Raw genomic sequence first — 121,896 nt, forward strand, 5'->3', positions numbered from 1 at the left:
TTAAGTTTGAACTCTGAACTTTGCACATGTGCAAAAATAAAATTAAAAATATAGGGGCCATGTAAGGAAAAAAGAAAAAGAAGAAACACATTCAAGAAGATCCACACAATGCAAGTGCTTCTGTAAGCTTTGGATCTTCTTAAATGTGATATGCAATTGTTTCTTGCAACTGTATTTCTCTTATCATTTATTTTCTCTCTCCAATGTCTTACAGATCTGCCTTTCACAGAAAACACATTTGGCGATGGGTACTGAACTGGAACGCTCTATTTGTGATAAACCTGTCCTGCTGAGTTTATATAAAAGGATGGGGAGGGTGGAAAAAAAAGTAAGAGAAGATAATGCCATAATTGAGACAATAATAATTCTTCTTCTTACTTTTGCTGTTAAAAACATTTTCACATTTGAAGGGATGAATACACATCCTCTCACTCTCTGCTATTCAGTAACGTAACTCCTTAGGAGGGAGCAAAGAGAGATCTCAGTGGCATTAAGAACAGGGAGCAAGGGGGGAAATGACGGCAGTGATAACAAGCCCCGTGGCCAAATTCAGAAGTGAATGATAATTAGATTGCCGATCACAACGCAAAGGCGATGCAGGCACACGTTTTGAATCTCATCCACATTTGCAGAAGGAAGAAGTAACGCCTGGAATGTTGCCTTTCAAAAGTATTAATGATGCACTATAAATTTCGTCCACGTATTAACAATAATTCAGTCCTCATTAAGCGCCGGTGCCGATAGCAACGCGCATTTCGGCACAGCAGGTCCTTGCAAATTTATTTTTCCTTTGTTAAATCCAGTTTACTTTAATAGTTTGCCATGCAATTGGCAGAAGCTGCGTGGGGGTGGAAATCAATTTCTACTTCTGATCAAATACCGGGCTTTCTAACCAGCAGCGCCCACGCTCTACGGACACGCGGGCATCTTCCGGGCTTCCGAAGAGATGGGGCTGTGCCTGGGGCTGCAGATGACGTTTGAGTTCTGAACAGGCTGCGGAGAAATAAGCTCCCCTTTCTCCAAACGCATATGGCGGTGGGGGCGGCAGATGACAGCCGCTGGGGCGCCACCAGATGGGGGCTGGCAGGGACGCCGCCTGAAGGGACCCGCGGCGCCGCTGGGGTCAGGGCGCGGCGGTCACCTCGGCCGTGCTGTGTTGCAGCCTCTGCCAGTGGCAGGAGACGGCGCCCTCGGGGGCGGCCGCGGCTGAGCCCCGCGCCCGGGGAGCGCCCCGTCAAACGCACAGTTTTGTTAAAGAAATCAAAGCTTTGAAGCGCCCCCCGGGTCCGCGTTCTAGGCGCCCTGAGGGTCCCAGGATACCCGGGAGTGGAGGGGGCAGTGGAGGCGGCACCGGGCGGTGCCGAGGACTTGGCGATCACCACCCTCTGTGGGTCTGGCGGGTTCGGGGCGCGAGCACCGGCGCAGTAGCAGCGCCGGGCACCAGAGGGCGCCGAGCGCACGGCGGGCCTGCGCCGCGAGCCGGGCAAGGTCGGGGATTCGGGGGCCCCGCGGGAGGGTGGGGACGGGAGCGCGACTTCCCTGGCCCTCCCAAACCGCCGCTCGTCGCCTGCACCGCCCCGTGCAGTCCTGCGCTTCTCCGGAACCGCGGATGAGATACTCTCTGCTGACAACCCAGCAAAACGCAAATGAAGGAGGGGGAAGCATCCCTACCACCTACGGGAGCTCAACCAAATGTCATTTTAAACTGCTGAGCAGGAGTCCTTGCCGTCAGACCCCATCCCGCCGCACCGCACAACCCCTCGGGCCTGGCTTTGTCCTGAGGGACGCCCCGCCTCAGAGGTGCAACGGCACCCCCACGGCAAGAAGCCTTCCTGCGTGGGACGCCGCAGAACGGCCGCACGGTCATCGAAATGACACCTGCCACTTGCCTTGGCTGCTGAGTACTCTCACATCGATCCTCTTACTCGATCCCCAAAAGAATCCCACAAGGCATTCTTAGCCCCACTTCACGGATGGGGAAACTGCGGCTCGCAGGGTGGTAGGAACCTGTCCAAGTTCACACAGAAATCATGTTCTTTTCGCTGCAGTCGAGGCCTCCCTGATGGGGAACACAGCTGTCCAAATGGCTGCTTCCACACTTCTTCAAGCCAGCAGGAACTATCAGAGCTAAAAGTATGCATATGAATTCATAAAAAAATAACTCAGGCTCTAATCCCTTTTCACTTAGAAAAAAATATCTAGACCTTCCTCTGGTGCCCTTTCAATGCTGTATCTCAGACGGGTGGAAGGAAACTTCCCGACTTGAGTTAGGAAGTAATCACACCCAGCAGGGGCCACAGTGGTCCCCAGACACCTCGAGGCTTTTCTTGCAGACTCTCGGGCATGGGCTCTTGGCAGCATTTGCAAGATCTGCCTTCAGCGCCCCGCAGAAGGGGAAAACATCCAGCTGGTATGAGCTGCTGATGCCCGGGTCTTACCTCCGTCCATAAGCCTGTGCCCGCTCCTTCGCCCCCGTTAGCTCCGCCTGCCTCTGACCTCCCCAAAGCACTTATGTAGGAGTCCTCCTGTAGCACCTTGCTTATTGTCCAGCTCCTGGCCTCAGATTCTCCCAGATGTGCACGTCTTCCTGGTGAGCTGGCAACAGGCATGAGAGCAGAGGCCATGTTCGCACCGGGCACTTCGCAGCTCTCGGAGAGTTGTGAAACTGAATTACGACTGCATCTCTGCTCACAACATCTATCACTGCCCACCAATTAAACAAGGTGGCCCTGTTTGCTTTTTCTTCTGGTATTTACATTTGTTTATTGGAAACTGTGAGGCCGCTGACAGTTATACCTTATAAAAAGAAAACAGTAATTGTGAAAATGTGAATCATCTCCTTTGCACCATACGACATTCACGGCGCCCTCTCTTCTCGTTTGGGTCCCTGTTCTCTCTTCTTCAAGTTTTTGTTTAAATTCCAGTTAGTTAGCGTACAATGTAATCATTTCAGGTGTGCGGTGTAGTGATTCAACACATCAGCCGTGCCCATCACAAGTGCCCTCCTTAATCCCGGTCACCTGAGTCCCCCAGCCCCTCCCCCCACACCTGCCTTCTGGGAGCCATCACTTGGTTCTCCACAGTAAAGGTCTGTTTCTTGGTTTGCCAATCTCTCTCTCTCTCTTTTGAACCTGTAATTTGATAACAGGTAGGCATCTATTCTATAGAAAGCCAAATACAAATTAATATTAATAGGAAACACTGCTGTCCAGCAAATTCCCGTCTTCTCCACCATTGGCTAGAATGTGTTTAGAGTAGAGTGTCCTGTAGCAATCAGATGGCTGGATATCTCTCCCTTTTCCCCATAATGTGGAACCCAAACTGGCTGTTCCCGGTAAGAAATGGAAAGATGAGCCGTGAGGGGGAGGAAGCAAGGATTGATGAAGGAACATGATGAAAAAGGCAGAACACTAGAGGGGATGTTGGAAAGTGGAAAAGCATCAGGCACTATGGATGTTACAAAGCATCAGGCACTATGGATGTTACAAAGCCCGATAACTGAAGAGGAGTATTGTGGTCGTAATGCTTGTGTCTCCCCAAAATCCATATGTTGCAATCCTAACCCCCAGTGTGATGCTATTCGGAAGCAGGGCCTTCGGGAGGGGATTAGGTCATGAGGGTGATGCCCTCTCGAATGAGGTAAATGCCCTTATAAAAGAGACTCCGGAGAGCTCCCTCACCCTTCTTGTCCTGTGGGGACACAATGAGAAAACAGTGGTTCATGAACCACGAAATGGGTTCTCTCCAGCCACCAAATCTGCCTTGATCTTGGATTTCCCTGCCTTCAGAACGATGAGAAATGCATGTCTACTGTTCAATGTCTCTTCTGTTCTAGCAGCCCAAACTGACTGAGACACAGAGGAAGGCCTAAAGAGTTGACACTTGCTAGACCACAGTATGCCACCCAAGTGGCTCCATCCAAAGGACACACACCTGCGGAAACTCCAGAGTTTCCAGACCCACCCCCACTGTGCTGAGCTGCTGCCTCAGTCTGAACGTGAGCTCCTCAAGCTAGCTAAGGTGCTTTGGCTGAAAAGGACAGAGTCCCACTCCGGATCCATTCAGAAAATGGTCCACTTCATGAGTAACTGAATCCAGTTAATGATCCCCAATGGCTGTTAACATCACAAAGAGAGAGACGAGCAGACCCCATGCATCTCCTGATGGAAGCACATAACACCATGAAGCGTCAATCCGACTAGCAATTTACAGGAAAACACAAAGGACAGAGGAACAAATTAAAAGACATCACAGGGATGCAAAGGTAAGATCCAGACTCTGCGAAACTCTACACGACAGATGATCTCATTTCTTTAACAGACCCACTGGAGAGAGAGGCTATGAGGAAACCTATAGATAAAAAAGGCTTAGGGACGCCTGGGTGGCTCAGTTGGTTGGACGACTGCCTTCAACTCAGGTCATGATCCTGGAGTCCCGGGATAGAGTCCCCCATTGGACTCCCAGCTCCACGGGGGGTCTGCTTCTCTCTCTGACCTTCTCCTCCCTTATGCTCTCTCTCAAATAAATAGATAAAATCTTTTTTTAAAAAAAGGCTTAAATACACATCCATATCAAGCGATCACAGTTGAAGACCTTATTTCTCTCCTGATTCCAACAAACTGTGTAACTTGGAAAATCCTATGGCATCTAAGAGATAACTGGAAATTTTAGTACTCAGTGGATCGCCTGTGATATTAAAGAATTATTGTTGATTATTTCACAAGTGGTAATGGCACTGTGTCTATGGTTGGTTTGTTGTTGTTTGTTTGGCTGGTTGGTTTTTGAGAGGTTCCTGGGCTTAATTCAGAGACACATACTGAACTATTCACAGATGAAATGATATCAGAGGTTTGTTTCAAAATGTTCTGGAGTGAATATACATATAATAGTGTTATTGATAATAGCCAAAAAGTGGAAACAACCCAGATGTCCATCAGCTCGTAAAAGGAAAAACAAACTGTGGTCTATGCATATAGAATGGACTATTATCCCACACAAAAAAGTGTACAAGTTACTGATACATAAGGCAGCCTCAAAACCATTATGCTAAGCGTAAGAAGCTAGATGCCAAATCTGCATATCGTATGACTCCATTGATATATAATGTCCGAAAAAGGCAAATCCATACAGAAAGCAGATGAGCAGTTGCAGGGGGCTCAGGGTGGGAAAGAGAGTGCAGGGAAACGAACACAAGGAACCTCTTTGGGATGATAAAAATGTTCTCCAGCTGCATGCAGTACGACTCTGCAAATGTGCTAAAAGCCATTGAGTGTATTTTACGCTTAAAATGGGTAAATTTTATAGTTTGTAAATTACGCCTCAATAAAGCTGTTTTGCTTTCCGTGCTCCAGGGGATGGGAGAAGGGAACGGGTGGGAATTAAATGAAACGAGACTGGCTATGATAATTGCTTAAGCTGGGTGATGGGTCTATGGGGCTTATTAAGCTATTGTCTTTAATTTTGCATATGTTTGAGAATTCCCAGAATAAAAATAATTAAAAAGAGGAGAAACTTGGAAGTTGAAAGTCATCAGGAGCTAAAGTTTCTCTGGGGACCTGCTATCCCCACCATTTCACGTTCTCTCTCCTGGTGTCCCTGCTCTCCTGCCCATGCCCTTCTAACAACCAGCCGACCAAGCCTCTTGACATTCTCTAGTCCAAATCCCAGCGGGCGTTCTTTGCATGGCCTGGCTGACTGCCAAGGCCACTCTGAGCCCAAGCCCTTGGTGCCAGCCTAGGTGGGGACCACTCTTGGGTCAGGTGTCCCTTCCTGGTCCAAACAGCCCATACCAAAACAAACAAACTAAACTAAAACAAAACACGCAATGATATGAGCCTAGTTCCCAGAGAAGGGGGGCCATGGAATAGGCTGTTTGGGCTAGACGCAGAAATTCAGCACAGCAGACACTAGCATGCTCCGTATGGCTCCCATTCCTACTGCCTGTAGAATAGAACGCGAGCTGTTGCCTTTCTGGCTGTGGCTCTGGCAGTCGAGTCTGAGACTCAGAGCATAGCCTGCAACAAGACTGAGCAAAAGCGATGGCAAGTACCCCGGTCTGGCACCGGAGAGCAAAGCTACAGGACAAGTCAAAGTCTTCTGAAGGGCCCATGGACCTAAATGCAGACCAAATACACTCGAAGAACTCCCAGCAACCTGGCCGGTTCTCCAGTTGTGCAGGCCTGGCACCCATCCTCCGCTCCTTCACTCTGCTGACCAGCCCTGCAGGTTCTGTCCTGAAAGTCCTTGACCATAAAGATGATAAGAGAGGTCCAGGAAGAAAGAGAAAAAAAAAAACTTCTGGGCAGCCAAAACTCTCTCTGCCTACTTGCGGTGGGGCAAGGAAGGGATGGTGCGTGGTTCATTAGCAGCGGTTCGCCCCTGCTGCCTCTGAAGTGGTTATTACCCCATGAGCACACCTACAACCACCCACAGAAATGGCATGTCGCCTTAGGCAGAGAAAGTGCTACATCGGAGCAAAAAAAAAAAAAAAAAGCTATTGAGCCTCCAAGGCCCATTGCCTTGTCCCACTTGAATACACCACAGGAAAAGTAGGACTCTCGTCCTACCACAGTTACACTCCAGCTGCCACTCCAACTCTTTGGCTGGGCCAATGCCAAGGGTAAATTCCGGATGCCAAGCAGATACCCAAGGCTGACACAATTAATTCCAATTAGCTAGCCCCTTTTCTTTGGCCTGTTGGTTCCAAAGGAGCTTTTCTCTGATGGTGCTAGTCTAGCCCGAGCTCTCTCTCAGGCTCCCTATCTTGGGTAGTTCTTCTCCATCAACGTTCACCACAGAAGGTGCGGATGGCCTGGCCTCCAGCATGGACAGTGCACTTCGCAATGGACCAGACGCTGGTATGTTAAGGCTGGATGTGTATGCACCTGACACCACGAGTGCCCTTTGCCCAGCACCTTCTCTGGATCCCAGCATCCCCCCGACCTTTCTCCACAGCACCATGGCACAGATGAGCACGCGCTCCCAAAAGAAACCATGCCATCTCCATCAAGAAGTAAAATATCCATGTGAGAGAGGTTCTGCCGAAAAGCTTTCCCTGTCCTCCTCCATTTCCTTGTCCTTAGGCTCACTTCTTTTTTAGGTCACTGGCTTTCTAAGTCTCCTCATTTCACCCATTAGTCCTTCACCCTCCTTGGAACGACCACGTTGCATCTGAACATACTTCCCTCTTCACCTTACTCTTCACTTGGCCATTTTTTTCACAGATTTTGACAGGTATAATAGAAAGCATGGATTCTTCTCCTCATTTGCCAACCACAGAAGCACTTCCCAGCTATTTCACACCTGCCAGCAAGCCTCCCACAAGAGAAGCCCCTTGACCTGAGGTGCTGTGAGAATGGGCCCACTTGGCCCTCATTCCCTCTCATTACTATTGGCAGAGCTTCACACAACTTCTCAGCCTCAGAATTACTGTCCAAGGGGAAATAGCTCCTTCCAGATACAGACAAGGCTCTGGATCGATTCTGGTGGTTTGCTGATCACCCACACTGGTCATAAAGTCTGAGCACAAGTAAGCTGCAAGGGAGGATCCCAAGTTCAGGAGCCATTTTCTAGAGCAGGGGTTAACCAAGGCTCCCTAGACTTCAGACCCAGTGGACTGCCTTCAAAGATCGTGAACCCTCTACAGTTGGGTTCAGACTGGTGTGTGTAATGTGCGGGTGGAGATTTGGGTACGTGCATTTTTTTGTGGATAGGGCCCCGCTCTTTTCAGCTTTTCAAAAGGGCCCCTGATCCAACAAAAAAAGTTAAGAATCACTGTTCTCAGAGAAATAGTAAGCTTGGTCAACAGTGTTCCTCAGACCATTGTGGAAAAGACTGGAAGACCAGAGTCTAGGGCAGGGCCTGGTAGAACTGAGAATGGTATTTTAGGACCTTTTTTCCTCCAGAGCCAGCTAGCCCAACCACAGCCAGCAATCCAGATGGAAATGCTGACACCAAGGTTCAGATCCTGGAAGGATCCAAAACTCTTGCCCAAGGCTCAGTCTAACTCCTTACTCACAGACAAGGGTACACTTTAAAAAGGTGGTAATGCAAACCGTTATAGATCCCTGTCTTTCCTGTGGGTTGTCCCCTCAGGAAAAGGAGGAAAGTGAGCCCAGAGAAGGGAAATGGCCTTCTAACTATCATCAGGGAAACTGTGGCTGAGACAGGCCAGAAGCCAGATTCTCTGACACCACAGATTGGCATGGAGCACCCACTGGTTTCATCTGTCCTCCTCTTGCACCCTGGGCCGCTATGGAAGGTGGAGGCTTATAATTAGTAACAGGTACTCATCAGGTCATTGCCAGTGAAACCTTTGGAAATGCTGATCCCGGAATAACCAAGGCCAGCATCCTGGTGGGACACGGAGGCCAAAGAAATCCACACACTTCTTTACTTCATTCTAGCAAAGGGATCCCTGACCAAATGTGAGCATTAGTTAGGACAGGATTTGAAGAAGTTAAGTAAGTCAAGAACCTCAAAAGGCTGTAGATGAATTAGAAAACATCTAACTGAAACACCAGGGTAATATGTGGCAAAAACAAACCTCATTCAGTTAAGCGTCTGCCTTCAGCTCAGGTCATGATCCCAGGGTCCTGGGACGGAGTCTGTAATCAGGCTCCTCGCTCAGCGGGGAGCCTGCTTCTCCCTCTGCCTGCTGCTCCCCCTGCTTGTGCATTCTCTCCCTCTCTCTCTCTCTCTCTCTCTCACACACACACACACAAATAAATAAAATCTTTTTTAAAAATAAATAAAATAAGATACCAGAAACTTGGAAAGAGTTATCTTCTAGCAATAAGTAGAGAGATGGGCAGTGTGAATAGAGCACCTTCTCTGAAGGTGGTTCAAGTAAAGGGAACAAAGACACTCTCCAAGAGTGGCAGGATAGAGGCAAACTAAAAATCAGGAGGGACCACGGGAACTGGACAGAAACCCAGCAAAGTACCTGAAAACCAAAGCCACGAGCCCCTCGAGGTATGGGCTAGGAAGAAAGCCAGCAAGATCATCAGTGAGGACAACTGACAGGTAAGATAAAAGCCATGCTTGAGAAGCCAAGAAGTAAACAGATAATACCATAAGGATATCACTGGGACGTCTGCTCTCTAGCTCTCCCTGGAAGTGTCCAAGTTCCTAGACTAGATAGTCGCAAATGCTACAGAGTGGGCTAGAAGTGCAGCCTTCACTAGAAGTCAGTGGGAAAGGGTCCCCATGAAACTAGGCCAGAAGGGACAACTTGGCCTCCCCGAGGGCCCCCATGACAAAGGCTGGCACGTTGACAACATGAGTTCCATTGATAAGGTAGGGTCCTAAAGAGGCCCCAGGGCATGGGCTGGGAAATACATAATTTTTATAACAACGAATGAGCTCAATGGCCAGGTGGACAACAGTTTACACAAGAGAAAGTCATGCCTGACCCGTCGATCAGTAAGCAGTAAAAAACATGACTAAAAAAGGGCATATGAAAACAGAAGCTTTTAGATACAGTGCCAAATCTCCCAGGGACTGAGAACATGTTTGCATCATGGGTAAGCAATGGGCACAGGGACAGGAAACAGGGATCAACCCAACTTTCTCTAGGGAGAGCACTATGGCCTTCCCCCAAAGACTGGGGAAGAGGTGACTTACTTGATTTACTCAAAAATCATGTGGAAGAAAGTCAGCCTAGTAAAAACTTCAGGTTTCCAGGCAACACCCAACCCTTCTGGGTAGTAACATGTTAAGCTCTTTAGATTAAACTGCAGGAAGATGCTGAGAGGCTGTGTGAGTGGGCTGGAAAGTAGCAGGTGAGCATCAGTGTAGGCAAGTGCGACATAATGCACGGAGAAAAAGAATCCCATTAACCACTCAAAATAACACACGGAGCAATCAAGCCTCCTTTGTACAAATCCTGGGGACATCTGCATACAAAATGAAAGGTCCAATTTTGCTATTAGACCAATGAACTGACATAGAGGTCATCTACTTAAACTCTTCCTTTGAGGAATGAGAATGTGGAGGTCCAGGACCACAGCCAGGACAAAAACCAGAAGCACATCCACTGGACAAGAGTATTTAGTCTTTAAGCATCAGCTATCAGATCCAGATCATGGAAACAATGTGGCATAATGGAAGAACATGGGTTTCTGAGCCACATGGAATCAGATCCCAGCTCCATTTCTAGGTGGGCACAAATTAAACAAGTCCCTCAATCTTTCAGAGTCTCGGTTACCTCGGCTGGAAGATGGGAATCATACAAGGTAATTATGAGGATCAGAGACATTTTAAAAGTGCTCTCCAAAAGGATCTGAATAGGCATTTCTCTAGGAAAGATCTATCAATGGCAGCACGCACATGAAAAGAACATTAGGGAAATGCAAATCAAAACCGTGATGAGATACCACTTCCCATCCACTAGGATGGCTTGAATCAAAAAATGGGAATTAACAAGTGTTGGTGAGGACATGCAGAAATCACAACCACAATACACTGCAGGTGGGCATGGAAAATGGTGCGGCTCTCGTGGAAAATAATCTGGCATATCCAGGACTAGACAGCATCACCGTATGACCCACTGATTCTACTCCACGGTATATACCCAAGAGAACAGGACAGTGTTCAGACAAAAACTTGTAGGTGAATGTTCACAGCGGCACTATTCACAAGAGCCCAAAGATAGAAACAGTGCAAGTGTCCATCAACTAACAAACAGATGAGCAATGGTGGTCTATCCACAACATGAAATATTATTTGGTCATAAAAAAGGAATGATGGGCTGATACATATCACGACATGGATGAGTCTTGAAAACACTATGTTGAGTGAAAGAAGCCAGTCACAAAAGACTACATACTATATAATCCCATTTACATGAAATGTCCAAAATAGGTACATCTGTAGAGACAAAAAGGAGATGAGTGTTTGCTTAAGGCTTAGAGGTATGAGTGGGGAGATCAGGGGCTATTAGCTGAAGGGTGTGGGATTTCTTTCTGAGGTCATAAAATTATTCAGAAATGGACTGTGGTGATGGCTGCACATATCTGTGAACATACTAAAATCGGTTGAATTGTACACTTTAAATGGGTGTATGTCATGGGGATTATAACTCAATAAAGCTATATTAAAAAATTGAATGCTTTCTACAGATAGTGATATGTTGGTCAAGGCTTAATGTTAAATCTGGATCTCAGACGGGCGCCTGGGTGGCTCAGTGGGTTAAAGCCTCTGCCTTCGGCTCAGGTCATGGTCCCAGAGTTCTGGAATTGAGCCCGTCGTTGGGCTCTCTGCTCAGCAGGGAGCCTGCTTCCCCCTCTCTCTCTGCCAGCTTCTCTGCCTACTTGTCATCTCTGTCAAATAAATAAATAAATAAAATCTTTTTTAAAAATTTCTGGATCTCAGAGAAAAACGTCCTAGTTTGCAGTGTTTGATGATTTCCATGGGGAAAATATTCCCTTGGCCCGTTTTGAGTGACCAATGCGGTATCCGCGGGTGCAGGGCTGAGACAAGATGTGTAGAAAGCACACCATGATAACAAATTGGTGCTGTACACATATAATGGACGTAAATAACCTTGAGATCACAGGTCATAGGAAAAGGTGGTAAAAATAATTAGGAAGTGATGCGTTTTAAGTATTTGTTACGTGTGTTTGAATGTAGTTCATTTAATGGGAGGTTTATTTAACTTCGCTTTTCATGAGCACTTGCAAAATTCCCGAAAACTTAACAGTCAGCTCTTACACACTGGTACGGACTGTCTCCAGGTACTTCACTGTAACCACTGAAGACTCCTTATGAAGAATTTCACAGAAGCATCTTCTAGAAAAGTGCCACCTTCTTCCTTCATATGGGCAAAAACTCAAAAACATATATGGCCATTACAATTTGGCTTGAAGAGGTTGATTTTTCCCCCCTCCAAGGCTGATACCTGAGCATGGCAGCTATATTTTCCCAAATGCAGAAACATAATCCTAGTTTCTGTAGCCTCCATTTTGAGGCATTTTGGCCACATTGCTACAATCCACAGGCAACATGAACTGTTCAAGGAAGGCATCTGAAAACACGAGGCTTGCCTTTCTCCGGTCAACCCACTGGTTCCCAAGCTCTCCTCTGATTCTTTTTTTTTTTTTTTTAAGATTTTATTTATTTATTTGACAGAGATCACAAGTAGGCAGAGAGGCGGAGAGAGAGGAAGGGAAGCAGTCTCCCAGCCAAGCGGAGAGCCCGATGTGGGGCTAGATCCCAGGACCCTGGAATCATGACCTGAGCTGAAGGCAGAGGCTTTAACCCACTGAGCCACCCAGGCGCCCCTCTCCTCTGATTCTTAACTGTCATTGAGCTCTGTGTTTGTACTGTTTGATGAAGCCAAACTTCCAAATGTCTTAATTCAGTGAGAAACAAACTCTAAATCAACCTCTGAAAACTCAGCAAACCCTGACACTGAACGCAGAGTCAGGAGGCTTGAAGTGTTTGGTGCTCTGAATATTCACTACTAATTAGCAATGGGTCAGTTCTAACACCCAAGCCCCCCACTCAAGGAATACATGTTGTTGAATGGGGTAGGCCTGCCCAGAGCTCCTGGCCCTGGATACTGGACCAAGGTCACATTGTGAACCTTCCTGAGCCTTTGGGCAAGTTGACTTAGTGTGGTTCCAAAGACCAGAGGGTTTCCTGCTCTGGGAGGGACAGCGAGCGAAGCAGCCACTAGGGAGTGAGCTCTGACCTTTTCCACATGCTACTGGCATGACTTTCAGCAAATTAATCAGCTTCTCTGAACCTCAGTCTTCTCATCTATAAGATAAGGAATATTGGTCGGGCACCTGGGTGGCTCAGTGGGTTAAGCCGCTGCCTTCGGCTCAGGTCATGATCTCAGGGTCCTGGGATGGAGTCCCGAATCGGGCTCCCTGCTCAGCAGGGAGCCTGCTTCCCTCTCTCTCTCTCTGCCTGCCTCTCTGTCTACTGTGATCTCTCTCTGTCAAATAAATAAATAAAAATCTTTTAAAAATAAAATAAAAACTGCTTAGAATAAGGAAGCAAGGGGCGTCTGGGTGGCTCAGTTGGTTAGGCCACTGTCTTCGGCTCAGGTCATGATCCTGGAGTCCAGGGATCGAGTCCTGCATCAGGCTCCCTGCTCAGCAGGGAGTCTGCTTCTCCCACTGACCCTCCCCCATCTCATGCTCTCTCTCTCTCTCTCTCTCTCTCTCGTTCTCTCTCTCAAATAAATAAATATTTTTTTTAAAAAAGAATAAGGAAGCAAAATCTTGTAGCAGCCAAGCATCCACATTGTAAAGTCAGACTCTGTCCTAAATCAAATTTTAGCCTTGCCTGTTCCTGAGTGACTCTGAGGAAGTCATGGCTCCTTTCTAAGGCTTTGGTTCCCCCACGTATTAAATGGAGCTGATGGCAGCACCTGTGTCCCAGAGTTCATTAGATGAGCTCGGAGAGCTGAAGTGCTAGGTACACTTTGGAAGCCCTCACTAATGCTGGAGGTGGGATCCTGGGGACACAAACCACTGGCCTTGGGGTTTTCTTTCCCAGGAGCTCTTTTGTATTTACAGTTTTATTCAGGTGTAATAGAAGTAGATTAAACCACACATATCCAAAGAGTACCACCTGATGAGTTCTGACATAGGTATGTACCCATGAAACCATCAACCATCGCCACCATGAGGATAATGAATATTTGCCTCACCTCCAAAAGACTCTTCCTATCCCTTTTGTAATTCATTCCTTTTTCCTTCCTTCCCCCATCCCAAAGCAATCCCTGACTGGCTTTATGTCACCTTTGATTAGTTTGCATTTCTGAAACATGATGTCAATGGAATCCAGCGGGATGTACTTTTCTATGTGTGGTTTCTTTCACTCGGCATAATTATTTTGACATTCATCCATGTTCTCATATCTATATCAACAATTTGTTCTCTTTTCACTGAATGGTATTCCAATGTGTGAAGATACCATTTGCCTGTTGGTAGACATTAGAACTGTTTCCAGTTTTTAATCTATTGCAAATAAAGGAGCTATAAACATTCTTGTACATCATTGCATAGGCAAATGTTCTAATTTCTTTTAGGAGTGGAAACACTGGGTCATATGGTAGGTGTATGTTTAGCAATTTTTTTAACCAAACCACATTTACATTCCAAAAGCAGTGCATGAAAGTTATAGTTTCTCCAAATCCTCACCAATTATATGGAGAAGCAAGCATTATAATTTGCTGTGATACAGTTTCCTTCATGTCCCTTCTGTGTGAATTTTATTGAGGTTCTTGGATCTGAGGGTTTATCGTTTTATTACCTTTTGCAAAGTTTTGGCCATTATGTCTTCATATAATATTTCTGTCTCCCTAACTCCTTTGGGGACTTCAGTTATACCCCAAGTTGTCCCACAGCTCACTGCTGCTTTGCTCATTTCTCTCTTTTTTCTCTCAGTTTCATTTTGGACAGTTTCTATTGCTATGTCTTCAAGCTCACTAAAGTTTCCTTCTGCAGCATCTTACACATGAATAATGTCACCCAGTGTATTTCTTATCCCAAGCATTAACATTCTTTGTCTCTAGAAGTAAGATTTGAGTCTGTTTTCTCTCTTCTGTGTCTCTCCTTAACATGTCTATGCTCTCCTCTACCTTCTTGAACATATGAAATATATTTTTTAATCATTTTAATGTCTTTGTCTACCAATCCTATGCTCTGTGTCTGTTTCTATTTAAGGAGTTTTCTTCTCATTAGAGGTCATAGCTTCCTGTTTTACCTACCTCATAATGTTTTATTGGATTTTAGACTTTGCAAATATCTTGTTGGGTGTTAGATAATTTTTGTACTCCTTTAAATATTTTTGGACCTTGCTCTGTTGTGGTAAAGATAGTTGGGAAGTGTTTAATCCTTTCAAAGCTTGGTTTTAAGCTTTGCTGTGTGGATCAGAACCAACTTTGGACTAAGGTTAATTTGGCTGCACCACTAAGGCAATCTTCTGAGTACTCAGTCTGATGCCTTGTATGTTACGAAGTGTCCTCTCTCTTTTGGGAAACTGGACTATACCCAGCCATGTGTGAGCTCTAGAAATCACTCTACTTATTCCTTTTGAGTCATTCTTTCCCCAGCCACAGGTAGTCTTCTCAAAACATGTGCTGATCAGTATTTGGTCAAAAATGTGAGAGGTGCCTTTTATAGATCCCTGGAGTACATGCGCGCTCTCTCTCTCTCTCTCTCTCTCTCTCAGAAGGTCCTCTCTAGTATATCACCTGGTAAAATCTAGCCACCCTCACTTCCCTGAATTCTAATAGGCAGATTTTCAGGTTCAGCCTAGGTTCCCCATCTGGAAACCCCTTCTATGTAGCAAACTGGGCTTACCTCATTCATTTCTCTTTTCCTGAGGATTACTGTCTGTACCTTTTGTTTCCCGGTGTGTGACAATCATTATTTCATAGATTTTGTCCACTTTTTCAGTAGTTTGAGTTGGAAGGGTAAATCTAGTCCTTGTTATTCCTTCATGGCCAGAAGCAGAAGTCCAGATTTCAGTTTTTAAATATTTAAGTAGGACTGGTTGGAGGGATTTTTTAATAACACCCTGATAGAAAGTAGCTGGAATCAAAAGTCAGAAACTGACAAGATCCTTAGAGATTATCTAACACTCCCCCCCCCTCATTTGGTGGATTAACAAAACTGAGAACAGAGAGGGGAGGGGATCTTCTCATAGTCACACAGCAAGTTAGCCACAGAACTAGGACTAGAAATCAGGTCTCCTGCTCTTCATTTCTAACCCATCCAATTATTTTCTGCCAATATTCTCTTTCAAACCATTTGATTTGGATAGACATAGCTTTGAAATCCAAACCTTCTGTCCCGCCCAAGCCCGCAGAGTGGACAATATTAGCTCACACCCAGATGGTACTTAATTTCCTTTGAATTTTGCAAACACAACCCTTAGGGTTGCCCTCAAGTGAATCCTAGAGCAGCTCCTAATACGGAAAAACTTAAAACACCCCCATGGGTAGGCACTCCAGAACAAAACCTTATATTACTCTCCACTGACTTGTTATGAACTCGCAAAGCAAGAAGGAGTGTGTCTCAGAATTTAGATTAACTAGTTTAGTCATTTCACCACCTATGCGAGCCATGTATCCCACTAAGAGAAGCCATTATCACCGCACCTGCATTTGTCTTCCCGCAATTCTGGCAATTCACCTGGATTCTAAATGTTTTTCTGAGCTGGATCCCTGGGAGTCATTCTGTTTTGCCTCTTGAGCCTTCCAAGAAGCAATCTAGGAAATGTCCCTATGTGGGAGTCAGGTAGAAGAGGTTGTTACCTCCAGCACCAACACGTACTTGCTGTGTGGCCTTGGGTAAGTTATTTAACCTCTCTGTAAGGATGGGGATGGTACTATCATACATTGATTCTAAAGTATATATATATATTATATATATATATAATATATATAAAAATATATATATTTTATTATATATATTTAAATATAATATATATATATATTTTTACATTTTAGCATCTTCGAAATCAAGAGGTATATTGCTACGAGGGACATGACAATTACATTTGCAGCTTTTCTTCCCTTAATGAAATATGATAACTTGGATTCTAAAAATACTGTATTAACCTCTAACTTGCAGAGTTTCCTCAAGGATTAAAGAGGATGAAGCAAACATGGGCTTGGTACATGATAGGCCCTCAAGGACCCTTGCACCTCCCTGGCTAGCAGAACCAATACCTGGGTTGGGTCGTGGGCCTGTGATTTCCCTCACGCAGCCGCTGGTACATCCATCAGGGCAGTCCAATGAGGTGACCAATTCTGGGAAGACCAGGCTGGCATGCTGCTGGCTGTTGCTGTGCGTCACTGTTACCAGGCCCTAGAGCCCTTTCTTCTAGTAGCTTCTTGCTCCCTAGCCCTGCCTCATTAATAGCATTATCCCAAGCTTACTTCTGCTGCCACAGAAACATGAAGGTAGGGAAAGGACTAGGTGACTTCTTGTGCCATCACCCCCAAACTCTCCCTGCCTCATCACAAAGAACCTCTCCAGAATCTAGGAAGCTTGTTAGTTGAAGGGCTCTTCCAAGGCCATCAAAATCAGAGCCTGCAGGGCCTGAAGCCAAATCCACATTCTCCAAGGCCCCCCACATACCTCCAGTTGGGATGCTGATACTCGAATGCCTTTGAAATTCAAGGACACCAACTCTGTTCATGCCTGGAAGAAATAAGAGGAAACAGGCACCTGAGGATTTATAACCCTTCAATATCTCCCTGCACACACACACACAAAAGTGACTTTCATTTCTTTCCCAGAGCTTCCTTGGCTTTCTTGCTGTCCCCCACAGGCAGACTGGCCTCCACTAGGGCTCCTCCTCGCCCCTCATCCTGCTTACCACCCAGGGTGCAGCCCCAGGCCCCCACGTCCCTGCCATTCCGAGGCACCCACCTTTAATATGTACCTTGAGGTCGGTGCCCTGTCCCTGATGAGTCTTGACAGTCCAGGGAACTCTTGGGACCACAGTGGAAAGGAGGAAAGGGCAGGATGAACTGAACTGGCCTTGGTCTCTAGCCACTTGTCACAGCTTGACTGCCTCCCAAGTAATTCTAAAAGACCGGAGTCTGGGAGAACTGTCACTTGACAGTGCGTTCCACCCCAGATTCTGCACCATGGCCCGCATGAAGCTAGAAATTAATAACTGTGAGCGATTATCATGGAAACTGTCTCCAGGAAAAACGACCAGGTTTACACCATCCAACCTTGGGAAGATAAAATCAGGCCTAGCAGGAAAAAAAAAAAAAGACAAATGATCTACAGCAAATGTAGGACTTAAAATCCAAAGAGCATCCTGGAGATTGATCAGACACCTGCCTCATCTCCTTGTCCGGGAGGCATGGGATGCAAGAGTAGGGGGCATCTCTCTCTAGCCCATCAACGGACTCAGAATCTTGTGCTCATTCTAGACCCTCTCCAACAACTCCTGCCCTTATTTCTCAGCTCTGCCACTTTTGCCTTTCTATGGGTTTCTCTGTTCAGCCCCCTCTGTGTGACCTGTCAAGACCCAACTTGTCCCCTGCCACAGCCTCCTTTCTGCTCTTTGTCCATTCAATGTCTCATTCTCCCCCACCTCTGCCCTGTTTCTTAGAAGACCCTGGAAAAACAGAAATCTCATCACATCGCCCTGCACAGAAACCATCAATGAACAATAATGGCAAAATATTTATCATTGCTCAGGCTGAATGGTGGGAACATGGGGCTAATCTTATGACTCTTATGACACTTGTGTAAGTTTGAAGTTGTTCATAATAAAACAAATCCTCACCAGCCCTCCAGGGATCTCAGGGTACATTCCAAAGTCCCCAGGCTGGCATTCAAGGTCCCTCAGGACCTGCCCCTGCCCCATTTTTCTTGGCACACGGCTCTCTCCCGCCGTCAGATCTCTGCCAGTGCCTCCTTCTTGCAGAACATGTTTTCCCTTCGTTCCTACCTAGGCGCTTGGAAACCAGATGCAAATGATTCCTGAACTGGGATATGGGATACCTTCCCAAGCCTGGCCCTCCATTTTTATTTGGGGGAAGGAGGGGACAGCCTGTGTCCTGGTGTCTGCCCAGACAATGATACAGAGCAAACACTCCGTATGTTTGGGATACACCAGAAGTCTTAGTTAATAAAACTAATGCAGCATTTACTTGAACTTGGGCAAGTTGGGTACTCTCTTAGCTTTGGCTTCTGTCTCTATAAAATGAGACTTAACAGCTTAACCCAGTACCACAGTACCTGGTGGGGTGGGGTGGGGTGGGGTGGGGGGCGGACTTATAGACAGACTTCCGTCAAATAATATAGTGGACCATTAAGCAGTTTCTCTTTGACCAAATGCTCCCCAAACCCACAGGAAAGGAACTACTGTTTAGTCCTTGCTGGGAGCTAGAGAAAACTGCAAAATTGGGGACCTCGAAGTCACGATTCCTCTCTGGGGCCCGGGGTGGTTCTTACTTTAGGGGAGTGGACGTGAGGGGGCGGGGGTCTTCAAAGGTCGTGGCCCAACGCTCGGACCCCGGCTTCTGCTCCTCTTTGGAAGAACTGTGCAGGTTTGTGGCCGGGGCCTGGCCGAAATCCGGGGGCCAGGAAGGCACAGGTTTGCAGGAAAATCCGTCCTGGCGACAGTCCCCCATTCTGTGAGGTGCCAGCGAGTTCAGGCCGCCCCGGTCGGGGCCGCGGGCTGAAAAGACTGGAGCGGGGTCCGCGCCAGCGCCCCCCCCCGCACCTCCCGCACCCCGCACCCGCGGGCCCCGCTCCTCCCGGCGCCCGCAGCCTCGTGCGTCACCGGCGCGGGCGGGGGCCGAGGGGAGGGCGACGCCGCAAGGTGAGGGCCCCGCGCCGCCTTAAGACGCCGCGCGCCCCCGCCGCCGCTCAGAGCTTGCAGCGCGGCGCGCGGGCCGGACGTGCGGGCTCAGGCGCCCCGCTGCCACCGCGCCCCGCGCCCCGCGAGCTCCCCGCCGCCGGCGCCTCGGGAGGAGGCAGCCCGGACGAGCGCGGCGAGTCCCGGAAGGAGCGGCACGCAGCTCCCGCGGCGCGACGCCTCCGCCAGCAACAGGTAAGCGGCCCGGCTCGGCTCCCGGCGCCGCGGCCCCGGCGCCCTCCTGGCCCCGCGCTCGAGCGCCCCGGACGCCCGGTCCGCCGCGGCCCGACGGTAGCCGCTCCGGCCGGCGCCGAGCCCCCGTGCGCCCCGCTCGCCTGGCTGCAGCCCTCGCCGGTGGCCTCGCGCTTCTCCCGCGCGGTCCCCCGCTCTCCGCTCTGCTCCCCATCCTCTCTCAGTCTCTCTTCGATTCTCCTGTCTCCGTCTCTCCCTGCCTCTCGTTCCCTTGCAGTCTCTCATTCGTGGTCTGCACTCGTCTCCCTATCATTTTCTCTGCCCCTCCGGGCGGCTCTCATCCTGTCCCTGTCTCTCCTTCTCTTTCTGTCTCTCCGGGACTCTTCTCTTCCTCTCTCTGTCCCTCTCATTCTCTGTCTCTGTCTGCCTCCCGGTGTCTCCCGCTCTGCTTCTCTCAGACTCTCCCACCAGCCCGGCACCCCTGCCTCGTGTCCTGCTCGCCCCGAGCTCTCCCTCCCCAGCCGCGCCGCTGAGAGAGATAGAGAGATAGCGGGCGGGCTGGAGGCCGCGGGTAGGGGGTCGCAGGAGGCGTCCTCCCTGCACCCAGCGGCGGCCGCGCCGCTGAGAAACTAGGGGATTGATCCGCCGGAGCCCGAGGGAGCCGGGGCGGCAGCCGGTTTGCGGGGCGAAACAGCCAGCCCAGAGACAGAGATCGGAGATCGAGATCCGGGCAGAGAAAAACCGAGGTGAGGGCTCGTCGGGGACAAACGGGGGGACACTGAGATGCACACGCACTAAGAACAGACGAAGGAAGTGTTCCGCGAGAGTCCCAGGGACAGAGGACGAGCCAGAGAACCCAACTGTCAAAGTGCACGCGCCGGCGAGATAGCCTGAGCCACGAGAGACAGGGACACGCAGGAGAGACAGCCGTAGACCTTCCGAGGCGACGCCGAGAGGCAGGCAGACCGCGGTCAAGAGGAAACTTGGCGCGCGGAGAGACAGAACCCGCGGGGAGACGCGCGGGGAACACGGGGAGACGCGGCAGCGACAGCCTCGGGGAGACACGGGGAACCGACAGGGACACGCAGGCGGCGTGGGATACTGGACAGGTGCACTGGGGACCCCAGAGATTGTCAGGGAGCTGAGCTGAGAGAGACCGGGAGAGACGACGCCGCGTGGGGAGAAGACGGGGGAGCGCCCGCACTAGCGAGTGACACAGACCGTGACAGGCAGAGACACGGAGAGAGACGGGAGCGCATCAGCAAGAGACGGAGGGAGAGACGGGGAGACGGGCGGAGAGAGACGTGCGCACACAGCTGCCGAGCAAGTGCTCAGGCGAAGAGTAACGGGGCGGGGGTCGTGCGAGGGGGCCCTGAGTCCGAGAAATTGGCTGAGACCTGGAGGGACAGACGGGAGTGACACAGAGACAGGCTGGAGAGAGAACGACAGAGTGACGGAGAACGACTGCGCGCACGTGCTAGCGAGACGCTGGGAAGGAGAGACAGAAGCCAGAGTGAGAGACGCGGAGAGTCGGAGCAAACCGGTGAGACACCGCCGCAGAACCCCAAGAGACACAGGACAAGTGCGTTAGTGCGGGACACTGAGGAGAGCGCGCGCGACACGTAAACAGGTAGAGACCGCGCGCGCGCATGCGCCGGCGCCAGAGATCGCTGGAGAGACGCGGAGACCATGTGGGAGAGACGCGGCGCGCGCAAGCCCGCGGGAGCGGCGGGTGGGGGGACCCCGAGACCCCGAAAGAGCGGGGCGGAGGGACCGGGAAGGGAAGAGGAGGTGCAGAGAAACTGCCCTTCCCGTGGGCAGAAGTGGCTGTGGAGGGCGCTGTGGGGGCCGGTGCCCCAGGGAGGAGGTCCCCCGCCCCCCTCTCCCCGAAGCGGCCCCCTCCCCCGCCACGGCGGGGGTGACTGACCCGGCCCGGGTGTTTCTTTCGTCCCCAGCACAGGCACTGACTGCGGTGCGGTGCGTGGTCCGAGGAGCGCCCCTGCGGCCGCCCGCCCATCGTCACCATGACGTCCACCTGCCCCAACAGCACACGCGAGAGCAACAGCAGCCACACGTGCGTGCCCCTTTCCAAAATGCCCATCAGCCTGGCTCACGGCATCATCCGCTCGAGCGTGCTGCTCATCTTCCTCACCGCCTCCTTCGTGGGCAACATCGTCCTGGCGCTGGTGCTGCAGCGCAAGCCGCAGCTGCTGCAGGTCACCAACCGCTTCATCTTTAACCTCCTCGTCACTGACCTGCTGCAGATTTCGCTCGTGGCCCCCTGGGTGGTGGCCACCTCCGTGCCCCTCTTCTGGCCCCTCAACAGCCACTTCTGCACGGCCCTCGTGAGCCTCACTCACCTGTTCGCCTTTGCCAGTGTCAACACCATCGTGGTGGTGTCAGTGGATCGCTACCTGTCCATCATCCACCCTCTCTCCTACCCCTCCAAGATGACCCCGCGCCGGGGGTACATGCTCCTCTACGGCACCTGGATCGTGGCCATCCTGCAGAGCACACCCCCTCTCTACGGTTGGGGCCAGGCTGCCTTCGACCAGCGCAACGCCCTCTGCTCCATGATCTGGGGGGCCAGCCCCAGCTACACCGTTCTCAGCGTGGTGTCCTTCATCGTCATCCCACTGGCTGTCATGATCGCCTGCTACTCCGTGGTGTTCGGTGCGGCCCGGCGGCAGCACGCTCTGCTGTACAACGCCAAGAGCCGCAGCCTGGAGGTGCGAGCCAAGGACCGTGTGGAGAATGAGGATGAGGAGGGAGAGAGGAAGGATGCGTCCTCGGGCCAGCGCGGAGGTGAGGTCAGTGTCCAGGAGGGCGGCGCGGAGGCCGAGGTCGGGAGCGTGGAGAGCGGCGCAGGTGATGCGGAGGCCAAGGGCAGCAAAGAGGTCGGAGAAAGCAGCTGGGTGGCCGGGGAAGGCAGCGTGGAGGGCGAGGAAGATGGCACAGCGGCTGGCAGCGTGACGGCAGACAAGGGCCGCATCGAAGAAGGCCAGTGCAACATTGACCTTGGTGAAGATGACATGGAGTTTGGCGAGGAGGACATCAATTTCAGCGAGGATGACATCGAGGCCGTGAACATCCCAGAAAGTCTCCCACCCAGTCGTCGAAACAGCGCCAGCGACCCCCCTCTGCCCAGGTGCTACCAGTGCAAAGCAGCGAAAGTGATCTTCCTCATCATTTTCTCCTACGTGCTGTCTCTGGGGCCCTACTGCTTCCTAGCGGTCCTGGCCGTGTGGGTGGATGTCGAGACCAAGGTGCCCCAGTGGGTGATCACCATAATAATCTGGCTTTTCTTCCTGCAGTGCTGCATCCACCCCTACATCTATGGCTACATGCACAAGACCATCAAGAAGGAGATCCAGGATATGTTGAAGAAGGTCTTCCGCAAGGAAAAGCCCCCAAAGGAAGACAGCCACCCAGACCTGCCGGGAACAGAAGCCGGCACAGAGGGTGGGACCGAAGGCAAGACTGTCCCTTCTCATGATTCTGCCATTTTGCCTTGAAGCTAGCTCGAAGGTAAAGCCTGAACCCTGCGCCGTGCAGAAACAGGAGCAGCTTTGTTTTTCGTGGACCGCCCCCCCATCCCAGTAATGCCAACCCACGCCATTTCAGGCAAAGGCCTTGCACACCTCCTTCTCACCCCAAGATAGATAAACAGATGGAAGAGGTAGGAACTGGAGTTTTCCCTTAGAAATGTGCCTGCAACGCGTGGACTTGAGGATTCTGACTGAAATTACACCCCCCCCCAAATTATAGGCTCGAAATTTCTTAAAGCAACAAGGGCTATCCACTTTGGACCTGTGTCTGTCTCCCCAGAGCTACAGAATTGTTGGCTTCTGCTCTGAGGAGAAAGGAAGATGACGCCTGTGAACTTAAGGACTTTTAGGCCCTCAGATCAAGAGATTATGGGTAAGGGCTACAGCCCGTGTTCAACCGAAAGAAAAGCAGCGGACCAAATCATTCACGGAGCCCAAGAAGCAGAACCCGACTGACTGACCAATGAGTCAAGTTCTAAACCGAAGAGACCACAGTCTGGTGTAAAGACTATTATGGAAAAAAAGAGCCTATTATGGAAACTAAGGCAAAAGGCATCATGTAGTTAAAATACCAAGAGGGTTTCTAGATCCTCGAAAGGGATCCAGAAAAGCAGAAGAGGATATTGGGGCATGTTTGGAATGGGAAGGTAGTCCAAGGGAAAAGTTCGAGAAATAACACACATCCATGAGGCTGGGGCTGGGACCAGGTCATTCCATGCAAATGGAAAACTGTCAGTTGGCACTAAAACTATTTTCTGTCTCCTATTCGAGTAATATGAGACAGAAAGCATGTCACCATTTTACAATTTTCCCTTTGTGATTGAATTGGGATCTCGTAAGAATCCTCCAAATAGGCCTTTTTGGTCAAACAGTATTTCCAGAAAAAAAAGAAAGGTGAGCTGGAGTGGCCAAGTTTACAAAACTCACACTGCCAGTCAAGAGTGATGTGCCCATTAGAAATCTCTTTTGTGTCCACAGGATCATAGACGAGACACATGACCTCCATGTGGGGAGAGAGTAAGGCAGGCTAAACATTTTCCTTCCTGTGGCTCTCCCTAAAGCCTTTAAGCTCCCTGCAGATGTTGAAGAGAAATACAGGAGAGTCAGAAATAGAGACGGTGGTTTCACAATGCCGGGCAAGCATCTGACCTATTTCAAACAATCCTAAACGAAAGTGTTCAGGTCACACATATCCTAAGTATCGCTACCGAAATACATTGCTTTGGGAAAGACTTTACAAAGCCTAAATTATCCCCAGGATTAACACAGAGGAAGGTTCTTGCACATCTCAAACCCTGAAATCATTTTGGGTGATGGGCTTCTCAAGGGGGAGAGGTAAACAGCAGTGTGTGCGGGCTATGAATAAGTCTGCGTGGAAACTTGGGACCGCCACGTTCAGAATTTAGGGAAGGAGATGGGTATAGATGCAGACAGTACTGAGCTGGCCTGTTGACTCAGTGTGTCCATGAAAATCGTGTCAATTCCACCCTCCCTACAACGTGTGGTAATTCAGACAAGACATGTGGGCTGCAGTTTCTCCTTGCACTGTCATTTATTTTTCTACTAAAGTGTATAAAGTGAATTAATAGTCATAAATTTATTATACCAATTTATTGCCAAACTCTTGTAGTGACCTGTCCTCAAAGGATACCTGGGTGGAGAAATGGCCCGTGTGTCCAGGCCTCTTATGGAGGGAGGGGTATCACCTTGAAGGTCTGTCGTGGTCATAACAGTTCCAAGTGGCAAGATCCTGTCCTTTGAGTAGAAATGCTTACCTGGGTAGGAAACAGGATTTCAAACACATGTGTCTCCAAATATTTTGTTGAAACTGAACTTCTTGTTTTATTTTTTAAAGCTCAACCCCTTCAGAGTGTATCAGAGAAAATTGTTTGCCAAAATCCCAAATCAAAATGGAACCAGAACCTGTCTGAGTGTGGTAAGTTCACCTAACAGCACACACAACATTCTCCGGGGTACCACGACTCACCAATTTCCTTTATAAAAATTTCCTCTTTTCCCCGTTTTAGTCATTGTCTGTTCTTACAGCAAATTGGATTTTTCAAAGGTGAAAACCTTTTGAAAATAGGAGACTGGGAAAGAGGACCTTTGAATTAAGAGCAGTCTGCTTTCCTGACATTTTCTGCTTAATGAACAATAGGGCCTCTAGTTAGCTCGAGATAGCAAGTGCTTCAAATTTTGTGCTATTTTGAATAAAACACTATCAACTTAATGAGGTTTTACTGCACATACTGTTTTGTCATTTAAAAATCTGAAAGCACACAAAAAAGTCATCATTAGCCTCATGGAGCCTCATGCGCAATAGCTTTCCCTAAATGTTTTTAAAGGATGTGTTCTTTTGCCAAGGCCACTTCATATGTGCAGTAAAAATCCCATTAAAATCCAGGGGCCAGACAAACCAGACTTTGAAATGATGTGATTTCCAATTTAATGATTTCCTTATTTAAAAATAATAAAGCATCTAGTTTGCCAAGGAGTCGCAGGTGCTTTCACTGACACACAATTTCAAAAAGCTTGGAAGTCAGTAATAAGGAGCAAGCCTTGGGCTTCTATGGCTTCTGTGATTCGAGGATCCATCTTCTCGAAGACACCACAAACAGCAGCTCCCTGCCTACCTCTTGCCATCAGGCCCCTGCCTCTACCTGTCTCACAGCCCCTCCCCTTGTCCCACTGGTCGTCCCCTGTCCCTCCCCGCCCCCTCCCACATCCACAGCTGACAGATCCAAAGGAGCCTGGGGGCCCATGGAAGCAGGGAAGGAGAGAAGTGAAAGCTAGGAGTGACAGAAGGGTATTTCTCTGTCTCCTCCCCAATTCCAATCCAATTTAGAGATGACGGGATATCAACCTCAAATTTCTTATCCAAAAAGCACCCAATACAACCCATCTTTGGGGACATATTCAATCCTATAGATACTGTCCACTGATTGCAGCAGAAAAAAAAACACTAAAAAAACTTTTGCCTATAAAATTATAAGGTGCCTAACATTGCCTTATTTTATACATAATTAGCCAATTAAGCTAGATAGTTACTTCACAAGATTTTTTTCCTACTACCTTGAAGAATAATTTACAAAATTAAATTAGGCGTTCTTTCTCAGACTTTGCCAAAATGCTCTTAAAAATGTCTGAAATACACCATTTGGAAGGGAAGAATTATGCATCATCTGGTAATTGGAACTTTCCAAAATAAAACCCTCAGAGGTTGTTGGGATGAAACACAGAGAATAACAATTTAAACTACTGGACTGCTTCTTTCTCCCACAACTGCCCTCCCCCATGTTCTGAGGAAAAGGGAAAAAAAAAGCGTTTGCCCCTGATAATGTCTTTTTTGCTGTGTTTCTCTTTAAGAGAAACCCCATGCTGTCAGGAGAGGCTTCTCTAAGCAAAATGTCTTTTCCTTCTAGAGCAGACAAAAGATTAAACGAACAGTTGGCTGCCAGCCAGTTACCAAGATAAGGAGAGAAAATCTGGTCAGTCATGGCTTTTAACCCCCTAGCTCTTTAGTTCTGTCCTTCTTGTCTTCTAAGGCCTGGACAGGTGCTCTTGACCCCCCTCGGAGCCCCTCCCAGCTCAGGCAGGAGGAGACGGAAGCAGCGAGCTGCACACCACAGACCATAGCCTAAAACTCAAAAAGAAAAGTAGCCCTGGTCGTAAATTCTTTCCAGTTACTTACAAACGGTCTCTTCCTCTATGGCAAACGCCCAGCTAGCCCTCAGCAGTCTTCTGCTAAAAGCAACAAGATAGGCTGGAGGGAGAAGTAGGAAAGCTACAATCCACAGAACTTGACCACTGATTGCCACTTCACTGGCAAGTTCACTGCTCTTTGGTAAGTAGAATGAGAATCCTCAAGGTAAATGAAGGTTGCCAGTAGGAGTCGAATTTTCCCATCATCGTTCTTAGATCTCAAAGTACACATAACAAGAGGAAACCACGTAATTTCTACACTCATGAGAGGCTTGCCATGTTTGAGGACTCATTACCGGATCTCCCTTGTTCCAACCGGCAGACGAAAACAAGATTGGTTTTAGTCTGGTGCTTTAAGGTTGAGTGGATTCCCCCCACACACCCCTGCTTCATCTGTTCCAACTTTAATGTTAAAAAAAATGATATTTTGGTCTATTTCAGTGGTGTATTCCTTTCTGTGGTAGTTCTAAATGTAAGCTGTACCTGTATATAAAACACCAGTGTTCTTGGAGATACGGTGCTAGATATTAGAGTGTATGTGTTTGTAGATAGGGTCATCCTCAACAATGGGTAATTCGTACATGTAAAGTTAATAAAATGCATGCCGAATTTTACGTGTGACCCACACCTTGGTCAGCTTCTGAAGTAGAACATAGTACATTCGTTTTTCAAATTTCATTTTTAAAGTGTATACTACAGGCTGTAAAAGATGGCTCCAAGGTGGGGGCGGCAGGTACAGGTGCCTTTCATTCTGTAAATCCCTGGTGATCTCTGACAGGGAAGAACTTATTCTGGGACAACTGATCATTAGTGTGAATTAATCATCTTGGCTGAAGCCCTCGCTTGGCGGTTCTCCACCACATGCTTGGCACTGGTTTACCTGTTGTCCATTAGGTGAATGTACAAAGAGCACAGACCCCAGGAGAGGCTATTGGAGTCCTGTTGGCAGGATTAAAAAAAAAAAAACACACACCATGCTCTCAAGACCCAACCAGTAGCTGACAGGACATGCATTTAGCAGATCTATATTGTGCCCATCCCTCCCCTCTTAGAACACCACCCAAACCCAGAAAAAGGCTGTTCTGGACTTTTCCTTTGATCGGCCACCTGAGAGATGAGCTAGAACCGGATGGGTAAATGGAGGAGTGGGACTCCTCCGGGCGGGGGTCGCAGCTAAGGTGTTTGAGAATATTACAATCGCGTATCAACGGCATTTGCATCAGACAAAAAAGAGAGAACTAGGAGTTTATTATATTTTAAGAATAAAAATACAAAAACAGAAGACCATGTATATATGTATATCCTCATTGAGTAATTTCTAAACCTGCCTTTAAAACCAAATTTTATGTGCTGCTTGGAGACTGAAAACCACAGAAAGATGCATTCAGTTGAGAACAGTTCTATTCAATTGTGAATTTAAGATTTTCCTTTTCCTTTGAAAAAAAAAATTTGTGATTTAAAAGTGCCTTTTCAAAGGACTGCCACATTACCATACTGAGGCCAAGTTCCCATTGGCACAACTTACCTTCCGGTGCACAAGAGGGGTGGGTTTTATCCTCCTGCCCCAGCAAGAAGAGAAACCCCTTAACACCCCAATCAAATTCATAAACCAATACTGTTATAAGGGGCTAGTAGTCTCAGACATTTTGCCCAAGGACAAGGTTTCACATATTGGTTGGTTTTAATTGGATCCTTTCTAAAATGGTTACAACACATTTTTTGCTGAAAAGGAATAATGGACTCCTGCTTGGGGAAGGCAGAGAGATTGATGTCTGTGGCTTAATTAAATATTATTAAGTAGTGTTTGTGTTTCTTAAATAGGTGCTGTTAATCTGTCCTTGGTATTCTTCTTAAATATGCTAAATAAAGTCTAATTTTAATGTGCGTATCTGGTTATTATGCTGCAATGGATGGGAAAACAGCAAGGACACACCATGAGGTCTCTATGCCTTCTCTCTTGCTGGAAGAGACGAGACAGGATAAGCTAACTGTATTACATGGTAGGATGGGACATATGGGCCCCAGATTTCACATTGTGCTGATCCAATACAAGAAACACGCAACAGGTTGAGGGAGTCATCCTGATGGGCTTGCTGGAATAGGGGCTTGGGCCTCAGTCATCTATGAATAAAAGGGATTTCAAAGCGACAGTAGGGTGGGCAGAGCAGAAAAAAGGCCAGGTGGTTTGTGGGGTTCCCAAATGCCAGCCTTCATTCCCAAGGCAGGGAGGTTTGACCAGAGGAGAGGGTAAGGAATAGCCTTCATTTTTAGGCAACAATACTGCCCAGCACCCAGGTCACCCCCCACTGGGCTCCTGCCCTTGCTGTCCCACTACTGAGGACCAGGACACCTCCCTTGGCACAATCCCGTCTCAGCCACCTCACCTCAGCCCCAACTCACCAGGGTTTACGGAACAGTGGGGCGGACGCACGTTCCCTCGAGCCCCAGAGTGAGAAAGTTATACCTTAAACACCTACTGTGACATATGTACACACAGGACACAGACAAGATAGTCCAATATGTCTAAAACTTAAAAGCCCGCCAGTTCCTCTGCGGCTGACGTGCTTGACCTAGTCGTAGCTCTCCTGCCTTCTCATCACCAGCAGTTCAAGGAACTGCACACCTCGTGCTTCCCAAGTGGCATTCACGACCCGCACTCAGAGGTTCGGGGAGCTGTTCATCTCCGTTTCAATCAAAGTCAAGGGCTCCTCCCCAGTTTTCACTCCAAAATCAAGCTAAATTCTGACTTACACATTGTATTTCAAGATGTTCAAAGATGGCTGCCATGAGATCTGTATGCAGCTAGAGAAATAAATTTGCCCTTCTATTTCTTTTTAATACTTACTATTGAAGTATAGATCACCTACAGTGATATATGAGTTTCAGGTGGACGACACAGCGATTCAACAGTTCTGTAGGTTTGCTCACTGCTCACCGCGACAGGTACGGTCACCACCGGTCACCATACATTATTACAATAAGACCGCATTCTCTAAGCTGCACTTTCCTCTCCATCACTTACCTATTTTATCACTGGCACTTTGTACTTCTTAATCCCCTTCACCTATTTCACCCATCCCCCCCACCCCTCTCCCAACTGGCCACCACCCATCTGTCTTCCGTACCTATGAATCCGTTGCCATTTGTTCCTTTTGTTTTTTTTAAATTCTACAGGAGTGAAATCACATGATACGTGTCTTTCTCTGTCTAGTTCACTTAGCATAAAACCCTCAAGGTCCAGCCATGTGTCACAAATGGCAAGAGTTCATTCTTTTTTTTTTTAAGATTTTATTTATTTATCTGACAGAGAGAGAGCACAAGGAGGCAGAGAGGGAGGTAGAGAGGGTGGGGGGATGCACACTCCCCACGGAACAGAGAGTCCGATGCGGGGCTCGATCCCAGGACCCTGAGATCATGACCTGAGCCCAAGGCAGAGGCTTAACCCACTGAGCCACCCAGGTGCTCCAAGAGCTCATTCTTTTAACAAATTTGCCTTTCAAGAAAACTACCATCAATGCTAGTAGGAAGGCTTGTGAGCTTGGATAAAACTCCCCAGCAGCCAAACCGTTGGGAAGAGTCCCGGAAGCTCACTATAACACTGCTTAGTTCAAAGCATTCAGGGGAGAATGGAACTGGTTCCAACGAATCTCAGAACTGAGGTTACTCCCCTCAGGCAGGGCCTAGGGGTCGGCCTAATTCTGACACTGAGTGGGAGAAGGTGGAGAGGATCTGAAAATTCTAGTCTAGAGACACCTTTGACCTTCTATAGCCACGCCCTCTCTCACCAATCAGCTCCAGGCCCCCCAGGCCTATTTGCCTGGGGTCTGAGCCTTCAACGTGCAATATAGACAAAGGCATCCTAGGGCTGGGAAATTACCTTCCTCCTTGAGGCAACTAGTCAACTTCCATCACCTCTCCCCTCCTTCATAATGCAACTCTCTAAACCCCATCCCTCCCCATCCCAGTCTCCCCTTCATTAACAACATGACTTCTTTGATACACACACACACACACACACACACACACACACAGACAAAGTGCTCCTCAGCTTAAGGAAAACTTTAAGCATGTTCATGAATTGAAGCTTGTGCATATCTAATTTTCAAACATTTTCCTCCACAAGGCCAATATTTATCAACACAACATATTGCAGAAAATACACGATTTTCATGACTGCTTTCCCAAAATTGAGAACTCGGGGAATATTTTGTCATATGAATTCCGGGCATTTGGGGAGTTAAGATACCTGACTATTGCCTAGTCGAAGCAAATAAATCCCAGAAAATTGGCTCCAAATATTTTTTATCTACACACAGTTAAGTCAAACTTGAACATTGTCAACCTCCAAATGACAGCAAACAGAAAAAGACAACCAATAACCAGCAATGTGCAGATTTAATTTACGAATAAGAGAGCAGTACCTGGTATTTCATAAACTCGATATACTAAACCAATGTTCAGGGAGCGCCTGCGTGGCTCAGCTGGTTAAACATCTGCTTTCAGCTCAGGTCATGATCCCAGGGTCCTGGGATGGAGCACAGCCTCAGGCTCCCTGTTCAGCGGGGAGTCTGCTTCTCCCTCTTCCTCCCACCCCCATTCATGCTCTCTTGCTCTCTCAAATAAATAAAAGCTTGAAAAACAAAAAACAAAACAAAACAAAAAAACAGATGTGCTTTGTTAAAATGGTCATCCAGGGGCACCTGACTGGCTCAGTCAGGAGAGCAAGTGACTCTTGATCTCAGAGTTGTGAGTTCAAACCCCATGGTGGACCTTGAGCTTCCTTTAAAAAGTAAACAAAATAGGGGCATGGAATCTTGGTTTCGGTTAAGCATGGACTCTTGGTTTTAGCTCAGGGTCCTGGGATCAAGCCCCACATCAGGCTCCATGCCCAGTGAGGAGTCTGCTTAAGATTCCCTCTCCCTGGGGCGCCTGGGTGGCTCAGTGGGTTAGGCAGCTGCCTTCGGCTCGGGTCGTGATCTCAGGGTCCCGGGATCGAGTCCCGCATCGGGCTCTCTGCTCAGCGGGGAGCCTGCTTCCCTCTCTCTCTGCCTGCCTCTCTGTCTACTTGTGATCTCTCTCTGTCAAATAAATAAATAAAATCTTTAAAAAAAAAAAAAAGATTCCCTCTCCCTTTCCCATTTCCCTGCTCTCTCTCTCTCTCTCTCTAAAATAAATAAATAGGGGCGCCTGGGTGGCTCAATGGGTTAAGCCTCTGCCTTGGGCTCAGGTCATGATCTCGGGGTCCTGGGATCGAGTCCCGTGTCAGGCTCTCTGCTTGGTGGGGAGCCTGCTTCCTCTTCTCTCTCTCTCTGCCTGCCTCTCTGCCTGCTTGGTCTCTCTCTGTCAAATAAATAAATAAAATCTTAAAAAATAAAATAAAATAAATAAGCCTTGCAAAAATAAATAAATACATAAATAAAATAAAACTGTTATCCAAATACAAGGGTCGAGTAGTCTGTACAATCCACTTAAGTTAGAAAAATTCACATTTTACCTAAGATTTATTTGACAATAGTTCTGATCCTATAAACAAAATGAAGAAGAAAAGGAAAAAAAATTTCATCTGAAAAGCCTGTGTGCTCAGCTTTCATTTTGTAAAGAAATGTGCCTCCCTTTTCTCTGATTGCTTTCAATTAAACCTTTTTATAGTATCTTTTCAGGACAGTCTGACTTAGAATAAACCTATTTCCAAACCAACCTGTTTTTTCCACATAATCAGTATTTTGTGTTATATAAAATGAGGCCAGACAATGAGATTTTTAAGTGATATATATTTAAAATGTGTAGTAGGAAGCATAAACGTACATCTCTATAGATGTTCATACGGGTACAGATGGATATATTCAAAAGCGACGCTGATGAACCTGAAGGACGTTGAGGGACATTCTTTAATCCACTTTCACCACACTGTAGATTTTAGTAATAAACCAGAAACAAGAAAAAAATCCAATTGTCCCTGAAACAAAATGAAAAAGATCCTTGTTTACCAGACACTCTAGCAAATCAAAGCAGTTTTCTCAAAAATGCAAAGCATGTCAGTTTGGAGGTGAACTACTGATTCTCTAAATCTCAAGACTCATACATTATCAAATAAAAAATCACCAGGCTCTCTTGCTGAGCCAAGATTATGAGCAGCAGGGCCGGAGGCAGCCACCTGCAACAAGGTGTGAGAATCCATCTGACTGAGCGCTGCAGGTCTCGAGTCAAAGCCAAAAAAAAAGAGTGGCTTACGTTCTCTATTTCAAAAATGATACAAAGAGGTCCAAGGCTAGTTTCTAGTATAATAAGCTTTGTATAACTTGCGTCAATTTAGAAAATGTAAATAACAGTTATCACTTGATGTAACAAAAATGGCAATAATCTATTTACTTTCCTGCATACTCAGTACATAAATAAGTTTTATAAATCAAAGTGTTGTCTTATTATACTTCAGAAATATCCCACTTCTGGGGATTTATCTTAAAGAAATGACCCCATGGAAATGAAGAGGAGAAGGGAGTTGGGGGAAATCGGATGGGGAGACGGACCATGAGAGACTGTGGACTCTGAGAAACAATCTGAGGGTTTTGAAGGGGAGGGGGGTGGGAGGTTGGGGGAGCCTGGTGGTGGGTATCAAGAAGGGCACGGATTGCATGGAGCACTGGGTGTGGTGCATAAACAATCAATTCTGGAACACTGAAAATAAATTTAAAAAAAAAATAAAAATTTAAAAATAAATAAATAAATAAAACCAATCTCAAAAAAAGGAAGAGAGAAAAGAAATGACTCCATGGGGTGCATGGGTGGCTCAGTGGGTTAAGCATCTACCTTTGGCTCAGGTCATGGTCTCAAGTCCTGGGATCAAATCCTGCATTGGGCTTCCTGCTCAGTGGGAAGCCTTCTTCTCCCTCTCCCTCTGTACCCTCTCCCCCAGCTTGTGCTCTCTCTTTCTCTCAAATAAATAAATAAAATCTTAAAAAAAATAAATGACCCCATAGAAGAAAAAAATTACATGCAAAAATGATGTTCATAATACTCTGATTTATAATATTGAAAAATTACAAACAAACCAAATGCCCCCCCCGATGGGTGACTTAGCTAAATGATGGACTAAGTCCTCAATAAAAGAAGATAGTCATCAAAAATGACAAATTTAAAGACTATACAGGAGCATGGAGCAGTCTTTATATAATACAGTGTTGGGTAAGTCAGATCATAACTCACCAGCGTGAACCCTGTGTACACTTAAACCCATGGACTAGACAGAGCAGAGCATGAACCAAAGAAGAGACCTTCATATGTAGGGTGATACAGTTCTGGGCAAATGTTTGTTTGACATAGGATTTCATTGAGGTTTATGTTATAAAAACAATTCTCAGATGATATTAAAGTTCAATGACTCAAAGAAAACTCTAATAGGAGCTTTCTTCTCCAGATCCTACAATCTAATGGGGCCCCTGAAGACAATTCAATCATCGAGGAAAACATGTTAATCACAGAAAGCTGTAGGTAGGGTTTGCTTCCTTTTTCTTGGCCAGTTTCCAAGCTCAGAGTAACTTCCCATCCAATATACCATCGTGCCCCCCCACACCCTTCAAAGCTCCTTCTCAGAAGAGTGACATAAATCTACTCTGTTGGTAACTATCTGTTTAGAGGCCTTCCTTCTCCAGACTATAGCTGTGAGGTTTACTCAGAGCTGTACCCCCAGTGCTTAGCCCGGGGCTGGGCACACTGTAGGCACCTAACAGACATTATACAGAACTGTTTGGATGAACGGCGTAGCAACGTAAGCTCCCGAGGATGGAAATCTCTCTCCCTTTATACGAAGTTTTGTTCACTGCTAAAGCCCTGGCCTCCAGGGCTGGTGCCTGACACAGTAGGTATTCGATACATGCTTGAATGAATGGTGAGAATTCAGAGAGGACAACACAGAGAAAGTCCTCCAAGTTGGACTCAGAGGCATCTGAGGATGAGAGACAGGTATCGCAGACAGAGCGCGAAGTACCCATAAAGGCTTGGAACAATTAAACCTCAACAGTTGTAAGGAACAGTGAGAACCCCAGCAGAAAGACTGCGACGTTAAGGGTGTTTGATCAAAGACCAAAGGGGACACTGGGATGTGTCTGGCTGGCTCTGTCCGAAGAGCACATGACTCTTGATCTCAGGGTTATGGGTTCAAGGCCCACATTGGGTATAGAGATGACTTAACAATAAATAAATAAACTGAGAATACTCTTGAAAATATTCAAAGGAGGGGCTCCTAGGTGGCTCAGTGGGTTAAAGCCTCTGCCTTCGGCTCAGGTTGTGGTCCCAGGGTCCTGGGATAGAGCCCTGCGTCGGGCTCCCCCTCTCTCTCTGCCTGCCTCTCCACCTACTTGTGATCTCTGTCAAATAAATAAATAAAATCTTTTAAAAAGTAAGATTGACAAAATTCAAATAATCACAAAATACAGACGTACAAAGCCTAAAGGGAACAGATACATGATAAACATTGAGAAATCAAGGGGCGCCTGGGTGGCTCAGTGGGTTGAGCCTCTGCCTTCACCTCAGCTCATGATCCCAGGGTCCTGGGATCCAGGCCTGCATCAGTCTCTCTGCTCAGCGGGGAACCTGCTTCCCCCTCTCTCTCTGCCTGCATCTCTGCCTACTTGTGATCTCTGTCTGTCAAATAAATAAATAAAATCTTTAAAAAAAAGAAAATATTCAAGGGAAAAGATAGTATTAAGGGAAGAGCAAAGAAAGCATATAGTAGAAAAGACCGCAAAAGTAGGTAAGAGCCAGAGAGTGAATCCTAAGTTAAGAAGCTGGGATTTGATTAGGCAGGCAGCTGGGAGCCAGTGAAGATACATAAGCCAGAGAAGACAATGACCAAATTTCTATTTCATGTCAATGACAACAACAATGGTAACAACCATGAGGTTGATACCCATTGTTTACTAACTTCTTATATGCCTGGCTCTGACTTAAGCGCTTACACATGGGATCAGATTGAGTCGAAGTCTCTGAGGTAAGTACTAGGATTTTCCCCCATTCTATAAGGAAACACAGGCTCAGAGAGTCTGTGGACTTGCCTTACAAAACGCAGCCAATGAGCAGTACAGCCGGGACTCAAAGCCAAGTCTGCCCGATTGCTCTAAGATAGGGAGATCAATACGGGCAGAGGTGAGAACACGAACTGCTTTGTGCAGAAAGACCTCAGAGAATGAGGTTGGACAGGAAAAGCTTGGGGTGTAGGCAGTAGAAATTAACTCAGGTATGAGACACCAGAGAATGTAAGCTACACCACACAAGAACGCCAGAGAACGCAGACTCTGCTTACCCCTGGGGAAAGGAACACTACCTTTCTCAATATTTCAGCACAATACTCAGGACTAGAAGAATACGGGCTCCCAGAGGGCCCAGAGTTAGAGTAGGTGTGTAACTACCTGCACTGGGAAAAACAGCAGGAGCCCCAGGTTTTCTGTATCCTCAAGAACAGAGAGGACACCGTCCCGCTCATTCCTACAGCGCCTGGTGTGTGGATCCATAAATGTAAATCGAGACCAAAATGAGCTGGGCTTGAAGTATGAAGTTATTCCCCAGGAAAAACTGGAAGACTGTGCCTCTATTTTTTGAAAGAAGGGTCAAAAGGGTATGAGAAAGACTTGAGATAATTCTGTTTCCATCATCATATTCTCCAGGGCGATACTGTGTCATCTTAGATGCACCAATCTTAGCTCCCCCAATTAGAGAAGTCCCCCTGATCAGAGGACCACAAACAGAGGACCACAAAGAAGATTCCACAGGCCTTCTCTGCCTGTTGGCTTGGCCTCAGCTCAAGGAGAGCGCCTCTCTGTTGAGGAGGACATGGAGAGTTGTAGTTAAGAGAATGAGCTTTGGAGTCAGACCAGCCTGGGTTGGACTGAGTCAGAAAGCCAACGCTTACTAACAGAGTGACTTCAAGCAAGTCACTTAATCTCTCTGGCCTCAGTTTCCTCATCCGTACAATGGGAGTAATATGACCTAACAGCTCATGATAGCTACACAATTAGGTGAAAATCAAGTGAGATAAATACATGCAAATAGTTGGCACATAGTCAACTCAACAGAAAACAAGTGGTATTAGATCTAGGATTCCGTACTCCCCATTAACACATTGCCAAGCCCATGGAAGCTTAATAACTATTTGTTGGTTGGTTAAGTTAGCATTAATACATTTTATCCCTTTTTGATCTTTTGGCCTTTAGAACTGAAATTTTTTTTAGATTTTTTTAAAATTTATTTATTTGACAGAGAGAGCACATGCACAAGCAGGGGGAGCAGCGGGCAGAGGGGGAGAGAGAAGCTCAGCAGGGAGCCAGGGCTTGATCCCAGCACCGTGGGATCATGACCTGAGCCGAGGCAGATGCTTAACTGATCAAGCCACCCAGGTGCCCCAGAACTGAAATTTTTAATAAGGCAGGGACAAGTCAGTATAGTAAAACACAAAAGGTCCACTATGGCTAATACTTGTATGTTGAGGTAACTGGACTTTTCCTTCAGCGTATCCCATCCTACACTGTGTGAGAACATGGATTCTTCACTTTAATTTAGTGATAAAATATTACATAGTAGACATTCTCAAAACATAGTGAGCTTCATTAGGTTCTTTTAATGAATAAAAATATATTCAAAGCACAGACCCTGAGCGAGAGAGCCACCAGAAAAGCACTCTGCCCTTGCCTAATACTTCTTCTGGGTCTTAAAAACTCCTGGTACCAAACTGGCTTCAGTCCTTGCACAGTGACTGGTGATTTAGAGTCTCCGATTCTAAACAATATCTTGATTCTAGAGACAATCAAAACTGTATTTTGAAAATAGCACTAACTCCGAAGTAAAAGTGAGGTTCGAAAATAGCTCAGTCTAGACCAGGGTTTCTTAACAGTGGCACCACTGACGTTTGGGGCCAGATAATTCTTTGTTGTAGAAGGCTGTTCTGCGTGTAGTAGGATGGTCAGCAGAACTCCTAGCCTCTACCCACTAGACGTCTCTAGCATTCTTCCAGTCATGACAATTAAGAATGGTTCCACGTACTGTTAAATGTTCCCTAGGGAGCAAATTCACCCCTGGGTTGAGAAACACTGCTCTAGAATAATAGATTGTGGCTGAATAATGGACCTTGGCTACATACAGACATTTTTCATGGCTTGCATCATCATGGAAAAGATGTCATTCATTACCCAACAGCAATGCCAAGGTTTATATTAGGTTAGAAATGTCAGTATTATAATAGAAGATAGTACTTTAGACTTTTAGAGAAGGAATCTTAAGTGTTAGATTTTAATTGGTTATTGTGAGTTTATGTCCTTCCTTTCAAAATAAAACTACACTATTTCGATTCATTTTCTTAAGACTTTAACTCACTTAGGGAACCCGGCAGTTTCAGTCAGTATGTGACTCTTGATCTTGGGGTTGTAAGTTCAAGTAGAGATTACTTAAAAATAAAAAATTTTTAAAGACTTTAACTCGGGCGCCTGGGTGGCTCAGTGGGTTAAGCCTCTGCCTTGGGCTCAGGTCATGATCTCGGGGTCCTGGGATCAAGCCCTGCATCGGGCTCTCTGCTCAGTGGGGAGCCTGCTTCCCCCTCTCTCTGCCTGCCTCTCTGCCTACCTGTGATTTCTCTGTGTGTGTGTCAAATAAATAAAAATCTTTTTAAAAAAAAAACTTTAACCCATTTGATATCTAAAACAAAACTTGATGCAAATAAAAAATCACTAACTATCCTCCAATCAAAACTAAGTATCCGTAAGTGAGCATCCATTAGAAATCAGAGGCAAACAATCGAATTAGAAGAGAGCAAAGTCTACACATCTGTAAGGCAAAGACTTAGCTTCCTTTTTAACTAGCTTAACCAGGTGATAAACTAGTCTTTAAAAAGCAGTTAGGCTGGGCCGCATGGGTAGCTCAGTGGGTCAAAGCCTCTGCCTTCGGCTCAGGTCATGATCTCAGCGTCCTGGGATGGAGCCCCGCATAGGGCTCTCTGCTCAGCAGGGAGCCTGCTTCCCCTTCTCTCTGCCTGCCTCTCTGCCCACTTGTGATCTCTCTCTGTCAAATAAATAAATAAAATCTTTAAAAAAAACAGGATTTGGGGCAAGTCACCGACACATAACTGAAATTTATTATCTTAGTCCACACAATACAAGGTTTCCATCCTGGTACCCTTGGGTGATATTGTTGATATATTGTGGCTTATCTTCCCTCTCACTGTCACCTGAATCCTACTTCGACATGTTGTTTATACATCTGTAAGTGTGCCACCAACTGAAAACTGGGTAGAGGAACACCAGCCACAATGCACATCACTTCCTTTTCCTCAAAAAATGAGTGGAAGAGGGGCGCCTGGGTGGCTCAGAGGGTTAAGCCTCTGCCTTCGGCTCAGGTCATGATCTCGGGGTCCTAGGATAGAGACCCGCATCGGGCTCTCTGCTCAGCAGGGAGCCTGCTTCTCCCTCTCTCTGCCTGCTTCTCTGCCTACTTGTGATCTCTCTCTCTCTCTCTGTCAAATGAATAAATAAAATCTTAAAAAATAATGAGTGGAAGAAAACAATGGGATGCCATTTTAGACATACTATGTTAACAAAAAGGAAAACCACTGCTTGAGTTTTGTTTTGTTTTGTTTTTTCAAAAAGTATACTCAATGCCAGCCAAGGTTGTGGAGGAAACAATACACTATGTTAATGACAGAAAAGTGTAAAGAACCATAAACATATTCATGCTTTTTGACCCTGCTATCCCATTTCACAGACTACCTTAAGGAAATAAGTCAAAACAGAAAAAAACAAGTTCAATGGACAAGAAACAGGTAATCTGCTCACTAGCCTAAGCAGCCTCACAAACGATAAATATAAAGGATTCATATTTGAATATGGATTCATATTCATATTCACATTCATATTCCATAGTTGGGGCACCGGCCTGGTTCAGTCAGAAGGGCACGGGACTCTTGATCTTGGGGTTGCAAGTTCAAGCTCCATGTTGGGTGCAGAGATTCCCTAAATAAATTTTTTTAAGTAAATAAAAATAAAAGATTTGTAGCAACATGGAAATATAATTAGTATGTGAATAATCTTCTCTACAGTCACAATACTCAATATTGAAAGATGACAGCTGTGAAGTCTTATCTCTCTGCTGCAACGACACAGAAGAATCCGAATAGCAAAGACAATGTGGTGACCACAAGGAAGAACTTTGGATGAATACATAATTATTCTAAATGAGTGTGAAACTCCTTGGCATTTTAAACATGAGTGGATATTGCTAATTTTCCAGTTGCCATTTAAAAAAAACCCTCTCGGAAGCATTTGTCTACAGCAAGAAAGAGTAATCAGCAATTATTACCTGTACTTTTGTGTACATCCATATTCTCAAGACTAATGATTTAATTAAGGATGTCTTCCTCAAAAGTGAAACAACATGAACATAAGCAATAAGCCTTACTTCCTGCGGCGAACCTCAAAATATAATGATGATGACAAAATAAAAGGAACTCAACAGAAAAAATATATATAATGATGAAATGTAAAGAGATGCCATTTAAGGGTCTATAAGCAGACAAGGCTTCTTAAAGAAGAGTTCTAGAGAATAGATGCCAAAAACACACATCATGGGATGCCTGGGTAGCTCAGTCAGCGGAGTGTCCAACTCTTGATTTTGGCTCAGGTCATGATCTCAGGGTTGTGGGTTCGAGTCCCCCCAACCCATACCACTGGGCTCTGCACACAGCAGGGAGTTCAGTTCTCCATTCCACCCACCCCCGCCCCTCCCCACCATGCTCAGTCTCTCTAAAATAAATAAATCCATCAAAGATGGAAAGAAATTAAAATGAGTCAGTCTTGGGGAAAGGAAGCACTACACTCACGGGAGTTGGCATGTTGAGTTGGTAGTGCCAGTGTGACATGCAAATGCTCAGAATCTAACTGCCTAGAAGTTACAGCTTGAGATACAGACTTAGGAGCTGTCAGCACTGGGGACCTAGACGAAGCCATGGGACTGAATGAACTGAAAGGGAGAGGGTACAAAGAAGGGACTAGAAAGCTGAAGACTGGACCCTGCATAGAGGCTAGAGGTAGGTGACAGGAAGAGGAAGGCAAAAGAAGGTCCAGAGCAGTACAAGGAGAATGATACAAATCACACTGAGAGAGTTTCACAGAATAGGTGCTGATTAGTTAGCTGCAGAAACTAAGGAGGATGAAAGCTAGGGAAAGGCCATTAGATCTGGCAAGGGATCATTGGGAACCTTCAAGAGACAGTATTCAGGCACACCTGGGCAGTTCAGTCGGTTGAGTGTCTGCCTTTGGCTCAGGTCATGATCATGTGGTCCTAGGATTAAGCCCCACATTGGGATCCTTGCTCAGGGGGGCCTGCTTCTCCCTCTCCCTCTGATGCACCCCTGCTGCTTGTGTCCTCTCACCCCCTCTCAAATAAATAAATAAAATCTTTTAAAAAAATCTTAGTATTAAAAAAAAGAATCAGTATTCAGTGGAGTGTGACCAAAGAGACGACAAGTGATGGAGCCAACCAATGGTAGAAGATTTCTGTCAGCAGTGATGGAGTCAACCAATGGGAGAAGATTTCTGTCAGCAGTGATGGAGCCAAGCAATGGGAGAAGATTTCTGTCAGCAGTGTGACCCTTGAGCATTCCATCTACCTTCTGAAGGAAGCTGTTGTCATACAAGACTCCCAGAAAAAAAAGCAACCTGAGTCAAAGTGCTAGGTATTGAAGAAAACAGAAGCCTGAAATTACTGTGTGAGACAAATCCAACTGCACAGCACCCAAATATAAAAGCCAGTCAGTCACTGAGGGAGAAATCCAAAACAAAAGACACAAGGGGTAGAGACAACGTCTACACACAGCATCATGGGGCAACTTCACCAACAACACTGGGGAAAAGAGAGCAGACATAAAAGAGTACATCCTGTAGGATTCCACTTATGCACAATTCACAGACCGGCCAAATTAATCCATGATGCTAGGAGTTAGGGGAGCGGCTGCCTTTGGGGAAGGCGAGTAGAGAGAAGTGGCTCCCGGGGCACTGATTGTGTACCATTCACTGACACCAGTGCCAGTTACAAAAGTGCGTTTACTTGGCGATAACTCACTGAGCTGTGCGTGCATGTTGCGTGCACTTCTCTGTATGCGTATTTCAAATGAGAAGTTAGAAAAACCGCAAAACACATGAGGATCCTGGTTAGACCAGGATGGTGAGATATCGTCAGGCCCTCAGTTTTATCTAGAACATCTGGTGGCTGAGATATGAGAGGAATCCTGCACAGTCTTCTTTGACCTGAGGATATGAGGCTGGTAGGTCACAGGTAATACAGTATTAAACAGGGAGCCACCACCAACATGCCTTGGTTTCTCAGATAACAGACTTGTCTTAAGGCTTTGATTTCTGACACATTTCCACAGTTTATGTATCTATTGAACCTGACAGAGACAATACTTGGAATTTCTCCAAGTGACCTACATAAGTCATACAACTTGAGAGAAGAACCAGAACTTAAAAGTGAGGCAGGTAGAAGGGCGCCTGACTGGCTCAGTTGGAGGAGCTTGTGATTCTTCTTGATCTCAGGGTTGTGAGTTCAAGCTCCATGTCAGGTATGAAGATGACTTTAAAAGTAAAATCTTAAAAAAAAAAAAAGTGAGGCAGATGGAATGGAACACTGCCTCGCTCGTCCTGAAAGGGTCTCCAAGCTCTCAGCTTCATTATTTCTCTAAATGGATAATTTTATAAACCATTCCATGTTGCCACCTACATCAAGCATTAATCTAAACAAGAGTTGCCATCACGTCTTGGACTCAAATAACAACCCCAAATGAGTAATCCTGAGAAGTATACATCTTGTCCCTCGTATCTAATTGCTCAAATGACTACACATTCATTTAATCTATTTTTGCTAATTTAAAAGTTATTCAAGCCAGTTAATGTTTATGCTCGGAGGCCATTCAAAGGTGATTACACATAACCCTTTCTGTACTTTGGAACACATCCCTACTGCTTAAAAACATTCACCAGGGACAACCTTGAAGCTAAGTACATAAGGTCCCTCCAGTTCCCCAGGCTTTGCAATCTTTTATCCCCAAAGCATAAAAACGAACATGATGACTTTGTTCCCTATTCCTTCCATTAATTGTTAATTGATGCTTATTACATTATGGCTACCTCCAGGTCTCTTCAGAGAGTCTGAAATGCATGAAGTAGTTCTGTGGTTACCTGTAAAAAGGAAGAAGATCAGGACGATGACCATTGTGTACCCAAAGTATAAAATGCTGCTTGCAAAGCCCGTGATCTGAAGTTTGGAGAAGAAGTAATGAACTGCATAAATGAAAAGGTAAACAGCTGTGAAACTGCTGGTAAAAAAGGCTCTCCACCACCAACGATAATCCTGCAAAAAGAAATAGAAAAAAATAACTTTTTAGGTGAAATCTAACTATAAATGAGTTAGCAATTATTGTCATAAAATAGGCTCCACTAGATTACGGAGTAAGAGAAATAAAAGGGAAACTTTCATAAGAAGTTCAACGTGAAGGGTGCTGGGTGGCTCAGTTAGTTAAGAGACTGCCTTCAGCTGAGGTCATGATCCTGGGGTCCTGGGATGGAGAACTGGCTCTCTGCTCAGCAGGGAGCCTGCTTTTCCCCTCTCCCTCTGCCTGCTGCTCCCCCTGCTTGTGCTCTCTGTCTCAAATAAATTAATTTTTTAAATTCTTTTTTTAAAAACAAGAAATTCAATGTGGTATACACTATCTGACTAATGTAGCTCTGCTTGGGGTGCCTTAACTTGTATAAACTCCTTGTTTCCAGGAAGACCACGTGTGCCTTCAGGGTCTGCGCTCGTAATGCACACGTCTTTTCTATCAGGACGCTGCCTCAGCCTTGGAAGGCTTTTCCGGTCAGCTTCAATTTACTGGCCAGAGCTGCCTCGGGCTAGGTAGGAAACTGTTAGTAGAACTTCAATTTTAGTATATGTGCTGCCGAAGCGAGCACTGTTAGTAGAACTTCAGATTGAGCTTTACAGCGAATTCGATTTGTTTTACCCTACTGAAGCTGGGATCCATGGAGGCATGACGGAGGTCAATACGCAGGTTCTGCGTATTCTGCGGGCTCCTGCTGATGCTAATTTTACTCTAAGGGGTGGGTAGAGCCTGCAGACTCTTATCTCAAGGTTGAGTTCAAGCCCCACATTGGGTGTGGAGTCTACTTTAAAAAAAAAAAAAAAAGGAGGGGTGCCTGGGTGGCTCAGTGGGTTAAGCCGCTGCCTTCGGCTCGGGTCATGATCTCAGGATCCTGGGATCGAGTCCCGCATCAGGCTCTCTGCTCAGGAGGGAGCCTGCTTCCTCCTCTCTCTCTCTGCCTGCTTCTCTGCCTACTTGTGATCTCTCTCTGTCAAATAAATAAATAAAATCTTTAAAAAAAAAGGAAAGAATTTTACTGGAAAGTCACTATGGTCAAGGGCTAAGGGGATCTACAGTGCAGAAAAGAGTTAACATAGCAGGTCTGAAGTTACTATCTTTAGAAGGGCCCACTTGCAAATTTGGCGCTTAGCTTACATCTGGGAATTTGGCATTTAATCATTCCCTGATTGATAAGACTGGTTTGCTATACCTAGACTGTACAAACAATGTGATTGGTGATGAGCACTTGCTTTCCTTTTGGGAGTCTGGAATTTTTGTAGTTGCTAGGCAGAGGTTGCCTGTGTGATTAGCTCCTAATGAAGACCTTGGATGCGGAGTCTCCAATGGGCTTCCCTGAGCACAAACACTGCATATCTATTACTATATTTTTTACTGCCCGAGAAAGAAGCACAATTGATGTATTCTCTTGTGGAAAAGAGAAAGCATGGGAAGACTGAATGTGGATTTCTCCAGGCTCTACCTGTGTCTTTTCCCCTTGCCGATCCTGTTGTGTATCCTACGGCTACAATGGGCCGTAGCCATGTGTACATCTATATGCTGAGCCCCATGAGTCCTTTCACTGAACTGTCCAATATGTGGGTGGTCTTGGGAGCCTCCAAAACGCTTTTTTGTCTTAAGTAGGCTCCAAACTCAGCGTGGAGCCCAATGCGGGGTTTGAACTCACGACCCTGGAGCTGAGATCAAGAGCTGGATGCTTAACTGACTGAGCCACCTGGCACCCCATCTAAGAAATAGAAGTAGACACATGATATATCTATGAAAATGCTCTCAGCCATCATGTACACAATTGTCATTCCCTAAACTCTCTATTGTCACCTTTAGAGAGTCACATGTAACTACCAAAACAAGAAGGATGTAGGGCATTTATGAAAATAATGTTCACTACCACCTTAATTATCCAGAATAACATCAGAAAAAAAAATGGGGGTGGAGTGGGGTTAACAGAACTATTTATGTCCATGGTAACTAAAAGGCAATGAAATGAAAATAAGAGAAAGGGCCTTTAGCAGCAACCTCAAACCCATAAAACACTATGCTGGCCTAAGTGGCGAAAATTTTAATTGTTATTAAAAAAACACTATTGAAGCAGATCTTTTATAGGTCTAAATATCAAATCAGTTCCCTATATTTTTCTATGTTAGCTGAATATTACATAGCAATTACAGTAACTAGCCAGAGAGAAATTGCATTCTGTTTAAATTTTCCATCAAAGTTGCATTAACTTGATGGCTACATCAAAATCAAAATGTGTCATCAGGAAAACAATATCAAACTGATGCCACATTCTTGAAACCATGCGGTTACCAATTGTCTCCATTCCTTTCTCAACACAAGCTCCTCATTCCATTAACACGAGTTTGGGAAGCAGAAAATACATTCATTTCTTAGGTCTTTACCTCAGCACACAAATGGAAATAACACAGCAAAACTGTAGCTTCTGAACAGGTAATCAGGAGAATTATAAAGACCAAGAAAAGGAAGCCAAACATGAAGTACATCTGATGAGACCTGAAAATAAAAATGACAGCTTTAAAATTAACTTCGAGTACACAGAAAGCCCAATCCAAATCCAATACGAGAGACGGCCACACTTCTCGAACCTTAGCCATTCGTTCCAAACCTTGATCTATCCATCCAGTATCCAAAAAAGACTTCCTGACCTGTGTGGCTTCTGAGTTCCCCCCGATCCCGTCCAGAGGGGTGACCCCGTCTGGCTACTAACCCATAATTCCCTGCTCACATAATTGAGACCCATCAGTATCTCTGTCATTTTCTTTATGCACACATTAAACCACGCTTTCTTTTTAGCAACGGAAGGTTGTAAGTGCCATAAATATCAGCAACAACGTTATATAACAGAAAACCACAGAATCAAATACGCTTTGCCTTTGAAGCTCTATTGATAGGCAGCCTCTCCCAATGGGACTTGCTAGCACATAATTCTATTAAATATACTTTCAGACATGCATCCTCTTAAAGCTCTGTGTGTGGACTCCATTTCTGCCAGACTTTGCAAGAACAAAGTCATTTCTTTCATTATGACAGAGCTGAGCTGACTAAATTGGGATGAGCAATTTTTAAGAGCCTCCTGAAGAAAAGAAACTGAGGAACCAATCAATACCCCATTTCACACTCTCCTGCAGAATGCATTCCCCGGGCACAAGGGCGAGGGACAAGGCTTGGGGAGAATCTTTTTTTTTTTTTTTAAGATTTTATTTATTTATTTGACAGACAGAGCCACAAGTAGGCAGAGAGAGAGGAAGAAGCAGGCTCCCTGCTGAGCAGAGAGCCCAATGCGGGGCTTGATCCCAGGACTCTGGGATCATGACCTGAGCCAAAGGCAGAGGCTTTAATCCACTGAGCCACCGAGGCGTCCCGGGAGAATTATTTCGATAATGAACATACACACAGTTGTATACGGCAAGCACCCTCTGTTTCACTGAAATAAAACTTGTCTGAAGACTCTTCTAGTTTTCACTTGAAAATTATTTTCCCATCAAAAACATCTGGAAAATGCAGTTACTATAATCGATTTTGCAGCAGGTTAAATATTTAGTTGCTGACAAGGTAACAGACTTTATTGCTTATCTTTTAAACAAATTTGGCACAATGCTGTTTAAAAGGTAAGCAATTAATGTGCATGATTAAGCCTAACTTTTGAGGACTTGAAAGCTGTGTCTGGAAGGTGGCTTTGGGACAAAAGCATTCTAAACACACACAGCTGGCTACTGCATTTGATTCGATCATGTGTTTGTCCCATCTCCAAAACTCCCTCCAGAGCACCACCCCACTGACCAGCTCCTGAAACCAAAATGCAGTCAAAAATCAGGAATTAAGGAAAATAAAGGGACTTGGAGAAGCTGAAGCTTCGCACTTGCATCAGAGAGCTCGGATTCTTACTTAACATATCAGGATTCTTAAATCACGACAGATTCAAAGTAGCCAAGAGAAAGGGGGACGCTGTAAGGAACAAGCATCCCAACATCAGAGATAACAGTTGACAGACAGGAAAGCAGAAAAATATTACTCACATACAGCTCAGTACAGATGAAGACCCAGAGTCAGTGGTCTTCAAGGTATTTTTAGCGGAGGAACTCTGAAATCTTGCATGGAAGGTCAGTACGGAAAAAAGAGACACATGGGGCCACGTCTTCCCATGTTCAGACGCCTCCTTCCAAGGGACACCCCCACCCCACCTCCTGCAAAGGCTCAAAGAAGTATGGTGGGAGCCAACTTTCTAAGTCATCTGGAAAGGCTTAAAAAGAGGTTATTACTTTTGTAAAAAAGGAAACCCGCATGGAAATTTCCATCAAAAAGTGTCTTTAAAAACTTGTGAATTAAGTCTTAATTCCCTAGGAAACTCCCCTGGGGTCAGATCGCCATTTCCTGGATACAAAAATGTGGGAGGGGGGACAAATGAAGTTTTACCATACCAGAATTAAACCTCCTTGAAATACAGGAAAATTAACTGATCAACAATTAAGATTTTTTGAGATTATGAAGATATAATACTCACCACATACTGTTTAGAATGAAAAAGAGTTGAATAAAAATACAGCCAAAAGGTAAAATGCCACCGATTATGATGCCAAAAATCGGTTTAGTAAAGAAATTCTGCCGAGGAATGTGACGGGGAATCTGGTTTGTGTGAACTGGACACCTAAACTGCTCGAAAAGAAATTCAAGTGAAAATCAGAATGACATGAAACTGAAGTGAATTTATATACTTATAGTCACATACTGAATCCTAAATTGGAACAGGTCAAGGAACACTGCAGAGGCTAGACCAACTCTGTGGGAGAGAAACATAATGCAAGCCATATATGCAGTCTTAAAGCTTTTAGAAGCTGCATTTTAAAAACTGGAAAGAAATAGGCAACATCATGGCGCCTGGGTGGCTCAGTCGGTTAAGCATCTGTCTTTGGCTCAGGTCATGATCTCAGGGTCCTGGGATCGAGCCCCACATTGGGCTCCCTGCTTAGTGGAGAGCCTGCTTCTCCCTCTGCCTCTGCCCTTCCTGTCCCTTGTGCTCTCTCTCACTCTCTCAAAAAAATAAATTAAAAAATTTTTAAAAAGAAATAGGCAGAATCAATTTATGAATACATTTCATTTGATCTAACATAGTCAAATATTATCAGTTAAACTTGTCATCCATACAGAAAGTACTAACTTGATGTTTTTTACTTTGTTGCTGTTGTTCTGTTTGAAATTCACTGTGTATTTTTTTTAAGATTTTACTTATTTATTTGAGAGAGAGACAGTGAGAGAGAGCATGAGGGGGAGAAGATCAGAGGGAGAAGCAGACTCCCCGTGGAGCTGGGAGCCAGATGTGGGACTCAATCCCAGGACTCCAGGATTATGACCTGTGCTAAAGGCAGTTGCTTAACCAACTGAGCCACCAAGGCGCCCTCACTGTGTATTTTATACTTCCTTACAACACTTACCAGTTTGGAACTTGCCATATTTCAAGCACTCAAAAGTCATATGGGGTGGGGGGCGCCTAGGTGGCTCAGTGGGTTAAGCCTCTGCCTTTGGCTCAGTCATGATCTTAGGGTCCTGGGATCGACCCCCACATCAGGCTCTCTTCTCCTTCCCCCCCACCTCTGCCTGCCTCTCTGCCTACTTGTAATCTCTGTCTGTCAAATAAATAAATAAAATCTTAAAAAAAAATGTCACGTGGGGCTGGTGACCACCATACTGGAGAGCACGCAGCTACATAATAAGAGACTTTTATCCTTTCTTATCAGTTTCAAGGAAGAGATTAGACAAGATTTAGTGGTGATTATTCCAATATGAAGTATTTGATAACAAAAAGTCCTCTCAGAATGTATAGAAAAACCTGAAAGACTCCATCAAAAAATTGCTAGAACTACTACATGAATTCAGCAAAGTTGCAGGATATAAAATCAATGTATGGAAATCAGTTGCATTTCTATAGACCCATAATGAAGCAGCAGAAAAAGAAATCAAGGAATCAGTCCCATTTACAATTGCACCAAAAACAATGAGATACCTAGGAATAAACTTAACCAAAGAGGTAAAAGATCTCTACTCTGAAAACTATAGAATACTTATGAAAGAAACTGAAGAGGACACAAAGAAATGGAAAAACGTTCCATGTTCATGGAGTGGAAGAACACTGTTAATTGCCAACACTACTCAAAGCAGTCTATATTATCAAATGCAATCCCAAATCAAAAATGCAATCCCTATCAAAATACCAATGGCAGGGGTGCCCGGGTGGCTCAGTGGGTTAAGCCTCTGCCTCCGGCTCATGTCATGATCTCAGGGTCTTAGGATTGAGCCCCGCATCAGGCTCTCTGCTCAGCAGGGAGCCTGCTTACCCCCTCTCTCTGCCTGCCTCTCTGCCTACTTGTGATCTCTCTCTCTCTCTCTATGTCAAATAAATAAAATCTTTTTTAAAAATACCAATAGCATTTCTCACAGAGCTGGAAAAAACAATCCTAAAATTTGTATGGAACCACAAAAGACCCACATAACCAAAGCAATCCTGAAAAAGAAAAGCAAAGCTGGAGGCTTCACGATTCCGAACTTTCAAGTTACATTACAAAGCTGTAGTCATCGAGACAGTATGGTGCTGGCATACAGACACATAGATCAATGGAACAGAATAGAGAACCCAGAAATGGACCGTCAACTCCATGGTCAACTAATCCCCGACAAAGCAGGAAAGAATGTCCAATGGAGAAAAAGACAGTCTCTTCAACAAATGGTGTTGGGAAGACTGGACAGCTACATGCAGAAGAATGAACCTGGAATGCTTTCTGACACCATAAACAAAAATAGATTCCAAATGGATGAAAGATCTACATGTGAGACAGGCAACCATCAGACCCTAGAAGAGAACACAGGCAGCAAACTCTTTGCTCTGCCATAGCAACTTCTTACTAGGCATGTTGCTGGAGGCAAGGGAAACAAAAGCAAAAATGAACAATCGAGACTCATCCAGATGAAAAGCTTCTGTGCAGCAAAGGAAACAAAACGAAAAGGCAGCCTGAAGAATGGCAGAAGATATTTGCAAATGGCATAGCTAATAAAGGGCTGGTATCCAAAATCTAGAGAGTTCATCAAACTTAACATCCGAAAAACAAAAACCCAATTAAGAAATGGGCAGAAGACATGAACAGACATTTTTCCAAAGACATCCAGATGGCCAACAGACACATGAAAAAGTGCTCCACATCACTCATCTTCGGAGAAATACAGATCAAAACCATAGTGAGATACCACCTCACACCAGTCAGAACAACTAAAATGAACAAGACCCTGAGATCATGACCTGAGCCAAAGGCAAATGCTGGCGAGGATGCGGAGAAAGGGGAACCCTCTTGCACTGTTGGTGGGTATGCAAGCTGATGCAGCTACTCTGGAAAACTGTACAGAGGTTTCCCAAAAAAGTTAAAAATGGAACTACCCTACAACCCAGCAATTGTACTATTAGGTATTTACCCAAAGGATACAAAAATACCGATTCAAAGGGGCACATGCACCCTGATGTTTACAGCAGCAAAGTCCACAATAGCCAAACTATGGAAAGAGCCCAGATGTCCATTGACAGATGAATGGATAAAGAAGATGTCATAGGTATATATACATATACATATATATAACTATAGTAGATAGATAGATGTGGTATGTATATATACACACATATAGAGAGATGTAGTATACACACACACACACAAGTACACACACACACACACACACACACACACAAAGCATGGACTATTGCACAGCCATCAAAAAGAAAGAAATCTTGCCACATGCAACCATGTGGTTAGAGCTAAAGGGTATTACACTAAGCAAAATAAGTCACTCAGAGAAAGACAAATACCATATGATCCCACTCATATGTGGAATTTAAGAAACAAAAGAGATGAGCATAGGTGAAGGGAAGAAAAAGAGAGAGGGAAGTGGACGGTCAGGCTCTTAATCGAGAGCAAAGTGAGGGTTGTTGGAAGGAGGTGGGTGACGCATGGACCAGATGGGGATCAAGGAGGGCACTTGCTGTGGTGAGCACTGGGTGTTCTTCGTAAGGGATGAATCGATAAATCCTACTTCTGAAACCAATATTAAACTATATGGTAACTAACCAGAATTTAAATAAAATTTTGGACAAAAAAAAGAGAGAGAGAATTTCTCTTAAAATGTGTCAGTGCTTTTCAGGCGTTTTGTTTTGTCTTATCTGATTTCTCTCCTGCAAATGCACACCATATCTTTGTACAATCCTTTTGCAGGCTGGCCTCATTTCGTTTTTTTGATATCCTGCTCCTTTACCCTATGCATGGAATAGGCTAACTTCAGATCTATAAACTGAATAGCTCCATTTTTCAGACTGTATCTTTGCTTTCTTCCCCCACTCCATAATCTTATTACTTTTCTGACTTTGTTAAAGTCAGCCTTCTAACAATATGTCCTTTTAATTTCATCTAACAGAGATAGACAGAAATATAAACAACCTATAAAATGGGAAGTACATTAAATAGTGTCTTTTGAAGCGTTACTGTGTTTCATTTTTTAATTCTTTTAAATTTTTTTATTCTAAAATGATTATTCTTTGTAGTTTTTGCCAACGGTACATTTCACTTTCCATGTATAGTAACATACACTTTGAGGTATTGTTGCAGACATTAGTCAATGGCCAAAAGCAGGATTTTACAAATTTACCTTTATCTTGCTTCCGAAGTATGCACCCAAAAATGTTAATGGTACAGAAATTCCAAACCACAGCGCAAGGATACCTATCAGGGTACCAAAGGAGATGGCAGCTGATGACCTTTCCACCCAAAGAATCAGGTTCATAAAGAACAGGTCGATGAAGACGACACTAGGGAGAAAAAAAAAAATCAGGAAAAAATATGCTTTCAGGAAAAGGTTATAATTACACTTGATGTGAATGTCGGGAAATTCTTTTGGTGGGAAGGATAGAATAAATGACAAGGCAAAACCCTAGAAGAATATTATGCCTCACTGTGGAAACCCAGCCACTGAGCTGGGGCTTAACCCTAACACCATGTAACGAGCCAGCAGTTTAGTATAAGACATCATCTTCACATCCTACTCATCTTTGCACCTGCAGAGTCAAGCAGAAATAATAATATACCATGGAAAAACTCGATGTGTGGTATAGTGAACACAATTAAGAACATGGACATACTAAAAACAAATTTTAGAATCCCAAAGGAAATGGGCTGTGAGCCTCAAGTCCAACAAGCGTTGACTTAACACAAAAGCTTTCAATCAGTCACTCAAAATCAAGGGGTCAGCTGTGAATCTACTGGGTAAATCACCAGGCGAGCTATTGTCCCCCTATGGGTTCCAGCCAAGCTTGGCCAAAGCTACAGGTGAATCTGGGTATGGATGTGGGTGTTTCTGACACCCACATTTTAAGTTTTCTTAAAAGTGCTACTGTGCTTTTGAAAGGCTCATGTGTGCTCCTGCCAGAGATGCATGTGATTTGAAGCCCTTTCAAATGACAACAAACCTTAGGTCTCATCACTTTCTGGCATCTTAATAAGGGATTCTGGTTTCCTACAATTTAACCATACTCCTTCAAATGTTTCTTAATACCTTTCTGCTCTAATGAATTTGTTCAGCCACAATACTCCTCTGCCAAATTTCCCAGCCTTTGAGAGATTCATTTCAGCTGTTATCATTCCACGGCCAGAAAAATTACTTCTCACTTGACAAATCATAACCTCCCTTCTTATACATAAACTCAATTAACCCATCTCAACAATTTCCCTTTTGAAAGTACACTCTAGAATGTTAATATGTGTTTAACAATTCTGTAACTGCCCTTCAGTTTCAAGTTTTTATATTCTAAATAGCTCTTCCTTTGTTGATCTCTAATTATTTCTAGATCTTTTCATGGAATCTTAAACAGCAAAACTAAAAGGAAACTAAAGATGTCATCTGGGGTCATCTCCTACCTGAAATATTTATTCACATGTTCATCAAACATTTATTGAGTACCTGTGTGTTAGCCCCTGGAGTTCAGAGGCAAATAAAAACCCTTGCTCTGAAAAGCTTAGTCTGGTGGGAGAGAGAGATAAATAAATTACAGTACAACATGGGATATACTATAGCAGATGACAAAAGACAGAGCAGTAGGAACACAGAAGAAAAGAGTGACCAAAAATACTTTATAGCTCACAAAACAATTTCACAATCCATTAGTTCATTTACTTCTCTAAACGACTGTGACACAGGCATTACCAGGCAAGGAAACGGACAATCAGGAAGGTTGTAGGACTTCTCCCAAAGTCACTTACCTAATACCGAGGGCCTGATCGTAAGTGCTAGAATTCAGGCTTGCTTCTTTCTAATTGTAAAGTTTGAGTACATGCCCATCGAAGTAGGCTACCTTTTCCTTTTCCTACCTGCCACTTTTGGGGTTACATGAAATAAAAGTATATGGTTGGGGCGCCTGGGTGGCTCAATGGGTTAAGCCTCTGCCTTCAGCTCAGGTCATGATCTCAGGGTTCTGGGATCGAGTGCCGCATCAGGCTCTCTGCTCAGCAGGGAGTCTGCTTCCTCCTCTCTCTCTACCTGCCTCTCTGCCTACTTATGATCTCTATCTGTCAAATAAATAAATAATCTTTAAAAAAAAGTATATGGTTGAAGAATCTTACTTTCTTCAATTTCTTTTTTTAAGATTTTATTTATTTATTTGACAGAGATCACAAGTAGGCAGAAAGGCAGGCAGAGAGAGATGGGGAAGCAGGCTCCCCGCTGAGCAGAGAGCCCGATGCGGGGCTTGATCCCAGAACCTGAGATCATGATCTGAGCTGAAGGCAGAGGCTTTAACCCACTGAGCCACCCAGGCACCCCATTTCTTCAATTTCTTTTAGGGAATGTCTATGTTCATTAGCCTGAATGCTTCTCCTTTTAAGTTAAAGCCGTTTTTATGGTACCCATTTAAGGTGCCATATGAGCTATTCGCACACTGATCCATTACGAGGCACTGAACTTCTCTCTCAACCTACTACAGTCTAAGAAATGAGAACACCAGTACCTTACGATTCTCTCTCATATACCTAAGAGAGCCCTCGAACCTTGAGGGAAATATGTCCTTTGTATCACACCTGGTTTATTACTTTAAAATTGCATTCAGTTCTACCAACAGAACAAGGAAACCAAATCTGTTTTGCATTTTTAAATTATTCATTTGATTCGATCATACAGTAGATATTTACTGAACACTTACTCCATATAAGGCACTTGGTTACATGCTGTGAAAGATACAGAAATGATTAAGACATAGTAATCACCCTGGTGAGTTTTAGAATGCACAATGAGATAAGGCATATCACAAATAAGTCCAATCTAAGGAACACTGTGACAAGTGTTATAATAATGATAGTAGACGCGATATAATTCCAGAACATGGAAGTGGTAGCATTTCAGCGGGGACATAAAAAAAGAACAGGAGGGGCACCTGGGTGGCTCAGTGGGTTAAGCCTCTGCCTTTGGCTCGGATCATGATCCCAGAGTCCTGGGATCGAGCCCCGCATGGGGCTCTCTGCTTGGGGGGGAACCTGCTTCCTCCTCTCTCTCTCTCTGCCTGCCTCTCTGCCTACTTGTGATCTCTCTCTGTCAAATAAATAAATAAAAATCTTAAAAAAAAAAAAGAGGGGCACCTGGGTGGCTCAGTGGGTTGAAGCCTCTGCCTTTGGCTCAGGTCTTGGTCCCAGGGTCCTGGGATCGAGCCCCGCATGGGGCTCTCTGCTCTGTGAGGAGCCTGCTTCCTCCCTTCTTTCTCTGCCTACCTCTCTGCCTACTTGTGATCTCCCTCTCTCTGTTAAATAAATAAGTAAAATCTTAAAAAAAAAAAAAAGAACAGGAATCTGGCATTGGAGGATTGGAAAGAAGTGATTACAAAAAGAGGGAACAGCATGAGCAAAGGCATAATGGCAAAAGTCAAGAGTAGCTAACAACCACAACTATCATTTGTTGAGCACTCAGTATCTGCTAGGCACTCTTTCAAATCTGTCACACATCATCCCATTTAATCCTCACAGCAGCCCTGAAGTAGATAACACCACGATCTGCATACTCCAGATGAGGAAAGCCAGGATTAGAGAGGTAAAACCACTTGCCCAACAGCCCATGATTAGCAAATATTAGTTGAAACTCTTTTTCATCCAATTTAAAAGACTATAGCATAATGCGATCATTATAAATCCGTGTTGACGAGCATGCACAGTATTAGGATGTCATCTGTCTGGCAATAACAGCACAAGGAAGGAAGGAGGGAAAGGCGCTACATAGGAGCAAATTTTCTGTGTAATACTGAAATTAAATTAATCCAAACCAGACTGGTGTAAATTGAGGCATTAATTGTAATCTGTAAGGTAACCACTAAGAAAATCATTCAAAAAAATAGTAAGAAATGACAAGGGAATAAAAATAGTACAGTAGAAAAATTCTATTTAACGCAACAGAAGGCCAAGATCTCAAAGAGAGGCCCAAACCCCTATGTTCATTCAGCAATATTCATAACGTGCGCAGGGCCTGGTAACTTGAAGGAGGCAGAACTGGGAAATGAACTGCTGTGTGTGTGTTGAGTGTAGGGTTGGTGTACAAGGGAGAGTGCCGGCGGGTGTGCGTGCACGTGCTCGGGTATGTGCGTGTATGTGCGTCTGTGTCTGTGTGTCTGACTCTAAAGCCTGTGCTTGTAGCTTCTATCAGTACCTCTCCCCTTTAACATACAGTTATGAGTTGTTATTGTTGTTTATAATGAAATTATTTAAAAATTATCTAAAAATTAAAATAAAAAATTACTTTAAAATAATGAAATGATTTTTTTAATTATAATGAAATTATTTTAAAATTTTTCTAAAAGGTGGGGCACCTGGGTGTGTCAGTCAGTTAAGCATCTCTCTTTTTTTTATTTTAAGATTTTATTTATTTGACAGAGAGAGACAGCGAGAGAGGGAACACAAGCAGGGGGAGCGGGAGAGGGAGAAGCAGGCTCCCCACTGAGCTGGGAGCCCGATGTGGGGCTCGATCCCAAGACTGGGATCATGACCTGAGCCAAAGGCAGACACTTAACAACTGAGCCACCCAGATGCCCCAAACATCTGAGTCTTGATATCAACTCAGGTCTTGATCTTAGGGCATGGAGCCTACTCAAAATAATAATAATAATAAAAGTAACAAAATAAAAATAGAAATAGGTAACAAATGCATACGGTATACAATGCAAAACTTTTTTTAAAAAGAGTGAAAAGTAAATCTGATATAAATAGTCTCCTTTACACTCCTGTCCCCCAGCCATCCAAAAACCCACCCAGGACACAACCACCATTATTTAAATTTATTTTTCAATTTTCAATTTTTTTTTAATTTTTACAAAACTATGGCTTCACACTGCATCGTGTCATAATCCACGTAAACCTGAGCCCCATGATTATGGATTTCTGCTCAAATTTTTGAATTTTTCTGTGTAAGAAATCCATCTCTTCAAAATGTTTTGAATCCCAATTTGCTCCCATAGAAAACATGATGAAAACAGCTCATAGTGCGTTGCAAATGCTAATGCCTTTCAGACATTAATTGTTTAATTTGGCTAATCAAGCTTAGTGATACAGTATATTCTAATTCTTTTACATCTATTTCAATGATGTAACTTCTTTTTGCAGTAAGATGGGACATCTGTGTGATGAAAAATGGGCCATTATTATTCATCATGAGCCACGAAGCCAGAGATTTAGGGGCAATTTGTATTTATTTCCTCTATAGTGCCTAGCATAATGCCTTAAATATAATAAAAACAAAAACAAAACAAAACCAAAAAGACCACAGTAAGTATGTTGAATGAGTAACTAAATAATGCAGAGAACAGTGAATGGCTTATTGACTGGCTCTCGCGTGTAATATCCCTTGTATTACAATCCAGTATAATGACTTCTGCACAATGGCACTTCGTCGCCAAATTTATTCAGTTTCGGATTCATTTGAGCCTCAAACTGGAAGCAACAGATATCTGAAGTATTGTCAAGGACATCGCTTTCTTACAGAAATGTAATAAAGCATTCACCTCAGAAAAGACCACCCATTCTTGTTCCCTTGAAAAGAGTTATAGGAAAAGCAGATGGCTCTATTCAAGGTGGGGGAGGGGAGGGGAGGGCATTGTCTGTATTTTAAATCAGTTAAAAATTCTGAGGTTCCCGTATTTGATGTGCAAACTTGTAACATTCAAGCCTTTCAATGATCTAATCTTTTTCCCTGGAGTTTGAGAGAAACGGGCCACATGGAGAAGAATGATTATGGGGCTACAGAACCCATCACTGTATTGCATGACTTATTGTGTGACACGCAGTCACAGACCATTATCGAAGCATTTGCTCTCACTTTGTCACTATTCAGAATATAACGTAACTGAATTCACTATGGGTAACTTTCACTATTGGACCTCTTCTGCTATTGCGACATCCTCTTAGCATCACGGATGTGGAAACTTCGTAACAAGTAGAAATTAATGTACCACGTGACAATTAAGATATAATCCACTACTTTCTCCTAAAAAAAAAAAAGCTATCCTTCCTAACAGATCAAGGAAAGAATATTAGAAATGAAACGTGCTGTGGACTGCATTGTGTTCCCCCCCATTCATTTGTTGAAACCCTAATCCATAATGTAATGGTATTTGGAGGTGAGGCCTTTGGGAGGTGATGAAGCTTAGATGAGGTCACGACAGGAGGGCCCTCAGGATGAGGTAGGTGCCTTTATGAGAAGAGACACCAGAGTTCACCGCCTCTGCCTGCCATGTGAGGAAACACTGAGAAGGCGGTCGTCTACAAGCCAGAAAGCCCTCACCAGGACCCGACCCTGTTGGTGCCCTGATCTCTGACATCCCTGCCTCCAGAACTGTGAGAAATCAAATTTCTATTGTCTAAACACCCCCCCAACCCCCGTCTATGGTATTTTGTTATGGTAGCCCAGACTAAGTAAGGAAATGAAATGCAGGAAATAAAAGGAAAGGAATGAAAGGAAATGAAAGTGCCGGCCACCCGGGGGGTCTGGTTTAGTCGGGGAAGTGTCTGCCTTCAGCTCAGGCCATAATCCCAGGGTCCTGAGATTGAGTCCCAGGTGGGGTTCTCTGCTCAGCAGGGAGTCTGCTTCTCCCCCCTCCTCCCACTCATTCTCTCTCTCTCTCAAATAAATAAATAAAATATTTTTTTTAATTTTTTTTAAAGATTTTATTTATTTATTTGACAGAGAGATCACAAGTAGGCAGAGAGGCAGGCCGAGAGAGAGGTAGAGGGAAGCAGGCTCCCTGCTGAGCAAAGAGCCCAATGCGGGACTCGATCCCAGGACCCTGAGATCCTGACCTGAGCTGAAGGCAGCGGCTTAACCCACTGAGCCACAAGAATTCAACAGGGTGCCTGGGTGGCTCAGTGGGTTAAGCCACTGCCTTCAGCTCAGGTCATGGTCTCAGGGTTCTGGGATTGAGCCCCGCATCGGGCTCTCTGCTCGGCGGGGAGCCTGCTTCCTCCTTCTCTCTCTCTGCCTGCCTCTCTGTCTACTTGTGATCTGTCTGTCAAATAAATAAATAAAATCTTTTTTAAAAAAAGAATTCAACAAAATGTGAAAGAAAGAAAGAGAGGGAGGGAGGGAGGAAGGAAGGAAGAGAGAAAGAAAGAAAGAGAAAGAAAGAAAGAAAGAAAGAAAGAAAGAAAGAAAGAAAAGGGAAGGAAGGAAGAAACCCAAAGTGGGTCAGCACTTCATCAGCGAGGTTCTGTGGGACGAGCCCTGGACAGGATGCCGGGAGGACTTTCAGTTATGCACAGCCTGGGCTCTGTCACTAACTTCGCATGTGACCTCGAACACCTGCTCCCCGGCTTGGCCGCCAGTCTCCCGTCTTTATAATCAGGGGGCGGGGGGGAGCCAGTAGCACCCACCCCGAGCAGCTCCGCCTACTCCCCCTGGGACAAGGACCCTGGCTGGGAGCGGCAGTCACTACTGATACCGCAAGAACCAGGTGAGACAGGAGAAAGGATCAGGGAAGCCAGTGACAAGGAGAGCAGCAACAGGCGGCATGGCCCGCGACCTATGTAACGAGATGCGCAGTTAGCAACTCCGCTTCCAGACCAAATCTCAAACTCGAACGCAGCGGCGCCAAAGCCGTCCCTCTGTCCTAGAGGGTACGATGTACAAACGTACGATGAAAGCACAGGGGTCTCTCAGCTCCTGTCTCCTCATTACCGCGAACAGTGATTTTTTTCCAAGATGGAATCCAAGAAAGAGTATAATTGTGTAGAGAGAAGAGAACAAGCAATACTAACCCAGGACATAAGAGTGCTGTCAGCAGAAAATTTGTCTTCCAGTTAACACCTTTAAGCGCTGAGGAAGGAAAAGACAGAAATTGTTACTGTAGCAACTTACTTAGCCCAATTACAGCTACTTTATACCCAGGGCCCAATTACATTTTGGTAGGCCGGTTAAAATGCCCCATGCAACGTTTAAATGTTTTCTTTTACGGCCTTTTAATTTCTACATTTAACACACCAACTAACCGGAATGACAACAGTCGCGATGCTTACTTTTATACATTCTGGCGGACACGTATCCGGCAGGGGTTCCCAGAAGGACCCATAACACGACGGCACAGGTCATTAAGGCCCCTCGATTGGCGGGGGACAGAAAACCAAAGCAGGCTAGAACTAAAGGTACAAAAAAGAAATATCAAAGCAGTGACGGTAACAGACTCAGAGCCGCACAAGATTTTGTAATAAATTTAAGATCTGCTCATTAAGACCCATTACGTGTAACAGCACACAAGGAAATTCTGTGGTGTGAGTACTTAAATGACAGTGGGAACGACTGTTATTTACTTTGCTGATGACAATTTTTGTCTGAACGAAAAGGTGTGGTTTTTCAATACCGGGCAAATGAAGTCCGTTTCCAAGTGGGGTCTAGTCTTTAATCTCACTGTTGAAATCAAAATTAAACAAACTAACCCCCCGTTCCCTACTCCGAGATCACAACCTAAACGACAAATCATTTTTCCACACAGAAATTTCCTTCTACTTCCTTTTATTCAAGGTGAGGGATAAAAAAAAATCAAAGTGAGATTTAGTCTCAAGAAAATATAACCTTAGGAGCTGAATTTTGAAATTATCACTGACATGTGAAACACCTAATAAGCATTTTTTTCTTTTTAACAGCAGCTTTGTTTACAAAAATCACCACTCTGGCTATCAAAAACTGACAAGCTCCATATTCACTTTATAAATGAAGGCGGCCAGGGTTTGTCGGCTGTTGTAAGACTACTCAAGAAGCTGTTGCATTTATACATTTAAAGACCAGTGCCTAGGCTTCCTGTAGCATTTCAAAATGCTAGTCGTGGGCGCCTGGGTAGCTCAGTGGGTTAAGCTGCTGCCTTTGGCTCAGGTCATGATCTCGGGGTCCTGGGATCGAGTCCCGCATCGGGCTCTCTGCTCAGCGAGGAGCCTGCTTCCCCCTCTCTCTGCCTGCCTCTCTGCCTACTTGTGGTCTCTGTCAAATAAACAAATAAAATCTTTTAAAAAAATGCTAGTCATTAATTGTGAATTCCCTTAGTCCATGTTAAATATGCTTCTGCCCACATGCTGATTTTCTTTCTTTCTTTCTTTTTAATTTGAGAGAGAGAATGAAGGGGAAAGAGAGCATAAGAAGGGGGAAGGGTCAGAGGGAGAAGCAGACTCTCCTCTGAGCAGAGAGCCTGACGCAGGACTCAACGCCAGGATTCCAGGATCATGACCTGAGCCAAAGGCAGTCGCCCAACCAAGTGAGTCACCGAGGACTCCAATACATGCTGATTTTCAAGAAAGCATTTATTTCTCAAAGCAAGGAATAGGGGTATTAGATAGTACAATAAATTATTCAGAACTGAAGAAAGCCACGAAAGGTCCTTGACATAGGAACGTATTCAGAGCCCTATCCTTAATTTGCAAAGATGGAAATGTAAGTACTATAAAACACACATTTTCTTAAAACTTCAAGGTATCTTGGGGCACCTGGGTGGCTCAGTGGGTTAAAGCCTCTGCAAATGACAGTACAGACAAAAGGTTGATATCCAGGATCTATAATGAACTCCTCAAACTCAACACACATGAAACAGGCAAACACATCAAAAAATGGGCAGAAGATATGAACAGACACTTCTCCAAGACATACAAATGGCTATCAGACACATGAAAAAATGTTCATCATCATTAGCCCTCAGGGAGATTCAAATTAAAACCACATTGAGATATCACCTTACACCAGTTAGAATGGCCAAAATTAACAGAACAGGAAACAACATGTGTTGGAGAGGATGTGGAGAAAGGGGAACCCTCTTACACTGTTGGTGGGAATGCAAGTTGGTGCAGCCTCTTTGGAGAACAGTGTGGAGATTCCTCAAGAAATTAAAAGTAGAGCTTCCCTATGACCCTGCAATTGCACTCCTGGGTATTTACCCCAAAGACACAGATGTCGTGAAAAGAAGGGCCATCTGTACTCCAATGTTTATAACAGCAATGGCCACAGTCGCCAAACTATGGAAAGAACCAAGATGCCCTTCAACGGATGAATGGATAAGGAAGATGTGGTCCATATACACTATGGAGTATTATGCCTCCATCAGAAAGGATGAATATCCAACTTTTGTAGCAACATGGACGGGACTGGAAGAGATTATGCTGAGTGAAATAAGTCAAGCAGAGAGAGTCAATTATCATATGGTTTCACTTATTTGTGGAGCATGACAAATAGCATGGAGGACAAGGGGCGTTAGAGAGGAGAAGGAAATTTGGGTAAATTGGAAGGGGAGGTGAACCATGAGAGACTATGGACTATGAAAAACAATCTGAGGGGTTTGAAGTGGCGGGGGGGGTGGGAGGTTGGGGTACCAGGTGGTGGGTATTATAGAGGGCACGGCTTGCATGGAGCACTGGGTATGGTGAAAAAATAATGAATACTGTTTTTCTGAAAATAAATAAATTGGAAAAAAAAAAAAAAGCCTCTGCCTTCGGCTCAGGTCATGATCCCAGGGTCCTGGGATTGAGCTCCATCCACATCGGGCTCTCTGCTTAGCAGGGAGCCTGCTTCCTCCTCTCTCTCTCCCTCTCTGCCTGCTCCTAATCTTTGTCAAATAAATAAATAAAATCTTTTAAAAAAAACTTCAGGGTATCTTCAAAATCCTTTTGTGCACGTGGATCAAAATTTAACATACGTCAGCAGTTGACTAAGAATGTTTAAGGTGACCCCAACTGATCTGAGTCTACTCACATAAGGTAATAAACGTCATAATCAAAACTTGTGTTCCTTGCCCCAGGAAAGCTGACAGCAGCATTCTGTTCCTTGGAGGTCTAAATACATCCCCATGAACCAGCTTCCAACCGAAGTCCTCCTGGATGCCTTCCTGCATTTAAGAAAGTCTTTGGTAAATGCACACTATGACCGAAAGTTACCAAAAATCTGAAAGTTACAGGAAAATGAATTTTCCTCTAAAGACAGATTAATGGAGGGGCGCCTGGGTGGCTCAGTGGGTTCAAGCCTCTGCCTTTGGCTCAGGTCATGATCCCGAGGTCCTGGGATCAAGCCCCACATCAGGCTCTCTGCTCAGCAGGGAGCCTGCTACCCTTCCTCTCGCTCTGTCTGCCTCTCTGCCTACTTGTGATCTGTCAAATAAATAAATAAAATCTTTTTTAAAAAGACAGATTAATGGAAACCAGTAGCTCATTTTGGATACAGTGAGGTCTCTGGAAGGTTAGTGATCCTGCCATACAAGTAAATTTCTCCCTTACTTTAAGGTTTACACTGGGGGGGGGCGGGGTTTACCATATAAGGGCACACACCTGGCTTCATTTCATGAAGAAAGCAAAATCATTTAACACACAAAAGGAATTGAACCAATTTTATAGACATTGAAAATTCACCATATGCAAATGATGATAAGAGTCAAAACAGCATAAATGAGATGAAAACTAAATTTAACCTAAATGATAGCATTTTGCAATGTTTGGTACGTTTATTTCTTGCTCCAAATTTATGAAAACCTTAAATAATAATATTCTGCAAGTTCAGAAACATACCAAAAGGAATGGAGCCAGAGTCGATAACAAATATTTCTCTAATTAGCTTACTTGTGCTTTTTAAAAATCTACACAACTCCATAATTTCCGATTTGGTCTAATAGGCAAAATAACTAGACATCGAAAATGTGCTGCATTCAAGGTATTATATACTCTAAGTACAAATATAACATTGACTACTGGGCAACGTAGGCATTTAGATATGTGCTGAATCAAATATGTGCATTTTTACTTACAGAATTTGTCTGATTATATCTGATAATATCTCTATGGAGGGTTCTTAATAGAATCATAGCCACCATCCCAGACAAGAAGAGAGCAATAACGAAGGAATTCATAATACTAGAAAATTTAAGGAAGAAAAAGAGAGAAGTTAGATCTCAAGGTCCTCAAACAGTGAAGAGAAAATATGTGTACGTATAAAAGAAAGACACGCAAATTATCATTACAGTGATCAGCTTTCCAAGGTTAAACTTATATCAAATGCTGAATGCATCAATATATAAATGAACTTAACACTCTACCATAAAAAGGCATTACAAATAAAGCAATAGAAGCAACACTATTCTTCAGGTGATTGTAGAATTTTTTTAAGAGTACATTCCCAGGGGCGCCTGGGTGGCTCAGTGGGTTAAGCCTCTGCCTTCAGCTCAGGTCATGATCTCAGGGTCCTGGGATCGAGCCCCACATCGGCCTCTCTGCTCAGCGGGGAGCCTGCTTCCCCCTCTCTCTCTGCCTGCCTCTCTGCCTCCTTGTGATCTCTCTGTCAAATAAATAAATAAAATCTTTAAAAATAATAGTAATAATAATTTTAAAAAATAATAAATAAATTTTAAAAATTTTTTAAAAATTTAAAAAAGAGTACATTCCCAAAAAGAAGCAAGGAGAAGTAAATAAGATCAATAACAGAAACTCAGTTCCAGAGCATGGAACTGAGAACGAAAGTTCAGGAATCAAGGTTGAACTAATGGCGGACCGACTTCTTCGCTGATAAACCAAGGTTGTAGTCTTTTTGTCATTCTGTGAGCTTCAGGGTAATGACCCCACGGACGACTGACCTGCCAGCTCTTACTGTTACTAAAACTACAACTTGAAAATTATCCCCAAATCACAACCAGTACATCTGCCATCCTACCACCCAGCCAAACCAGACACATCAACAGATTCCACCAGAATCTATGAAAAGACCAGCACTGTTTTAGAAAGATGCCAATAAGATGATGGATGTCTACGACTGCCTGAGAGGGGGTGGTGGAGGGATGGGCAACACAGGTGAAGGAGGGCGGGAGGGGCAGGCTTCCAGTTCATGGAATGAGTAAGTCACAGGGATGGAAGGCGCAGCCTAGGGAATGTCTCGAATGGTATCGAAACGGCACTGTATGAGGACAGATTGTATAGGGAGCATGGCAGAATGTGTAGACTTGTCCAATCACGATGTCGCACACCTGAAACTCACATAACATTGTGTGTCAACTAGACTTTTGGATATATATAAATAAATAAATAAGCCAGCCAGCCAGCCCTGGGGATGAAAGGTACATCACAGGGAATATAGTCAATAATATTGTAATAACTGTATGTGGTGACAGATGTTAAGGACACCTATCACGGTAAGCATTTCGCAATGTACACGATCGTCAAATCGCCATGTTGTACACCTGAAACTAATAATATCGTCCGGCAGCTATACTTCAATTAAAAAGTTTTAAAAAGATGACTGACTTCTAAAATGTCTGTTAAATGTTGTAAGTAAATTAGCTCATGACAGAAACTGAAGTACATTCCCTCATTACGCTTATTAGAGATTAGCTCCCACAGGGTATCCGGAGGCCCTTTGCTTTTACAATCCCTTTGGAGAAACCATTCACCTAAATTTTATCTGAAGTGACTTCTGGGGGTGTAAGAAAATGGGACCTGGACATTTGCCCAAAGAAAAGACTCAGTGGAAAAGCTACGATATGATCATAATAATGAAGAAGAAAAGGAGGAGGGAGAGTGGGAAGAGAAGGAGGAACAAATCTAGAAAAATAGGAGTGGGGGATGCTGTTCTCACTTTTTTTAAGATTTATTTATTTAGAGAGAGAGAGAATGCATGCAGGGTGTAGGAGCAGAGGGAGAAGGAGAGAGAGAATCTCCAGCAGACTCCCACTGAGTATGGAGCCCAATGTGGGGCTCGATCTCACCACCCTGAGATCATGACCTGAGCTGAAACCAAGAGTCACTTACCAACCGCACCACCCAGGTGCCCCGCTATTGTCACTTCAAAGGCAATGTCAATGTTAGGAAAATCATCACCTCAAAAGACCATACTCAGAATCACACCTTTCCTCACTTTCATTTTTACTTTGATAGTCTTCTTCCTCCCCAACTTGAGCTAACACCCTAGCCCTCCCTCAGGACTTTGCCACAGTCATGCACGATCATCGCATTCTCAGCTGGTGTATCCCTCTGTCTCAGGTTGAAATTCTAACTCTGTGGCTTGGCCCTGTTGAAGATTCCTAAGGAATCAAGCCCTTTCCCCGGAATCCCCTAGAACGTGGTAAGCTTCGTGGGAGCGGAGGTCTGCGTGCCTCACTCACACTGTCTCCGAGCCCTGCAGAGTGCCCAGCCGCCTGAGAGAGACGAGGAAGAACTCCAGTGGAATGAGTGGCCCTTCGCTCACTTTTCCTCACACAGTCCTCTCCACTATCTGCCCTGCCGACAATAAAATAATAAATAATAAATAATAAAGCTGCTCTTTCCCTTCGGCAGAAACATTCATGAGGGGCGCCCGGGTGGCTCAGTGGGTTAAAGCCTCTGCCTTCGGCTCAGGTCATGATCTCAGGGTCCTGGGATCGAGCCCCACATCGGGCTCTCTGCTCAGCGGGGAACCTGCTTCCTCCTCTCTCTCTGCCTGCCTCTCTGCCTACTTGTGATCTCTGTCTGTCAAATAAATAAATAAAATCTTTAAAAAAAAAAAAGAAACATTCATGAAATTAAGACACATCTTCCTTTCTTACTTTTTCTCTGTGTATGCGTGTATGTATATGTGGGAGATAGGAAGGAGTGGAGAAACTAGCCACAGAGAAGAAAAAAAATCACTCAAGATCATCTCTGGTAACAAAATAATTTTAAAAACTAGGGCTGCCTGAGTGGCACGGTTGCTTAAGCAACTGACTCTTATTTCAACTCAGGTCATGATCTCAGGGTTGTGGGATCAAGCCCAGCATCGGGCTCTGCGCTGGGCATGGAGCTTCTTTGAGACTCTCTTTCCCTCTGCTCCCTCACCCTTAAAAAAAATAACGTATCAAAAAAATATATATATATATATGTATGTATGTATAGGGGCGCTGGGTGGCTCAGTCAGTTAAGCCTCTGACTCTTGATCTGGCCTCAGGCCATGATCTTGAGGTCCTGGGACTGAGCCCTGCATCAGGCCCCATGCTCAGTGGGGAGTCTGCCTGACATTCTCTCTCTCCCTCTCCCTTTGCCCCTCCCCTTGCTCATGCTCTCTAAAATAAAATCTTTTATATATATATATATATATATATATATATATATATATGATACAAATAAATACTTACAGCTCCCTCCCTTAAACTAGGTACTCTTCGTGTCGTAAACTACTTACATAGGGGCACCTGGCTGGCTCAGTTGGACCAGCGTGAGATTTGATCTCAGGGTCATGAGTTCAAGCCCCACATTGGGGGTAGAGATTACCAAAAATAAATTAATTAATTAAAAAATAAAAAGAAAGTACTTACCTAAACCACTGAATGTTGGTATGAGGCATGGACTCCAAAATATAATCCCATCTAGATGCCCACCTGATACTTCTGTTTTCCTAAAAAACAAAAATATATAATTACATGACCGAACTGTCACTGACCTTTTTCCTGGTTATAATCCTAAAACAGGCAGAAAGTTATTCCGCATGTACTTTCTCTATTTCTTTATTACTAAATTCATGGAATAATGAGACGTAACCTGGCATTTTTATCTGACTTTTATTAACTGATATTCCTCTTCATTTCGGGAAGAGACTAGGAAGAAAGTAATCTTAGCTCGCCTCTATTCCCCAGAAGTCGCAACCTTTTTTAAAAAAAACAGACAATCTAAGGGCTCCTGGATGGCTTAGTCGATTATGAGTCTGCCTTCACCTCAGGTCATGATCTCAGGGTTCTGGGATCGAGCCCTGAGTTGTGCTTCCCACTCAGCAGGGAGTCGGCTTGTCCCTCTGCCCCTCCCCCTACTTGAGCACGTTCTCTCTCTTTCAAATAAATAAAAATTAAACAAAAATAAAACAGGCTATTCATTAACTTAAAGTTATCTGTACATTCAATGTGGGGCTCGAACTCACAACCCCGAGATCAAGAATCCCACGCTCTTCCGACTGAGTCAGCCAGGCATCCCTACATTTTTTTTTCATCCCTACATTTTTATACCTTGAGTATTTTGAGATGTAATGGCAACAAGTTTATAAAAAGATGTTTTGTTTTCAAATACTGTAATTTTCAACACTGAATAAACCACAAGAAAATACAATTACCAATCAAGCTGTTTCTGCTGATGTGTGATCAAACTCAAACTGTCAGTAGCTTTCTTACAAAATATCCCCAGTAGATGAAGATCTTAACTAGTAACCCCAATAAACGCTTATACCATTAATACAGAGTAATCACCCCTCAAATCAATAACATGCTCTCAGCAAAAGGAAAATGCTGGTACAAATTGATCAAGTAATGTCTGAAATGACTTATTTAAAATTGGGTGTTTGTAAGACAAAATCAGAGAGGGACAGGAACCATAAAAGACTCAACTCTAGGAAACAAACTGAGGGTTCACGGAGGGGAGAGGGGTGCGGGAACGGGGTAACCAGGTGACGGGCATTAAGGAGGACACGCGATACAATGAGCACTGGGGGTTATAGAAGACTGATGAATCACTGACCTCTACCTCTGAAACTAGTAGTACATTATATGTTATTTACTTGAATTTAAGTTTAAAAAAATAAAATAAAATATGGGTGCCTGGGTGGCTCAGTTGTTAAGCAGCTGCCTTCAGCTCAGGTCATGATTCCAGGGTCCGGGGATCAAGCCCCACATCCGGCTCCTTGCTGGATGGGAAGCCTGCTTCTTCCTCTCCCATTCCCCCTGCTTGTGTTCCCATTCTCTATCTCTGTCAAATAAATAAATATGAATAAATAAATAAAATAAAACCTTTAAAATAAATAAAATAAAAGTGGGTTTTTGTTAGGTGTTTTTTTCTGAAGTTTAGAGTTGGGAGTATGGAGAAACTCAATGTGCATTGCTTTTTTTTTTTTTTTTTTTTTTTTTTCACAAGTAGGCTCCAAGCCCAACATGGGGCTTGAACTCAACCTTGAGATCAAGAACTGATACTCGGGGCACCTGAGTGGCTCAGTGGGTTAAAGCCTCTGCCTTCGGCTCGGGTCGTGATCCCAGGGTCCTGGGATCGAGCCCCACATCGGGCTCTCTGCTCAGCGGGGAGCCTGCTTCCCCCCCTCTCTCTCTCTGCCTGCCTTTCTGCCTCCTTGTGATCTCTCTCTCTCTCTCTCTCTCTGTCAAATAAATAAATAAATAAAAATATTTAAAAAAACAAAAACCAAGGGGCACCTAGCTTATTTAGTTGGTAGAGCATGCATGCGACTCCTGATCTCAGGGTTGTGAGTTCAAGCCCCAAACTGGGTGTGGAGCTTACTTTAAAAAATAAAAATTTTTAAAAATCCAAATGATAGATTTTAATTGGGGTTTGATTCAGCAGTGGATTTTATTTTTTTTTAAAGATTTTATTTATTTATTTGACAGAAATCACAAGTAGATGGAGAGGCAGGCAGAGAGAGAGAGAGAGGGAAGCAGGCTCCCTGCTGAGCAGAGAGCCCGATGCGGGCCTTGTTCCCAGGACCCTGAGATCATGACCTGAGCCAAAGGCAGCGGTTTAACCCACTGAGCCACCCAGGCGCCCTCAGCAGTGGATTTTAGTTAAAAGCTGATGACCAAACAGCTACTGACCCCCAAACTATGTCGACAAATGCTTCAAGTAGTCATCATACATACATCAAAAAGCCATTGTACATCTAAAAATGTTTTCCATCCAACATGGTTTAAATTGATTCCCATTGCTTACAGGGATAAGCCTTAGACATTTAAGTTTTGCATTCAGGGGTATGGAACTTTTTCCACACTGTCAATGACTAAAATAAATGTTACTGTATATTTAGGGTGCCTGGGTGGCTCAGTGGGTTGGGCCGCTGCCTTCGGCTCAAGTCATGATCTCAGGGTCCTGGGATCGAGTCCCGCATCGGGCTCTCTGCTCAGCAGGGGGCCTGCTTCCCTCTCTCTCTCTCTGCCTGCCTCTCTGCCTACTTGTGATCTCTCTCTCTTTAAAATAAATAAATAAAATCTTAAAAAAAATGTTACTGTATATTTACAAAAAGGGCAGCATCAGCTCAATTAGTTTAAAAAATAAAAACTTACTATGAGAACTGTTAAGAATCTTCCCTTTTGGGCGCCTGGATGGCTCAGTGGGTTAAGCCTCTCTGCCTTCGGCTCAGGTCATGATCCCAGGGTCCTGGGATCGAGTCCCGCATCGGGCTCTCTGCTCAGCAGGGAGCCTGCTTCCCTCCTCTCTCTCGGCCTGCCTCTCTCTCTACTTGTAATCTCTGTCTATCAAATAAACAAATAAAATCTTTTAAAAAAAAGAATCTTCCCTTTTAGGTCCATTTCCAAAGGACATTCAAATACTGCATTTCTGCAATGACTCTGCAGAAGCATTTATTGGAAAATTGCTTACAAAGGATATATTTTAGAAAAAACAAATGGCCATGAAAGTTTAAGCCTTATTCATAATGCATAACAGCTGTATTAAATTCTCTGAGTAAAGAAAGAAACATTCCAAAAAAAAAAAAAGCTGATGACCAGGAGATCGTGATTAACCAGTGACAAGGCAGGTTTACATCACATGCGACCTAATGTGCGACATCACTTCTGCCATGTAATCTCTGCCTAGAATGTGGCCTGAGCCTGTTCATAAAGAACCATCAGACATTAATGACAATCCTGCAGGTTGCCAAGTCCTGACTCTATAAAAATTTCAAGGATGTGGAAGACCGAGAAAGAACCAATCTGGATTGGAGATCACAAACTAAACAACGCACAATCCTGGATAGGATCTCAAACCACAAAGGGAAAAAGTGACATTTTTGGCCAACTGGTGACATTTGAATGGATGGATGTGGACCGGATGGGAATGAGAGACCAATGCAGATTCCTGATTTGGAATCACTATGCTAGTGGTATGCTATGCTAGTAGGAAAGTGATCTTGTTTGGGAGAAAGACTCTGTAGTGTTTGGGGGGGTTGGAACACCTAGCTCTCCAAAGATTCAGAGAAAGACTAAGGCTAATGGACACACGAGGGTGAAGAATGCAGCAAAATGAGTAAAATGGTAACGATTGGGACATCTGATTAAAGGGACTATGGGAGTTCTTTGCATTGTTCTGACAATCTTTCCGTAGTCTGAAACTGTTTCAAGATAAATCATTATTTAAAACCTATAAGGAGGGGTGCCTGGGTGGCTCAGTCAGTTAAACATCTACCTTTGGCTCAGGTCATGATCCTGGGGTCCTGGGATCAAGTTCCGAATCAGGCTCCCTGCTCAGCCTGATTCCCCTTCTCCCTCTGCCTGCTGCTTCCCCTGCTTGTGCGTGCTCTGTCAAATAAATAAATGAATAAAATATTTTTAATAAATAAATAAAACTTATAAGGAGGGGTGCCTGGGTGGCTCAGTCGGTTAAGCGTCCACCTTTGGCTTGGGTCATGATTTTAGGGTCCTAGTATCGACCCTGGCATCAGGCTCCCTGCTCTGCAGGGGGCCTACTTCTCCCTCTTCCTCTGCCTACTGCTCCTCTTGGGCTTTCTCTCTTTCAAATGAATAAATAAAATCTTTAAGAAAATAAAAATTAAAATTAAAAAACCTATAAGGAAATCAGAATTCATAGACAAATCAAGGGTTAAATATTCATTGCATGAAAGCATGTATCTTAGCCATTCTATTAAAATATTGTTTCTACAGTAAAATGTGACTTAATTTGTAAAAATTTGAATTACAGGCATCTTCTTCACCAGTCTATCCATTGCCTTAAGCATGTTAACTCATATCAAGTCTTTCAAAACGGACAAATATTTTTAAATATGCGCCAGGAAGTTTGGATTTTAAATACAAAGAGAGCTTGGAAAAATCTGCATTTGTTAAACCTAATAGTTTTGCACCCAACACTGCCATCTGCTGGAAATAACAGACCATAACACATATTACTCCTCCCTAAGAGAATAAGGAACTGTTTAAAAATCCTACAGCACTTTTGAGAACAAAATGACAAAAGCAGACAGATAACTAAGTGGTGAAACCTATTTCCTTAATCCACAGAAAACTAATGAATTATTCTGCTTCTTTCCATGCCAGAGTTTCAAAGAAAACATTCATGTTTTCTAAGACATAGCAAATTCCCCTAAAACAAGTCCTTAATGTTGTCTATACTGGAGACATAATAAGCCAAGTTGGAAACACACACACAGGACTTCTAGAGTCCTGACACAGTGTCCCATGGTGGATCTCACTCAATAAATAATCAGGCAGGGGCTCCAAGAATCAAATGGGCAGACAACTAGGGCTTCTTCCAGTCCAGATGTTTTTCAACATGGGGAGCAGTAACCCTAGGAAGTCAAATGAAAATGTGTATGGATATTTCCAGCGTTCTGCAGCAGAGAACGCCAGACTTCCTACAGGGCACTGGGAGACCAACACAGCAACAAATTGAGAAAAACTTCCAAAGCAACACGCAATATTGTTTGAGGGAAAGACCGCTTATGATTATGATCTGTGGAAAGCTGAGGTGGTCCAGTAGGTTAAGTGTCTGCCTTTGGGGGCGCCTGGGTGGCTCAGTGGGTTAAAGCCTCTGTCTTCGGCACAGGTCATGATCCCAGGGTCCTGGGATTGAGCCCTGCATCGGGCTCTATGCTCAGCAGGGAGCCTGCTTCCTCCTCTCTCTCTGCCTTCCTCTCTGCCTACTTGTGATCTCTCTCTCTGTCAAATAAATAAATAAAATCTTTTTTTAAAAAAAGTGTGTGCCTTCAGCTCAGGTCATGATCTCAGGGTCCTGGGGTCAAGTTCCCCATCAGCGTCTCTGCTCAGCGGGGAGCCTGCTTCTCCTTCTGCCTTCACCCCTCCTCCTGATCGCGCTCTATCTCAAATAAATAAAATCTTCAAAATTTTTTATTATTTTTTTAAAGGATTATGATCTGTGCCTAGAATCAAGTTCCATTTTACAGATAAAGTACCTTTATGCATTTTTAATATACACTGACTTTTGGGGGAAGTGCAACTACCATGTAGTTGAGGGAAAACAGTATTTGTTCGGTTTGAAACTTTTTTTTTTTAATCTTTTTTTTTAAGATTTTATTTATTTATCAGAGACAGAGGGCGAGAGAGCAAGCACAGGCAGACAGAATGACAGGCAGAGGCAGAGGGAGAAGCAGGCTCCCTGCCAAGCAAGGAGCCTGATGCGGGACTCGATCCCAGGACGCTGGGATCATGACCTGAGCGGAAGGCAGCTGCTTAACCAACTGAGCCACCCAGGCGTCCCCAGTTTGAAACTTTTTATTTGACAGAGAGAGAGCACAAGCAGGGGGAGCAGCAGGCAGAAGGAGAGGGATAAGCAGGCTCCCCGCTGAGCAGGGAGCAGGATGCGGGGCTTGATCCCAGGACCCCGGGATCATGACCTGAGCCAAAAGCAGCCGCGAAACCGACAAAGCCACCCAGATGTCCGTTAAAACTTTTTTTTTTTTAACAGTATTTTTTTTTCTAGGTAATCTCTCAGCCCAATGTGGGGCTCAAGCTCACAAGCCCAAGACTGAGAATAGCATGCGCTACCGACTGAGCTGGCCAGGCGTCACTGGTTTGCAACTTCACCGAAATTGATCAGCATTTCAGAGACCCGTGTCCTCATGTGGAAATATGAGCTACCAATGCACAGTATTCTCATCTTCATCTGCCTCCACGACAATCACATTTATAGTGATTATACTCATTGGCACATGCATCTGACAAGCTGATATATGTACTGAATTACATGTTATTTTATTAGAAGTTATTTTCTTTTTGTTTATTTGATATTATAGCTAGGCTGTTATACTGATGTTTATTGAAACTACGTGTATAGACAGGTTCCATCATTTAGTATCTATAAATATGAATCCACAGTAGTAAAGGGAGACCACAAAAACATTTGATATTAAAACAGGACATCAGGGGCACCTAAGTGGCTCAGTCGGTTGAGCATGTCCGACTCTTGGTGTCAGGTTGGGTCATGATCTCAGAGCTGGGGGACTGAGCCCCCACATGGATCTCCAAGCTCAGCACGGGGTCTGTTTGCCCCTCTCCCACCCCATCACTCACACCAGTGCTGTCTCTCTCAAATAAATAAAATCTTTTAAATAAATAAAAAAGGACATCAATGTGATAGGGTTGAGAACTACTGATCCGTTGTCAAGCCTCGCTTTTATTATGGGGAAACTAGAGTCCAGACAGGCAAATAAACTTGCTCAAAGTCCCAGGATGAGTTTGAGGCAAGAGAATGCCAAAATACCAAAATATTCCACTTCTCAATTCAGTTAGTGGCCCATGCTGCCTACAAATCAAGAATATATTTTGGAGGAGGTGCCTGGGTGGCAGTGTCGGTCAGGAATATATTTTGGAGGAAAAAAAGCAAAGCTACTAAGTAAATTAATGAATTAATTAAACCAAAAAAAAGGATGGGCGCCTGGGTGGCTCAGTGGGTTAAGCCACTGCCTTCGGCTCAGGTCATGATCTCAGAGTCCTGGGATCGAGTCCCGCATCGGGCTCTCTGCTCAGCAGGGAGCCTGCTTCCTCCTCTCTCTCTCTGCCTGCCTCTCTGCCTACTTGTGATCTCTCTCTGTCAAATAAATAAATAAAATCTTTAAAAAAAAAAAAAAACAAAAAAAAGGAAAGAAAAAGAAAAAAATGCTATAAATGTGGCCAGGGTCCCAGGTTAGCCCACAAATAAAGCTTATATAATTCACATAAATAGCTAAAAGTACTGGGATTAGAATGAAACAAAAAAAATTTGATTGGTGGTATAAAAACAGTAAGTTTCTGAAATAAAAGTATTGGGAATAAAAACACCTTAGCCTGGCACTCAAAGCCATTCAAAATCTGACCCATGTCTATCTTTCTGACCTTTCTACCAATACTATATAAACACTTAAAAGTCTAGAGTGTTAGACTGAATCATTTTGGCCATTACAAACCAGCACCTAAATGCACTTAATGTCCTTTGATGATCAGATAAGCAACACTTTGTTTCAATTGGATGTTTGTTTGCTGTTCTCCGCATACACCATGCACAATCTTATCCAAAAAGCCTTACCCCGCCTCCTCTCCAAATTCATAAAATCCGGGTCTCTTAACTCAGTCCATTGGCCTTCCCACAATGCCTTGCACACCTCTGTCCCTTTCATCCAAATCACATGCAGCCCAGCTTTGAAGCCCAGCTCAAGGCCCCTATCTTATAGTGTCCTCTTGGACAATTCACCCACAATAATTCTTTACCATTTTAAGGTCACCCGTGTAGTTGAGAGGCTATGTTAACAGCGTGGACTCTCTAGTCAAACTAATTTTGGTTTATTAGCCTTTACAGCCATGACCTTGGGCAAGTGACTTTCCCTCTATGAGTCTCAGTTTTATTTTCTATAAAATGGAGATTTAAAATAGTACCTGCTTTCAGAGGACTACTGTGAGAAATTAAGTTAGACTAAGTAGTTCAAAAAATCCCCATGCCAGGCATACAATAGGCACTTGATAAATACTTGTCATCTAAATGGATGAATGAAAGGTCTTCACTCTGATGTTAATCTTTATGACCCATCCTTCAATGACTTCTGAACAAATTTGTTATATAAACTCCCAACCTTATACCCCTCTGGGAACATGAATCATTTTCCGAAAACATGAAGTACACAAGATGTTTAATAACCAAAAACACAGAATTTTTTTAACTAAAAATTGTATTGTCGGGGCACCTGGGTGGCTCAGTGGGTTAAAGCCTCTGCCTTCAGCTCAGGTCATGATCCCAGGGTCCTGGGATCAAGCCCCGCATCTGGCTCTCTGCTTGGCAGGGAGCCTGCTTCCTCCTCTCTCTCTCTGCCTGCCTCTCTGTCTACTTGTGATCTCTGTCTGCCAAATAAATAAATAAAATCTTTTTTAAAAATAAATAAATAAAATAAAAATTGTATTGTCTCTGGACCTTTCTGTAGCCAGTAGCTGCCTAAGCAGGGGCTTAGGCCCACAGTCTCAGCTGATGACCATGGGCTCTGCTTCCAAACAACAGCTTGCAGGTGGCTGTACAGGAGGTACAAGGAGGTCTAAGGCGATAGAGGGAGGCCAGGAGGAGGGAGGCCACAAGCCAGGTGGCCAAGGAGCCCCAGCTGCTGCATGGCTTGACATATGCATGAAGTTTGGCTTCCTGTCCATGTCCCCCGGCCCCACCTCTGTGTCCGGATTGTGCATGCCCCTCCCCCACTGACCCTGAGAAGGACTCTGTGTGCCAGGGGTACATGAAAGGTTTCCACGGTATGTACGAGGGTAAGATGGTGTGGTTTGCCCAACCAAGGGCCTGGAATCAATCCATGTCACAGGACCTGGTGGGATCTTCTGTACTGGGAGTGAGAAGCAGCAAAAAGAGGGAAAACAGGGGTGCCTGGGTGGCTCAGTGGGTTAAAGCCTCTGCCTTCGGCTCAGGTCATGGTCCCAGGGTCCTGGGATCGAGCCCCACATCAGGCTCTCTGCTCAGCGTGAGCCTGCTTCCCCTTCTCTCTCTGCCTGCCTCTCTGCCTACTTGTGATTTCTATCTGTCAAATAAATAAATCTTTTTAAAAAATATTTTAAAAAAAGAGGGAAAACATGCAGAAGCATGGACCAAAGGGGGAACTCCCAGGAAATGTGGAGGGTTAGATCTTTGCCAAGATGACAGCAACTAGTCACCTGTAGCTACTGAGCACCTGAAATGTGGCTGGTCCGAAGGGAGATGAGCTTTAAGTGTAACATATACGCTGGATTTCAAAGACTTGGTACAAGATAAAAGAACACAAGGTATTGCTTTACCAAAACAAGTGCTAAACAAATATGGCATTCTAGTTAATAACTGTCTCTCACAGGGGTATAGGTTACAGACACTACATGTATGCTAGGGTTGAACAAATAAGTCAACACAGGGTAGACGATAGGGGCCAGGGTCAGAGAATGACCAATGAGCGAGGGGAAAGGGCTAGCCAGAACCCCACAGTACTAGATTAAGTCTGAGTGACTGGTATGAGCTCATGTTCACTAATTTCCTTATCCACTCACTTATTTTTCTATTTTCCCATTTGCAATTAGCAAGTCGTCTGTGGTAACCATACTTTGCTACTGTGAGAGTGACCAGTTCCCCAGTACCCATTCACCTCCAATTTTAACACCCACTGATAACATGGACCTGAACCGATTATTGGACTGGAGGGTGAAAAATAGTGGTTTCTGAATTCAAATTCAATTTCCACTTCAAATAGTCATAACCACCGAAGCATTTCAAAAAATGATGATGTCAGCCCGGCGAGTTGACAAAATCCTGCACAAGCCATAGTGCACTTTTATATTACAGTTACCAGCGTGGGAAGCTTTGCTTATTTGTCCACTGAAAGTTCAAGCTGTGTTAGGAGTTCAATAAGATTTTGTGAGCTACTCCAAGATGCAACAACCACGTACACTTGGGAAAACCGAAGTGACATTCACTATGCAACATAAATTGTGTTCCAGAAGAGGGCGCCTGGGGGGCTCAGGTCATGATCGCAGGCTCCTGGGATGGAGCCCCAGAGAGCCTGCTTCTCCCTCTCCCACTCCCCCTGTTTGTGTTTCCTCTCTCGTTGTGTCTCTCTCTATCAAATAAATAAATAAAATCGTTTTTAAAAATCATACTCCAGAAGAGTACTCCAGAGCCAAGTGTAGATATAAAATGCTGGGTTGGACTCAGTCAAAAGGTCACTTTACTAGGAGACTTTTTTTAAATAAAGATTTTATTTATTTATTTATTTATTTATTTATTTATGACAGAGATCACAAGTAGACGGAGAGGCAGGCAGAGAGAGAGAGAAGCAGGCTCCCTGCTGAGCAGAGAGCCCCATGCGGGACTCGATCCCAGGACCCTGAGATCATGACCTGAGCTGAAGGCAGCAGCTTAACCAACTGAGCCACCCAGGCGCCCAAGATTTTATTTATTTAAGAGAAGGTGCACCTGGGTGGCTCAATGGGTTAAGCTTCTGCCTTCAGCTCAGGTCATGATCTCAGGGTCCTGGGATGGAGCCCCGCATCCGGCTCTCTGCTCAGCGGGGAGCCTGCTTCCTCCTCTCTCACTGCCTGCCTCTCTGCCTACTTGTAATCTCTATCTGATAAATAAATAAATAAATAAATAAAATCTTTTAAAAAAGAGAGAGTGCGAGGGGTGAGGGGTGCGGGGCAGAGTGAGAGGAAGACACAGGCTCCCCACTGAGCAGGGAGCCCGATGCGGGACTCGATCTTAGGACCCCGGGATCATAACCTGAGTCAAAGGCAGACGCTTAGCTGACAGAGCCACCCAGGCACCCTAGGAGACTTTTAAGTATTTTACTGATGGGCTTTGTGAAGCTAGAGAGCAGCGTTTTCCAAACTTGTTTGACTAGTGTTCTAGGGAATGCACTTTGGAAAATGCTGATGTATATCACTGTCACTGGGTTTTCAAAAAAATCATTTTTCAACTAAAGACAATAAAATGAACGGTAGCAGAGCTATACAACACCACTCCTCTTGACACCCTCCCCCACCTGCAACAGCAACGTTCTGGTGTTCAGACCAAGAATATGGTGGCTCCACGTGCTCTCTGCACGCATGAGCCGTTGTCATGTGAGACACTTAGGAATCACGGGCTCCTGTATCCTCAAGAAGGAAGAAGAAACATTATGTGTCTACTACGGCTAGGCCCCGTGCTAAACATTTTATGTGAGCTCACATATCTTGGATAGTAATCACTGGAGATGATGATTTTTTTAAAGATTTTTATTTATTTATTTGACAGAGATCACAGGTAGACAGAGAGGCAGGCAGAGAGAGAAGAGGAAGCAGGCTCCCTGCTGAGCAGAGAGCCCGATGTGGGACTCGATCCCAGGACCCTGGGATCATGACCTGAGCCGAAGGCAGAGGCTTTAACCCACTGAGCCACCCAGGTGCCCCTGGAGATGATGATTTTATGCCCATTTTACAGATTAGGAAAAATAGGCACAAAGTACCCTGCCCAAGTTCACACAGCTAGTAAATGTCAGAGCCAGAATTCAAATCAGACATGTCTGGTTCTTTCCATTGTGCCACTTCTTGAAGCCAAGGGCCTTCTACGCACCCTAAATGAGCTTCAAGAGGAGAGGGAGAGAATTCCCTAGAAGCCCTGGGCTTCCAGGATAGAGGCCTGTTAAGACACAAGGGATTGAGAATGTTTATAGCAGCAATGTCCACAATAGACAAACTAGGGAAAGAACCTAGATGTCCATCACAGATGAATGGATAAAGAAAATGTGATACACACACACACACACACACACACACACACACACACACACAATGGAATACTATGCAGCCATCAAAAGAAATGAAATCTTGCCATTTGCGACGACGTGGATGGAACTAGAGGGTATCATGCTTAGCGAAGTAAGTCAAGCGGAGAAAGACAGCTATCATATGATCTCTCTGATATGAGGAAGTGGAGGTGCAATGTGGGGGGTTTCGGGGGTAGGAAAAGAAAAAATGAAAGAAGATGGGAAAGGGAGGGAGACAAACCATAAGAGAGTCTTAATGTCACAAAACAAACTGAGGGTTATGGGGGTGGGGGGTAGGGAGAGGGTGGTGGGGTTATGGACATTGGGGAAGGTATGTGCTATGGCGAGTGCTGTGAAGTGTGTAAACCTGGCGATTCACAGACCTGTACCCCTGGGGCTAATAATACATTATATGTTTATTTTAAAAATTTAAAAATTAAAAAAAATGAAAAATGAAAAAAAAAGAAACAAGGGGTTGAACCCTAACCCCAAATAAGGCAATTTCCCCATACTCCCCCCATTTGATATAGCTGCATCTGAACTTGTACTTCAGCTTTGGATAGCCACAGTTGCTTCCTGACGGCCAGACGTCATGTAGGCTCCTGATATAAATCTGGACTTCAATTTAGAAGCGTTCTCCCTTGGATTTTACTGTAAACATAAGGCTTACTACATTTTTTTTTAAGTAGGCTCTATGCCCAGCATGGTTCTTGAACTCATGTCCCTGAGATTAAGAGTCACCTGCTCTACTGAGTGAGCCAACCAGGCGCCTCCCTTCTACATTTAAATTTTTTTAAAGATTTTATTTATTTGACAGAGAGAAATCACAAGTAGGCAGAGAGAGAGAAAGGGGAGAAAGCAGGTTCCCTGCGGAGCAGAGAGCCCGACGCGGGGCTCGATCCCAGAACCCTGGGATCATGACCTGAGCCGAAGGCAGAGGCTTTAACCCACTGAGCCACCCAGGCGCCCCTACATTTAAATTTTTAACAGTTGATGAATAAGAGATAAATATGTAGAAGGGCTTCCGTTCTTTGATCAATTTCTGACAGTAGCTTAGACACTTAGTAATATTCTTGATCACTGGGGAAAGTTTATTTTAACTTCTTGAGTGTATTTCATCCCTTCCCCCAGATTACACTTCTGCATTTCATCCCAAGATCAGGCAGCTGACTGGACTATACTTATCGGACTAGTGAATTGCCTGGTTTTTTTTTTTTAACCAATTGTATTTTGGGTGAACTGCAGGATGTGGGATCAGGTAATCTTGACCTCTAGCTGGATGATCTAAAGTACACACACACGCAGGTACGCACGCACACACACACACACACACATTTCTAATGCAAAAGCTTCTCATTTTCTTCACAGTAATTCTGTGGACAGAAACATAACTGACCTTTAATGCTGAAGGTCAGAATAATAGAGTAGAAAAGTTGTGACTCTGGAGGCCAGGCAGATCTGAGTTTGAATATCACTTCCACCTCCTGCCAGCTATGATCCTGAGAAAATTACTTCACCTCGCTGGGCATCAGTATCCTCATTTAAAAAAATGGACATAACCACATAGGTGATCTAGAGGGACAAAAGCAAGCCATCCCCAACCTGGAATTGCTTTCAGAATGAGATTAGGAAAAATCATGTTCTGATGGCTGTCAGGCATCTTTGGAAATGATACAAACTGAGCACAATTTGTAAATATTTGAAAAAATTTGACACTTAATCCCAAATAATATGATTAGGGTTTAGTCTCAAGAAAGCACATCAAAAGCTTTAAGAAATAAGCCTTTTATACAAAATCAAGTACAGTCAAAGCAGAATCAAAAATATGAGATATAGGGAGCCTGGGTGGCTCAGAGGGTTAAAGCCCCTGCCTTTGGCTCAGGTCATGATCTCAGGGTGCTGGGATCGAGTCCTGTATTGGGCTCTCTGCTCAGCAGGGAGCCTGCTTCCTCCTCTGTCTCTCTGCCTGCCTGTCTGCCTAATTGTGATCTCTGTCAAATAAATAAATAAAATCTTTTTTAAAAAAATATGAGATAGGGGCACCTGGGTGGCTCAGTGGGTTAAGTCTCTGCCTTCAGCTCAGGTCATGATCTCAGGGTCCTGGGATTGAGCCCCACATCGGGCTCTCTGCTCAGCAGCGGGCCTGCTTCCCCCTCTCTCTGCTTGCCTCTCTGCCTGCTTGTGATCTCTCTCTGTGAAATAAATAAATAAATATTTTTTAAAAAAATATGAGATATACATATGATCTCCCTGATACGAGGAATTTGAGAGGCAACATGGAGGTTTGGGGGGTAGGAAAGAAATAAATGAAACAAGACAGGCTCGAGAGGCAGACAAACCATAAGAGACTCTCAATCTCACAAAACAAAGTGAGGGTTGTTGGGGGGGGTAGGGAGAGGGTGGTTGGGTTATGGACATTGGGGAGGGTATGTGCTATGGTGAGTGCTGTGAAGTGTGTAAACCTGGCGATTCACAGACCTGTACCCCTGGGGCTAATAATACATTATATGTTAATAAAAAATATAATAAAAAACATATATGAGATATAGTCTTTAAAAAAAATTAAAAACAGAAATACGTGGATCTGTATAGTCATAAAAGGTTTTCCCTATAAAAGGAGAGCCCCAAAGTTAATCTTTTTTTTTTAATTTTTTTTTTTAAGATTTTATTTTATTTATGTGAGAGAGAGAGACAGTGAGAGAGAGCATGAGCGAGGAGAAGGTCAGAGGGAGAAGCAGACTCCCCATGGAGCTGGGAGCCTGATGTGGGACTCGATCCCGGGACTCCAGGATCACGCCCTGAGCCGGAGGCAGTCGTTTAACCAACTGCGCCACCCAGGCGTCCCAATCTTTTTTTTTTTTTAAAGATTTTATTTATTTATTTGACAGATAGAGATCACAAGTAGGCAGAGAGGCAGACAGAGAGAGAGAGAGGGAAGCAGGCTCCCCGCCGAGCAGAGAGCCCAATGCGGGACTCGATCCCAGGACCCTGAGATCATGACCTGAGCCGAAGGCAGCGGCTTAATCCACTGAGCCACCCAGGCGCCCCCCCCCAAAGTTAATCTTTTGGTGAAGCACCTCTAATACTGCCCAGGGCTGAGTTCCTAACTCATGAATATGAACATTTGGTCCATGGGCAAGCAGAGCACTAGAGTGCCATGAATATCATCTTTCAATACCTTATTTCCCTTTGCTCTGGGGTCCTATGCTCACCATGAAACTTTTATTCATTCTACTCTGTTTCTATTCGCTTTTTCACATATCATTATAACAGGCAGATGTGCTAACCGGCTCACATGAATGGTGTGGTCTGCTAGGCATTTTATTTCTCCTTGTAATTTAATAAGTTGGTATTCTGATTTATACATTGGACCCTTAGGAGTTTGGTTAGTATGAATCAATCTTCCTTTGACATACTCACAGAATTAAAATTCTGAAGAAAGATTTTTTAAAATTGACAAAAACCTAATGCTGCTGCATATGTGAGGAAACAGCAGATCCTCAGGCCCAGCAACTTATCTGGACAAAAATTTGGCAATGTGTTATCAAAATATGTACATCCTTTTATCTAAATAAGCCTACTGCTAAGAATTTAACTTTAGGAGGTAATCATACAAGAAAACAAATAAGAATGTATTGTTGATAGTAATTAAAAATTAGACATTTGAGTCATTTTTATCAATAGTACACTAAGGAAATCAGCGATGTCCTACACATTATGTGTATGTAGTAGGGGGTGTCTTGGCAGCCCAGTCGGTTAAGCTTCAACTCTTGATTTCGGCTCAGGTCACGATTTCAGGGACATGGGACCAAGCCCCACATGGGGCTCTGCGCTTAGCATGGAGTCTGCTTGACACTCTTTCTCCTTCTCTCTCTGCCTCTCCCCCCCTCCCCTCTCTAAAATAAAAATAAATCTAAAAAACTTTTTAAAATGGAGTGCCCAGGGGTACCTGGGTGGCTCAGTGGGTTAAAGCCTCTCCCTTCAGCTCAGGTCATGATTCCAGGGTCCTGGGATCGAGCCCCACATCGGGCTCTCTGCTTAGCGGGGAACCTGCTTCCTCCTCTCTCTCTGCCTGCCTCTCTGCCTGCTTGTAATCTCTATCTATCAAATAAATAAATAAAATCTTAAAAAAAAAATGGAGTACCTGGGTGGCTCAGTTGGTTAAGCGTCTACCTTTGACTAAGGCTGTGATCTCAGTGTCCTGGGATCAAGCCCTGAGTCAGGCTCCCTGCTTAGCAGGGGGGTCTGTTCCTCCCTCTGCCTCTGCCCCTTCTCATGCTTCCTCACTCACCCTCTCTCAAATAAATAAATAAAATCTTTTTAAAATTTTAAAAATAGGGATTCCTAGGTGGCTCGGTCTGTTGAGCAGCTGCCTTCAGCTCAGGTCATGATCCTGGGGTTCTGGGATTGAGCCCCGCATCAGGCTCTCTGCTCAGTGGGGAGCCTGCTTCTCTCTCTGCCTCTGCCTACTTTTGCTCTCTCTCTGACAAATAAGTAAATGAAATCTTAAAAAAAATTTAAATAAATGTGCCAGGCAGTAAATAAAAGGAAGGCTGTGACTCTATATTTATTGATATGGAAAGATGTCCATGATAAACACGGAGTGAAAATAGCATGTATTGTATCTCATTTCTACAAAGTCGCATATTTTTTTGGTACCACATGCAGTGTTTCCCTTGAATATGTTACAGAACATTATAATCCCATGAGTTCTGCCATTGTCTATGAAATGCCACGTATCATAATCATCTTCTGAAAAATCACAGTGCTTTCAAACATAATGACTACTCTCGATGCCATTGTTTTTTTTGTTGTTGTTGTTTTTTTAAAGATTTTATGTATTTATTTGACAGAGAGAAATCACAAGTAGATGGAGAGGGAGGCAGAGAGAGAAAGGGAAGCAGGCTCCCTGCTGAACAGAGAGCCCCAATGCGGGACTCGATCCCAGGACCCTGAGATCATGACCTGAGCTGAAGGCAGCGGCTCAACCCACTGAGCCACCCAGGTGCCCTCGATGTCATTGTTTTCACATCATTTAACTCAACATTATCTGAAGTAACCTCGTCATAGAATCCCTTTTTCACATAACGCTTTTGAAAATACAAAGCAAAAATAAATAAAATAGGGGCACCTGGGTGGCTCAGTGGGTTAAAGCCTCTGCCTTCAGCTCAGGTCATGGTCTCAGGGTCCTGGGATCGAGCCCCACATCAGGCCCTCTGCTCATTGGGGAGCCTGCTTCCTCCTCTCCCTCTCTCTCTCTCGCCTGCCTCTCTGCCTACTTGTGATCTCTGTCTGTCGGATAAATGAATAAAATCTTTAAAAATAAATAAATTAGGGGCGCCTAGGTGGCTCAGTGGGTAAAGGCCTCTGCCTTCGGCTCAGGTCATGACCCCGGGGTCCTGAGATCAAGCCCCACGTCGGGCGCTCTGCTCAGCGGGGAGCCTGCTTCCCTTCCTCTCTCTCTGCCTGCCTCTCTTCCTGCTTGTGATCTCTGTCTGTCAAATAAATAAATAAATAAATCTAGGGGCGCCTGGGCGGCTCAGTGGCTTAAACCGCTGCCTTCGGCTCAGGTCATGATCTCAGGGTCCTGGGATTGAGTCCCGCATCAGGCTCTCTGCTCGGCGGGGAGCCTGCTTCCCTCCCTCTCTCTGCCTGCCTCTCCATCTACTTGTGATTTCTCTCTGTCAAATAAATACATAAAAAATCTTTTAATAAATAAATAAATTAAATAAATAAATAAATCTTAAGAAAAGAATTTTTAAAAAATAAATAAATATTAATTAATTAATTAAAAAAATATGAAGCAACGAGTTTCCAGAAAAATCTTTGGTAAACATGGGCATCACAGTGCTGATAAATTATTCACTAGAATGTTAATAGTCAGTCTGTAAGTCTATCCACCCGCCCCAAATACAGACCACTTCATAAAAACAGCCACTTACAAAAGACAAATGACAGATGTAGAAACAGTAATGAGTGCCATATGTTGGGGACCTACTGTGTCATGCTAAGGTCTTTATATATTCTGAAAATGAGGATGAAATAACATGAGAAAAAACATTGAGCCTGAGGTCAAATGACTTACCTAAGCTCACACCACTAGCAACCGGCCAAGCCTCAACTTGAACCCCAGGTCAGTCTGAGCCCAATAAGGATGTGCTTTTCGGGGTGTCTGGGTGGCTCAGTCGGTTAAGCATCTGACTCTTGATTTTGGCTCTGGTCATGATCTCAGGGTTGTGGGACTGAGCCCTGCATCAGGCTCTGGGCTTTGCATGGGAGTCTGCTTGACATTCTCTCTCCCTTTGCCCCTGGACCCTCTTTCTTTCTCTCAAATACATTTTAAAAAAATTTTAAAGGATTCTCTTTTCACTACATGATACTCTGTCCTTTAAGGTTCCACTGAAGCAGCCCGACAGCCTGCCGACCCCAAGTGAGACTCCTCTGATTTTCCAAGTACTTCTTTCAAACTTCCACTTAAAATAAGAGAAAGTAAGTTATCTGACACAGTGCCTGAAAGGGAGATTTAATACAGAATTCCTTTCACCATTGTCCTCTGACTAGTTTTAATATAAAGAACTTACCTGCTTTTCTGGGCTCTTAGCTGCGTTATAAAAAAAAAAAACTTGATGGAAATTAAGGCTTTACTATTACTGAAGTATATAGTATTTATATATTTGATTTGGAACAAAAGTAAGATGATGGCATGGAACGCTTACTTCAAATCTCACGGAGTAAGTGTAGGTTACATTCATCTTATCTGTATCTTCTCCAGGAATTTCCATAGGGGGTCCACTGCAAGTCAGGTGGTTTTCATCTGAATGCTTATAGCTAAGAAAAGGGGGAGGGGAAGAAGGGAAAACCGCTGCTGTAAATTTCCGAGTCATGGTAATTCAGGCATGTAAGAATAGCAGACAGAAGAAATACGCCTTCCATTATATTTCATATTTACACTCTTTATGGCTTAAAATACTTCTGTTTCTAAATGTCCCTAACACTCAAATGAGAGTCAATATCCTGCCCAAAATGCAATACAGGTACTCCCGCTTTTCCGTAGCTCACTTTATTCCACTTCGCTTTAACGAGAGACCTACATTAGCACCTGTTTTCATGAACTAACGGGAGGAAATGCGAAGAAGATTTTCACTTTTACAAAAAATCAAAGAGGATTCAGCATCACTTTTGCAGGAAGCCATCCTAAACACAGTTCGCAGTCCCGAAGCGAGAATGGCGCCACCCAGCGACTTCCCTGGGAACTACACAGCATGTTGACCTGAAGCCGTCAAAGCTCTGAACTGAGTTTGTGAGCATCTGCGCTTGACCTTGCTTTACTTTGTGCATCCATTAGCAAGCTGTGTCTTAAGGCATTAGAAAAGCCTATGTGAGGTGATCTGGGGGGTCTGGGAAAGCTCACAAATTTTTCCATATAAATTAATGACAATTCCTTCTTCACTTCGGCATTTCAGCTTCCAAATACTTTCAGAGGAATGCTCTACTTCAGACAGCAGGGGAAAACATATCCCTAAGAACCTTCTCACGGTTCTTCTCATGAGCCTGGCTGGCTCAGTCAGTAGAGCGTGCAACTCTTGATCTCAGAGCTGTAAGCTCAAGCCCCATGTTAGATGTAGAGATTACTTAAAAATAAAATCTCAAAAAAAAAGGAATCTTCTGTTTGGCTGTACATAGATATTTTTCAAAGTCCTTCTATTAGCAAATGGCTTTATTTCTCATCTCTCACCTTATCCCTCCCAATATGTTAAACAACCTAGCTTGTAATCTTAGCTGTAGGCTTAGAAAACCAAACAGAAATCATATTTATAAGCAGCCAGGGATCTGAGGGCCTACTGTGTGTAAAATGCTACGATTAGTGATGAAGGGTAGGGAGGACATAATCGATGCAAACAGGACTGATGCACTGAACAGGAGTGATGAAGATGACCAGCGCCTAGTCAGGAACAAAGAGACTGTAATATTACTTGAAAAGTAAAAGCGGAATAAAGGGGAAAGAGAAAAATTGAAAGGAGAAACTGTGGTGCTTCCCTTTTGAATTATTTACTCAACATACCACTTATCCCTTGGCTTCTGTGTAAAGGAGAATATGCAACCCTTATGGGATGGTTATTTCTACATGTATATGCACAATAAAAACATTCACTCACAATTGCAGGAGTTACTGACGTGGCCCTCTTTCTATTCATTTTTGTAACCCTAATAATGTCTGGCATATGATGTGCCCTTACTAAGTGTTTGTAGGCTGAATTCTATTTAAAGCCAAAATGTAGGGGCACCTGCGTGGCTTAGTCAATTAAGCAGCTGCCTTTGGCTTGGGTCATGATCACAGGGTTCTGGGATTGAGCCCCACATCAGGTTTGCCACTCAGCGGGAAGCCTGCTTCTCCCTCTCCCACTCTGCGTGCTTAAGTTCCCTCTCTCGCTGTGCCTCTCTCTGTCAAATAAATAAATAATCTTAAAAAAATAAATCCCAAATGTATTTTTAAAAAGCTATGAATTAGGGCGCCTAGGTGGCTCAGTCGGTTAAGTGTCTGACTCTTGATCTCAGCTCAGATCTTGATCTCAGAGTGCTGAGTTCAAGCCCCGCATTGGGCTCCACACTCGGCACAGAGCCTACTTTTTTTTTTATTTTTTATTTTTTTAAAGATTTTATTTATTTATTTGACAGACAGAGATCACAAGTAGGCAGAGAGGCAGGCAGAGAGAGAGAGAGAGAGGAGGAAGCAGGCTCCCTGCTGAGCAGAGAGCCCGATGCGGGACTCGATCCCAGGACCCCGAGATCATGACCTGAGCCGAAGGCAGCGGCTTAACCCACTGAGCCACCCAGGCGCCCTCAGAGCCTACTTTTAAAAAATTTAAAAATTGAAAGTAAAATAAAACAGCTATGAATTAAAGAAATGATCACTGTTAAGGCTACCGATAAAAACTTCACATCTACAGAAAAACATTCCATCACCGAATGACAACACATATCAAGGTTTACTGTTTAAGTGCAGGCCTTGAACCCAGCATAAGAAATACCTGAATTTCATGTGAGAGAGATCATGCACCAAAAAGTGTATTAAGATCTCCAACCAATGTAAAAGGCCTATTTTAAACCACTGGCCTTACATACGGGTTGCATAAGGCCTTCTAGGTCTTTTGAAAACTTGGGCCTTTAAGTGAGATCAGAAGCCACTGGAAGATTCTGAGCGGAGGACTGACAGGAGCAGAATGCTCTGTACAGAATGCTGCCCGCTGTATGGGGAACAGACTGCTGGACGACAAGGATGGCACCAGGGAGACTGGCGAGAGTGTTGCCACAAGTCAGGTGAGATGTAACGATGTCTTGGACCAGAAGATAGAGGTGGAGGTGGTGAGAAAGATGTCCTGAAGATATCTTAAAAACACAGTCCCATGGTCTGCCAAAGGATTGGAATAGATACAGGGTAGGAGTGAAAAATTGTAAAGAAGAGTCAAGGAGGCTGCCAGTAGCGTGGGGGCCTGAGCAACTGGAAGGATGTAGTTTCCATTTGCTGAGATGGACAAGACAATAGGAAAAACAGGTTGGAGGGAAGATTACAAATTCATGTTTGGTCCCGCTAAATTTACCAGGGCACCTGGGTGGCTCAGTGAGCTCAGCGTCTGACTTCGGCTCAGGTCATGATCTCAGGGTCTTGGGATCTAGCTCTGGGCAGGGAAGCCAGCTTCTCCCTCCCCCACTACCCCTCCCCCAACTCATGTGCTTGTGTGCTCTCTCTCTCTCTCTCTCTTTCTCAAATAAATCTTCTTACAAAATTTCAAAGGCTTACTAGATATCCATGTGGTCATGTCAAGTAGACAACTAGATATACGAGTTTACAGGTCTAAGGGTCATTGTTGGATTTAATACCAAGAGATAGAGATAGGATAAGATTACCAATGTGGAAGTATATATAAGGAAGAAAAAACTTCAAAGACTCAGTCCTAGGGCCTCCAATATGAAGATGTTGGAGAAATGAGGAAGACTGATACACAAGCAGTGAGACAGGAGCCAATCAGTGAAGTATGGTCATTCAAAAGCCAAAGGAAGTCAATAATTTTAATAAAAAGAAATGATCAACTATGGTAACCATCAGGGAAATTAGCTGGGTACAATCCCTAATAAAAAACACAAGACTGTAGGCCTAGAATACCGTGAGGCCTAACTCACTTCGTATGACCTTGAGCAGACTGCATAATTGTAAAAAAAAAAAATGATTTGCAGCACAGTCCTTGTTCTCAAGGGGCCCACATAAATGACCTTTACAATGATTAGATAAAAGTTTCATTGCATGCATACATAAACTGTTACTATGTGCAATGTTGAATAAATATGTCTAAAAAATATTTTCTTGGCTTTTTTACTCTGAGTCTGACAATATGAGATATAACTATAAAGCATTAAACTTGATTTTCATACAGCTGACGAGACTAGCTTCCTGAGTGAGCCCTACCTATGTCTGTGTTTACTACCTAGTGACTGTATGTTTACTACCTAATGACTATGTTTACTACCTAATGACTTCGAATATGAGCAGCCATCCTGAGTTAGACCTCACAGTCCAGCCTCCTAACATTCTGTTGAAGTGACATACACCAAAAAAAGCATCGGTGATTGCCCTTGACAAGCATTAGTATTTCCTGTTAATTTAAAAAGAATTTCAAAAGAATATCCTTTTGGGTACCTGGGTGACTCCATTGGTTGAGCAACTGCCTTCAGCTCAGGTCATGATCCCGGAGTCCAGGGACTGAGGCCCACATCAGGCTCCAATCCCACATCTGGCTACCAGCTCCATGGGGAGTCTGCTTCTTGCTCTGACCTTCTCCCCTCTCAAGCTCTCTCTCTCTCTCTCTCTCTCTCAAATAAATAAATAAAGTCTTTAAAAAAAAAAACTCTAAATAACAAATTTAAAAAAAAAAAAAGGATATCCTTTTCCTAAGATAAACCAGAGTTGGAAAGTACGAGCATTCCTCACCACTTGGGGTCCATTTAATGAAATCTATAGGACCTTTTTATCCAGAAAAATACACATCAATAAAAATTTCCAGAGTTTGGGGGCGCCTGGGTGGCTCAGTGGGTTAAAGCCTCTGCCCTAAGCTCAGGTCATGATCCCAGGTTCCTGGGATCAAGCCCCGCATCGGGCTCTCTGCTCAGCAGGGAACCTGCTTCCTCCTCCTCTCTCTCTCTGCCTGCCTCTCTGCCTACTCATCTGTTGAATAAATAAATAAAATCTTTAAAAAAATTCCAGAGTTTGATATATCAGGGACCATATTAAAAACTCCTAATTCAAGGGCGCCTGGGTGGCTCAGTGGGTTAAGCCGCTGCCTTCGGCTCAGGTCATGATCTCAGGGTCCTGGGATCGAGTCCCGCATCGGGCTCTCTGCTCAGCAGGGAGCCTGTTTCCTCCTCTCTCTCTGCCTGCCTCTCTGCCTACTTGTGATCTCTGTCTGTCAAATAAATAAATAAAATCTTTAAAAACAAAAAAACAAAAAAAAAAACCTCCTAATTCAAAAAAAAAAAAAAAACTCCTAATTCAGTCCTCTCCTTTCACAGATGAGGATATTAAGCCTATGGCAGATCAAGTTAAGCGACCCAATGGTCAAAAGTTTGGCATAATACAGTTTCTAGCTCTTCTTTCCCTTTGGGAATCAATCATCTGTGCCAGACAGAACAACCTTGGCTGACGTCAAATAGGGCAGTAACCTTAAAAACAATAAAGTCTGAAAAAAAAAAAAACCAATAAAGTCTGATCCATTTCTACAAACTAGGGTTGACTTACAAAATGGAACCAGGAGAGATGAGACTAAAATCCAAATTTCCTAATTCCTCGTTTTGTCTTGGAAAACTCTATCACAAGGGCCTCCTTGAATATACTCACATTCTTTCCCCCATCTTAGTATTTTAGGTTTTATAATATTTTGCCCATAATGGACCATGACTTTACACGTTGTATGCTATATTCCCCTCTCTGTCTTAATTGAAGAGTTCTCATTTATCCTATAGTTTTGAAGGATCCTAGTTGCAACACTCAAGGTCACCTGTCTAGTCTCTTACATAGTGCTGATTGTCCTTTACAATCTGTTGAGCATTTACTGGGGACCAGACACTACACTGGATGCCCAGTTATGAACTCTCTAACAGCTGTGCCATCCATTGTTAGTAGATTCCTCCTTGTTTTCAGCTTATATCTGCCTGGCAGACTCCAGTAATAGACCTGTCCTCGGAAGAAACCCAGATCTAAATCCCAGCTCTTTGTCCTATGGCAGCCAGCAAAGAAGAGCGTTAGGAGCCCTCAGTAAGTCTATTCCCTTCCAGATCTGTCAATTCTTCCTCACATTATATGATAGGCAAACACTAGGGAATAAATGGCCTGTTTGATTTTTCGAACCGTACGTCTAAGGTTACATTACACATGTATCCTAAAAATGAAAATTCTAGTTGAGAACTCCTACATTCTGAATTAATTTTTAAATTAAAGGGGCTAATTAAAAAGATAGTCTATAATTACCTTTGGGGGTCAAGTCTAGCAGCAACCAATCTTGCAGTACTCCAATTTCTTTCACTTTCTTTGTGATATGTGATAATAATATCAACGTGGTTGAAGAGGTAGAAAGTATTACTTTTGTTGAATTCAGGCTGCAAAAAGACATGGAAATTTTAAAGATTTTATTTATTTATTTGTCAGAAAGAGAGAGAGAGAGAAAGCACACAAGCAGGCAGAGAGGCAGGCAGAGGCAGAGAGAGAGGCAGGCTCCCCGCTGAGCAAGGAGCGCGATGCAGGACTCGATCCCAGGACACTGGATCATGACCTGAGCCAAAGGCAGAGGCTTAACCCACTGAGCCACCCAGGCGTCCCAAGACATGGAAATTTTAAAGAAGCTTGAGCTTTTCCCAGAATCTAAAAAATATATAATCTGACCATTGATTAAAAATGAGACCCATTGGGCGCCTGGGTGGCTCAGTGGGTTAAGCCGCTGCCTTTGGCTCAGGTCATGATCTCAGGGTCCTGGGATCGAGTCCCGCATCGGGCTCTCTGCTCAGCAGGGAGCCTGCTTCCTCCTCTCTCTCTGCCTGCCTCTCTGCCTACTTGTAATCTCTGTCTGTCAAATAAATAAATAAAATCTTTAAAAAAAAATGAGACCCATTATATTATTACAGGCTAGGGGGTACCTGGGTGGCTCAGTGGGTTAAAGCCTCTGCCTTCGGCTCAGGTCATGATCCCAGGGTCCTGGAATCGAGTCCCACATCAGGCTCTCTGCTCAGCAGGGAGCCTGTCTCCCTTCCTCTCTCTCTGCCTGCCTCTCTGCCTAATAATGATCTTTGTCTGTCAAATAAATAAAGAAAATCTTAAAAAAAAAATTACTGGGGGCGCCTGGGTGGCTCAGTGGGTTAGGCCTCTGCCTTCAGCTCAGGTCATGATCTCAGGGTCCTGGGATCTGGTCCCGCATCGGGCTCTCTGCTCAGCGGCGAGCCTGCTTCCCCCTTCTCTCTCTCTGCCAGCCTCTCTACATACTTGTGATCTCTCTCTGTCAAATAAATAAATAAAATCTTTTAAAAAAAAATTACTGGCTAGGGGCGCCTGGGTGGCTCAGTGGGTTAAGCCGCTGCCTTCAGCTCGGGTCATGATCTCGGGGTCCTGGGATCGAGTCCCACATCAGGCTCTCTGCTCAGCAGGGAGCCTGCTTCCCCCTCTCTCTCTGCCTGCCTCTCCACCTACTTGTAATCTCTCTCTGCCAAATAAATAAATAAATAAAATCTTTTAAAAAAATTACTGGCTAGATTCCCTATGCTTTTTATCTTCATAACTTATTTATTTTATAACTGGCAGTTTGTACTTCTTAATCCCCTTCACCTATTTTGCCCATCCCCCATCCCCTCCCCTCTGGCAACCTCAGAACCTTCAGAAGGAAACAACGCTGCCTACATCTTGATCTTGGACTTCTAGACTCCAGAACTAGGAGACAACAAATTTTTGTTGGTTTTTTTAAAGATGTATTTATTTATTTGAGAGAGAGAGAGAGAAAGAGAGAGAGCATGCGCATGGCGTGGGGGCAAAGAGAGAGAGAGAATCTCAAGCAGACTCCTACTGAGCAGAGCTCCATCCCAGGACCCTGAGATCATGATCTGAGCCAAAGTCAGATGCTTCACCAACTAAGCCACTCAAGCACCCCAAACTTTTATTGCTTTAAGCTACCCATTTTGGGTTTTTTTTTTAAGATTTTATTTATTTATTTGACAGAGATCACAAGAGGCAGAGAGGCAGTCCGAGAGGAAGGGAAGCAGGCTCCCTGCTGACGAGAGAGCCCAATGCGGGGCTCGATCCCAGGACCCTGAGATCATGACCTGAGCTGAAGGCAGAGGCTTTAACCCACTGAGCCACCCAGGTGTCCCTAAGCTACCCATTTTACAGTGTATTTTTAGTGAAGCCCTAGCAAATAAAGGGCTTTGTAATACGAGCTTTGAAATCAGACAGCACCTACAAGCTATATGAACACAGACAAGTCATTTAACCTCTTTGAGCCTCAGTTTCCTCTTTTTAAAAATGGGAGCAATAGGGGAGCCTGGCTGGCCCAGTTGGTACAACATGTGATTCCTGATCTCAGGGTCATGAGTTTGAGCTCCACCTTGGATGTAGAGATTACTTATAAAAATAACTTTAACTGGGACGCCTGGGTGGCTCAGTCGGCTAAGCATCTGCCTTCAGCTCCGGTTGCGATCCCAGGGTCCTGGGATCAAGTCCTGTGCTAGGCTCCTTCCTCGGCAGGGAGCCTGCCTGTCTGTCTCTCTGTCTCTCTCTCTCTCTCACTCTGACAAATAAAAATAAAAATCTTTTAAAAATAGATTTAACTAGGAACACCTGGGTGGCTCAGTGGGTTAAAGCCTCTGCCTCTGGCTCAGGTCATGATCTCAGGGTCCCGGGATCGAACCCCGCATCAGGCTCTCTGCTTGGTGGGGAGCCTGCTTCCTCCTCTCTCTCTGCCTGCCTCTCCGCCTGCTTGTGATCTCTGTTTGTCAAATAAATAAATAAAAATCTTTTAAAAATAGATCTAACTAAAAAAAATGGGGACTATAATAGGATTGCTCATAGAATGGTTGAGGATTAAATAGAATAATGTATGTATTCAGTACAGTACTTGGCATAGGAAGCCTTCAACAAATATTAGCTATTACATTACCCAAGCCCTTCAATGTTCAGAAAATGAATCCAAATGAACCTTGTCAATTACCGTATTCAGTAATCTACAACTTGCAGGACACCTAGATTGAGAATTATGGCTCTGGAAATCCCAGAATTGAGGGTGATGGCCTGAAGGAATTTTAGAGGTCCTTTAGTACAATGATGATAGAGAAGAGGGTAAGAGTGATCCTGTGGAGGAGTATCACAGTCAGCTTAGGGTGGAGAGTAAGTATTGCTCCCTGCAGGGCTGTCTGTAAATGCAAAGGACTAAAAACCACCAAGAAACCACTGTCTATCCACTCAGTTAAATGAAACATGGTGTGATCATATAGAGAAATAAACTGCAGCTAGCAGATTTGCATGTCCTAGTGTTAAGAATACCACGTATTGGTATTTGATGTCCATGATAAATACAAATAGAAGCAGCCAGCATTGTGGTTAAGGATGTGGTCTCCACAGTCAGACTGCCTAGGTTAAAAGCTCAGGTATGGGATATACTAGCCTGTGTGATCACAAGGCTAGGAACATTGCTTCATTCATTCATTCATTCATTCAGCAAATATTTTTGAACATCTGTTATATGCCAGGCACATCTTAACTATGCCCGAAGAGCTAACATCCTACAAACATTCAAATAATACGAGAGGTAGTTCCCTATGTTGCAGAGAGAACGGAATTTGGACCAGAAAACACTTGGACGCAATTCAGATTTTGCCATATACACTCTTTTGTACGTCAGTCTTTCTTGCCCTTAGTTTTCTTTTTCTTTTTTTTTTATAAATTTATTTATTTCACAGACAGAGATAGGCAGAGAGGCAGGCAGAGAGAGAGGAAAACAGGCTCCCTGCTGAGCAGAGAGCCTGATGCAGGGCTCGATCCCAGGATCCTAGGATCCTGACCCGAGCCAAAGGCAGAGGCTTTAACCCACTGAGCCACCCAGGAGCTCCTGGCCGTAGTTTTCTTAAAATGGGGACACCATCACTCACTTCATAAAATCATTAAGTGGATTAAGTGAGAAATTATAGGGAAAGAACTAGCCCAGCACCTGGCACAGAACAAGGACATCATTAAATGTTAGTTTCCTTCCTACTGATGTTAAAATTGTGCTTTGAATCTTCAGCTAGATTTCCAATTCCAATCCACTTTGGGCTAAATCTCCTGCTGAAAACTACAAATGACAAATATAACATAACAAGTATCTGCATAAAAGCAACATGAACATAGAATGTACAACAGCAAAAGTCAACCCTAATGTAAAGTATGGACATTGGGTGTCATGTGTTCATCAATTGTGTAAAATGTACCACTCTGGGGTGGGCGGTTGGTTCAGTTGGTAGAACATGTGACCTTCAATCTCCAGGTTGTAAGCTCAAGCCCCACGTTGGTGTAGAGATGACTTAAAAATAAAATCTTTTTAGGGGTGCCTGGGTGAGTCAGCCGGTTAAGTGTCAGACTCAGTTTCAGCTCAGATCATGAGACCAGGGTCATGAGATCAGGACCCAGACCCAAGTCTGCTTGTCCCTCTTCCTCTGCTCCTACCCGAGCTCTTGAATTCTCTCTCTCAAATAAATAAGTAAAATCTTCATTGATTTTTAATTTTTAAAAACAAAATGAAATATACTACTCTGGTGGGGGAGGTTGATAGTGGGGGAGGCTATGTATCTACTGGGGTAGGGAGTCTATGAGAACTCTCTGTACATTTCCTCTTAATTTTGCTGTGAACCTAATCCTGCTCTAAAAAATAAAGTCTTTTAAATTTGAAACAAAAACAAAACATGAGCTGAGGAGAAAGTGAGGAATTACCATGCCAAACTCTAAGGGAAATCTGGAAGCCAGAGAGTTAAGCTGGGTGAGGGAGCACTGACATGGCTATTGCCCTGAGGACACCTGCTGTTCTGGGTAAACTTGAACTGAAGTTTGGGTGGCCTCATGGGATAGGGAGGAGAGCACTCAGGGAGGGCCCTCCCAGCTGAGAAGGCTAAAATGAGGCCCTCTGCCCATTAATCTGAGACCACTGACCCCTTGCAAAACCAATACCCTCAAAGGTAAAGATGAGCCAGGAGTAAGCCTTCTCCACACCCCCCAATGGACTATAAGGAAGATGGCCTTGATGCTAAACACAAAAAGGGAGTGGGGGAACTGTCCTTGAGCAGTTGTGGCCACAGGCCAGTACTAACGTAGATTTGCAGTGTGGATTCCCATCACCTAAATGGCCCCAGGAAATTCAAGTTGTGAATTTGCTTTAAGGCAGTCCCAGGCTGGTATTTCCCAAAGACGCTTTGCAGAAGTGAATGAAAATCTTCTCTGGAGGAAACTAGTTTGACCCTGGGACTCAAAGAAACTCCACAAACAACTTTCTTTTAGAGATTGAGAGAGTGAGAAAGAGGCATTGGGGGGCAGAGAGAGAGGGAGAATCTCAAGCAGGCTCCACGCCCAGTGCAGAGCCAGACACAACTCACAACCCTGAGACCATGACCTGAGCTGAAATCAAGAATCAGACTGACTGAGCTACCCACGTGCCCCATCAGAAGCGGATTTAAAATTAACTACATTTACTATACTTCAAAAAAGTAAAATAAAAGCATGATAGCATGTGCATGAAATGGAAAAGTGCAAAATCAAGGACCACATTGGGCTCCCTGCTCAGCAGAGAGCTTGCTTCTCCCTCTCCCTCTGCCTGCTGCTCCCCCTGCTTGTGCATGCATCTGCTCCCTCTCTCAAATAAATAAAATCTTTTTTTTAAAGATTTTATTTATTTATTTGATAGACTGAGATCACAAGTAGGCAGAGAGACAGGCAGAGAGAGAGAGAGGAGGAAACAGGCTCCCTGCTGAGCAGAGAGCCCGATACGGGGCTCAATCCCAGGACTCTAGGATCATGACCTGAGCCGAAGGCAGAGGCTTTAACCCACTGAGCCACCCAGGCGTCCCTAAATAAAATCTTTTTTAAAAAATTGTTTTCTGGGGCACCGGGGTGGCTCAGTGGGTTAAAGCCTCTGCCTTCGGCTCAGGTCATGATCCCAGGGTCCTGGAATCGAGTCCCACATCGGGCTCTCTGCTTAGCAGGGATCCTGCTTCCCCCTCTCTCTCTGCCTGCCTCTTTGCCTACTTGTGATCTCTGTCTGTCAAATAAATAAATAAAATCTTAAATTTTTTTTTTTAAATAAAAAATTGTTTTCCTTTGCAAGAAGGCGTTGAATGAAGTGTTGCCAGTAGAGGGCGCTGGACAGACATTACCAGGGTGAAGAGTTTGGTTTTCTGGTTGAGGGGAGCTCTGGCTCCAGGCTCCCGCTCCAGTTTCTCCAGTGAACACAACCTCTAAAGAATTAATGGATCCATGTGTCTCAACAAAAAGAGAGATTAAAAAGACATCAGGGGGCCGCCTGGGTGGCTCCGTGGGTTAAGCCGCTGCCTTCAGCTCAGGTCATGATCTCAGGGTCCTGGGATCGAGTCCTGCATCGGGCTCTCTGCTCAGCGGGGAGCCTGCTTCCTCCTCTCTCTCTGCCTGCCTCTCTACCTACTTGTGATCTCTCTCTGTCAAATAAATAAATAAAATCTTTAAAAAAAAAAGACATCAGGGTTGGGGAGGGAGGGATGAATAGGCAGAAGGAAGAACACAGATTTGTAGGGCTGTGAGACTACTCAGTAGGATACCCTTACAGTAGGTATGTGTCATTATACGTTTGTCCAAACCCATAAAATGTACAACACCAAGAGTGAACCCTACTGAAAACTGTGCTCTCTGGGCGAGAATGCTGTGTCAATGTAGGTTTATCAGTTGTAACAAATGTGCCACAGTCTAGTGAGTGATACTGATCATGAGGGAGGCTATGCACATGGGGGAGGGCAAGGGGTCCGTGGGAAAATCTCTGCACCTGCCTCTCAATTTTTCTCTGAACCTAAAACATCTAAATAATAAATCTATTTTTTTTGGAGGGGGGAGTCTGGGTGGCACAGTTGGTTAACTCTCTGACTCTTGGTTTCAGCTCATGGTCATGGTCTCAGGGTCATGGGATCTAGCCCCAAGTCAGGCTCCACACACAGCACAGAATCAGCTTGTCCCCCTTTTTCTCTTTCTCAAGTAAATAAAATCTTAAAAATAATAATAATAAATTCATTTGTTAAAAAGGAGACATCGTCTGCCTCTTGAAAGAACGCACCACTATCTTATCTCACCAAGAGATCAAACTTGAATCTGATCAAGCCAGCGGATCCATCTGCCAATTTGCAAGAACTAAAAGACAGAGAACATGCAGCCTTGTTTGGATGAATGATACAGGGATAGACAAAAGGATAGACATGGGATAAATCAAATATTTTAAAATGCTAATTTGGGGCACGTTGCTGGCTCAGTTGGAAGAGCATGCAACTCTTGATCTTGGACTCATGAATTCAAGCCCCTGTTGGGTGTAGAGATTACTTAAATAGAACTGTAAAAAAAATTAAAACGCGGGGCGTCTGGGTGGCTCAGTGGGTTAAAGCCTCTGCCTTCGGCTCAGGTCGTGATCTCAGGGTCCTTGGATCGAGCCCTGCATCGGGCTCTCTGCTCGGTGGGGAGCCTGCTTCCTCCTTTCTCTCTCTGCCTGCCTCTCTGCCTACTTGTGATCTCTATCTGTCAAATAAATAAATAAAATCTTTTTAAAAAATTAAAATGCTGGGATGCCTGGGTGGCTCAGTTGGTTGGACAACTGCCTTGGGCTCAGGGCGTGATCCTGGAGTCCCTGGATCGAGTCCCGCATCAGGCTCCCAGCTCCATGGGGAGTCTGCTTCGCTCTCTGACCTTCTCCTCGCTCGTGCTCTCTCTCACTGTCTCTCTCTCTCAAATAAATAAATAAAATCTTTAAAAAAAAATTAAAATGCTTATGATAGAATCTAGGTACTGGGGTGCCTGCATGGCTCAGTGGGTTAAGCCTCTGCCTTCGGCTCAGGTCATGATCTCGGGTCATGGGATCAAGCCCCACATTGGGCTCTCTGCTCAGCGGGTAGCCTGCTTCTCCCACTCTCTCTGCCTGTCTCTGCCTACTTGTGATCTCTGTCTCCATCAAATAAATAAATAAAATCTTAAAAAAAAAGAATCTAGGTACTACGTATATGAGTGTCCACGACATAATGAATTAAGCTTTTCTATGTGTTTGAAATTGCTCATAATAAAAGATTTTTAAAAATTATATGAGGGGCGCCTGGGTGGCTCAGTCGGTTAAGCATCTGTCTTCAGCTCAGGTCAAGATCTCAGGGTCCTTGGATCGAGCCCCACATCAGGCTCCCTGCTTAGTGGGGAGCCTGCTTCTCCCTTTCCCTCTGCCTGCTGCTCCCCATGCTTGTGCTCTCTCTGTGTCAAATAAATAAATAAATAAAATCTTTAATTTTTTTTTAAATCTAAAAATCTTCAAAAAAACATTTAGGGGTGCCTGGTTGGCTCAGTCAGAAGAACATGTGATGCTTGATCTTGGGGTCCTGAGTTCCAGCCCCAGGATAGGTGTAGAAATGACTAAGACTAAATAAACTTAAAAAATTTAATAGAGGGGCGCCTGGGTGGCTCAGTGGGTTAAAGCCTCTGCTTTCAGCTCAGGTCATGATCCCAAGGTCCTGGGATCGAGCCCCACATCGGGCTCTCTGCTCAGCAGGGAACCTGCTTCCTCCTCTCTGCCTGCCTCTCTGCCTACTTGTGATCTCTGTCTGTCAAATAAATAAATAAAATCTTAAAAAAAATTTAATAGATAAATAATAAGTCCCTCAAATATGACCAAAATCACCAAGATGGTGCATAAATGACTGAAATTTCAGAAGTACTGCACTTTTCTCTGGAAAGAAACAGTTAAGTGCACCATCAGTTAGACAACCAAGGCAGAAACTGGGCAGTCACCCTACACTCTTCCTTCTCCTGTCCCTTTTGTCCCCGTCACTGACCTGCATCAATTCACCATACAGAAAACAGATCAAAAGCAGTGCTGCCCTGGTGGAGCCCTTTCACATCCATTCGGCCCCTTAGTCATGCTCCATGGCAGCCCCAAGACACTCCTGCTAGTCTGGGGCCTGGTAGGAGACTGCCTGAGCACCGCAAGGCAGAACGGTGTGATTGGGACATCCAAGCTAGAAAGATCAGAACAGGAGTCCACTTCTGCCACGTAACTAGCTTTATGCCTCTAGTCGTGCCACAGCCTCTCGGAGACTGAGTCTCACCTTCTGTAAAAGGGCAGCAGTGGATCCCAGCAACAGGGCCATTCTCAGGATGAAATCAATCACTGTCTAAAGCAATATAACATCGGGGCACCTGGGTGGCTCAGTGGGTTAAGGCCTCTGCCTTCAGCTCAGGTCATGATCTCAGGGTCCTGGGATCGAGCCCTGCATCGGGCTCTCTGCTCAGCGGGGAGCCTGCTTCCTCCTCTCTCTCTGCCTGCCTCTCTGCCTGCTTGTGATCTCTGTCTGTCAAATAAATGAATAAAATCTTTAAAAAAAAAAAGGTGTTGGCAATGAGCCATCTTACACAGAACATCAATGCAATATTTTAAAAATAAATAAATAAATACATAAAGCAACATAACATTGCTCCTGGTCCGAAAGAGGCATTCAAAATGATTCTCCTCACCATTGCACACAGGACCTCCCTCCATGACCTGGCTTCTGCCTACCCCCCATTTTAGCTTCATCTCTAGCTGTACTTTCCAAACCCCAAAACTTGTGCGAGAGACATGCTCGACTCCTCACAGTCCCCCAATCACATCATCCTGCTTCAGACTTCCAAGTTCTTTTTTTTAAAATTTATTTATTTGACACAGAGAGAGAGATCACAAGTAGGCAGAGAGGCAGGCAGAGACAGAGGAGGAAGCAGGCTCCCTGCTGAGCAGAGAGCCCGATGTGGGGCTCGATGTGGGGCTCGATCCCAGGACCCTGGGTCACAACCTGAGCTGAAGGCACAGGCTTAACCCACCGAGCCAGCCAGGCGCCCCGACTTCCAAGCTCTAGATCACATTGATCTCCCTCCTAGAAATGCTCACCCACCCATTTATTTCGCAAATACTTTTTCATTCCCTCCATTATATCCTCCCTTTTCTACAGGGCCACCTCCTTACTCAGAACTGGGAAATTTGAGAGGACAGAGACCATACCTACTTGAGTTTGTATTCCCAACACCTAGCCCAAAACCTAGAAGATGGTAGGTGTCCCGTTAATGTTTGCTAAGTGACTATAACAGAAAGCAAATTATAAGCAACTTATATTCTATAGTAAGTTCTCAACACTTACGCGGATAGCGCAAGCATCTTTTGCTGCGCCATCTTTGGTAATAAAACATCCTATCGGAAATCCTGTTGTGCAGTACTTTCCATCCTCAATAACGTGACACCATATTACTGGCATATTATCAATAATCCTAAATATAAATATTTTAAAATTAAAGATTTAACAAGCATGCATGTCACACCAAGCAATACCAACATCATCTTGCATATATTTAATTCAAATTTGTATTCAAAGTCACATAAAATAGTCTATAATTTCAAGTATCAATTAAAACTACTTTTTTTTTAAAAAACTACTGAAAGGACTTAAAATTTTTAATCAAAGTCACAAAAATAGTGTACAATTTCAAGTACTAAAACTACGTTTTTTATAAAAAACTACTTCTGAAAGGACTTAAAAAATTAAGTCATGTTATCTCAGTGTTATCGCAAACCTACCAGTGATGTTGATAGTTTAGTTGTATCCCTTTCTTCAAAAAAGCCAGTTTTTTCTTGTGGTCGTCATTTCCTTTATCATAGGATTTTACACAGACTTGTCTACATGTTTCTGTCTTGTTAAAAGAAAACTATTAAAAAAGATTTAAAATAATAAAAGATTTGACTACATTTTAGAAAACAAGTGTCACAAAATAAGCACTTTACCTTACAGATAAAACTTGTTCTCAGAGATATCAGTAGGCCATCAGCCTCAATACTCTCTCCTTTGAGTTTCAATTCATACCTGAAATGATTACACACACACACACACACACACATACATACACACATGCACGCACACACACACATGCGCACATACATTCACAATATGCTTTCACCACTAAGCAGAAGAATTTTCCTTCTTCAATAACACATAAGGTGGGATATAATATCTACTGTAACTTCCTAAGACCACCTCGACATGGAACCCTTCACTTAAAAGTGGTAACAAAATTGATGTTAGTGATGGTCACACAATGCTCTGAATATACTAAAAAAAATTAAGTCAAAGGGGCGCCTGGGTGGCTTAGTCAGTTAAGTGTCTGCTTTTGGCTCAGTCCATGATCTCAGGGTCCTGGGATCGAGTCCTGCATCAAGCTCCTTGCTCAGCGGGGAGCCTGCTTCTCCCTCTCCCACTCCCCACCCCCGGCTTATACCCTCTCTCAAATAAATAAAATCTTTAACAAACAGAAAATAAAAAATAAACAAACGTTAAATCAGATACTTCAAGGGGTGCCTGGCTGACTCAGTCAATGCAGCATGCAACTCTTGATCTCCAGGCTGTGAGTTCAAGCCCCACCTTGGGTGTAGAGCTTACTTTAAAAAAAAGTGGCCACTTCAAATAGGTGAATTCTTTGGTATGTGAATATTTCTCAATAGAGCTGTTAATAAAAAAGTATTAATAAAATATTTCATACTTTTAATATGAAACCTCTTATTTACAAAGTCTAGCTATCAAGGATTATCAGGACGAAGTACCAGTGTTACTAATCAGGAAATAATGAGCAAGAATAAACTATGAAAAAGAGTTATAGTAAGGACCTCATACCTTGAAATCATACAAATATTAACCAAAAAGTTCCCTATAGGCAGCTGAGAAGAACACTGTCATCTTTCTTTCTTCCTATCTTTCTTTCTTTCTCTCTTTCTAGTACTATCATGTTCTTCATTTCAAGGGACAGCACTCCTTGAAAAAGTTCCCTTTTTTGTTAGGACAGTGGTACTCCACGCAGGTATTTTGTGCAACTTTAATTATCAAAAAGCTAATGCCTGGGGCACCTGGGTGGCTCAGTGAGTTAAAGCCTCTGCCTTCGGCTCAGGTCAAGATCCCAGGGTTCTGGGATCAAGCCCCGCATCGGGCTCTCTGCTCAGCGGGGAGCCTGCTTCCTCCTCTCTCTCTGCCTGCCTCTCTGCCTACTTGTGATCTCTGTCTGTCAAATAAATAAATAAAATCTTTAAAAAATTTTTTTAAAAAGCTAATGCCTGACACACAGACCAAAGAAACAGATCAACAGAGAACCCAGAAATAGAACTCTACAACTATACCTGTGTGATTTTTTTTTGACAAACATGCAAAAGCAATTCAGAGAAGGAATGACAGTCTTTTGAACAGATAGTATTGAAGCAACTTGACTTCTACTCGCCAAAAAAAAGAAACCCAAAAAGCAAAACCAAAAAAATTCTGTAATTTCAATCCAAACCTCTACCTGATACAAAATAACTCAAAAAAGATCACAGACTTAAATATATAAATTATAAAAGTTTCAGTAGGAAACATAAAAGAAAATCTTCAAGATCTAAAGGCTTATGTCATGTGTTCTTATTAGACTAGACACCAAAAACACAATCCATAAAAAGGAAATTTGATATTGGGCCTCATAAAAATTAATGTTTGCTCTGTGGAATAATCTGTTAAGAAGATGAAAACACGGGGCACCTGGGTGGCTCAGAGGTTAAGTAAGTGTCTGCCTTTGGCTTGTGTGGCGGTCCCAGGATCCTGGGATCAAGACCCAGAAAAACTGCTTCTCCTTCTTCTACACCCCCTGCTTGTGTTCCCTCTCTTGCTGTGTCTCTGTCAAATAAATAAATAAAATCTACAAAAAAAAAAAGATGAAGACACAGTGGTGTCTGACTGGCCCAGTTTGTAGAGCACACTATTCCTGATCTCAGAGTCATGAGTTTGAGCATCCAGTTGAGCAGAGAGATTATTTAAAAATAAAATCTTAAAAAAAATGATGATGGAAACAAAAGCTACAGACTGGGAAAAAAATATTTGTAAACTACTGCCCTAACAAAGGACTCACACCTAGAATATATGAGGAATTCTGAAAACTCAATAGTAAAGGTACAAACAATCCAAATATAAAATGGGTAAAAGAGGAGACAGGGCGCCTGGGTGGCTTAGTCGGTTAAGCATCTCCTTCAGCTCAGGTCATGATCCTGGGGTCCTGGGATCAAGCCCCCCACATCAGGCTCCCTGCTTAGAGGGGAGTCTGCTTGTCTCTCTCCCTCTGCCTCTTCCCCTGCTTGTGTTCCTTCTGTCTCTCTCCCAAATGAATAAATAAAATCTTTTTTTTAAAGATTTTATTTATTTATTTGACAGAGAGAGATCACAGTAGGCAGAGAGGCAGGCAGAGAGAGGGGAAGGGAAGCAGGCCCCCTGCTGAGCAGAGAGCCCGACGGGGGACTCGATCCCAGGACCCTGAGATCATGACCTGAGCCGAAGGCAGCGGCTTAACCCACTGAGCCACCCAGGCGCCCTAAATAAAATCTTTAAAAAAATAAATTAAATAAATGAGTGAATAAAAATCCTTAAAAAAAGTTTAAAAGAGGCTAATCCCCAAAGGTTTCACAAGAATATACATAAATTAATATTGAGCAAACTACATACTTAAAAAAAAGTTTTATTTAAGTAATCGCCATACCCCATGCAGGGCTCAAACTCACAGCCCTCAGACCAAGAGTTGCATACATCTCTGACTGAGCTAGCCAGTTGCCCCCAAACAATACACTTTCAATACGTGCAGTGTATTGTAATTCAAGTAGACTTCAATGACTTGGAAAAAAAAAGAAGAAAAAAGTTAATGCCTTCATAATCATAACTGCTTATGAAAACATTCCTACTCTATCCCCATATCTATTAAGGTATTGAAGGCAAAATCAATACACAATGACAGTCCAATGACATCTGCTTATACCACCTTACCCAAAACATGTAGGGACAATAAAGGAAACTGTTTTTTCTTTACAAAGCAAAAATAAAATTTGAAAGGCAAAATGTTTATGTGGAACCACTCCCTACTGCAGATAGTTCGAAGAGCACATATTCAGGCATTCTTCTGACGATACCACATCCTATCTCCTTTCCTTTTTCTCTGCCTCCTTCCAAAACAGACTCTTTGTGGGGCGTCAGGGTGGCTCAGTTGGTTAGGCTCGGGTCATGATCCCAGGGTCCTGGGATTAAGTCCTGCATCAGGCTCCCTGCTTGGTAGGAAACCTGCTTCCTTCTCCCCTACTCCCCCTGCTTGTGTTCCCTCTCTTGCTGTGTCTCTGTTAACTAAATAAAATCTTTAAAAATAAAATAAAAATATAACAGACTCTCTGCTACAATTTTAAGTAGCCAGTTCTGAAAAAATTCCATTTAAAACAATATTATATAAGATCCACTGAATAACCTTATAGGGAGATGATGTTATTCGTTCTCCGAATAGTACTTGTCCAAGATTTTCAGAAGGGTTTTTCTTCCCAGAGGCTTGACAGAAGTCAAAGCTAGAGGGAAAGTTCAAGGAAGGAAAAAAAAATCAGCAAAGAAATTAATCTTTGTAATTTGTCAAGCCTTTCAACTGTTAATGGTAGATACTTCTAAAAACATGACCCAGAAGGTGTCTAATTATGATTTATAGACCTCATTATTTTAAACTGTTTAACCTCTTATAACTATGAATTCATTATTTAAAATGCTTTGCGCAGTGGCAGTATCGTAGCCAATGAGGTTTATCCGAGGCGCGATTATTGCTAATTAAAATGCTTATGGTACCGCTCTTGACTTTTATAATGTAGGTAATCACAATCTTATAAAACTCACAGTATCTTCAGGGTTAAACTTCAAATTACATTTTTAAAAAAGCAAAGAATAGTTTAAAATCTGTACTAATTCTAACCTGAGACATTTAGAAACTGCTGTTATCAGTTCTGATCAAAGGGGAACTTAAACAACAAAATCCCTTTTCAATTACAGGCCCATAGACTCACTCACAAATCAAATGGTTACCACATGGAAAGAATTACAATTGCCTTTAAGCAAATGGGAATACATAAAATTAAATATAAAATGATAAAAGAGAAAATCAATGGTAGGTATGTGTAAAATTTTAAATGCTCGTGCTAACTCCCTATGTCTAAATGTGGTATTTTAATGAAAATTAGACCTGGTTTTATTTCTGTTTAATTAGTAGAAATAAATACCAGAGGGAGCTACAATCATTTTTCTAAGAAGTGTAGCATTTGTTACTATTCTCAAATGACTGATCTCAATCTTGATTATATGATACTGGCCCAATACTAAACTAAGCACTTGCATCCATTAAAAGCCTTAGTAGGGGGGTGCCTGGGTGGCTCAGTGGGTTAAGCCACTGCCTTCTGCTCAGGTCATGATCTCAGGGTCCTGGGATTGAGTCCCATCAGGCTCTCTGCTCAGCAGGGGGCCTGCTTCTCTTCCTTTCTCTCTGCCTGCCTCTCTGCCTACCTGTGATCTCTCTCTGTCAAATAAATAAATAAAATCTTAAAAAAAAAAAAAGCCTTAGTATGGGGGCACCTGGGTAGCTCAGTGGGTTAAAGCCTCTGACTTTGGCTCAGGTCATGATCCCAGAGTCCTGGGATCAAGCCCTGCATTGGGCTCTCTGCTTAGCAGGGAGCCTGCTTCCTCCTCTCTCTCTGCCTGCCTCTCTGCCTCCTTGTGGTTTCTGTCTGTCAAATAAATTTTTTAAATCTTAAATAAATAAATAAATAAATAAAAGCCTTAGTAGAAACTTCCCTATCCCATGTTTTAAATAAACTACACTTCTGCTATGATTTTTTTGAAGTTCAAAATATAGTAGATTTATAATTTGTTTTCCTTACAAAAATCAAGTATGGCAATTTCCTAAATTCTTGAACATTTGCCTCACACTGAAAGCACTCTGTTTTAATTTTGTTCCTGTTACTTTTATTACAAAATTGCCACCATATTTCTTAATATATCCAGGGCTTTCATTCACTGTCTTTAAAAATTTAAAACACCTTTAACACAATAATATTATAATTACGATGTAACTGCAGTAATATCAATTATATCAGGTACAATGACAATACTTATAACTTACGTATTATATTCATAAGGCAGGACAGATTCTGTTGAGTCCAATCTATTTACAAATAGTGCTATTGATGACTACAAAAAGAAAGAAAACACTAATTAATAATACAAAATAATACATAACAAAGTGAAAAGTAATTGGGTCTATGGCTCCCATCAATGTATGACTGTGCAATTATAAATTTATAACTTAGCACAGTGTTATACATGTATAACAATATGGTTATGGTTATAAATTTTTAACACAGTATAGCTATAAATTCATAACATTTCATTTAGGTGGCATCCTTGGAGTCTCTGAAAACATCAATTTTTCAGACATCTCAGCCATTCTTAACCTTTTTTAATTATAGAACCCTTTGAGAATGTGATGAAAGCTATGGGCCCTCTCCCCCAAAAAGCAAACATACTCAGCAAAGTCTCTGTTCAGGTTTCAGAGGCTTCATAGGGCCTATGGAGTCCACGGAATTCAGGTTAAGAACTTGAGATAATTAAAGCTACCTGCGTAAGAGCTCTCCTTATATTATTTTAACCATTTTTATAAGAATCATTCTAAAATACAGTTTATCATTTCCTATCTTAAACAGAACATGGTGATCACAATTTAACCTTCCTTGATGGCTCAGGATCATTTTGGAACATCAATCCTTGTACCAGCTTTGACTCTGTAACATCCTCAGGATCAAACTAAGTGAACGCTATTTGCCCCAAAAGTACACTGCGATAGATGGTACCCACACCCCTACTACCCACACCCCTCAAAGAGCTTCAACTTCTTTGTATAGCTTTTACGTCTTTCTTTTCAGCTGTCAGTTGTCATGACGCCTCTTCTCCCTTCTTCTCCCTTCTTCTCCCACCCTCGATCTGCTAGAGAGCACTCAACTTGTAGAATAAATCACAGATTTGTTAAAACGAAATCAAAAAGACCCAGAGCATGAGGGTTAGTGCATAAGCATTAGGATATCTATTCCCGATTCTCACAGGATACTTCCATTTACTTCCCTGGATCTCAGCTGGGTTCTTGATAATCTACAAGATAGGTTTTTTTTGTTTTGTTTTGTTTTTTAAGTAGGCTCCATGCCCAGCATGGGCATGAACTCATGACCCTGAGATCAAGACCTGAGCTGAGATCAAGGGTCAGACACCTGACTGAGCCCCCCAGGTGCCCCCCAGATAGGATTTTTATTTTTTTTAAGATTTTATTTATTTGACAGAGAGAGAGAGATCATAAGTAGACAGAGAGGCAGGCAGAGATAGAGGGGAGAGGAAGCAAGCTCCCTGCGGAGCAGAGAGCCCGACGCGGGGCTCCATCCCAGGACCCTGGGATCATGACCTGAGCCAAAAGCAGAGGCTTCAACCCACTGAGCCACCCAGGCACCCCAAGATAGGATTTTTTAAAAGACTAAAACAGCAAAACTTTAGTGAACACTATTCTTGTTCAAAATTCCATAAACTGCTTTTTTTTTTTAATTGAACATCTGTTATCATCTTTACCATAAGGTCAGGGTTTTTTTTTAAGAGGATGTAGAAAATCATCAAGTTTGGGACAAATATAAACAGCATTACTGTAACTCTGTAAGAGTATTGTATCTGTACTTAATGAAACCTTGTCAGAAATTCAGCAACAGCAACATATATCAGTTAGAGTTTTATAAAGGTGAATAGAGAAAAGCAAAGGACAGCAGATAATTAAGGAGAATAGTTCTCATCTAGAATCCCAAAACACAACATACATAAGATTCATATTTTAAAATGCATATCTGGAGATTACTATATTTAAAAGAACCTTAATGGTTTCACAAGTCAAGTGAAGAAAAGAGAAATTATTCAATAATGGTAGATAACTGGTCAGTGATCTGGGGGAAAATAAGTTAAGCTGGATACTTACCTAATACATACACCAGGAAATATCAATCTTATTTATTAAAATTTAAACCATACAAGTAATAGAAGAAGCCATGGGAGAATAATTTTATAATCTTGGCTGGCTTGGTTAAGAACTTTCAAAACAGGGCACAAAAGTCAGAAAACAAAAAAAAATTGATATATTAGAATAAAAGCCAATTTTTCTAAATGGTAAAAAACAAAAACAAAATACAATAAACAAAACCAAAAGACAACTGACAAACTTGGGAAAAGAATGTCACAGGTAAAGGACTAGTTTCCTGATTTAAGAATGACCACAGAACCAAAAAAAAGTGTCCACAAATCAATTTTTTAAATGTCCAACCTTATAGAAAAATGAGCAAAGAATATATAGATAGTTCACCAAAAAGAAAATACAAGTTGTTTTTATTTATACGAAATGATTCTCAATTTTAAAAAAGACTCCTGATAAAAGCAATATAAACTAAAACCACAAGACACAATTTTTCACCCATAAAATTGTCAAAGATCTAAAAGTTTGACAACACGTTGTCAAGCTGTGGAGAAGCAGGCACTCTCACACACTGTCTACAGAAGTGTAAATTAATGCAACCTCCATGGAAAGCAATTTGAGGATATCAAAATTGCTAAGTGCATCTATTCTTTGACCCAGCAATTGCGTTCCTAGGAATTTATTCTATGTATATTCTCATATGCAACAATGTTTGGTAAGATCAAGAGTATAGAAACAAGCTAAATACATACATAAGAAACTATGTAAATCCAATATATAACATCCTTATAATAGAATGATATACCATTAAAAAAGAACAAGGGTGTTCTTTATATAATGATATCAAGTGATCTCTAAGCTATATCATTAAATGAAAAAGGCACCTGAAGGTGAGAACAGTATGCTCCCATTTGTGTAAAAAAAAAAAAGGAGAAAAAAATAATATAAACACATAATTGTTCATTTAATCAAGAAATCCCTAGCAGGATATGAGAAACTGACGATATTGGTGCTCTCTAGGGAGGGATACTGTGTGGCTAAAAGACCCAGGTAGATGAGACCTTCACAGGGAAAAACCTCTTATCTGCCTGTATCCTTCTATATTATTCTAAGTGAGATCATTACAATCAAGGGGATGAACAGTTTCAAAGACTTTGATGTATATTTCAAATTGCTTTCCAAAGGGTTCAAGTTTAACTATTAAACCAATCTGAATGCCATCATAAGGCAGCAAAGAGACAAGGCCAGGTGGATGGGGCATTGTACAGGAAAAACAGACTAATCCCTTTTATAAGTTAATGTTATGAAAAGAAAAAGCAGGGACTGTGCTTAATTAAAAGAACCATAGACTATAATAAAGAGATGCAATTTGTGGTCCTAGATTGGATTCTGATTTGGTTATTTCAGGGATAGCTAGGGAAATTTATGAACTTGGTAATACATGAGATAAAAATGCATTCATGTGGAAAAAAATCTGTCTTTGTGGAAAGATAGAGTTGTTAATAGAAAAGTGCAGGTTATGGGATGGTTAAGCGTCTGCCTTCGATTCAGACTCAGATCATGATTCCAGGGTCCTGGGATCCAGTCCCACACGGGGTTCCTTGCTCAGCAGGGAGCCTGCTTCTCCCTCTGCCTGCCACTCCTCCTGCTTTTGCTCACTCTCTCTGACAAATAAATTTCAAAAATCTTAAAAAAAAAAAGAAACAAGGCATTGATTAAAAAAAAGAAAGAAAAGTGCAGGTTACAAAAAAACGTGGATACCATGATTTTATGTAGGTAAAAAATGCATTTGGACTTCCATTCATTGCTAGTGGGAATACAAAATGGTACAGCCAATTTAAAAGAGAGCTTGGCAATTTCTTAAAAAAAAAAAACTAAATATAGGGGTGCCTGGGTGGCTTAGTGGATTAAGCCTCTGCCTTTGGCTCAGGTCATGATCTCAAGGTCCTGGGATCAAGCCCCGCACATCAGATCTCTGCTCAGCAGGGAGCCTGCTTCCCCCTACCCCCACCCCCTCTCTGCCTGCCTCCTCTCTGCCTCCTTGTGATTTCTCTCTGTTTCAAATAATTAAATAAAATCTTTTTTTAGAAAAAAGAAGAAAAATAAATAAATATACTCTTAATAAACAATCTAGCAGTGACACACCCTGGTATTTGCCCAGAGGAGTTGAAAACATAAGTCTACCCAAAAACCGGCACAATGTCTATAGCAGCTTTGTTCATCAATGTGAAAACTTAGAAGCAACCAAGATGTCTTTAGTAGATAAATATATGAATGAATTGTGGTACATCCAGATAACGGAATATTCAAAACTGAAAAGCAATGAACCATTAAGCCATGAAAAGACACAGAGGAACCCTAAATGCATATTACTAAGTAAAAGAAGCAAGTCTGAAAAGTCTACGTACTGTATGATTCCAACTATAAGACATTCTGGAAAAGGCTAAACTATGAAGACAGTAGATAGATCAGCAGTTGCCAGGGATTAAGAGAGGGACGGATAATAGCAGAGAGCATAGAGAATGTATAAGGCAGTGAAATTACTCTATATGATATTATAATGATGGATACATGTCATTACACATTCCTCCAAACTTCACCAAGGGTGAACTGTAACGTAAACTATGGGCTGTGGGTAGTAATGAGGTGTCAGTCCAGGTTCATCAACTATAAGGAATGTAACACTCTGGTAGGGGCTGTTGATGAAGAAGGCTAGGCATGCGTGGGGGCAGAGCTATATGGGAACTCCACTTTCTGCTCGGTTTTGCTGTAAACCCAAAACTGCTCTAAAAAATTTAAAAACTCTATTAAAAATACACATGTGAGGTGCCTGGGTAGCTCAGTGGGTTAAGCAACTGCCTTCAGCTCAGGTCATGATCCTGGAGTCCCAGGATCAAGACCCGCATCAGGTTCCTTGCTCACTGGGGAATCCACTTCTCCCTCTGACCCTCTCCCCTCTCATACCCTCTCTCTCTCTCTCATTCTCTCTCTCAAATAAATAAAATCTTTTTAAAAATACACATGTGGGTATGGGTATGTGTAGAAAAAATCTAGAACATATGGTAAGATAGTAATAGCAGTAATTCTCTAGTTATTAGAAATGTTTTTCTTATTTTTGCCTGTCTGCGTTTTCTAATCATCTATCATGCATGCTACTGCTTTTGTAATAGCAAAAGTTTCAAAACTAAAAAAAGGGGGGAGCTGGATGCTACCAAATGAAGTAAGTTTAGAGTGTTAAACCTAAAAATGAGAGACTCACCAAAAGACAGAAGGCAAAAACTCAGAATAAAAAGTAGAACACATGTAAGGATGCAAGTAATAGCCCAAAAAGAAAAGAGTTTATGGAAAAATTCCAGATATTTGTTATGGTTAAAGATGATGTTTCTTTGCTAGGAAGCCTGATGAAATAAAGAATAGAGATTCAGGATGAGGAATTACCAGAGAAAAGGCAGACATAAAAATATTTTGTAAATGCCATTTCCTGCATTACACGTGTTTGGCAAGATGTTGGCTCAAAATGTTACCATCAAAACTTCACACAGGAGGGACGCCTGGGTGGCTCGGTTGGTTGGACGACTGCCTTCGGCTCAGGTCATGATCCCGGAGTCCCGGGATCGAGTCCCGCATCGGGCTCCCGGCTCCATGGGGAGTCTGCTTCTCTCTCTGACCTTCACCTCGCTCATGCTCTTTCTCACTGTCTCTCTCTCTCAAATAAATAAATAAAATCTTTAAAAAAAAAGGATTTAAAAAAAAAAAAAACTTCACACAGGAAAAGGCAAGTTCCAGGTTTTAAGGGCAAAATTGTGGCCCCAAAACTGACCTTTAAAAAACACTGGAAAATGGGACACGTGGGTGGCTCAGTCAGTTAAGTAGCTGCCTTCGGCTCAGGTCATGATCCCAGTGTCATGGGATCAAGTCCCACATCTGCCTCCTTGCTCATCAGGGAGCCTGCTTCTCCCCCAGCCTGCAGCTCCCCCTGCTTGTGCCCTCTCTTAAATAAAATTTTAAAAGCAAAACAAGGGGCGCCTGGGTGGCTCAGTGGGTTAAGCCGCTGCCTTCGGCTCAGGTCATGATCTCAGGGTCCTGGGATCGAGTCCCGCATCGGGCTCTCTGCTCAGCAGGGAGCCTGCTTCCTCCTTCTCTCTCTCTGCCTGCCTCTCTGCCTACTTGTAATCTCTGCCCGTCGAATAAATAAATAAAATCTTAAAAAAAAAAAAAAAGAATTAGGGAGGTAACAAGCAGGCTGCCTTAGGAGTGAAGAATGACAGAAAGGAAACACGGTGGGTTGCGTCTAAGACTACAGTGAGGCGGATGGGGGGGATGGGTGAAATAGCTGATGGGAACCAAGCAGCACACTTGTGACGAGCTCCTGGTCTTTGAATGGAAGTGCTGAATCACTAAATTCTACACCTGAAGCTAATATAACAATGCATGTGAACTCACTGGCATTTAAGTCAATTTTTTTAAAATGACCATGGTGAGTGTGTAGTAGAGAGTACAAGGGAGACAACAGGAAACGGAAGAAGAGAGCGAGAGGCAAGAGCCCAGGCGCCGGAAGGAAAGGAGCTGCGACAGAAGAGGAGGAGCTAAGTGGAGGAGCAGCCAATAGGGAGGGAGGAGCTCAGAGGAAGGAGGAACAGAAGAAGCTAAGAAGGGCCGTGGAGAAGCACGGCGGAAAGGAGGAAGCAAGGGCTGCGTGTGTGGCTGAGTCCTTAGGCATTTGCCTGCGGCTAGGGTCATGATCCCCGCGTCCTGGAATCGAGCCCCGCATGGGGCTCCCTGCTCGGTGGGAAACCTGCTTCTCTCCCATTCCCCCTACTCGTGTTCCGTCTCTGTCTGTCTCACTCTTTCACTCTCTCTCTGTGTCAGATTTTTAAAAAATCTTTGAAAAGGGGGGGGGAGGAAGCAAGGGGGCGGGCCCAGAGGGAAAAGAAAGGGGGAGGGGTGGAGCCAGGCAAAAAGGGCGGGACCCAGAGGGGAGATTGGAGGGAAGGTTGGGGCTAAGTGGGAGGGAGGGCGGGGCTAGGTGAACGGGTGGGCGGGGCCCATGCATCGTGGGCGGGGCCCATGCATCGTGGGCGGGGCCTGGGTGGAGGGGAGGGACTTGAGGAGAGTGGGGAAGGGAGAGGCCCAGGCACCGGGGCGGGGCCTAGAGGAGGGGAGGGGAGGGACTGCGAGGGAAGAGGAGAAGGGAGGGGCAGGGCGGGGAGGGAGGAGAAGAGGAAACGCTGAAATGAAAGGGAGGGAGCCAAGGGAAATGGGGGAAAAGGAGGAGCTCTGAGGATGGAGGAAGAGCTGAGCGGGAGTTGGGCGAACGGAGAGTAAGGGGAGGGGCCGAAAGGGAGGGAAAGAGAATCTGGGAAAAGAGTGGTCCGGATGCTCCACGTGCAAGGCTCAGAGATAGAGCCGCTGAGACACACCCACAGAAAGGGCTGTGGCGTTCTAGGTCAGAGGCGAAATAGCTCGCGACCGTGGTCTCCCCCCGGCGTGCCCCCTACCCCTGCCGCCTTCCCCTCACATCTCACTGCCTCCCACGGGTGCTCACCTTGCAGGTTGCAGTCTCTCGGGTCGCCTCGCAGAAGTTAACTGGAGCCAACCCGGGGAGGTAGAAGGCCGCGCTGGGGGTGGCCTGAAGCCCCAGGAACAGCCACAGCCCCAGCAGCCACCTCAGCCCGGGGAGGGCGAGCCTGAGGCGGCAAGGGTTGGTTCCCACGCGGAAACCACGAGTACTCATTTGAGGAGCCGGCTCAGGGCTCGGGGGCGCACTACAGGCGAGATCTAACCAGTGAACGGGAGAAACGGATATGATAACTCGGCTGGTGGGACTAGAACTCCAGGGAAAGCCACTTAATTCCGACGAAACAGTGGCTTGGAACCCGTTGCTAGGGCTCCGGGCTACTCAGATGAGCACGCGTAGTACGCATGCGTGCGGGTCCCCGCTAAGTCTTCCACACAACCCCCACCTTCCCCACTCCCCCCACCCCCCACCCACAGCCCGGCACTTTCCCGCGGTTAGAGGTGCCTCGGGGAGCGGGGAAGGGGGGCAAGGGAGGCTGGCTGAGAGGTCTCAGCATGCAACATCACAACTAAACGGGGTGTTGTGTCCTCCCTGAGTTTGCCTCAGTCCCAAAGTAGCAGTGTTTACCCCCCACCATTTTCACTTTTTCCGGCGGGGTGGTGGGACAAGAATGGGGAAGAGGGGAAATTACGGGGCCAAGCTGTCCAATATGGTGGGTGTTAGGCGCTTGAAATGCAGCCAGTGCAAAATTGATGTTCCATAGGGCCAAGTGCACACCCAGTATCAGGGACTGCTTGGAAAAAGGAATGCAAACCTCCGCGTTTTTATATTGATTGCATGTCGAAACAATATTTTGGGTCAGTTGCATTGAATAAAATATTATTGAAATTAATTTCACCTGTTGTTTTGTTTTGTTTTGTTTTTGACAAAGATCACAAGTAGTTAGAGAGACAGGCAGACGGGGTTGGGGGGGGGGGATCAGGTTGCCTGCTGAGCAGAGATCCCAAAGAGGGGCTCAATCGCATGACCCTGAGATCATGACCTGAGCGGAAGTTAAAGCCTTAACCCACTGAGCCACCCAGGCATCCCTCACCTGTTTATTTTTAAAGTATGATTGCTAGGGGCTCCTGGCTGGCTCAGTCCACAGAGAATGGGCCTCTTGATCTCAGAGTCATGAGTTCAAATCCCATGTTGGGCATGGAGCCTACTTTAAAATAAATATAAAAAAATAAATTGTGGCTACTAAAACATTGAAAATGACGTGGCTCATGTCATATTTCTTTTTTTTATTCATTAAAGCACTTTTAATATAAATAAATTCTGCAGAAATAATACAGCAAAACAAAGCCATGCACTGATACAAATTAACCAGTTCAGCTACTCGATATTTTTATGTTGTCTGTGATGATACATGGATTGCTCAATGTGTAATAAGTTCTGGCATCATTCCTACCTGGGAGAGACAACTTTTATTTTACACTGATGACTTAAGAAGAATACGTTTATTATATTGTGATTCAATGGTAATCTGAAAAACCTTTAAAATCACCTTAAGAAAAAAAAAGCACAAAAAGAAAGAAAGAAAAGAAAACCATAATAATCACATCCTAGAGACTGTCAGGTGAACTTATCCTAAATATGTTCTTTGGCGTATTGTCGACACACAATATCACATCAATTTCAGGTGTACAACATAGTGATTCCACAAGTTCACTGGCATTCCATTTCTGTTGGACAGCTCATGTCTGGGGGAGGAGGGTGGAAGGGGCAAAGATGAAAGAAGAGGGAGGGAGAGGGAAGGGTTGCTCTCAGTCTTTGAAAGAAAGTTCTCCCTCTCTTAGCTCCAGGGATCTTATTTTTCTTTTTTTCTTTCTTTTTTTTTTAAAGATTTTATTTGTTTATTTGACAGAGAGACATCACAAGTAGACAGACAGGCAGAGAGAGAGAGGAATGCAGGCTCCCCACTGAGCAGAGAGCCCGATGTGGGACTCGATCCCAGGACCCTGAGATCATGACCTGAGCCGAAGGCAGTGGATTAACCCACTGAGCCACCCAGGCGCCCAGGGATCTTATTTTTCGACCTCTGTAGGAATCCTTGTCACCCTCACCTTCTGCTCCTTGTGCTGTCCTATGATGCAAAGTGCTGGTATTTGGACCTAGACAGTAGTGTAGGCATCATACAACAAAGACAGCAGAAGAGCTGGTCATTTTTCCTTCCTGTCTGTCAAGAGCTTTGGAGAACAAGAGGTCACTTGTGTATGCTGAGACCACTGCACCTTGCCATTCTGTCCAAGTTCCCTTGCTCTGAGAGGTCTGCGTCCTCTGCTGATTGGCAGCCTGCGATTCCAGGCGGAACAAAGGCAGCGAACCGGCGGTTAGCAGAGGCCAGTAGAATTTAATGAGTTAACTCCTGGATCAGAGAGGCAGGAAAAGTGGCAGGAGAAAATGTACCAATGATCAGAATTCCGAGCGTTGCGAGGGCAGGGAGAACGAACTTGACCACGCGGACTGGAGAGGCCCTTGTAAAGATTTGGAGAAGGGGATTAGGTGATCAGAAGGGGCACCACTTTTGTGAGGAGGAACAGGAAAGAGCAGTAGAGCCGTCAAGAATCGAAGCAACCAGAGCTTGAATAAAACTCTTGCATTTTGCCACTATGTTACCACCCTTCTCTGGTCAGTCTTTGGCTGAAAAATTGTATGTGTTAAACGGGATGCTCGGCCAGCCTTTGAGGCCTGGGCCGGGACGTCTAGCGGCTGAGCTAGGGCCCTGCGGGCCAGGACTGCAGCAGGGACAGGGCGTCCTACTGACCGAGCCGGGGCGGCCCACCGAGTGCGGGGAACGTGCTCGACGGGGCTCCCCGGGGCTGGTGTGTCACCCAAGTCGCCTACAGGAGACAGGCCCCAGCCCCTCCGGAGACTGATAAGCTGGAAAGAGCAGCCGTCAGCCTACTTGCGAGCCTTTTGGCCCCGTCCCCGTCCTCATCTACCGTTCAAACTGGGGCTTTGACGTCTTCCATAAAAGGTGCCGTGATGTGTCTGTTAAACTCAAGAAGTAAAGCATCACCGAGGACTACGTCCCCTTTCTCAGCAATAAGACACAGCCCTCCCGGTGTCCCCACTCTGTGATTGTCACCAGCTCTATCCACCTGAAGGTGGGGGGGGGCTCGTTCTGGTGGATTCTCTGCTGCCTGTGCTCCAGGAAGCCATTCACTAGGCAGGCCTGGCTTTGCTCGGCACCAAGGCTCCCCCTCCCCCATGCGCCAATTTGAAGACCTCTTCCAGAGTGAGGCCTGAGGGCCACCGGTAACTAGGGACAGCTTTATTTATTCCTTTTTTTTTTTTTAAGATTTTATTTATTTATTTGACAGAGAGAGGTCACAAGCAGGCAGAGAGAGAGAGGAGGAAGCAGGTTCCCTGCTGAGCAGAGAGCCTGACGCAGGCCTCGATCCCAGGACCCTGAGATCATGACCTGAGCCGAAGGCAGCGGCTTAACCCACTGAGCCACCCAGGCGCCCCTATTCCTTTCCAGTTCCTATGCCTCTCATTTCTTGTTCTCGCCTCATCCACTAAATAGGATTTCCAATAGGATATTGAATAGAAGTGCGAGCAGACATCCTTACCTGTTCTCCATCCCAAGGGGAAAGCAGTATGATACAGCCGTAGGCCTTTTTAAAAAAGATTTTATTTATTTATTTGACAGACAGCACAAGCATACAAGCAGGGGGAGCAGCAGGCAGAGAGAGGGGGAGAAGCAGGCTCCCCACTGAGCAAGGAGCCTGCATAGGGGCTCAATCCCAGGACTCTTGGATCATGACCTGAACAGATGACAGATGCTTAACCAACTGAGCCACACAGGTACCCCCCTCCCAGCTACAGGCGTTTTATACTTGTCCCTTATCAAGTTAAGGAAGTTCTTTTCTCTTCCTAGTTTGTTGGAAGTTTTTACCATGATGCAATATTGAATTTTATTCAATTTTTTGGCAGTGTTTCTTAGTAAGACTATTAATATGATGCATTACATTGACATTTAAATGTTGAATCAGTATGTATTTCCAGAATAAACCCCACTTGGTTGGATAATATGTAAAAAAAAAAAAAGGCAACAACAAAACAAATAGGGCTGTGTTTTGGTATAGAATGCAAAATTTGCAAGGCTTTTATAAGATAAAATTCAAGGGGCACCTGGATGGCTCAGTTGGTTGGGCAGCTGCCTTTGGTTCAGGTGATGATCTGAGGGTCATGAGATAGAACCCCACATTGGGCTCCCTGATCGATGGGAAGTCTGTTTCTCACTCTCCCTCTGCTGCTCCCCCTGCGTGTGCTCTCTTACTCCTGTACTCTCTCTCAAGTAAATAAGTAAAATTTAAAAAAAATTAAAAGATAGGGGCACCTGGGTGGCTCAGGGGGTTAAAGCCTCTCTGCCTTCATGTTGGGTCATGATCCCAGGGTCCTGGGATGGAGCTGTGCAGGCTTTCTGCTCAGCAGGGAGCCTGCTTCCTTCTCTCTCTGCCTTCCCCTCTGCCTACTTGTGATCTCTGTCAAATAAATAAATAAAATATTTTTAAAAAATTAAAAGATAAAATTCAAGAGAGAGAGGCAAACCAAGAGACAGAGACTTAACTATAGAGAACAAACTGATGGCTATAAGAAGGTAAGTCGTGGTTGGGGGGAAACAGGTGCTAGGGATTAAGGAGGCCACTTGTGATGAGCACCTGGTGGTGTATGGAAGTGTTGAATCACTATATTGTACACCTGCAACTCATATTACACTCTGTTAACTAATTGGAATTAAAATTAAAACTTAAAAAAAAGATAAAATTCAAAGAAATTAATTTCTTAATGTAGGCTATGCCCCAAACTCCAGGGAGACAAGGGTTTTCCCTTCTGTGCCATTAGGAGTATTTTAGTGGAGAGTGAAGAATACATTATTCATTTTATTTGCTTACTTTTCTCTCGCTCTCTACTGAAAGTAAGCTCCTTAAGCACAGGATCCTTTTTTTGGCTTCATGTTCCTAGCACAGACCCAGGCACTTGGTAAGAGCACGTGGAAGAAGAAAACTTTGTCTCTACCCTTCAAGGTTCTTTTGACTGGTCTAGGAATTACACGGACATAAGACAGATTAACAGGAGAAAAATCTAATTTAATTACGTACATATAGGGAATCCACAAAAAAAAAAAAGAGATTTCAAAAACAGGAGAAAATTATGTTTGTGCTATTCTGGACTAAGGAGAAGGGAGTAGGGGTCTGAGGCTTCAAAAGGAAGGCAGACAATTCACAAGGAATTGGGAAAGAGCAAATATTTTGTGAACATATGTTTGCCAGGCAAACAATGGGACACAGAAAAAATTTTTTAACAGACTTTGGTAAGTTCCCGTTTGTCTACCACACCTAAATTATGCTATACTATAGTTGTCTGTCACTATAGCTCCCTTTCTAGAACAGGACCTCTGTCTGGATTCTTTGGGGGTGGGGAGTGTGCACAGGGAGAGGGAGAGAGAATCTTAAGCAGGCTCCATGCCTAGTTGCAGAGCCCAACACCCAGGGCTCTATCTCAGGCTCCTGAGACCATGACCTGAGCTAAAATCAAGAGGTAGATGCTTGGGGCACCTGGATGGCTCAGTGCATTGGGCCTCTGCCTTCGGCTCAGGTCATGATCTCAAGGTCCTGGGATTGAGCCCCGCAGCAGCGAGCTCTCCACTCAGCAAGGAACCTGCTTCTCCCTCTCTCTCTCTGCCTGCCTCTCTGCCTACTTGTGATCTCTGTCTGTCAAATAAATAAATAAAATCTTAGGAAAAGAATAAATGAAACAAGATGGGATCGGGAGGGAGACAAACCATAAGTGATTCTTTTTTTTTTTTTAAAGATTTTATTTGTTTATTTGACAGAGCGAGATCACAAGCAGGCAGAGAGGTAGGCAGAGAGAGAGGAGGAAGCAGGCTCCCTGCTGAGCAGAAAGCCCAATGGGGGCCTTGATCCCAGGACCCTGAGATCATGACCTGAGCCGAAGGCAGCGGCTTAACCCACTGAGCCACCCAGGCTCCCGCCATAAGTGATTCTTAATCTCACAAAACAAACTGAGGGTTGCTGGGGGAGGGGGGTTGGGAGCAGGGGTTGGGGTTATGGACATTGGGGAGGGTATGTGCTATGGTGAGTGCTTCGAAGTGTGTAAACCTGGCGATTCACAGACCTATACCCCCTGGGGATAAAAATATATTATATGTTTATTTAAAAAATTTTAAATTTATTAAATATTAATAAATAAAATCTTAAAAAAAAAAGAGTCAGATGCTTCTAGGCATCTAGAAGATTCTCTTAGGCACGTAAGGGGAAGATAAAAGAAGAAAAACTTCCTGGGGCTCCTGGCTGCCTCAGATGGAGGAGTCTGCAACTCTTGATCTCAGGGTCCTGAGTTCAAGCTCCACATTTGGTGTAGAGATTACTTAAATAAATATATAAACTGAAAAAAAAAAAAGAAGAAAAGAAACAGGGGCACCTGGGTGGCTCAGTGGGTTAAAGCCTCTGCCTTCGGCTCGGGTCATGATCCCAGAGTCCTGGGATGGAGCCCCACATGGGGTTCTCTGCTCAGCAGGGAGCTTGCTTCCTCCCCTCTCTCTCTGCCTGCCTCTCTGCCTACTTGTGATCTCTGTCTGTCAAATAAATAAATAAATATCTTTAAAAAAAAAAAAGAAGAAGAAGAAGAAAAGAAACATTTCCCTAGTCTTCCATTTCTTTTTTTTTTAAAAGATTTTATTTATTTGTCAGAGAGAGAGGGAGAGAGAGTGAGCACAGGCAGACAGAGAGGCAGGCAGAGGCAGAGGGAGAAGCAGGCTCCCTGCCGAGCAAGGAGCCGCATGTGGGACTCGATCCCAGGACGCTGGGATCATGACCTGAGCCGAAGGCAGCTGCTTAACCAACTGAGCCACCCAGGCATCCCTAGTCTTCCATTTCTTAATAATCAGCCTAGGGAGGCCTGGCTGGCTCAGTCGGACTCTTGATCTCAGGCTCAGTGAGTTCAAGCCCCGTGTTGAGCACAGAAATTATTAAAATAAATAAAACTTAGGAAAATTTTTAGAAAAGAAAAAAAAAGAATCAGACTAAAATAATCCATGTGCCCAAGAGACACACTTGGGGGTGTCAAATTTTGCCACCAACAAGCACAATGCATTGATTCAGAATAAATGAAAAGATGGAAGAATGAATACCATGTAACTTACACTGTCTCCGGGAATTTGTATATATTTTACTTCATTTAGAAGTCAAAAGAGGATGCAATCAATGGGAGTAAG

At 44.1% G+C, this 121,896-nt stretch overlaps 2 protein-coding genes and 1 pseudogene across 2 annotated transcripts; 2 read left to right on the top strand and 1 right to left on the bottom strand.

Annotated features, from left to right (window-relative positions):
• The first annotated feature begins 21,566 nt into the window (after positions 1 to 21,566).
• GPR101 (G protein-coupled receptor 101) lies at positions 21,567 to 23,292 on the top strand. The gene has a single exon (XM_044235645.1). It carries the CDS (start codon positions 21,567 to 21,569, stop codon positions 23,055 to 23,057), a length of 1,491 nt encoding a protein of 496 aa, XP_044091580.1. The 3' UTR covers positions 23,058 to 23,292.
• Positions 23,293 to 32,618: 9,326 nt separating this feature from the next.
• LOC122896487 (transmembrane 9 superfamily member 2-like) lies at positions 32,619 to 115,014 on the bottom strand. The gene is made up of 18 exons (XM_044234681.1): positions 115,011 to 115,014; positions 114,636 to 114,868; positions 107,219 to 107,286; positions 105,533 to 105,626; positions 101,820 to 101,947; positions 101,386 to 101,512; positions 91,475 to 91,602; positions 85,674 to 85,785; positions 67,034 to 67,113; positions 63,527 to 63,632; positions 62,485 to 62,617; positions 59,775 to 59,894; positions 59,517 to 59,574; positions 51,892 to 52,051; positions 47,720 to 47,871; positions 45,600 to 45,711; positions 43,004 to 43,175; positions 32,619 to 32,748 (listed from the first exon to the last, which is right to left on the bottom strand). Exons 1-18 carry the CDS (start codon positions 115,012 to 115,014, stop codon positions 32,681 to 32,683), a joined length of 2,055 nt encoding a protein of 684 aa, XP_044090616.1. The 3' UTR covers positions 32,619 to 32,680.
• Positions 105,816 to 105,969, top strand: LOC122897733 (annotated as a pseudogene).
• Positions 115,015 to 121,896: the final 6,882 nt, after the last annotated feature.

This window comes from Neovison vison, chromosome X (assembly GCF_020171115.1).
Source record: "Neovison vison isolate M4711 chromosome X, ASM_NN_V1, whole genome shotgun sequence".
Lineage (NCBI taxonomy): Eukaryota > Metazoa > Chordata > Mammalia > Carnivora > Mustelidae > Neogale > Neogale vison.

Coding starts and splice junctions, on each gene's coding strand:
- GPR101 (XM_044235645.1), top strand. CDS start 21,567: ATGACGTCCACCTGCCCCAACAGCACACGCGAGAGCAACAGCAGCCAC.
- LOC122896487 (XM_044234681.1), bottom strand. Junction 101,513..101,819: donor CTAAACTATCAACATCACTG/GTAGGTTTGCGA, acceptor ATTTATATTTAG/GATTATTGATAATATGCCAG. Junction 32,749..43,003: donor GATCTTCTTCCTTTTTACAG/GTAACCACAGAA, acceptor ATTTTGTTTCAG/GGACAATTGGATTTTTTTCT.